This window comes from Hippopotamus amphibius, chromosome 15 (assembly GCF_030028045.1).
Source record: "Hippopotamus amphibius kiboko isolate mHipAmp2 chromosome 15, mHipAmp2.hap2, whole genome shotgun sequence".
NCBI classification, from domain to species: domain Eukaryota; kingdom Metazoa; phylum Chordata; class Mammalia; order Artiodactyla; family Hippopotamidae; genus Hippopotamus; species Hippopotamus amphibius.
Genome location: NC_080200.1, coordinates 7,371,597 through 7,486,998, shown reverse-complemented (window position 1 = coordinate 7,486,998; position 115,402 = coordinate 7,371,597). Strand labels below are relative to the sequence as shown.

At 55.5% G+C, this 115,402-nt stretch overlaps 8 protein-coding genes and 1 pseudogene across 26 annotated transcripts; 2 read left to right on the top strand and 7 right to left on the bottom strand.

Annotated features, from left to right (window-relative positions):
* Positions 1–2,345: 2,345 nt before the first annotated feature.
* RGL3 (ral guanine nucleotide dissociation stimulator like 3) lies at positions 2,346–15,689 on the bottom strand. The gene is made up of 19 exons (XM_057708257.1): positions 15,657–15,689; positions 15,051–15,164; positions 14,208–14,431; positions 13,979–14,032; positions 13,642–13,856; positions 10,024–10,157; positions 9,681–9,896; positions 8,843–8,946; positions 8,649–8,733; positions 7,300–7,356; positions 7,105–7,191; positions 6,870–6,902; positions 6,660–6,781; positions 5,817–5,912; positions 5,655–5,723; positions 5,472–5,568; positions 4,643–4,795; positions 4,441–4,555; positions 2,346–3,110 (listed from the first exon to the last, which is right to left on the bottom strand). Exons 1-19 carry the CDS (start codon positions 15,687–15,689, stop codon positions 2,992–2,994), a joined length of 2,127 nt encoding a protein of 708 aa, XP_057564240.1. The 3' UTR covers positions 2,346–2,991.
* Positions 15,690–16,250: 561 nt separating this feature from the next.
* Positions 16,251–24,421, bottom strand: ODAD3 (outer dynein arm docking complex subunit 3). Of its 2 annotated transcripts, XM_057709679.1 has the most exons (13): positions 24,181–24,421; positions 23,064–23,185; positions 22,876–22,953; positions 21,313–21,480; positions 21,123–21,224; positions 20,899–21,024; positions 20,575–20,697; positions 19,901–20,053; positions 18,404–18,564; positions 18,168–18,321; positions 17,341–17,496; positions 16,780–16,864; positions 16,251–16,610 (listed from the first exon to the last, which is right to left on the bottom strand). In XM_057709679.1, the coding sequence occupies exons 1-13, from the start codon at positions 24,419–24,421 to the stop codon at positions 16,492–16,494; spliced, it is 1,788 nt and encodes a 595-aa protein (XP_057565662.1). In that variant the 3' UTR covers positions 16,251–16,491. The 2 variants fall into 2 exon arrangements, with proteins under 2 accessions (XP_057565662.1, XP_057565663.1); XM_057709680.1 differs by lacking the exons at positions 21,123–21,224; positions 22,876–22,953.
* Positions 24,422–24,994: 573 nt separating this feature from the next.
* PRKCSH (protein kinase C substrate 80K-H) lies at positions 24,995–37,723 on the top strand. 5 transcript variants are annotated; one of them, XM_057709884.1, is made up of 18 exons: positions 24,995–25,082; positions 25,448–25,604; positions 25,795–25,911; positions 26,319–26,414; positions 26,497–26,554; positions 27,487–27,604; positions 29,084–29,213; positions 33,139–33,223; positions 34,089–34,167; positions 34,861–34,947; positions 35,246–35,425; positions 35,501–35,597; positions 36,047–36,116; positions 36,394–36,483; positions 36,735–36,809; positions 36,899–36,998; positions 37,089–37,257; positions 37,377–37,723. In XM_057709884.1, exons 2-17 carry the CDS (start codon positions 25,529–25,531, stop codon positions 37,233–37,235), a joined length of 1,605 nt encoding a protein of 534 aa, XP_057565867.1. In that variant the 5' UTR covers positions 24,995–25,082; positions 25,448–25,528; the 3' UTR covers positions 37,236–37,257; positions 37,377–37,723. The 5 variants fall into 5 exon arrangements, with proteins under 5 accessions (XP_057565867.1, XP_057565869.1, XP_057565872.1 ...); XM_057709886.1 differs by having other exon boundaries at positions 25,000–25,082; positions 25,497–25,604; XM_057709889.1 differs by lacking the exon at positions 24,995–25,082 and having other exon boundaries at positions 25,449–25,604; positions 35,246–35,404; positions 35,504–35,597.
* Positions 37,724–38,117: 394 nt separating this feature from the next.
* ELAVL3 (ELAV like RNA binding protein 3) lies at positions 38,118–55,750 on the bottom strand. Of its 5 annotated transcripts, XR_009049283.1 has the most exons (8): positions 55,346–55,750; positions 48,819–49,038; positions 48,431–48,534; positions 44,704–44,857; positions 44,328–44,553; positions 43,519–43,557; positions 41,275–41,783; positions 38,118–39,524 (listed from the first exon to the last, which is right to left on the bottom strand). XR_009049283.1 is itself a non-coding variant. In XM_057710282.1 (7 exons), the coding sequence occupies exons 1-7, from the start codon at positions 55,352–55,354 to the stop codon at positions 41,432–41,434; spliced, it is 1,104 nt and encodes a 367-aa protein (XP_057566265.1). In that variant the 5' UTR covers positions 55,355–55,750; the 3' UTR covers positions 40,713–41,431. The 5 variants fall into 5 exon arrangements, 4 of the variants coding, with proteins under 4 accessions (XP_057566265.1, XP_057566267.1, XP_057566266.1 ...); XM_057710282.1 differs by lacking the exon at positions 38,118–39,524 and having other exon boundaries at positions 40,713–41,783; XM_057710284.1 differs by lacking the exon at positions 38,118–39,524 and having other exon boundaries at positions 40,713–41,762.
* On the bottom strand, positions 39,518–40,570 carry LOC130837387 (basic proline-rich protein-like; annotated as a pseudogene).
* A 2,502-nt stretch (positions 55,751–58,252) lies between the features above and the next one.
* On the bottom strand, positions 58,253–73,526 carry ZNF653 (zinc finger protein 653). Its single transcript, XM_057709836.1, has 9 exons — positions 73,166–73,526; positions 69,479–69,522; positions 67,675–67,890; positions 61,639–62,250; positions 61,317–61,497; positions 61,100–61,211; positions 59,906–60,020; positions 58,951–59,050; positions 58,253–58,681 (listed from the first exon to the last, which is right to left on the bottom strand). The coding sequence occupies exons 1-9, from the start codon at positions 73,462–73,464 to the stop codon at positions 58,504–58,506; spliced, it is 1,857 nt and encodes a 618-aa protein (XP_057565819.1). The 5' UTR covers positions 73,465–73,526; the 3' UTR covers positions 58,253–58,503.
* Positions 73,527–73,953: 427 nt separating this feature from the next.
* ECSIT (ECSIT signaling integrator) lies at positions 73,954–89,642 on the bottom strand. Of its 3 annotated transcripts, none has more exons than XM_057709837.1 (8): positions 89,547–89,642; positions 82,705–82,823; positions 78,227–78,644; positions 77,773–77,996; positions 75,412–75,469; positions 75,143–75,291; positions 74,874–74,979; positions 73,954–74,297 (listed from the first exon to the last, which is right to left on the bottom strand). In XM_057709837.1, exons 2-8 carry the CDS (start codon positions 82,798–82,800, stop codon positions 74,047–74,049), a joined length of 1,302 nt encoding a protein of 433 aa, XP_057565820.1. In that variant the 5' UTR covers positions 82,801–82,823; positions 89,547–89,642; the 3' UTR covers positions 73,954–74,046. The 3 variants fall into 3 exon arrangements, with proteins under 3 accessions (XP_057565820.1, XP_057565821.1, XP_057565822.1); XM_057709838.1 differs by having other exon boundaries at positions 74,874–74,931; XM_057709839.1 differs by lacking the exon at positions 74,874–74,979.
* A 10,325-nt stretch (positions 89,643–99,967) lies between these two features.
* On the top strand, positions 99,968–106,668 carry CNN1 (calponin 1). The gene is made up of 7 exons (XM_057708959.1): positions 99,968–100,101; positions 102,141–102,262; positions 104,613–104,679; positions 104,789–104,926; positions 105,121–105,231; positions 105,705–105,851; positions 105,932–106,668. The coding sequence occupies exons 1-7, from the start codon at positions 100,039–100,041 to the stop codon at positions 106,175–106,177; spliced, it is 894 nt and encodes a 297-aa protein (XP_057564942.1). The 5' UTR covers positions 99,968–100,038; the 3' UTR covers positions 106,178–106,668.
* Positions 106,669–108,672: 2,004 nt separating this feature from the next.
* ELOF1 (elongation factor 1) lies at positions 108,673–114,924 on the bottom strand. Of its 8 annotated transcripts, none has more exons than XM_057710150.1 (5): positions 114,864–114,922; positions 114,540–114,574; positions 110,934–111,067; positions 110,679–110,749; positions 108,673–110,405 (listed from the first exon to the last, which is right to left on the bottom strand). In XM_057710150.1, the coding sequence occupies exons 3-5, from the start codon at positions 111,047–111,049 to the stop codon at positions 110,341–110,343; spliced, it is 252 nt and encodes an 83-aa protein (XP_057566133.1). In that variant the 5' UTR covers positions 111,050–111,067; positions 114,540–114,574; positions 114,864–114,922; the 3' UTR covers positions 108,673–110,340. The 8 variants fall into 8 exon arrangements, with proteins under 8 accessions (XP_057566133.1, XP_057566131.1, XP_057566130.1 ...); XM_057710148.1 differs by adding an exon at positions 114,134–114,188 and having other exon boundaries at positions 114,540–114,917; XM_057710147.1 differs by having other exon boundaries at positions 108,673–109,394; positions 110,300–110,405; positions 114,540–114,917.
* Positions 114,925–115,402: the final 478 nt, after the last annotated feature.

Here is a 115,402-nt window from a genome sequence, read left to right as displayed (position 1 = left end):
TTGTTATTGATTCACCACCTTCACTAGTCCGTTTTGTTCATTTTTGTATCCCCAGCACCTAGAACAGGGCCTGGCATATGATACGGTAGGCGGTCAGGAAATATTTGTGGAGTAAAAGATTAGCAAAACACCAAGCTGAGAGATGTAGAGAAACAGTTGACTTTGTGCTAGCCACTGGAGAGAGCTGTCCCTGAGTATTCCTCCACTTTTAAAAACAGAAGTTGGGGACTTCTCTGGTCCTCCAGTGGTTAGGACTCCGTGCTTCCACTGCAGGGGGCACGGGTTCGGTTGCTGCTAGGGGAACTAAGATCCTGAAAGCTGGGCAGCATGGCCCAAAAAAATCAAACAAGAACAAGAAAAAACAGAAGTCAATGAGAATCTCTTCCTCAGGAAATTGGCATTTGGATTGAGTGTGTGTGTGTGTGTGGGTGTAAGTGTGTGTGTGTGTGGGGGGGAACTGTCTACTGTGATTATGAGAGACAAACTAGCCCTATTCGTAAGTGGACGTGTTCTTTTTCTTTTTCATTTTAAAGCTCTTTATTGGAATATAATTGCTTTACATTGTTGTGCCAGTTTCTGCTGTACAACAAAGTGAATCAGCTGTATTTATACGTGCATGTGTTCTGATGCATTGCAGACCATTCAGGTTTGAACCCCAACCTTGCCACTCACCATGCCACCGTGGATAAGTTACTTAACCCTCCGTAGTCTCAGTTTTTCATGTATAAAATGGGTATGATAATAGCGCTCCCCCACCCCCGCCCCCCAATAAGGCTATTGTGAGGATTATGAGCTAGATTATGTCAAGTTCTGAGAACATGCCTGGCACATCGTAAGCACTCAGTAAGGATAACAATTATTTGCTAAATTTAAGAAGGATGCTGTTACTTACATCTGATTGGTCTTAAGGTCGTACTACTTAGAGAAAAAAAAATCCTGTAAAGTAGCATGTAGTTAAGTAGCGTGTACTTAACTGTTCTTCCTGAGGCCCTACATGACACATGATTCTTCTAGCTCCTCTCCCACCCCAGACAGTGTCCAGGCATCCCTCATTATTGTTCCAGGGACCATGTTTAGAACCCTAGGGATTGTTTTTCAGATATTCACCAGAATTCTCCCTTTTCCTAATAACAGCACCCAAATGTAATTTCTATTTACATGCCCTCCCAGACTCCACTCCTGTGATTTGAAGTTTCTCTGCCAGCTGACAGAATGAGCACAGGACCCAGGCCTGCCCAGTGAATATATCACATTCCTCTGAACACAGAGACTGGCTCAGACGTGGCTACAAGACACATTGGTCCAGTCAACATCTGCTCTGGGACTTTTGCTGGAGCTGATGGGATGAAGGGATCTTCCTTGCATGGGAAAGTGGAGCTGGTGGGATGTAAGCCTGGCAGTGCCCCCATGAGGGTGAACCTACTTTGGAGTGGGGCAATATTCATTTAAATGTCCTTTTGGCTACTGGAACAGAGACCCAAATACATGTGGGGTCTTGGTTCCCGGACCAGGGATCAAACCTTTGCCCCCTGCAATGGAAGGTCAGCGTCTTAACCACTGGACCGCCAGGGAAGTCTCCCCTATTTCTCTCTTTTGTAACAATTCAAGTAGCAGCAATACAAGATGGCTGCTCCCTGGTCTGAGGGCCATGCTCCTTCCAGTTTGCAGCTCAGTTATTCAGAGGGCGTGAACCACCCAGTCCAAGATGATCTACTCCATGTCTTCATTCTAACCACCAGGAGGCAGAAAAGGGAGAAGGAGAGGACACACCCCTTCTCTCTAAGGGCAGAGCCTGGAATTTACCCACATCCTTTCCCTTTACATCTCATTGGCTGAGACTTAGTCATAAGACCACATTTTGCTGCAAGGGAGACTGGAAATGCAGTTTTTAGTCTGCACGGCCAGCTAAAAATCAGTGTTTCTATTACCATAGAAGAAGGTGAATGGATTTAGGGAGACAACAGACAGTCTCATTCTCAGAGCAAATCAGAGGCAAGAGATTTTGTTACAAAGTCCTGGTGACGTCTTTTGAGTCCCTGGATCCAACTGTGCCTGAAGCTGCATCCATGGGACTTTTCAATTACACAGGCATTCATGTCCTTTTTTTGCATATACCTGTTTGAATTGGGGTTTGGCCACTTGAAACAGAAAGAACTCTGATTAATACAGTTAGATATAAAGCTCCTAGTTGATGTCTAGCAGAGTGGGAGTTCATAAGCCGGTATCATTATTGTCGTTGCTGTGTTGTTATGATTATATTGCAGGTGGCCCTACAGCTCACTTCATCTGTGCCTTCTCTACCTGTTTCTTCATCCTACCTGAGTACCATTAGCTCACCCCTCATCCTCACAGCCCATAATCACTCATGGGTTTTGTCTATTTGTCTCTGATTCTGATGGAATTTCTTCTTAACTCTCCCATATACATGACAGAAAAGAATCATATCACCCCAACAATGTTGAGGGAGGGAGTCCTGAACTCTCTGTTTGTGACAGAGACCCCCTGGTGTCTAGCCATGCCTCACCCAACCCCTTTCTTAGGGCTCTTAGTTTTTCTTTTTCTTTTCATCTTGATGAAGAGTGAACATGGGGCACAGGTGCAGAACAAACAACACTGACTCCTGTTTCATAACTGGTCACCATTTTCATCTACTTCCGTCACTTCAGATGTGTCTCCAACAGTTACAAGATTTCTCTGGGGGAGGGTCTGACCCCTGACCCCCCACCCCTTTCTGTGTTTACGGGAGGAAGCTTTCCACCAGCCATCCATGGGCTGGTGTCTTTGGAATAGGGATCTGGTGCCAAGAGGGTCAGAAGGATGGGGTCTGATAAAGTTGGGGGGTGGGGGGAGTTTACAGGGTATGGAGCACAATGACCTCTACTAGGGAATGGGAGCTTTCCAGAGAAGAGCCCCCTCCCTGCCGCCTGGTGATAGAAGCCGGGCCCCTTGCTGCCCGTGGGGCCCACGTCTTGGAGGAAGGGGAAGGCCACCTCAGGTCGGGGAGAATGAGGTTGTGCTCCTGGCCCCCTCCTTCTGCCGCAGCACGAAGTCTCCAGGGGCGGCTGGGCTCATCGCATAGAAGACATTGGCGTTGTCAGGAATCAGGAGCTCTGGCCAGGCGTGGAGATGATGGTGAAAGGCCCTCACAACCTCATACTTCCCTCACAAAAGACCTAGGTAACCTTCTACCATTCACCCTGGAGCCTGAACAACCTTGGGTCTCTTCAGCTAGTGCTAAGCCAAGCTCATTCTCCTCTCTTTGGGAACCTAGACAACTTCTCACTCAAAGCCTGCACAACCTCAGTTCTCCCCACCTCCCGCACAGTGAACCTGGGCAACCTCCTGCTACTTCTCCCTGGAGTCTGGACAACCTGCACTGCAAGCCTGAACAAAGTCAGGCCAGCCAGCCCAGTCAACTTCCTACCCACCCTACCCTTCCCCCGCAGACAACTCCCAGCCAAGTTCATGCTGTCACCATGAACTTGGACAACTTCTGACTTCCCACTTCCAGCCTGTACAACCCTCACACTTGAGAACGACCTCATGTATTCCTTCCTAATGTCCAGCCAACCTCACATCATGCCATTTAGCATGTCAATGTCTCTCTCTCTCTCCCTTTTTTGGCCACACCATGTGGCTTGCGGGATCTTAGTTCCCCGACCAGGGACAGAACCCATGCCCCCTGCAGTGGAAGCACGAAGTCCTAACCACTGGACTGCCAGGGAATTCCCCAACGTCAATCTCCTGCCTCTCCCTCTTTTTTTTTTCTGCATTTTTTCCATTAAAAAGAATTAATTGAAGTATGGTTGATTAACAGTGTTGTGTTAATTTCTTCTGTACAGCAAAGTGACTCAGTTATACATATATATATACTTTTTCATATTCTTTTCAATTATGATTTGTCACAGGATATTGAATATAGTTCCCTGTTGCCTCTCCCTCTTGAAAACTGAACAAACTCCTACTCACTTCTACACTGAACAAGCTCATGCTTCCCTACCCTGAATTTCAGTACCATGTGGTCCTCTTCAACGCCAAGTTCAGGTAACTTCAGAGCGCCATGCCGAGCCTGGACAAACTCATTTCCCCTCAGATCCAAGCCCAGACCCTCCTTCAGTCTTGCGCTCCACTGGGTTGAGCCTGAACGACCTCATGATTCTACAAAGTTAAGCCCAGATGACCTTCTACACTCTCTCTCCCATTGGACACTGGACAATCTCATTTCCCCATAAATCCTAGGAGGACACCCTCGGTGCTCCCTTCCCTCACATTGAGCCAGCACATCCCCATGACCCCACCTAATGGAAGCACCAATATTTTTTTGCCTCTTACCCCAGCCCGGCTTCATCTCACCCCTACTCTGTGCCAGAACCACCCTAGTGGTCATTCTACCGCCCCCCAGCCATCCCCTAGCCCAGGCTCCAAGCTGTCCCTGCTCACCCCTGTCCCCAGGAAGGACTTGGAAGAGCTGGTAGTCCCGGGCCCAGGGCTGGGCCACGCTGTGCTTTTCCAAGGCTCGCTGTACCACGGTGGGGGCCTTGTCCTGACTAGTGAGCTGGGAAGAGAGGACGAAGGTGAGGGATTACAGCCCAAGCTCCGACAGCATGGCTTCCCCCAGCAGGTCCCAGGGCCATCCCCTCACCAGGATGCTCCGATACAGATTCCCATGGTCATTGTTGATGCTGACGCGGATGACGCGGGCCTCTGAGCCCTGCTGCCCCAGGAGGGGGATGTGAGGGCCGCTCAAGGGCAAGGCCAGGAGCTGGGAGCCTGGCAGGTCCGGGCTCAGGGGCAGCTGTAGGCAGTGGGGGTGAGGGCTGAGCGGTGAGAGCACGAGGCCCCTCCCTCATTGTATTCAACACGTCTTCCTGCACTCCCCGAGCCTGGGGACGCGCAATTAGGGTACATACAGAAGCCCACGTCTGTGCAATCCCATCACATACAGACCTTCGTGTCCTGTTACACAAATTCACACACGACTCATGTTCACACACAAGAAACCCTGTGTAGCCAGAGAGCTGCGACTGCACACGTTTGCTCACAATTGTTGGATGTGCACGAGCCCATGTCCACAAAAAACCCTGCACGTGGTCCTGTGGATACTGTGAATATTCAAGCCCGCATTTCCCCTCCAGGGATGCAAATTCCTGGGAAAACACATATCCTTGCAAAAGTAGGTGATCGCACCCCAGAGCGCCTTGTGGGTAAGTGGAAGCCCTGGTCTAGATCTGAGCATAACTGATAGACAATCCCTCAAACAGGGCCATGGAGATGCATGTGGTCTCCCGGACATACACCTAGAGTACTCAACCAACAGTGTGCACAGTCTCCCGTGTACGTACCTGGCCCCCAAATCCCACATACACATACGCGCGCACGCGCGCACACACACACACACACACACACACACACACGCATAGAAACAGAGCCCTGGGTGCCCGCAGTCCCGCATGTACACATGGTCCTTGTACCTTGGTGCTGGAGCCCTGGGGCCCTGGAGAGGCTGGAGGACTGCCAGGAGGAGGGTCCCTGGTTCTAGAACTGGATGGGGGGGACACTGGGGACAGACTGGGGGAGACATAGTCTGAAGTGGGGTGGCTGCCCCGATCTCTTACCCTGCCATCTCCAGCCCCTTCACCAAATGGGATGCTCACCTGGAGGTGTAGGATGAGGGGTCCCCGGGACTCCCACCAGTGGATGAGCCTCTCTCTCGGGACAGTTTCCTGAAAATAGGGACACGGGATGAGATCAGAATCATTCCCAGGAGCAGATCCCATCTCTGCCCACATCACCCCCACATACTCCCTGAGACTCACGCACTGAGACGCTTGGTGAGGCTGATTCGCCGCTGGACATGTGGGGAGCTGGGGCAGGAGGCAGCCGGCGGCTCAATGACCCGGGAGACACGATAGCTGAGGCGTCAAGATGCAGATGGGATGGGTGGGTTGGGAAAAGAGTTAGAATCTGTTGGGAGCTGGGTTTTAGGTGTGTGTGTGTGACGGGGGGATCAGCCAGGGATTGGACATCCAACGTCAGGGTCAGGGTAATAAATGTGGTCATTACAGCTTCAGAATCTTGTCAGGGATGAGATGAGATGGCTCAGTTGGCAGGTCACACAGGGATTCAGAGTGGGACTAAGGAGTCAAATTGGGTTCAAGATAGGGTTCAAGGTCTGATAATCACTGGGGTCAACGATTAGCGTCATGGATTCAACAGAATGAAAGGAAACCATTGGGACGGTTGAGCTGGATGCTCTGACCTGGGGTCATACGTCAAATAAATATATGTCAAAGTTGGAGTCAGTTGCTCAGAACTGGGCGTCAATGATTGGGCTTAGAGAGTCAGATGGGGGTCCCATATGGGGTCATGGATCAGATAAGGCCAGAGGTGGTGAAGAGAAAAGATGGGATGGTTGAGTGGAATGGCCGGCTGTGTGTTAAAGGTTGACATCAGAAAGTCAGATGGGGTCAAAGTTAGAAGTCAGAGGTCGACTGGGCTGGAGACAATGCAAGGTGACAGGCTGGGTGGTGAGGGAGGTCAGGGCTCAGGACGGGGTCTTAGGAGGAGCTGGAGAGGTGAATGGGGGAGGTGGATCTACCATGTGATCCAGGGTCAGAGGGTAGGGGTGGGGGGGTCAGACCAGGCCACAGGTTGGTCACCTCTGCTCCTCACTGAGCTGGTGCTGGGCACGCAGGGCGGCCAGGATGGGCAGGCGGGGGCTCAGGCAGTAGCTCTGACAGCGCCTCTGCAGCTGCTGGATGCGGGCCAGAATCTCCCACTCCTGAGGGGGCAGCCTCTGAGACCCTGCCCATGCCCTGTCCCCACCCTGAGCCCACCCCCCTGCCATGCCCATCCCAGTGCCCACTTACCTTCCTCCTCTTCTCAAAGTTGATGAGATCCCCCTGGGGGCAAACTCTGTCTGAACTGGAGCCTCCAGGGTCAGGGATGAAGGCTCCAGGTCAGGGACTGGGAGGTCAGGAGCCCCACTGCACTAAGGGGGCTGGGGTCAGGAGCACAGGCAGGGTCAAAGGTATGAGGTCAGGAGGCCCACTGTCCTGAGGGTGAGTGGGGCTGGGGTCAGGAGTCAAGGGTCAGGGCTCACACCTCCAGCATGTCCGGCAAGGCTGTATCCAGCATAACCAGGTCCGTGAGAAAGGTACCAAGGTAGGGGATGGGGCCTGGGGGCAGTTTCTGCAGCCCCCAGAGCTCCAGTCACTCTCAGCCATCACCGACCCCCTCAGGCTCTACCCCCCTCCCTGAGGATCCCTCATGTCCCTCATCCTGAACCACATCACTCACTGAGGGTAGGCTTCCTGGGGGAGTGTCCTCCTCTTGGGGCCCCTCTGTAGCCTCTTCCTGGGGGGAGGGGAAGGACTAAGCAATCCTGGGGTCTCTTTGACCCCTCTCTCGGGGAAGATGTCTCCATCACAGGCAGTTGTAAAGGCCATACCCAAGGGAAAGTGAACAGGGAGCGAGAGAGAGCAGATAAGTAGCAGGGGGCAGACTCCACGGGAGATGATGAGAGGTGGGGCTTGTGTGTGCTGTGGCCCCCTAAGGCTGGCCTTAACACAGGTGAGCATCCTTGTACCAGCTGATCCCCCAGAAATGCCCTGAACCTTGCCTTCACAGCACTGCTTTGCCTGGTAATTAGTGATATAATTGCCATGGCAGTTATAATATTGTGTGTCTCCCTATCCGGGGCCTGGATCCTTCCAAGGGGAAGAAGCGTGTCCGTGCGTTCATGGCGGAGCAACCTGGCAAGTGCTTGGCACACAGTAGGTGCTTAATGCAGAATTCCTTGTTCCTTGAGCCCTCATCCTTATGTGAGACATTCGTTCGCTTGCAGATACTCAGCTGAGCACCTACTCTGGTCCAGGCACTGTTCCAAGTGCTGGGGAGGTAGCAGCGAACAAAACAGACAGAAATTCTGGCCTCATGGAGCAGCAGACATTAGCAAGAGAGAAACAGAGCCACCAAGCTAGACATGTAATGTAAGGACAGGCAGAGATAAGGGCAGTGGAGGGGGGTGATGGCAGGAGTGCTGGGGGTGCAGGAAGGGCCTCTCAGAGGTGGAGACATTTGAGAAGACATCTGCAGAGGTGAATGTGAATGTTCTGGGAGAAAGGACAGTCTTCCTGTGCCATCTATTCTGGATTTTATTTTTTTGGTTGCATGGCGTGTGGGATCTTATTTCCCGAAAGAGCGATGGAACCTGCACCCTGGACTGCCAGGGAAGTCCCTATTTTGGATTCACCCCAAGAAGCAGCACCTCATTGCAGTCAGAATGTAAATTTTGCCTGCAATAAGTGAGACCTGGTGGCACCCTTTTTTTCTTCTTTTTTTAGTTTTTCTTATCAAAGTCAAGTCCTTAGCACAATTTTTTTTTTCCCACTCTTTGCTCTGACTCTGGCCTTCAGTGACCTTTTCCCTGTAATTTCTGGTATTTGTTGAATGAATAAATAAGGCAGCCACCAAATGTGAGCTATAATGAGGACAGCAGAGGCAGTAAAAATGCAAACAAGAGGAAGGTCATTCTGGAGGCACAGGGAAAGGACACTGAATCTTATGCCAATGAGAAGCAATGTCCTGCGGGGGCCCCAGGTCCCCTTCCTGGGCCTGGGATCCTCGGGGTCCTCAAGCATCTGTACCTGGGAGAGAATCTCTCTGCTGCTGAGGTGGTTGCTCTCGTCGGAGAAAATCTGCGAAAGTTTCCTGAAAGTGGATAACGGTTCCCTGGAGGGGAAAGGAGAGGGGTCAGGGGTGGCCGCGGGGAGAGTCAGGGCTGCGATGAGGTGGGCAAGAAGTCCCGCGCCAGCTCCCCCACCCGCTACTCCTTGCTCACCGGCTCACGGCGCCCCAGCTGCGCTTGAGCCGGTAGATGGGGTTAGACTGCAGGGCGGACAGGATGGCGCGCAGGGAGGAGAAGTTCCGCAGTTCCCGGCAGCGCTGGGGGGCGGGGTGGGGTAGGGGAGCTGGTCACATCCCAAGCCTGATCGCCAAGTATCATCCACCTTTGATCCCGTGACTTGTGACTCCAGGTCAGACCCTTACATCTCGCCCCACGTCTGATAAGCTACGCAGATTCAGCCTCCTCCCCCTCCCCCACCTGGAGCCCCAGCCCCTCCCCCAGCTGCCCCTCCATTCCCTTCCTCCGACCTTGGCTTCCAGTGTCCCCACTCCTTACTTCTCCCTGGGTCCTAGACGGACCCATAGCCTCTCTCCTAGACCCAGACCCCTCTTCCCCAACCCAAATCTCACCCCAGGTGTCAACCTTCTTCCCCCTTCGCCTTGCCACGTCCCCACTCTCTTTCCAGGGCCCCATCTCTTCTCTTCCTCTCTGCCCAGAAGCTTCTGCCCCGCTTCCACCCAGTGTCTTTCAGGATCTCCGCCTCCTTCTCTTGGCTTTGGTCCCTCCTCTGAGCTTATCCCCTCCCCAGTGCCCCCATCCCATCCTTATGATTCCTAGACCAGCCCTGCGTCCCTCTGCGGTCCAGGGGCCAGGGCAGCCCAGCCACGTCCTAGGCTTTCCCTTTGGGCACCTCCCAGCCCCACCCCACCCCTCCGCGTATTCCCAAACCCCAGTCCTCAGCCTTCCGCCCGCCCCCGGCCTCTCTCTGAGCATCGGCCCCGCCCCATGCCCCGCCCCCACGCCCCCTTCCACCCCACCCCCAGCCACTCACCTGGGCGATGCGGATCCACTTCTCCAGCCGCTGCGCCCTCTGCGGGGCGGCCAGGCCGGGCGCCCCGAGCACCGAGCCCAGCACGCAGCCGATCACCGTGTTGAACTGGGTCACGGTGGCGCGCACAGTGGGGGCGGTGCCTGTGGACCCCGGCCGGTCCCGCTGCGACCACACGGAACCCAGGCACTCGAAGGGCCGCACGCGCGAGAAGAGCTCCTGGGAGGGGGGTGGGGGGTTGGGGGGTAGGATCTGTGCTCAGTGGGGCCTCTCCCCAATCCTTCCCCCTTCCCCCACTCCCACGCCACCCCACCCCCTCCCGGCCGGGCCCAGCCGGGTTCCTCACCACATCCATCAGGGTCAGCTGCTCGGCCACGTCGTCTACACTGAAGTCCAGGAGCTCAGGGCCTTCCCTCACGAGTCGTTCTTCCTCTTCCAAGCAGCTTACCGGGGAGTCTGGACGGGGCATCTGGGCAACCCCTGTAGGTCCCGAGGGAGCATTAGAGAGGGTTAAAAACAGAAGTTTGAATCCAGGACTCACTGTGTGACCTTGGGAGTCTGTGAGCCTCACATCTCTCATCTGTGAAACAGAGAACGTCAGAGCAGCGATAACTGTTCACTGAGCATCTTGGGTGGATTAACTGGGAAATTTATCACACTAACCCCGCGAGGGAGGTACTATTGTGCACCTTCTATGAGAGGGGAAACTGAGGCAGCAGTTTGCTCTAACTCACAATATGAAGCCATGTGCTCAAAGCCTAGAATAGAAAATAGAGTTTTTTGACTTTCAACCTGTATTAGGGTAGAATCCATCTGTCCTTTTCAGGTGGTTAGAGTTGATATCACTCTGTGGTTAAGGGAAGGTTATTGTCTTAACATCCCAAGTTCAAATTCAAACTGGTTCATCAGGGCTTGCTGTGGAAATCAAAACAAGGCTTTAAACCTCTCTGTGCCTTGGTTTCTTCATCTGGATTTTTTTTTTAATCCAATGAGATCACACATACCAGACTGCTGTAAAGTACTCAATAAATATGAATGATTTTTCCGAGGTGGGGTTCAATGGTGGCGCCCCCTATGGGACATTTTGGAAGTTGAAATCTTGCCACGAGAGGGGGCCTACATGCATAGTGAAGAATTGTGCCACCAGCCTCCAAATGTCCCTCCAAGAAATCTGTGTCCTTGAAAAACCTGTTTACAATACTTTGCACCTAGAACCCAATTATCTTGCTCATAAACACTAATTATCTTGGCTCTAGAAGTACAAGGACTGTGAAAGTCTGGACTTTGTTTTGTATGGAAATTGCAAGTGTTGTTCACCATTTTGGAAATCAATGACACCAACATTTATGCTACTGCATCTGTGTCACCAGTACACTCCCCTGCATTAGTCTCTGGCTGTCATAGTCACTGTGATGCAATGGCAGGTGAAGGCACTGGACAACTTCATCATGTGTCCTAGTGAGACATGCCCAGATATTGACATACCAACAAGTATAGTTGATTGGTTTATAAATTGCTTTTGTTTTATTTCTCCTTCCTATTACAGTTCAAGCATCATATTATTTTTAAATTATCTGTGTAAGTCTGTTTAGTTTTCTATCTTTCATATTAGCACAGGTGGCATTGCAAAATATTAGTTTTTATTTCTTGGCCATGCCACACAGCATGCAGGATCTTAGTTCCCAGACCAGGGATTGAACCTGCGCCCCCTGCAGTGGGAGCTCAGAGTCTTAACCACTGGACCACTGGGAAGTCCCACAAAATATTAGTTTTAAAAGTGAGCATACAGGAAAAATTGCACAGAAATCTAATCAAACCTTTACATCTTACAGCAGATATGGGGAATAGAGGAAAATGGTTCATGTCACCATGAGAAAGCTAACAGGTAAATGGAGAATAATGTGAGACATTTCTCAGGACAAATGATGCATTTTTTTCCCTAATGGCATTAAACAAAAGGCAAAGGGGAACGGTCATAGAATAAAAGAGATCTAAGAAGCTAACACCTTTAATGGATCTTTGGATTTGGGAGAAACAACTATACAGAAGACAACTTAGGAATAATAGGAGGATTTGAATATGAGTACTTTTTGATATTAAGTAATTATTGCTGATTTCATTGGAAATGATTGTGGGCATGAAGGTGATATATTTTTAAAGTCCTTGTCAATTATGGGTGCGAACCAAAGTATTCGTGTATGAAGAGACGTAAGTCTGGGATTTGCCTTCAAATCATCCAGAAAAATTTTTTTGTGCATGTCAAATTGATAATTGTTGAAGATGAGCGAGGAGTGTTTGAGAGTTCTCTACACTACGTCTCTCTATGTCTAAATATTTCCATGGTAAAAAGGAACCCCCAAATAAAGATGTTAAGGTTCCCAGAGCCTGGCATAAAGTCAGTGTTCAATAAATGTTCATTTTCTCCTCTGACCTCAAGAACTCATAGCTTAGGGCAGGACTTTCAGTAGAATTTTCTGCAGTGGTGGAGATATTTTCTACCTGTGCTGCCCGATGTGGTTACTGAGCACTAGAAATGTGGCTAGTGTGACTGAAGAACTGATTTTAATTTTTATTTAATGTTCATTAAGTGCAATTTCAATAGCCACATGGGACTAGTGGCTACCTCACTGCACTGTGCAGCTCTGATGACTTGGACTCAGCTGGTGAAATCTTGAAGGCAGAGGAAGAAAGATACTTAGTAACCAAGAGGGAAGATGAAGGGATAAAATGTATATAAATAACTGAGGCTTTGTCACTAGGGGAGAAAAGTGGCTGCTACTTTGTAAAACCGAGAAGATTGTGGCCTGTTTAATCTAAGGATTAAAGAATGGATTAGGGATATGAAGCTTTTGAGATAGGGATCAGATCAAACACAGATGGGTGAAAGATGATATTTTATAAGCAGGATGCAATTATTCAGTAAACAAATCCGTGTTGTAACTGACCCTGGGGACAGAGTTGGGGCCAAGACCAATTGGTTCTATGCAGAAAAATAAGGCTGGTAAGAGGACTCATAGTGGGAGGCTGTATTTGTTGGGAGGCTGTATTTGTTGGGAGGGGATCTGAGAAGGTATGTCTGAGGAAGTGACAATTGAACAAAGATCTGAATGAAGTATGTGGATATTTTCCCTTCCCCTCAAAGCTCTCTACAACAGAGGTTGGCAAACATGGCATGTGGGATCTTAGTTCCTGGACCAGGGATTGAACCCATGGCCCCTGCAGTAGAAGCGCATGTCTTAACCACTGGACTGCCAAGGAAGACCTGGCAAATTTTTCTATAAAGGGTCAAATAGTTTGCTGACACCTGCCTTACTAGAACATATCAGTATGATTTATCATGTTGATTTTATTATGAATGGTAGATTCTAATAAATAAAAATCCATGATAACAGTACTGAAAAATAACATTATTTGCCAAGCCCTCATTATTTATTTATTTACTTGTCCACTAATTGTTTTCCCCAGGGAACAGGGAGCTCCTGTCCACTGTTATGTGCCCAGAGCCAGTGGCTAAATATTTATTGAATGAATGAAGAAGCCAATGAGATAAGTACTGTCATTGCCCCCATTTTGCAGATAAGGAAACTGAGGCTCAGAGAGGTGAAGTGATTTATCTGAGGTCGCACAGTGAGCAAATGGCAGAACTGGGATTTCAACTCAGGTCTTTGTGGCCCCTAATGCAGGTAGCAATAGATTACTTGTAGCCAAAACACAGGGTATCCTGACCCAACGATGGAATATGTTTGTAGTTGGGACGTGGGATGTAGTTGGGTGGGGGAGGTGATAGACAAATGCCAATACTTTAAACAAAGGGTTATTATCCCCATTTTACAGGTGGGGAAACTGAAGCTCAGACAAGGTTAAGAACCTTGCCCAAGAACTGTAGCTCCTCTGTGAGGGGCGAAGACCCCTTGGGGAGGGAGGATACCTGCTCAGGACAGTATCAGTTCCCCAACTCGCTCACCTGCCCATGCCTGGGACTGCTCTTCTTCCTCCTGCTCTGGCTCAGCTTCCTTTTGGAAGTCTCCCAGCAGCTTTTCTGCCTCCCGGGCCTCAGCCCCTGATGGGGCTGCCCAGCCCAGAAAGGTGCGGATATTGCCTAGGTCCGCGTGGGCAGGGGGGTCCCAGAAATCCTGATGGTGGTCCCGTAGCCAGGAGCCCAGCACCGACACCACAGCCCTGGCCAGAGAGGAGGGACCTCAGAGCCCAGCCCAGAGTTCTGGACCTCTGGAGCCCCTTACACGTCAGATCGGACCTTTGACCTCTAGGCCCCCCCTGCCCCCACCCTAAGGGAGGCAAACCTCAGGTTCTTGTTGAAGGTCAGATTGCTTCCCTCTGTCTTCTTGATCTCTACTCTGGAAAGACACATCGCACCCCACCCCCCAAATCAGGTGAAGAAGAGCGAGGCTGGAGGGGACTTAGGAGGAAGGTTCTGGGGTTGGGGGCAGGGTGGTTCCTGGTTCCAACCCGCAGGGAGTATCCAGGTGAGGGTCTGGAGTAGGAAGATGAGAATCTCCCGTTGGTACTGACCCGGGCGGCAGGGGCGGTGGTGGTGGTGGTAGGAGAAGACCCAGCACGCGGGCAGTGGACACAAAGGCCCGGTGGGTGGCCAAGAAGGCAGGCACGAAGCCTGGGTCCTGCTCGCGGTCTCCAGACACCAATTCCCGCACCAGCCGCTCCAGCCGCGCCGCCCTCAGCGCCCGCACCTTGCTGGTGCGGTAATGAAGGAAGGTGTCCGCAGCGGGGCCGGGGGCCTGCGGGGCAGGGGGACCGCGATGAGCCACAGAGGAGTGGGCGCCAGCACCCCTTCCCAATCACGTCTTTGGGAAGCTCCGCTGTTTTATCTGATGCTGTCCATTCTTCTGAATCCCGCCCCGAGTTCATTATTCTGTCCCGTGCACAACTGACCACGAAACCGCCCGGAACATCTTCATCCGCCCAGGCCCCGCCCGGTCCTCTGTCCTGTTCACAGGGCACCCCCACCCCCACCCCACACCCATCCCCCGCTCCTAGGCTGCTCTCAGTTCTCCTGCCTCGCTTCACTGGCCCGTTCCCAGGCTCTCCGCTCCACTTCACCCTGGCCTGGCCGTTTGTAAAGACCATTCCTCCCTCTCCAGCTCCGCCCCACTAAACCTGGTTTACCTAGGCCCTGCCGTCCAGTTCATTCTCCAAGTCCCGCTGGGCACCGCAGCCTCACCTGGCCCCACCTCCTCACCTACCCCACTCACCTGGTCGCCTCCAGGCCCCACTCCATCCTTACCAGGTCACCTCTAAGCCCCGCCCCTCCTTCGGGCCCCAATTCCGCCCCTCCACTCAGCCCCGCCCTCACCTGGTCGCCTTCCGCCCCGCCCCAGCCTCCTACCCCTTCCTCACCTGGGTGCTCGGAAGCCCTGCCCCCGGACTCAAGCGCTGACTGAGCTGCCGCCGTAAGGAGACACTGTACAAGGCGCCGTCCTCGGTCTCCTCGCCCCAGCCCTGCAGCGGCGCCTGGACGCGGAGGCGGGCTCAGGACGCAGCGGCGGGAAGGGTCCCGGGACCACGATCCCTCTCCCTCCGACTCAAGCCTGCTCCCTCCGGTTTCATCCCCCCCCTTCCCGGCCAGAGACTGTGAGACTCGGGCCAGAGGCCCAGGCTAGCGAAGTCTCCTCGGCGCCGCGGGTACCCTTCTCCCTGGTCCTTGGGAGGATGGGGTGGCATTTGGAGACGTCCCAGGGTCCAGTCTTACGGTGTCTGTGTCTGGTCTGGTCCCTCCGGCAGATGCGCTCAGAGACACCCCCAACACACGCACACACACCATCCCCAAAAGGAACCAGTTACTTCACTGGGTCAGGGGCCAGGAGGCCCGAGATAGGGACTCCCAGACTGTTCCGATGCGTCCAGTTTGTAAGAGAGAGGGTCCAAGGGGAGTTCAGGGACCTGGAGATTCTGGACCTGGGGGTCGCCAGGGATGTGGGGTCCTGGGACCCCAGGTCCCCTTACCAGGGCGAGCTCCTTGGCCGCTGTCCGCTCCATGGTCCGCGCCCGTCCCGCTCTGCCGTGCGGCTGAGTGAGGCGGAAGGGCCGGTCAGGGAGCAGTGGCCGGGCTTTGGGCCCGCGGGGCGGGGCGGCCGGGAGGCGCGGGGGCGGGGCAGGGTGAACCCATGGCTCTCAGATGCCCCTGTCGGACCCCAGTGCCTAGCCCATGCCCCTGGGGTAGAGGTCGGGGCTCTCCCCATAAATGTGTATCAGTCTGAGCCCGGGAGAAAGGACGCCTCTCTCCTTCCTAGGGGAAGGCTCTGTTTGGTGTTCCCAGGTGTGGGGGAGCTAGTGTATATAGCTAAGTGGGGAACAGGTCTGCATCCCCAGGAGGAAAGTCTCGTTGCTCACATCGGTAGGGCTGGTCTGCCCCAAGTGAGGAGGTATCTCTCATTTCTCTGGAGGGGCAGAGGAAGCTCAATCTGTGTACCTAGCTTGTTATGGGAAGTCATCACTCCCCAGGTCGGGGGGGGGGGGGGAGCTGAAGCTGTGGCCCTGGGTTTGAGAGGCAGCCGTCTATGGGACGGCGTAGGACCAAGGAGAGGAGAATACTCAGGGGGCTGGTGGCTGACCTTTATTGCGCGATTCTGAGGCAGGCGCGGACCAGCCTGGGGAGATTTACTGTGGGAACGTCCGGCGGCCCAGCCCCTTCTCTACTCCGGGCATCGCCCGCTCGCTCTGCTCCCTTCTCCGGGCTTCGTTCAGCCCTTGAATGGGCCCCGTGGACCCGTAACTGGGCCCAGAGGGGTTTGGGGGCTCCGCAGGGGCCCGGAAACGCCAGGTGGGCGCGAGGGCGAGTCTAGGACCTCCGCGAACGACCGCGCCTCTTGCTGCGGGATTCGATTAACTTCTGGGAAAGCAGTTTGAGCGCCGCGCGGGTCACCACGTCGTTGTCTTCGTCCTCACTCTCCTCTTCGTCTGCGAAGGGCGATGAGGGGATCAAGGTTCCCATTCCCGGCTCAGATTTCCCTTCCCAGCCTTTACCACCCCACCCCACCCCCACCGTGGCCCTAGGTCCGGCTTCTGACCACCTCGCGATGCTCTGCTTGGGCTCCCAGCCCCGCCCCCTTTCCCTGCCCGTCCTGACCGAAGAACTTGTCCTTGTGACCGGCAACAGGCAGGGTGATGCGGGTGTTGTACGTCGGCAGCTTTCCCTCTAGGGTGGAGTAGAACTGGGGGGGGGGGGGGAGCGGGACAGAAGAGTGTGAGTGGGGAGAGGCTGCAGCGAAGTCCGCTCCCCCTCCTCCCCACCCCACTCTGAGATACACCCCGATAACGTTCAGCACTTCTGCCCACTCCTGCAAAGCTTTCCTTGGGCGCAGCCGCGTCATTTGTTCTCAGCGTGCTCCCTGATACCCAGCCCCACCCCTTCTCCCCCCAGGCCCGCCCCTGGTCCCTAGGCCCCACCCCTTGGCTTCTTGAGGCTGGATCCCCTGATTCCCCCCCACCCCCAGTCCTGACCTCTGGCCTGCCCCGGCCCTCTGGAAACTCCTGGCTCATCCCTGGCTCTTTAAACCTCACCCGTTGTCCCTAAGGTCCATTCCCGGCCCATCGGCCTCCTCCCTGGTCTCCAGGGGGTTGCCCCGACCCCCTGGTTTTCCGCCCCCGGCCCTGCACCCTCAGCCCCACCCCCTGGCTGAATGGGCACCTCGCGGTCGGCCATGTGGCGCAGCATCTCTGGCACGTTGTGGTTCTGGAGTTGCGCCTGTAGCTTCAACAGCTTTTCCTCCACGAGGCTCAGCAGGTTGGGCAGATAGTCACCTGCCTTGGGATCCAGCTCCTTTCCGGCGGAGCGGCCGGCCACCTGCGACCGGGGGAGGAGCCGGGTCAGTCGCGAGGGGGCGGGGCCTCTTGGGCAGGTTCCACCCAGGGGCGGGGCTTTTGCTCGGGGACCAGGCCTTTGAAGTTAGGGGCCACCCACCTGAGTGGTGCTATCCTCTGTGGGATGGGGACTCTGGGGGGGGGGGTCAAGGGCCACGGTTGTGAGGCAAGGCCACTGAACTCCAGAGACCCAAGCCAAGGGATTGGGTGGGGGGGAGTCTTTTAGTGCGAGGGCGGGGATACCAACTGTAGAGAGAGGCCATTGCCGGATGACCTTAAGAAATGGGATTCACCTGCGGGCAGGGTGGGGCTTCTCCTGTCTACATTCACTCCAGGATTGGGGTGCGGTCTCTGAAGTTTTGGGGGTGTGTGTGGGGGGGGTGGGGCTGAGTGGGACTTTCCTATGGGGGCGGGACTTGAAGTGGGACTGGGTCTCTGAAGTCCTGGGCCCCTTAAGAAGTAGAAGGGTGCCCCCTGAGACGTGGGGTGGAGACTCAGCAGTGGGTTGGGGCTTCCCCTGTGTTCAGGCCTCTCTTGTCCTGGACAGGGCGTGGGGCGGGTTCTCTTGAAGGCGCTATCGGGCGGGAACCCACACCCGCCTCTCACGTCTTGCGGGGCTCTGGGCGGGGCTTCCTCGTGGGCGGGGCCGGACACTATGATGTGGTTCAGTTTGCCAGCCAGGTGTTCCAGGCCCTCTTTGGTGGTTTGCATCGCCCGCATGGTGCGCTCCAGCCGCTCCTGTGCGTCAGTGCGCCGCTCCTCCTCCGCCTTGATGCGCCCCTGCAGCTCGACTTGCAGCTTCTGCTCGCTGCAGGGAGCGGGGAGGCAGCCATTGGAACTCCGCCGACCTCGCAGGCTCCACTCTCCCCTCCGGCACCGGGGGGCCTCACCTCACCAGCGTGGCCTCCCCTGAGTACTTGAGGTCTTCGAGCTCCCGCTGCAGCCGTTGCTTCTCTTGCTTCAGCCTCAGCAGCGTCTGCTCGTTCTCGCTCTTGAGCGTCTCCAATTGCGCGAAGGTGTCGCCCTGCGCCAGGAACCGCCGCACCACCGCCTGGGGGTCGCCCAGCCCAAGTCAGAGCCAGGGCCTGGGCAGGCAGGGGTGCACCCCTCCTTCTCCCCACCCCCTTCTTTCCCCCGGACACGCAGGGCAAGGGGCCTGAGCTGAGGGGTTCTACACGATGGTGTTTAGACACTCTGAGAGCTGCCTCAAGGCTGTGCAACCCCAAAGAAATGATTTTCCTTGCCTATAGAGGGAAACTGAATCAGCCAAAATCAGATTGTGGGGCAGTGATAGCAGCAAGCACAGCTGCTTTCCAAGATCAACGTGCCAGCAACGTTCTGACAGTGAATCTCGCCCACTCCCGTGAGGAAATACGGCCTGTCGTGGGAGCGATCCGCCCACTAGGCCAACTTCTGGAAGGGTGCCTGGCCACAGTGCTCCTAATGACCCCATACGCCCAAGTCCTGGAACTCCTGGGGGTCACCCCATGGGAGAAGTAGTAGGTTGGAGAGTGCCCAAAGTGGAGAAACTGGACAGGGATCCAGGAGAATTAGTGTTCACCAGTCGGGGAAATAAAGTCTTAGAAAATTTCAAGGAAGATGCTGCCAAGCGAGGGCTCGAGAGCAGGGGCCCAGCTTTCCTGGGACTGAGGCTGGCACTGGGCGGTTTACTGTGCCCCAGGCCCTGCCACAGGAGCTGGAGACACAGGAAAGGAAAGACAGCACTCCCAGTTCTCCCAGAGCTGACATGCCAAAGAAGACAGTGCCAGTGTAGGCAGAAACGGGGGTGTGGTGGGTGTGGGGTGTGGGGGCTTCCCTGGTGGCGCAGTGGTTAAGAATCCACCTGCCAATGCAGGGGACATGGGTTTGAGCCCTGGTTGGGGAAGATCCCACATGCCATGGAGCAACTAAGCCCGTGTGCCACAACTACAAAGCCTGCGCTCTAGAGTCTTCGAGCCACAACCACTGAGCCCGTGTGCCACAACTGCTGAAGCCGGAGTGCCTAGAGCCAGTGCTCCGCAACAAGAGAAGCCACTGCAATAAGGAGCCTGTGCACTTCAGTGAAGAGTAGCGCCCCCCTTCACGCAACTACAGAAAGCCCACGTGCAGCAACGAAGACCAAACGCAGCCAATAAAAAAACATTGATTAATTAATTAAACAAAACAAAACAAAACAAAACAGAAAAGGGGATGATGGCCAGTGTAGATAACTCGTGTGGGTTTTGCTGTGAGAGGTACCAGAGAAACCGGGCAGTAGCTGGAGGAGGAAGGGGTGTCTTTTTTGGGATGAGGAATTGACCCCGTTGGTAGGGAAGGCTGGGTGTGTCGGCTTCCAAATCTGAACTCTGGGTGTCTGGGAGCTGGTAGGGCCGAGGCCAGCAACTCACGTGTGTTTCCGCCACGCCAGTGGCGTCCTTGACCTTGCCGAAGAGCACCTCCATCTGGTACATGTTCCAGCGCTGCCGCAGCTCCTCCTCTTTGGAGCGCGTGCTGTCCTGGAGCGTGTCGTTGGACTGCAGCAGCACGTGCTCACGCTGGGTCTGCTTGTGGGTTAAGGTCAGGCTCCGGGTCAGCTCATGGACAAGGGCTTAGGGCAGAGGCCGCGGGGGTTGGGGAAGTATCTGCACTGGGGTCAGAGAGGGGATAGGGCCCCGATGTGGGGCCAAGTGAGGGCATCCAGGCAGGGGTCAGGAGTGCTTGACAGGGCCTTGGTCGAGACTGGGAGGGCTCAGAGGCAGCGCAGGGGGGTGGGGTCAAGAGTACAGGGGCGGGGCCTGTCGGGTAAGGAATGGGTTAGAAGCAGGATCCTCTTCTGGACACTGGCGAGTCTGGTGGTGAAGGATAAGGACCCAGCAGGGAGTAAGGAGAGGGCTGGAGGTGGGGTCAGGAATGTGGGAGGAGTCCTGGCATCTAGTGGCGATGTGGAGGGAGTCAGGAGAAATGTCAGAACTGCCGAAGGGTCTAGCTGTGGGCCAGTGCAGGGGTGCGGCCGGGACCCCACAGGGCCGAGTCAAAGCAGGAGCAGGCTGGGGTCGCAGCCCCGGACCCCTGGTGCGCCCACCTTGCGCTCCATGCGTTCGTTCTGCAGTTTCCTCTCTTCTGCGCGCTTCTTGCACTCAGTTAGATAGCGTTCGCGCTTCTTGCGCTCTCGGAACACGGTCTCTTCCAGATACTGCAGCTGGTTCTGGAGGGAGAGTAGGGGAACAGCAGGACCTGCTGGCACCTACCCGGGCTCTGGGCCAGAGCCGCGGGTCCAACTCTTGACAGCTGGGTCAGGCTGTGGGGTCCTGGGAGAGAGATGGGACGGGTTCGGGGACAGCTGGGGTTCAGAGGCTGGGAGCAGAAGACCATGGCGGCAGCAGGGTAGGGGTGGACGGGCTGACACCTTGGCAATGTCCCTGGCGTTGAGCGCCTCCTGATTCACTAGGTTCAGTTCCTCCAGCTCGTGTTTCGTCCTCACCACCTCAGCCTCCATGAAGTCCAGCCGGTTCTCCAAGTGAAGGCTCTCCTCCTGGGGCATGAGGGATGGGGCAGGCCTGTGACCACTGTCCCTAACCAGACTGGCTCTCCAATTTGCCGCCCCCCACCCCCAGTTGCCCTGGTCCCTACCTGCAGATAGGCCTTGAGCTGTAGGTACACACTGGTGATGTGTTCTGCCTCCTGCGCCTTCATCCGGGCCTTCTCCAGGCGGTTCTCTAGGTTCCGCATGGTCTAGAGGGAAGCAAGGCTGAGCTGGGTCCCTTCCCCCCTTAATGCCTCCCCCCAGGATCAAGGCCTCTGCAGACCTCACTGGTCCCACCTTGGCCACTTCTGTGTTGCTATCTTTCGCCTCTGCCATCTCCAACTCACGCAGACTGTGCTGCAGCTGGAGCTCCTCCAGCCACTTCTGCCGAAGCCCCAGATGGTACCGAAGAGCATTCAGCTGCTTCACCTTCTCATTCAGCCGGTGGTCCAGGTGCTCCAGGGCCTGCTGGAGGGAGGGGAGCAAGAACAGGGGCCTGGACCCCCCCCCCCCCACCTAGGCCTTCCTCCCTTCCTTCTCCTATATCTTGGTTCTCATCTCTTCATAGTGTCTGACCTGGCTGATCCCCCTCCTCCTGCAGATTCTCTTTTTTGGTGACTTCCAGGACCCCCACTCCTTGGTTTTCTGCCCACCTCCCTGGCTGCCCCTTCTCCATCTCCTTTGCCTTTGAAGAGGCTCTCCTCTTCTCTGACCACACCTACCCCCTTGGTGATCCTATCCACTTTCAGGATTTCACAAGTCACCTATACACTGAAGACACCCCAATTAACCTCCCCCCTGAACTTCAGGCTTGCATATCCATATCTACACAGCCTTCCAGATGTCTCCACAAGCAGCTCAAAGCCGTCACGTCCAAAACTGAGTATGTCCTTGATCTTTCCCAAAACCTGCCCTTCTCAAATCTTCCCTGTCTCAGCTCATGGGAGCTCCATCCTTCCAGATGCTCAAGTCCCAAACCTTGATGTCCTCCTCACCTTCTCTTTTTCTCTCCCACCTACACCCAGTCTGTTAGCAATTCTCTGTTCTATTTCAAAGGTTCCTCCAGAGAGATCTCTTTCTTCCTATTTCTACCCCTTCTGTTCTGGTGCAGCCAATACCATCTTTCACCGCGATGACCTCCTCCTGGCTTCTACTCCTGCCTCCTCACAGCTCATTTTCCACTTCTCTGATTCTTAGTAAAAAATCTGCACTCTTGCAGTGACGCCTGCTGGCAGGGTCTGCCCCTGCTGACCTCCCTGACCTCACCTCCTACGGAGCCCCTCTCACTCACTCCCATCCTTCCACACCGACCTACTTCATGTCTCCAACACGTTATCTTTGTTCCTACCCTAGGGAGTTTGCACTTGCTGTTCCATCTTCCTGGAACACTGTTCCCCAGATCATTACCTGCCTGTCCCACTCTCAGCTCAACTATCACCTTCTTACAGAAAGCAAAGACCCCCCACCTTGCAATCTAAAGGGCAAACCCCTGCCCCCAGCCACCTCTAGTAAGTCAGTCTTTTATTTTATTTGTTTCTCTTGTCACCACTGGACATCACTTTGTTTCCATATTTGTTGTTCTTTTTATTTTTTTTTTGGTGGGGGGAGTCTGTTTTCTCCACCAAGATATGAATTTTGGGGAGTGGGGACATGGTCTGTTTTTTTCACTGCATGGTGACCAATACCTAAAACCATGCCAGGCACATGGTCAGTGCATGATAAAGATTGAGAAATAAACAAATGGCAGCTGGTGTGGAGGAGGGATTGCAGAGGGTGAGATGCAGGGCAGGGAGGCCAGTCAGGAGGGGATCCAGGATGGAAATAAAGGGAGATGGTCAGTGGGATGGGAGTGGGGCAAACCTGGCCTGTCCTGTTCTTTAGGTATGGCTTCTCTGATTTCCATTCCTGAATCACTGCCTGGACCACCTTCTCATCTCCCTGCAGAAAGAAGAGCCCAGTCACAGAACTGATTCAGGCCACCTCTACTTGAGATGGCGCTCTGTCCCTGGGGATGCTGCCCAGCCCCCCTGGAACCTTTTCAACCTCACCTGCAGCAGGTCCGTCAACTGTAGTTGCAGCACCCTGGTCTCTTCGTGGAGCTGGCTGATGGTCTCCTGATTCTTCTTGATGTTCCACTGGGTGCTCTCATAAAAGGCCTTCCGATCACCCTCTGGGGTCATGTGAGGGGCAGGAAGAAGCAGAGCATCATGGGAAGAGGGAAGAGCATTTAGTAGTTGTCAGGTTAACGATACAACAATATAACAATTATAACTATCTTTCACTTTGAGCATTTATGTGTTGGATGCTGGACTAATAATTTTCTAGGTATCAAAGAGCATGTGCCAACAGGTACCTATCTATACACCCTCTTATACTCATTTTACACATGAGAAGATTCAGGCTTATTAAATTGTTCACGACCACAAGCAGTCGGACTCCCCAGCCCATACCTTCAACCGCGATGTGAAATTACCTCCTAATGATAAAACAATAACGGTTTACACCAGGATTTCCCAACCTTGGCACAACTGACATTTGGGGTGGATAATTATTTGCTGTGGCGAGCTGTCCTGTGCATTGTCAGACGCTGAGCGCATCCCTGGCCTCTACTCACTAGATACCAGTAACACTTCCCCCTCAGCAATGCGACAAACCAAAATGTCTCCAGACATTGCCAAATGTCTTTTGGGGAGCAAGGTAGCCCTATTCCCTTGAGAACCACGGGTTCACACTTCATAGTGTTACTATGTGCCAGGCACTGTTCTAAGTACTTTACACATTTCAACTACCTATGGGGTTGTATTGTTACTATCCCCGTTTTACGGTTGGACAAACTGAGAGCGATTAGGTTATTCTTAGACCCTGAGGGTCAAACAATTAGTATATGTAGAACCAGGATCTGAACCCAGAAAATCTGGCTCTAGAATCTATATTCGTCACCACCCATGCATGATAGAAGAGTCGAAACTACATAAAAGTATGAAATGCAGTCCAGTTGGTTTTGACCTCAGGAAAAGTTTTATAAGAAAGATGAGGAAAACCATGAATAAGTATGAGTTTTTGCCTCCAGAAACTGGCCACCTGGATGAATGCCAGTGAAACGCTCCTGCCGGGTCAGAGGGCTGTTGACTCTCGACCCTTCTGTGCCCTCTGGAGCCATCTTACCTAACAGTTGTATCTTCCTTTGTAACTCAGCCACCTGCGTGTGCACAGTGGACTTCCCCTCGCTGGCGTGGAAGGTTCCCACCTTGGAATGGAGGGAGTGCCAGGCCTGCTCCGAGCCCTTGCCTCCAGGGTGGAAGGGCTTAATCTGAGCCTGACTGCTCTTGGCTTTCGAGGGGGATGAAATATGGTCCTGAGAAGGCATGGCGCTGGCGGCGGCCGCCCAGCACAGGGGAGACGTCATGATTGGTTTGCGGCCGAGGACCCCTGGGGGTTAGGGGGTCTACTAGGAATTGCCTCTGTCCGGGATCTGTCAGCTCAGTTCCTCTGGCTCTGGGATTACACCTGTCGACGGCTTGGCGCGGCCTCGCAGCATCTCCGGTTGCTAGGTAACCTTCCCCGCCTCCCGCGTTCCAGTCTACGCCTCTCATTGGCTGACGCTGAGCGCAGGGGCGGTCCCAAAAGGGCAAGGAGCAGAGCCGCTCAGCAGAAAGATGGGGGAGGGTACTTTGGAGTCACGTGCTCATCGCTTTTCCTCCTCATCCCTCCACGCCAACTCCGCTGCGGGGGCGGGGCGGGGGTGGTTCGCGGGCATTTTTCAGGAACTTTCTGTTCCGGCTGGAGAACTCGCCACTCCCAAGATGGAGGTCCCTTGCGCCGCCATTAAGCGCGAACCCGCAGAACTATTCCCTTTAAGGCTTCACAGTCCTATCCAAGATGGCCGTCTCAGTTCCGGCCCAGCCACTTGCCACTCTCAACATGGCGGCCACGAGCCACCGTTCGGGCAGCGCAGCGTGCTGCCGGAAGTGACGTTTCCATCCATTTCTGCTTTCTTTCTGCAGGAGGAACGGTTGGCTGCTGGGTCAGGGGGGCGCGGTGGATATTGACCTTTGCCCCAGTCTCGTGTAGGTGCCGAACTAGTGGGGCGGGAGGGCACTCCACTTTCCTTTTGGCGGCTGTCGAAGGGTGTGCCTCTGGAGAGGGAGACTGTTAATCCTTTCAGCCGATTGGCGGGAACTGGATAGCTAACCTCCCCCTACTCATAGGGAGCGGAGGTTTTGAGATCCGCCCCACCACTGATTTGGGCCAAGTGAGATTCCCCTCCACTGGGCACGGTTGGGGAGATCCCCCCCGCCCCCAGTATGGGAAGCAAAGTGAGGCTTCATTGCCCGGAAGCGATGGAGGAATCCAATTGGCTGGAGGGAGAGGTGCCTTGCTTCGGCTGGAAGTAGCCCTTTCCCATTGACCTGCCGCCCCTTTCTTGCTGCAGCGTGGGGGCACAGCGAGCGCATCTCCAGGCAGCCTCCTTCCTCCGACAGAACCCGTTTCCGGCGTCCGAGGCGCCAGCGAGATGTTACTATTGCTGCTGCTGCTGCCCATGTGTTGGGCCGTGGAGGTCAAGCGACCCCGGGGCGTCTCCCTCACCAGTGAGTCTGGCCACCACCGAGTGGCCAGAGGTGGGGGTGGGGAGTGGGAGGCTCCTGGGAGAGGCACTTACAGCCTGTGGTCTCTGGGCAGGGAAGGCGACACTGCTCAGCTAGGGGGTGAGGGAAGAGGTACCATTGGGTCGGAGGGCCTCTTCCTGCCCTGGACTGAGCCCCTTGCCCTCCACCCCAGACCATCACTTTTACGACGAGTCTAAGCCTTTCACTTGCCTGGATGGTTCTGCCAGTATCCCTTTTGATCAGGTCAATGACGACTACTGTGACTGCAAGGATGGCTCAGATGAACCAGGTGAGCTTTTTCTTTATTCATTCACTCATCATACATTTATTGAGCAGCTGGTGAGGGCCAGGTCCTGTGCGGTGACCAAGACATCCAGTCCTGTCCTCACAAGGCTCCCTGTTGAGTGGGGGGAAGCTGGCACAGAAGCGGGTGGTCAGTGATTTGGTGAGGAGAGCCGGAGGGGCTATGGGAGCCTGGAGGGGGAGGGGGTTGGCAGGGTCTAGTTCTGAGGGCCTCGGTGAGGAGAGGCAAGAGGGAGCTCTGGAGAGTTTTGTTTCAGGCCCCGAGTGTGTCCTTCCTTCCGTTACTTGGCATCAGTTATCCTCATATTTCTTGTGCTCTCTATGTACGTGGTGGGTGTGACACGCTGGATTCTGAGCACACTGCACAAACCCTCCCTGTCTTCTTCCCCACAGGCACGGCCGCCTGTCCCAACGGCAGCTTCCACTGCACCAACACTGGCTACAAGCCCCTGTACATCTCCTCCAGATGGGTCAACGATGGAGTCTGTGGTGAATGAGAACACCTTGGTGCTGGGTGGAGGGAGGGAGGAGGCACTGCTAGGTCTGATGGTGCCCTCACCTCTGCCCTCAGACTGCTGCGATGGGACAGACGAATATAACAGCGGGATCGTCTGTGAGAACACCTGCAAGTACGTAGGTGGCCCCCCCCCCCCCACTTCCCCTTCCCCACCCTCCCCTGCCCTGGACCTTGCCTTGCCCCGCTGAGTGAATCAGGTTCCCTCTCTTTTCTGCTTTTGTGTATCGAGGGCTCACCCCATGCCAGATGTCTTGTGAATGCTACATCAGCAGTTTCTCCTCTGGCCTGGAAGCAGGTGCACTTTGTTTGCCTATTCAACAGATGAGGAAGCTCAAGCTTAGAAAGGAGGATGGCTTCCTCAGGGTCACATAGCTAGGAGGTAGCAGAGCCGGCACGCGAACCCAGGTCAGTCTAACTTGAGACTCCATGCTTTTAATTGCTGCGCTCTGCAGCAGGAGGTGAAAACTGAAACGCCCACAGGCAGGTAATCTAAATAGCATAAGTGGCCAAGGATGAAGCGGTAGGGACTGGTGGGGATTGTAGCATCTAAAGGGACAGCTGCCCTCCACTCCTGTGCGTTGGGGGCAGGTGGCAGGGCCGGATTTGTTTTCCACAGAAGCTGAGAGTCCTGATACTCACGTAAACTCTTCTGATGGAAGATCTTTTAAGTAGAGAGTGGATTGAGCAGGAAGTCTTTACCAGCCAGATTGCCCTTTGTGTCTGGGAATCTGTGACTGCTGTGCTTTTCCCTTCTTCCTCTCTTGGGAGCCGCCTTCCAGCCCTGCATCCCAGCACCCCCTAGTCCCTCCCCGACCCTGAGAAGGTGGGCGGACCCTGCCCACTCTTCCTCCTCCCAAGGACAGGGGTGAGGGACCCTGAGGCCAAGAGCCTGGGGAGGTGGGGGAAGGAGGGTTTGTTCTCCTATCTTTGCTAACGTAGGAGGGTGGTGGCAGGGGGGTTGAACCATGTTGGAAGAGGCAGAGCTGCTGTATGCTAAGTGGCCCCCGCCCCCTCCGGTGGTGCCTGTGTATCTCCTCCCCCCAGAGAGAAGGGCCGTAAGGAGAGAGAGACTCTGCAGCAGATGGCGGAGGTGACCCGTGAAGGGTTCCGCCTGAAGAAAATCCTGATTGAGGACTGGAAGAAGGCCCGCGAGGAGAAGCAGGTGAGGACGCCTGTGGGGCTGACCCAGGACAACCTGGAGGTGTGGGCTGGTGAGGCCGGCTTCGGTTTATGTGTGCTCCAGCTAGTGGTGTCCTGGGGCCAGTTACTGTCTGTCCGCGCCTTGGTTCACTCGTCTGTCCATCTGGTGTTTAGTCGCCGCTTAAGTTGGTACTAGGTGGGTACAGGCATCGACCTGGGCCTTGGGTGTCGACTGAAGTGGGCTCGGAGGAGCTCTGCTGCTTCTCGGACAGGAGGGATGCCTCTGCATCCGGTTCCAGCGTTCTCTCATCTGTAAGTTAGGGCCAAGGACTACGTGGCTTCCCGGTTCTAGGGGAGGACTCGAGACGGGGTCAGTCAGCCACAGCCAGGTTAGTTCAATAGGTTTAGTGCTACGGGGGCAAAAGAGGGTGTGTCCCCAGGGGTGCGTCTCTCCCTCCCCCATCTGCCATCCCCTTGGCTGTTTGATGGGTCAGAGTCCTCAACTCTCCTCCTGGGCTCCTACCCGACTGACTGAGCGAGGGCTCCTGCTCTGTTGCTATGCCCGGGGAAGGTTCCAGGTCTTTCTCTCCCACCCCCATGGTGCCTAGTGAGGTGCCTCCCGAATTCATGGGGCAGTGTATTCAGGGCCAGTGAGATCCTTCCCTAGTTTAGGGGATATTGGCGGAGCCACGTGGTCAGGTTGGCTCCAAGTAACTTTTTCCCTCCTGGGCAGCAGACCAGGCTGAAGTGTCAACCAGGGTCTTGGGAGGAAAGTGATCCCGTGGGGGCTGGGGCTAAGACCCTACCGCTTGTGACCCGCACTCCTAAGCTGGAGCCCACCCAGCACACACATTCTTTTCTGAAATGGCCACAGAGGCCCAGGAGGTGCAGTGCACTGAGCTTGTGTACCACGGCTGGAAGCAAATGTGGAGTTAGATGTGGAACTGCCTCAGGGGTGCATCATCTAGTGTGAGGGACACACAGACAAAGCGATAGCCAGGGCTGCGGGGAGTAGGGATGTTTGAGGCTGCAAGGCATAGAGGAGACTCTTGCCTGGTTCCTCTGCTCCCTGAACCTGTGTTGAGGGCAGGAAGCAGAGAAGACATCCTGGTGGAGGAGGCCTCCATTTAAACTGAAATCTGTCAGGTAACTCAGTTAGCCAGGCGTAGTGATCCAGGCAGAAGGAAAGCGTGTGTGAGGAACTGGAGGCAGAGAGTGTGTGGGGCTCTGAACATTGTCAGGGTAGTTGGATCTTGGAGTTGAAGATACTGATGGGGTGGATGGGGCTGGAGAGGTGGGCAGGGGCCTGGTCATGCGGGGCCTCTGGGGGCTGCATTGAGGTGTTTGGATTTCTCTCCAGTGGGCTGCCGGGAAGCACAGCAAGGGGAAAACCAAGGGAGGGTTGTGTGGCCATTCTGTGGAATAGAGGCAGGGAGATGGCAGTCTGCAAGGAAGAGGGTGGAACAGGAAGAGAGCTGGTCCCTGTCTTTTGCCTACACAGAAAAAGCTCATTGAGCTGCAGGCTGGAAAGAAGTCCCTGGAGGACCAGGTGGAGATGCTGCGGACACTCAAGGAAGAAGCTGAGAAGCCAGAGAAGGAGGCCAAGGACCAGCACCGGAAGCTGTGGGAAGGTACATCACTATGTCCCCGGGGTGGGGGCGGGGTGACTCGCCCTTGGCTCCTGGCCAGGAGGAGTCTGGGCCCAGGAGCCTCCTGGGTGTTATCTCTTGTCTGTTGTTTTGCTGATTTTTAAAATCATGGCGCTTTAGTTCTTCATGTGCCTAGTGATTCTCGACTGTGTGTTGGTCATTGTGTTTAAAAGTCATTTATAGGAGTGACTTGCAGCATAGGATGAGAGGTCCTTCCCTAGAGGGGAGGGGCTTTCTTTCTGCCGTCTCTGTGGGAGCACGAGCACTCAGGGATCCCTTGAATCCCAAATTCAAGGCTGGAGATTCCTCCAGCGTCTCAGGCAGTGTGAGGTGAGGTCTGAGCACAGGCTGGGTGATTTCTGGTCCAGCTTATCCCAGAGGGGACCCCTGTGGGGTCATAGTTATGTTGGGGGTGGGTGGTCATCTTGGACTTTGATTTTTGTTTCTCTTCCCTCACAAGTTGTCAAAATGGACATCCACATTCGCCAGGATTGGCAGAATCCCTTAGGGTAAAAGCGACTTCCACATTCTCTTGCCTTCTTGACTTCCTCTTCACCTTGGCAACTTTTACTGCCTTAGTTGGTTTTAAGGTCATTTTTTTTTTACGCTTTGGCCAGCATTTTCCTGCTGTTGGCAGATTGTGCTGCCATCATGGGAAATCTGAAGCCTTGGCCTTTGTTCTCAGTCTTTTCTGTGCAGGGAACACATGGTGGAAGGAGGATAGAAGGGAGAGGTGGGACAGAAGCCCACCCCAGACTAGTTAAAAGACCAAGCATTGCCAGAAGGATTTGGAGGTGTGGCCCCAGCTAGTCACAGGACAGGTGACCGGGAACTGGCAGGCTTCTCTCTGAGGCTGTGCTCTGATTTCCTCCCATGTCTTTGAGCATCTGCTATGTTCTTCCTTCCTTCCTTTTCTGTGTCCTGATTTCTTGTAATCAGAAATTCAGTTGTTCCTCTAACAAGCATTTGCTGCATGCCTGTTATGTACCAGGTACACCCCAGTTGCCGGCAATACAGCACTGAACAAGACGGAGAAAGCCCTCTGTCTGCAGAGGGAAGGAAGGAGTGCCAGGAGAGGGAACAGGTGCAAAGGTCCTGAGGTAGCATCTTGTCTAGTTTTTAAGGAGCAGCAAGGAGGCCATGTGGAGGAGTGAGAGGAGACTCCCCGCTTTGTTTACATAACATCAGCTGCTTTTGTGATACAACCACAGAGTTGAGTGGTTGCCAACAGAGACCTTATGGCCTGCCAAACCTAAAATTGGGCTCTTTACAGTAAAGTTTGCTGATCCTTGATAAAGACACTGGTATTCTCTCCCACACTGACCTTAGGTGAACCAGAGCACCCAGCGCTTGTTTCACAAGGATCACTGTGTTGCTTCTGCCTCCCTTCCCTATGAAGTACACCCAGACGTAGCCCCATTTCACAGATGAGGAAGCTGAGGCCAAACAGGCCACTGGCTTGCCCAGCTAGATTGATGCCCAAATCTCTCCGATTGCAGAACCTGTCCCTTAAGTGCGGGCTTGAGTCACCTGCCTGCTCCTGTTGCGCTCAGGGCCCAGCATTGCCCTGATGGCCTCCTGATGGCCTCCCTCCATCAGGCCAAGCCATTCTTCAGCCCAGCAGTCTTCCTGGCTCCCTAGTGCCTTGGGGGGGACAGCATTTGGGCCACCATTGCCTGGTTACAATGGCCCCTGCCATCAAGTGCTTCTCCCTGCACTGCACTCTGTGCACTCACCACATTGGTCTGATTGCCTTTCTCCTGAAAGTGCTGCTTTTCATGGCTCCTGGGCCTCTGCTCCAGTCATTCCCACTGCAAATAGAGAGGTGTCTAGTGGGGTCCAGTCCCAGTGCTCAGCAGTGACACATGAGGCCCCATCCTGCTGCCCTGCTCACCTTGAAACGGGAGCAGCAGATGAATGAGTCTGTGTGCTGTGCCCCAACCCCTCAGCTAGAACTGCCTCCACAAAGACTTTCCAGCTTCCTTTCTGAGATCAGCCCTTCTGATCACATGTAACTTGAACCCACTTCATTTAAAGTGCAAGCTTTAGGCCCAGTGGGACCCTAGGCTCCCTGGGTGGCAGGAATCTTCTCTTCATCTCTGGGCTCTGCCTCCTTTGCTGTGGGCTTCCTTCCAAGGCAGGCTCTGCCCTCCCATGCCAGCAAAACCACAGGCAGCACCAGATTTACTCCCTTCTAACTCAGTAGCCTCAGCAAATTAGAGACCACCACTTTCCCACAAGCCCCAGCACAAATCCCAGGGCAAGCTCCCATTGGCTCGTCCCAGGTCACATGGCTGCCCATGAACCAATCCCTGGAACTGGGAGGTGCAGCATAGGTTCTGATTGGCTAGGCCTGAGGGTAGAGTGGTTAATTGCCCACAGGGGAATGGAAGAGGGGTATTATAAGGAGGTGAGGGTGTGTGCTGAGAAGGTAAGTCTGAGAGTTAGAATTGTCCTCCTTTGCTGAGGTTTTTTTTTTTTTTTTTTTTTTTAATTTATTTGGCTGCATTCAGTCTTAGTTGCACCACGTGGGATCTTTGTTGCAGCACACAGGATCTAGTCCCCTGACCAGGGATGGAACCCAGGCTCCCTGCATTGGGAGTGTGGAGTCTTAGCCACTGGACCACCAGGGAAGTCCCACTGGGGTCTCATTGCTTCTGGTATTCTCTGCCCTCTTGGGTTCTGGAGTGAGTAGCTGGTGACCAAGTTAGACTTGTCCAGGGCCGGGCACAACATGGGGTCACCCAACTCCGACTTTTAAGGGTGGTGTGAGTTCCAAGGCCAGGTCATCCGGGGTGGGGTGGGGTGTGTGAGTGTGTGTGAGACATGGGATGTGACTGGGGCCTTGAAAGAAGGCTGGGAGTTCCCTGCTCTGTTTCTTCCTAGTTTCCATGTGATTTAAAATATTCCATCTGATTTCCATGTTCTCTGTTAAAAAGACTTTTGGGGGTAACAATCCTGAAAGTAGTGAAATAAAAAGGGAGAGTGTTTTCCTCCAGGGCAACCTCTACACAGGAGACATGAAGCCTTCCAGACCTTTCTTGTCCATCCTAGGCAGAGATGCAGTTCTGCAGAGCGTAGTAACTCTGAGTGTCAACTCCACAACCACACTTCACGTGCTCAGTGGCCACGTGTAGCTGGTGGCTGTCATTTCGGCCAGTGCAGATGTAGACCATGTCCATGTTTGTGGAAGTTCTGTGGGACAGCACTGGTCCACACGGTGTATGGGTGTTGTGCTCTGTGTGTGTATCTCATTTCCTTTCTTTTCTCTCTAACCCTTCACTGTTTTCCTTATCGTGGTAAAATCCACATAACGTACGATTTACCATTTCAACCAACTTGAAGTGTACAATTCAGTGGCATTGAGTACATCCACAATGTGCACCCATCTCTGCTATCTAGTTCCAGAATATTCCCATCACCCCAAAAGGGAATCCTATGCCCATCATGTAGCCCCTCCCCCCTCCCCCCCAGCTCCTGGCAACCTCTCATCTGCTTTCTGTTGCCACGGATTTGCCTGTCCTGAATGTTTCATATCAACGGAACTGGACAGCGTGCGGCTGTTACGACTGATTTCTTTCCCCGAGCATCGTGTCGTCAAGGGCCATGCATGTTGTCGCTTTGTGTGGGGGCCTCCCAGACATGGCAGACCTAACTCGCGGACCCTGCCTGCCCCTCACACAGTCCTCGATTGTTCAGACCATCTGTAGACCCCCTCAGCTGCCCCTTCGGGATCTCCCCGCAATCTGGCACCTCCTACCTCCTTGGCCACCCGCACCCCCCACACTGGCCAGCCCTTGTCATCACCTCGTTCCCACCCTCACACTGGCCTGACTCCGAGCCCCAGCGCCCAGTGGCGGGCCGGGCGCAGGCGGTGCGGTGAATGATGGAGCTGGCCCTTCCACAGAGCAGCTGGCCGCCTCCAAGGCCCAGCGGGAGCAGGAGCTGGCAGCCAACGCCTTCCAGGAGCTGGACGATGACATGGATGGGGCGTGAGTGTGCCGGCGCTGCCTGCCCTGGGCTCCCTCCTCCCACTCCCCGCCTGTAGGAGCCAGCCAGAGCCCACCTCCTCGCCCTGGGGCCTGAGCCAGTCCTAAGCCCTCTCTAAAGGAGCCTCTGCTTACTCACATATAAGATGGGTCTAGAGCAGCCACAGGGGGCGGGGAGGAGATGAGGGAAACCACTGCCTCAAGGAGCTGGGTGAGGGGACTTGGGGTCCCATTACTTTTCTGAAGCCTGCTCTGTGGCCTGGGACACTTTGGTGACAGTCAGAGTCCCGCCTGCGCCCCTGAACTTGCCACTGACCTCAGACGAAGGGCTCAGTGGCGGGTGGGCTGGTCAGGCCCCCCCCGAGGGAGGTATGGGACTTTGGAGGGACCAAGAGGGCAGAATGGGCAGGGGCGGTCCACTCCCTGGTTGGCAGTGGTGGCGGGTGAGGGGGGACAGGATGTGGCGCCTGGGCCGTCGTGGGTATTTGGGCTTGGCTGGGGGGAGGGTGCCAGGACAAGGGCAGTTTTGATGTGTTGGGTCTAGGGGTGGAAGGAAGTGGAAGCTGGGTCTTGGGGGGGACACAGGGTTGTCCAGGTGTCTCCTACTCCCACTCCTGTGTCTCTTCCTCCCTTGAGCCCCTCAGGGTGGTAGAGCCTCAGGAAGGGCTAGTAGGCAGAGGACTGGGACCTGCTGCTCCCAGGGGCGGGGGCAAAAGGGGGCCCAACTCCAGACCTCCTTTTCCCAACTTCCTGCTGCCCCAGGGTCCTGACGCAAGTTCTCCGGAGGGGCCCTGGCAGGGGGAGGTGGGCAGCTGGCCAGGAGCCAGTGGGCTCACCCCTCTGTTGGCTTCTGCCTGTGCCCCAACAGGGTCTCCGTGGCCGAGCTGCAGACCCACCCGGAGCTGGACACAGACGGGGATGCGGTATTATCAGAAGCGGAAGCCCAGGTACCCAACCTGCCCCCTTGCTTGGGACTCCTGGAAGGGATGGGTGGCCCTCAGGGCTGGGGGCCCGAGACAGGCCAGGCCTGGGCTACTCCCACGGAATGTTCCCCGCCTACTCTGGGCCAGGGCTTCCCGGGGGTCCAGCGTGGCCGATGCAGCTGGGCCTTGCCGGGTGAGCGGGAGGGCCGCCGTCCAGGGCTGCTTCCCCCTGCCCTTGGGGGCCTTGTGGGGTCACGCGGGTGCCCCGGGATGTCTGGTCAGGATAGAGCCGTGTTCCCCGTACGTGCGCCCCCACCTGCCCCACCAAGTGCACGTACCTGATTCGCCCTCCTCACGGGTGGGTCTTTAGCCCTCTGTCCTCGCGGGTCTGGACACCGGCTCCTTGGTCCCTCCGAGGGCCCGGCCGCGGCTGGTGCTCTAGCCCGCGCCTCTCTCCGCTTCTGTCCCCGGTCCCTCCGTTCCCCACCCCCGCACCCCTCTGGCCCCCTTCTCTTTCCCACAGGCCTGTGCTGCCCCCTCCTGGCTGCCATGCCGCACCCAGCCTGGCCCCGGCCCGGCCGTGGGCGGTTAGGGCGCGCTGTGCCTGGCACCGCAGCCCGAGGGCACCCGCCCCCCCAGCCCCACGAGAGTGCCTGGGGTGCAGGGGGGGCACGTGGGGGTCCTGCTCCCGACACCCCCCCACCACGATGCCCACAGACCCTCCTCGGGGGAGACGCGCAGACGGATGCTGCTTCCTTCCGTGACCGCATCTGGGCCGCCATCAGGGACAAGTACCGGCCCGAGGTCCGTGGGGGGAGGGGAAGGCACGTGGCCCTGCCCCCCTCGCCCCGCCCCTCGATGCCTCACAGAAGAGCCGCCTCCGGTTCTGGCACCAGGCCACCCGGGCCAGCTGGGCCACCCCACCCCCTCCACGGAGGCCGCCCCGCCCCCAGCCGTCTGTCCCTCCCTCCCTCCAGGCTCCTCGGAAGGGGTGGAGACATGAGCTCGCCCCTTGGGCGATGGTGTGAGCCTGGACCCGAGCCCTGGGGGTGGGGATTGGACCCCTGAGTCCACAGCACTGACCACTCCGCACGCCCGCCAGGGGCTCCCCACCGACCCGTCGCCTTCTGCACCTGACTTGACGGAGCCCAAGGAGGAGCAGCCCCCAATTCCCTCACCACCCACAGAGGAGGAGGACGAGGATGAGGAGGAAGAAGAGACAGAGGAGGAGGAGGAGGAAGAGGAGGACGAGGAGTCCCAGGTGCAGGGGGAGCAGCCCAAGGTGTGTGTTTAGGGGAGAAGGGGGTGGTGGGGTGGGGGTGGGGTTACTCGCTGACTCTGTCCCCACCACCCCCAGCAGACCCCACCCCAAGTCGTGCCTCCGCAAACGGCCAGCGCCACTGAGGAGGACAAGATGCCGCCCTACGATGAGCAGACGCAGGCCTTCATCAATGGTGAGGGGCAGAGCCTGGGAGGGAGGAGCCCCTCCCCATCACTTGCACCTGCAGGGGCCCAAGACGTAGGCCTTAGCTGCTCTTGGAGGCAGGCTGGGGCTGGCCCCGAGCAAGCCCAGGGGACCTGGAGGGGGCTTCTGGGGCCGGGGGAGGCCAGCGCCACCCCCACCAGTCCCAGGGGCCCTCCGGCCTCCTCGCGGGCTGGTGCTTGTTTTGTGCCGCCCCTGGCAGGTGAGGAGCCGGCTGGGCCCCGGGAGCCCTGGTCCTCTCCCTGGGGAGCCGAGAGCCCAGGCAGCGGGGTAGGGTCTGCCCTGGGGCTGGCGAAGCCCACAGGGTCTTCCTGGGCCCAGTTCTGGCCCAGAGCCGGCAGGCGTTTCTGTGGCATCCCCTTCTCTCTCTTCCCGGTTGGGGGTGGGGGAACCTCTGACCTCCTTCCCCGCCCCCACCAGCCGCCCAGGAGGCCCGCAGCAAGTTTGAAGAGGCCGAGCGGTCCCTGAAGGACATGGAGGAGTCCCTCAGGTATGGGGACGTGGAGGAGTCCACCCGCAAGGCCGTCTCCCCATCGGCCCCACAGCTGCCTGCTGCCGGGCTCCCCAGAGGAGGTGGTAATGTGGAGTCACCCGGGCAACCTCAGGCGAGGTGGCGGTGGCTCCTGCAGGGAGGGGTCCCTAGGTGACGGGGAGCGGAGCCCAGCCTCCGAGAGGCCCTGTGCCGCTTCAGTGGGCCTGCCTGTGTTGTCCCAGGTTGTGCTGCAGTGTCCCCAGCTGGCCCTTCACTTCCTGGCCTCCCCTTTTAGGAACCTGGAGCAGGAGATTTCCTTTGACTTTGGCCCCAACGGCGAGTTTGCCTACCTGTACAGCCAGTGCTACGAGCTCACCACCAACGAGTGCGTCCCCCCTGGGCAGGCGGGGCGGGTGGGCTTGAGGGCGCGGGGCGGGTGGGCTTGAGGGCCTGGGCCTGAGCCAGCGGGGGGCAGGAGTGGGGGGGGTGCGTAGGGGCAGTCCCTGGAGTTTGAGGTACCTGTGTGCCTGCTGCGTGGGGGGACGTTGTAGACGTTGGGGCCTGGGGAGGCCAGCGCCACCCCCACCAGTGCCAGGGGCCCGTGTCCTCCCACCCACCAGCCCCATCCCGTGACAGGTACGTCTACCGGCTCTGCCCCTTCAAGCTCGTCTCGCAGAAGCCCAAGCTCGGCGGCTCCCCCACCAGTCTCGGGTGAGTGGGCTCAGGCTGGGCTCCCCCCTCAGCCCCTGGTCCCCCCGGGCCCCCTGGCCGGCCGCCCTCAGCACCCCCCTCTCCCGCAGCACCTGGGGCTCGTGGGCTGGCCCCGAGCACGACAAGTTCAGCGCCATGAAGTACGAGCAGGGCACAGGCTGCTGGCAGGGCCCCAACCGCTCCACCACGGTGAGTGCCCGGCGGGCGGGGGGCGGGCGGCGTGCAGGATGCAGGCGCGCAGAGCCTGCCTGAGCCCTGCCTGCCCGCCGCCCGCCCCAGGTGCGCCTGCTGTGCGGGAAGGAGACGGTGGTGACCAGCACCACGGAGCCCAGCCGCTGCGAGTACCTCATGGAGCTGATGACCCCGGCCGCCTGCCCGGAGCCGCCGCCCGCACCGCCCGCCGAGGGCGACCACGATGAGCTCTAGCCCTGCCCTGCCCGGCGCGGAGGTGGGTGGGGCGCTGGGGTGCCCGTCGCCTCGGCTTGGGGGCACGGGGGGCGTCTAGGCTGCATTGCTGCCACCCCTGCCCGTCTCTCTGTGTCTCATTTGGTGTCTCTCCGGCCCCAGAACCTCAAGACACGGAACCAGCCCCCAGTGGTGCTGCCCGCCTGCCCCTCCGTCTGTGGACCAAGGCCTGTCCCTCTGGGTCTCCTTGCCCTCCCCACGGGGCAGGAACCAGGTAGGGCTCCGTGCCCTGCTCTGGAGGTGGGGTGGGGGCAGGCAGGGCAGAGCCACGTTCCCAGGCCCCGGCTGCCTCCACAGGTGGAAGAAAGGAGCCTGCCCTCCCTGGGCCCTCACCCTGGGGGCCCACCCCCACCCCCATCCCGCCCTGTCCCCCACCCAGGGCATCCGCCTCCTCTCCCGGTGGGGAAGAGTGACTTGACCTGTGACCTCCAAACAATAAACGTGATCCCTCAACTCATCAGCGTCTGTCCTTGCTCGGGTGTGGAATGGGCCGGGGGTGGGAGAAGGCTCAATGCAGGGGAAGCAGCTGTGCATATCCTTCCCCATCAGGCTGGCTCCACAGTTGTGGGGTCTCACGTGAGATGCCCTGTGGACAGCACAGCCTGGCGCCATGGGACAGAGGGTCCCTGGGCCACTTCTGTCTGGGTTTCTGCCCGGGCTGGTCTCCCACTTCCCAATCACACGTGTGCTGTGGGGAGGCCAAGGGGCTCCAGGTGAGATTCAGGCCCAGAGAGGGACAGTGGCTTTCCCTCAGGCACACAGCAGGGCTGACGGCACATGCTTCAACACTCCCCGCACGCCGATGTACATATACCCAGGGCCGTAAGATTCTGAACTTTTATTTTCTGGCATGAAAAGTACAAATAATTAAACAATTCCATGTAAAAGTCTGTTACCGCGGCCAGGCCTGTAATCTCGGTAATAAATAGTGTCTAAACTCAACGCAAAGTGTTCTTGTTGGGTTTTGGGTTTGGTTTTTTGTTTTTGTTCTTTTTTTTTGTCTTTTTTTTTTTTTTTTTTAACAGTTCTTTATCACCTCCAACATGGACTCTGTCTTGATTTGAAACCATCCAAATAAATAACAGGATGAAGGGAGGGCTGGAGGGGCTGAGCCCCTTCTCCACGGGCCCTGCCCCTGCCCCCCAGGGATGTGGAAGACCCCAGGCCCTCTCCCCTGGGGTGAGGGGCTGGCCTCCAGGAAGGGGGCCTGGCTGGCTGGGCTGAGTTCTGTGTTTTAGAAAAAGGAGTCCCCTCCCAGTCTTGGGGGTGGCAGGGGCCCAGGCCTCAGTGAGGGGGTGTGGGGAGGTGCCCCCTCTCCAGAGCCCGGCCCCCCCCAGGGTGGGGGACAAACCCAGCGCTTATTGCTCACAGATGCCTCCGCCACGCTGCCCACGTGTGGACACGTGTCACCGCGCGCGGAGGGCAGAGGGGAGAAAGCCCCAAGAAAACAGAGGGAGAGGGATGGACCCGCTAGGGGGCCTGCCCTGCTGGAGGGGAGTGGGGAGGTCGGGGAGGACTTAAAAACCACAAGAATAAATAGGTTCGTGTATCAAGAACAAGCTAGGGTTTCACCAGCTAAATAGGACTGAAAAAATTCTCAAGACAAGCAAAAATAATCCCATTAAGACCCCGGACGTCGCTGGCCGCGGGGACCGCCCTGCAGAGCACAGGCCCCCTGGGGCGCCGCTCGGCTACCATTACTGTTATTAATAATTATTATTACTTTAATGATTCCACTTCCCCTTTTATAAATAAATTAGGCATAACCACGTCTCGGCAAAAACTTAAAGAAACAAAGAGAACATCGTGGTTCCTTTAAACTTGCAAACTGGATGAAGGAACAGAAATATACACAAATGTCCTTACAGGGCAACAAGGAGGATAAATAGTTAACATAGCAATAAGTTAAAACTACAAGAAGCTCAATTCGGCAAAAAAGTACAAGAAAGTTAACTGGTGCCAGTTCGTGTCTGTTTTTTTGTTTTTTTTTTCCTGTTTTTTTTTTTTTAAATCTCTTCTGTGTGGGGTTTTTTTTTTTTTCTCTTCCTTTTTTTTGTCGCTTTTTTTCCTCTTCTGTTTGTGTTTTTTTGTCGCTTTTTTGATTTTTTTTTTTTTTCTTTTTGTTCCTTGCAGCAGAAGCTCCACAGACGTTTAACAACACCGGGAGGGGTGGGGGAGAGAGAGCTGGGCAGTCAGATGGGGCCATGGCCAGACACCAAACGCAGGGACATCGGAGGAAGGGCACTGAGGCTGAAGTAGAGATTTGCCATCCTCAGTTCTGACTGAGGCCCACTGAGGGGGGTGGGGGGCTGCGAGGGCTCCTGGGGGGCTCCGGCCTTTGGCTTCGGTGGGATTTTTTTTTTTTTTTTTTAACAAAGAATGAAAACGAAGGGGATGGAAATCCAGACAGAAGCCTAGGCCGGGGCTTGGGACAGGGGCTGCGTCCACTGCCCTCACTGATCTGGAAAGACGGAAAAACCCAACAAACTGAAAGGGGGGTGACGCGTGGACGGGAAGGGAATGCGGGGCTGGGCCTCTGGGCCCGTCCACCCCGGGCCTGGCGGGGAGTGGCGGGCGCTGGCTGCTGGGGAGGCCCTGGAGTGGGGAGGCTCAGGGCCCGGCCTCCCCCTCGGCCTCGTGGGCCAGGGCCTCGGCCCAGGGAGGTTCAGCCCCGGGGGCGGGGGTCCTTTGGCCTCAAGTGTTGGGGGGGGCTGCCTCCAGCCCACCGTGACGCCAAAAGGGGAACGAGGTATCGTGTGTCTGGATGCATGGACGCTGTGTCTGCACGCCTGTGTTCGTGGGCGGCAGGGACCACTGAGGAGCCAGGAGAGAGCTCTGCAGAGAACCTGGGGCAGGGGCGAGTGGGGCCGAGTGTCGGAAGGAGGGGCCGGCCGGCCTCACCGGAGGAAGTGGGCTATGGACCGGGCTGGGGTCTGGGCTGTGACCTCCCGCCTGGGCCGGAGGGATGCTGTGGGCATGTCTGTGTGTGTCTCTGGGTCTTGTGACTAAGTTTCCCCATGACTGGGTGTCTAGATTGTGTGTCCAAATTTATGTCTCCACTTCCATTGGGCCCTGTGGCCACGTGCACGTGTGGAAATGCTCCCACGTCCACGTGTGCGCGTGTCCACCTTTGTCCCCGGCCACATTCACCTGTGTCCACATCTGCCCATGGCCACCGTAGCCACGTTCCCGTAGCCCCATACTTCGGTCTTCTGTGTTTATCCACGTGTTTGTCTACGTGTCTGAGTTGGGCCAAGGAGTTCCTGAGGCGAGTCTGGGTCCGTCTGTGCTGTGGTGTATCCGTGTGGGGTGTGTGCGTGTGCGTGCCCCTGTGTGTCTTTGCGTGGCTGTGTTTCTCTGTGTGGGCCCATGGACCCTCAGCTCCTAAGCCCTGCTCCCTGTCCCTGCCCCAGTTGGTAAACATAACCTGCCAAAATATTTTCTTTTTTTTTTTTTTGTCTTTTTTTGTGGTTTTTTTTTTTTTCAAGTTCAAGAATCCCCAGTAAAAATTCTCCACGAGGTCTTTTTTCCCTTTTTACAAAAATAGAGTTTTTCTTCCCCTCCCACCCCACCCCCCCTTTTTTTTTCATTTTGTTTCTGTTTCCAGCCCCTCCCCCTGCTGCTCACATTCCACCAAGGGGCTCTGGGCCAGGGATGCCCACACCCCTCTCACGTTTCGCTGTGTTGGGGATTTTTAAACCTGCTCCCCCCCTCTCTCCGGTTCACCTAGGTGTTGGGGAGACCTGGGCAAGGGGGCCTGGGAGGGCATCCCCAGCGGCCCCTCCCCACGCCATCCAGGGAGGGTGGTTGAGGGCGGGCTGGGGGCACATCTCTGCTTTCATTTTAGCCGAAAAAGGAAACAAAAACCTTCACCGTGAACAAAACCAAGACGAGAGAGTGAACAGCCCAGCCTGGGGGGGAGCAGCAGGAGGACAGGGCGGGGGACCCCCAGGCGCCCCCCCCCCCCATTTCCCTGCAGACCGTCCCACGGAGTGCTCACCCTGTGGCTTCTGCAGGGACGCGGGGCCCTCGTGCCGTCCATGGTCTGCCTGCGCTGTCTCTCTCGGGCCCCCCTCTCTCTCTCTCTCTCTCTCTCTCTCTCTCTCTCTCTCTGTCTGTCTCTGCTGCCTGGGGAGGGTGGGGAGGGCGGCGGCGCCTCAGGCCTTGTGCTGTTTGCTGGTCTTGAAGGACACCTGCAGCACGCGCTCGCCCAGGCGGTAGCCGTTGAGGCTGGCGATGGCCATGGCCGCCTCGTCGTAGTTGGTCATGGTGACGAAGCCGAAGCCCTTGCACTTGTTGGTGGTGAAGTCACGGATGACCTTGACGTTGGTGACCGCCCCGAAGGGCCCGAACAGCTGCCACAGCACGCTCTCGTCCGCCTCCGGAGACAGGTTGTACACGAAGATGCACCAGCCTGCGCCCGCCGCGCCCCCCGACAGGCCCACGCCCGCAAGGCCGCTCATGCCATCGATGGCGATGGGTGAGAACCTGGCGATAAGCGACAGGGGACTACTTTGGGGGTCACGCGGGCTCTGCCCTGACCCCCGGCATGCCCCCTGACCCTGTCATGACCTCGGACCACGCAGAGGCCGCGGGACTATGTGACCCCTGCACTGGCCCCGTGACCTCCATCTGTGACTCCGCCTGAAGCCCCAGACCCTGAGCCGCTCTGAGACACCAGCCCCCGGTCTCCATCCCGACCCGGAGCCCTGTCTTGACCTATGGCCCTCCCTGAAGATGAGATCCTCACCCGCAATCCTGCCCTGAGCCCAGATCCACTCCCTGACCCTATGAACTTGCACCCTGCCTGGTCCTCAGCCCTGTTGACCCTGTCCTCTTCCCCATGCCTGGCACCTCTTCCCACCCAGCTCCGGCCCTTGCCCCCATTCAGACACCACCCTGATCCCGTCCTTGGCAATGCTGCCCCTTCTGCCCCGAAGGCCATCCTCCCAGGCAGAGGCCCACCCGTAAGGGCAGTGCTGGAACCAACGGGCGAGTGTGGGCTTTAAGCTACCCCCTCTCAGCTCAGCTGTCACTTCCCCGGGGTGGCCTCCTCTGACTCGTAAAGTGGCCACCTCCTCCCTCTGGCCCTCTCCGGCCTTTTCCTATTTGTGTATAATATGTATGTATTTTTTTGGTCGCACCATGTGGCATGCGAGATCTTAGGTCCCCAACCAGGGATCGAACCCGTGTCCCTGCAAGTGGAAGATCAGAGTCTTAACCGCTGGACCGCCAGGGAAGTCCCCAGGCCTTTTCCTATTTACATCGTATATTTATTCTCGGCTCCATCTTCCCTGCAGGGTTCCGTTCCCTCGGTGCCCCAGCCCAGGATGGCTCCCAGCACCAGTAGGCCCTCGGTCGTGGTGGCGGGGGCGGGGGTGGGTGGCTGTGGAGTGGGACGAATGAGCGAAGGGGCGGCACTGGCTCCACCACGTTCCGCACTGGCTCCCTGCCTTCCTGAGGCTCCTTAACACCCCAGGACCCCGAAGGCCTGAGCTGGCCTCACTCCCTCCTCCTGGCCTTTGCACAAGCGGTTCGTGCTGCCAGGAACTGCAGTTCTGCTCTGGCCCCGTCTCCTAACTGATGTCTCCCCTGGGTCCCCATCACCCCGTCTCCTGCCCCCTTCACAGCCCAGATCGTTGTTCATCTGTGTCCTGCCCCACTGGACTGAAATAATAACAGTATCCATGATTGTAAGAGCCGCTGACTTTCCCCGAGGGAGCCCCCACTTCGCGCCAAGCGCCATGCTCAGTATCACCCCATCTCCACCAGGTGCCAAGTCTGGCCGGGCCACGCTGGGTCTGCCGCCCCAAGTCAAGCCCCTGGCACTCCGCATGGGCTCAGTCGCTCTTGATGTTATAAGCACGGGGACCTTCAGAGGATCAGGGATGTGGACCGTGGCGTGGGGGCCTCAAGGTTCATCCCCAGCTTTGAGGCAGAAGGGGGCATTCTGTGACCCTCAGCAAAGATGATGGCCAGTGGCCAGCGGGGGCACAGCTGTGAGCCAGGCTGCCTGCCTTTCGAGGGGGTGGAGAAGGCCACAGACAGGCCCCCCCGGGTCCAAATTGTGTAGTAGCACGTTCTAGGCGTTTAGTAGGCTCGATAGCCCCCAGATCTCTTAATGGCCACACTATGCCCAGACAGGGGCGGTCCTGGGGGGTGTGGTGGGGGAGGGGTCCACCAGGGCAAGGGTCCAAGGAGGGACAGCGAGGGGCTGGGGGCAGTGGGGCGGGGGCACTGTTACCTCTTGACTCCGTAGGCCATGTTGAGCAAATTGTCCAGCCTGTGGAGGCAGAAGGGGTAGTCACTGGTGGCTTCTGGGCACACCCCCGGCTGTGACGCAGGGCAGCCAGCCTGCCCTCCCTGCCCCCAGCCAGCAGTCCAGCAGCGCCAGCCCTGCCCCCGCCCGCCTGCTCCCCGCCCGGCTGGACACCGCCTGGCACGGAACCGTGGTCACTTGGGCACCGCCTCTTGCCTGCCCTGCCGCTGCCCGGCCTGCACTGGCATCCTCATCCTCCCCCTCCCGGCCACCCAGTCCTGCGTGCCGGCCCCCCGCCCCCCCACACCAGCGCTTGGGTCCTCAGAAGGGAAGTCTCTTTTCCAAAGTGCCTGGGCCCAGCAAGTGGCCACGCCTCTCTGAGGCTCAGGGTCCCCGTCCGTAAAATGGGGACAAGACAAGCTCTGTCCTCACGGGGGACGCTGTGCAGAAAAAGTAAGGGTGCCTGGCCCGCAGGCAGCTGGAGCTACCTGCCGGAGGCAGCGGGCAGTCAGAGCTGACCCGATCGGGTGATTCTAAAACTCGTGGCCAATAATACCACTCGTAGTGATCTGCGCACATGGAGCACCTGCTGTATACAAGGGCCTGGCCTCAGCACCTGACAAGCCCCCCCCATGTTTCCACTTTGCTGCCCTCGGCGGCCCCAGAGCATGGGCACCTCCTGGTGTCCCTCTGCCCGGCAGAAATGGGGTTCGGGGAGGCCACCTGCAAACCTAGGGCACCTGGCCCTGGTGGTCTGGGACGTCTGGGGGGGCAGGGAGTGGCAGGGGGCTCACCGGAAGCGCTGTGTCTGATGGTGCAGGGGGCCTGCGTAGCGCCGGGCGGAGGACTGGTACAGGTGAGTAAGCAGGGCCTGCCCGGTCTTCTGACTCGGGTTGTTGGCAAACTTGACCGTGATGGGCTCAGCCGCTCCCAGCGGCTTCTGCCCGTTCAGTCCTTTGATGGCCTCCTCGGCCTCGATCCTCTTGTCAAAGCGGATGAATCCCACACCCCGAGAGACACCTGCCAGGGCGCAAGGGCGTCATGGGGACCGCCCCCTCCCGTGTGACCCTGCCCCCCTCCTCGCCGCTATTTCTGGTTTCTCCTCCCTGGTCCCACCTGGGTGCCTTAATCCTGCGCCCCCCGCCAGGTCCCCCTCCCCAGCAGCCTGACCTGTGACCTGGTCCACCAGGATGCGAGAAGTGATGATGCGGCCGTACTGAGAGAAGAGCTGCTCCATCTCTTTCTGGCTCATGGTCTTGGGGAGCCCGCTGACGTACAGGTTCGCATCCCGGATGGAGGCAGAGCTGGGTCGGGCATAGGACACCTGGGAGAGGGGTCAGGCAGACAGCGGTGAGGGCAAGACCCATTTCATAGATGGGGAGGGTGAGGCCACATCCACACCGCCACTGTGCGACAGAGGTCCCTCATCCGTTTACTCAACAAAGACTGCGAGTAGCCACCATGGGTGGTGGGTGGGGTTGACCGGGGCTTGCAGGGAGGGCATGTGGCTGTGGCCAAGACAGTGTGGCCCAGCCTACATAGGGCGGTGAGAGGGACCTGTCATCTGAGGAGGTCAAAGGAGCTGCGCCTCTGGGGTCACACCTCTCCCTGGAGACCTCAGGGACCCTCGCCTCTCTAGGTCATGTTTTCAGGCTGGACATTCCATCAACGTTGACACGTTCCATGCCTTTGGAAGGTGAACCTGGGATGCTGGCCCCTTTTCTTCCTGACTACACTGGGTCCCTCAGATCTTTGGCCCTCAGCTCAACCTGGACAACCCCCAAATGTCCGAGCCCAGCACCGGCCTGGCCCCTGCACTGCGCACCTGAGTGACATCTGCTTCCAGGTGACCCATGAAGAGGCCTCATGGCGGAGGGGCGGGGTCACACTCAGCACCTCCAACTTGCCCTAACTCAGTAATGACAGTTTTGTCCTCCTGGGTGCTCAGGTCCCCAGCCTCGGGTTGTCCTGAATGCCTCTGTCACACCCACATCCAACCACCATCCATCCTGTCAGCTCCACCTTCCTCATTATCTGGATAGAATCCACACACTTCTCTCCATTTCCACTGCCCTACCATTGCTCATCCAGACCAGTGCAGCAGTCTCGGCCCTGGTTCCCTGGTCGCCTCTCAACCCCCACAGGCTGTTCCCCCCGCAGCAGCCAGGGGGCACCTGTGAGCATCTAAGCCAGATCACATCCCTGCTCTGCTTAGAACCCTCCGTGGCTCCCACCTTCCTCAGAGTTAAAGTTCTCTCCAGGCCCACAAGGCCCTGCATGACCTTCCCCATCACCCCCCTTGCCCTCATCTCTGCCCACTGTCCCCCTTAACATCTCTATTCCAGGCATACAGGCCTCCTCCACATTCCTCAAACACACTAGGTGTGCTTCACCCTCAGGGCCTTTGCACTTGCTGTTCCCTGTGCTTGCAACTCTCTTCCTTGCTTTTCTTCTCCAGGTCTCAGTTGGAATATCCTCCCTGTCCTCTCCCATCTGAATTTGGTCCTCCACCCTTACCCCCATTCCTCTCTCGCAAAGCCCTTCTCTCAGCTGTGATTTAGACACATTTTAGTATGACACTTCCATTCATGTCATTAATTATGGTCCAGCCCAACAATGAAACTCTCTTCAGCTGTTTAAAAAATGGTGGACGTGTATATTTATTTCCCCGAAACAGTGGTAAGTATTGTAAAGTGGGGGAAAGAAAAGTCCATTTACAGAGCAGCAAGTATTGTGTGACCCCATCTCATTGTGTGTTTATCAATGTCCTGGAAACATGATCTGGAGGACCCACGCCCGAATGCTAACAGGGTGACCTAGAGCTGACGGGGGGCGGGGGTGGGTGGGATAAGCTCCGTTCCCCCTTATTTCTGCTGATGTCTATTTTCTGTTTCTTCTAAATTAACCTCTGGGTAGATGGCAGTCATTGTCAAGGGTCTGGCTTTTGTTTCGGGCGGTGCGTTGTGAGGGCATATGACTTCATTAGAAATAACTAATTAAAAAGAGAAGAAAGTGAATAAATTGGGCCAAGGGCGGATGGGGGGTGAGGGTGCTCACGGGGTGGGGGTAGGGGGATTCTAATTGATGCAATTGTGCACACCTGGGGTCCTCCGGAAAAAAAGACAAACACCACAGCTGCTATTATTTTTGTAATAATAAATAAAACTCACGGCCATGTATTTGATGGTTTTCACTCTCCCCGACCCTGCGGGGCTGTGAGTTTTGAGACTTGTTGATGGATTGGAGCTGGGGGAGAGGGGAAGGGAGGCTGAGATCCTGGGTGGGTTTTGGGGTCAGGGGTCACCTGAGGCACAGAGTCAGTGTTCAGGGGCCTTTCCCATCCTTCCATGATGTGGGCTGACCGAGGTTCCTCATCTGGGTATGGGCTCCTCCCACACCCCCTCCCAAGGATGGGGCCTGGCACATGATGGGTGGCTGGAAATATTTTGGGCAGAATCTGCTGGAACACCTAGTCAGGACCAACCACACACCACAGCCACCCAGGCAGATGCACACACACACACACACACACACACACACACACACACACAGAGTGCCACGCTGTGATACCCACTGCACAGCCACGGTGACTACACCAGCAGGAGGGTGACACAAGGCCACTGCCACATTCACAGTGACTCTTGGAGTTTGGGATAATTACAGTAAAGAGTCACAGAACCACACACCTGTCACACCACCACACAAGCCCTCAGTGTCACACACGTGCTCCGCCAAATGGGCCACAGGTAGACACACCTACACAACTTCACTGTAACACACAAACACCCTGTCACAGCCAGACACACCCACGCAGCCCCACCAGGTCACAGCCGGAGTTGCACTGTGTCACAAAGCACACTGTCAAATAAACAGCACATCTCACATAGTGACACAGCCAGAGTCTATAACAGCCAGACCTACGTGATAACGGCCACTCACATTGCCATGGGGTTCCACGAACACCATGTCTTACAGCCCAGGGTCTCTCTCTCTCTCTCTCTCTCACACACACACACACACTCACACACGCCACATCACAGGCACACAGTGGCCCTCTGGGTCATATAATTCATCACTAGGGTCCACTTTCATGACCTGGGGGCTTTTGGGTCTACTTGGCCATGGAGGGACCCATTAGGCACTTGTCAGCCTCCACATCAGGGAGAGGAAGAGATTCCGGCACCTCTGTTCCCATGGCGAACTGGGGGCCAGATGGGCGTCCTCCCCAGCCCGGCCTCCCCCAGGGTTCAGGAGCAGATTTGCGGGGCGGAGCCCAGACGCCCCCAGGCAAACCTAGAGAGGGGGTTTCCATGGTGATTTCCCCCCCTCCAGGGAACCTGGGCTTGCAGGGTCCCAGCTGCAGCTGCTGAGAGGGGAGGTCAAGGGGGGAGGGGCATTGCACAAAGGTGGGGGAAGGGCCCACCCCTAATCCCACCCTCCCAGACCCTAGTTAGGCTCCAGATGGCAGATGGGCCCCCACCTCTCCCCCATTTCCATGACAAAGGCAGGGAGAGGGCTGCCCACCAGACCCTGGTCACTCTCTCCTGAGGGGGTGGGTACCTCCAGGGCCTGGCTAACTCCTTGAGTTGCCAGAGAATATGGGGCTGATCATCTTCCCATTGACAAGTGAGAAAACTGAGGCTCGGAGAGGCAGAGCCATCATTGGCCCTGGGGCCCCAGCCAGAAAGCCTTAGGGGAGTGATTTGAATCCCTGAGGGGATGAGCCTGGGAGAGGATGGGTGGCAGTGAGGGGAATGGACACATGGGGAGAATATGGACTTGGGGGGCGGGTGGCAGTGCAAGGGTCCGTCCAGGTGGGTGGTCACAGAGAGGAAATGGGCACAGCTGGGATGGGAAGTCACAGGGATGGGCGGCAGTGGGGAATGAGGGCGCTGACCTTGATGGTCTTTGTCTGCAGTTTGAGGCCGTTGAGGGTGTTGATGGCTTTGTCTGCATCGTTGGGGTCAGAGTAGTTCACAAACCCATAGCCGAGGCTCTGCCCTGCAGGTAGGACCAGGACGATGACCTCTCCGGACCTGTCAGTGTCCTCCCAGACCCAGGCCTGAGAGACTGATCACCCCCCTCAAGGTTATGAGAACCAAGTTTCCACCCTCATCTGCTCCCCCAGAGTACTACCCTATCCCTAGGACCCCTCAGACCCCCCAGGGTGCCACCTGTTCCCATTACCTCCCACCAGGGGTCATGCCTGTCTCCACACCACACCTGTACTCCTGAGGCTACCACCTCTGTCTCCTCCCTCCTCCCCCACCTGCTGGCAGCCACACCTGTGATCTTGTCCCGAACCAACTTGCAGGACTCAATGTCACCAATGCTGCCGAAGAGACTCTTGAACTCATCCTGGGTCATGTTCTGGGGCAGGTAGTTGACGATGAGGTTGGTCTTGCTGTCATCAGTGGCTCCGTTTGTACCAAGGAGTGGCCCGTTGGGCAGGGCCGGGCCGGCCGGGCCCCCCGCCACCTGAGACTCCATGGCCCCGAGTATCTGCTGGAGACAACAGGCCGCACCCACTCACGGCCCAGTTCCCACACCAGGGACCAGTAGGAGTGAGGAGGGGGTTGGTGGTGACACAGGCTTGAACACACAGAGGGGATAAGGCATTATTCTTACAGTCCCTTCGACTTCTTGAGCACTGGGCAAAGCACTTTACATGTGAAAAAGTCTATATATAAGTGCCATATATGCCCCTTTGCATATATGCTTCCCTGTTTGTCTAAAACCAGTCTGCATTTGTAGAATAATGAAATGAATAATTCTGTATTCAGGATAAGAATTACAACATTTTTATTAGCTTTGAAGACCTCGTGATCCTGTCCCTGACCATGTACTTCGCTTTTCCCACCAAAGGTAATTCCTATCCCAAATGTGTTAATATTTCTCTTGCTTCATGCATAATTTTCCCACTAGGCATTTACCCCCACAGTTTTTCCACTGAGCCATTTTGGGGTTTTTATGTATAACATAACAACACCTGCAAATAATGACAGTTTTACTTTTTTATCTCCAATCTATACTGTCATTTTTCTTGTCTTATTGCAGGGGCTACATTGTGATAGTGGCTTCTTTATTCTTGACATTAAAGGAAATGTTTTAGACATTTCACAGCTAAATATGATCTTTACTATAGATTTTTTCATAGATAGCTTTTATCAAGTTAAGAATGTTTAATTTTATTCTTAGTAAACTAATGATATTTTTTAAGGATCGGATATTGAATTTTATTGAATATCTTTTTCTACATCTATTGAAATGATTTTTTGCTTTAACATGTTAAAGTAGTGAATTATATTAACTGATTTTCCAATATTAAATCAACTTTCCTAAGCTAAACTGAACTTGGTCATGATGCAGTTTTGTTTATATACATTGATTTGATTTGCCAAAGTTTTTTGATGGTTCTTTGTTTAGGAGTTTAAAATTTTTTTTAAACTTTAATTCACACATGGTATCAGGTAGAAGTTAGTTATGCTATGACAAATAAAGAACCTGAGAGGCGTTCAGGAACCTGTTGAAGTCACACAGCTTAAAAGTGGTGGCACTGGAAAGCAAATGCAAATGCAGACCTGTCTAGACCTGAAGACCACTCTACCATTCTCTATGACGGTCAACCAGGCAGGTACCAGCTCTGACAACTCCTTGCTGTGTGCCCTTGGATATGCTCCTTATCCTCTTGGGGCCTCTGGTTCACTTTGCTGAAAATTCAAAACAATTAGTAATGCCTGTCTTAAGGGCCACGTAGAGAAGGCTTTTAGAGCCACATCTGGGCTCAGTATGAAACAGTGCTGGGATTGATTTGTATTGTCTATCATGGGCATGGGAAGGGAAAGTAGCCAGCATTTCCTTAGGTCTTCTCCTACGGCACCATTGGTGAACAGGTTGCCCTTACCTAGGAACTCACATAGATTGGTAGAGTCTTCCTAGATGGATGAATTAAGAAGGATTTAAAGCCATATTCAGGTTCAGCAGGAAAGACCACTGTGATTGATTAGCAATGTCTGTTACGGCCACAGAATTAGAAAGAGCCAGCAGGTACACACCATCTCAGCCATCCCTGCCCCAAAATACAATACCATAATTGTTCCCAAATATTGTGCATACTGTGTGCCAGGCACAGTGCAAGGCCCTCTACAGGCAGTTTCTTTTCTTATTCACAACTCTGAAAAGAGGAGGGTTTTATTACTCCTGCTTAAAGAGATGCTATGGACTAAATGCTTGTGGGCCTCCAAATTCACATGTTGAAACCCTACTCTCCAGTGCGATGGTATTTGGAGGTGGGACCTTTGGGAGGTAATTAGGTCATGAGGGTGGAGCCTTATAAAAAGGGACAGGAGACAGACGATCTCTCTCTCTCCACCATATGAAGACAGTGATAACACAGCTGTCTTCAGGAAGCTGTCTACAAACCAGGACGCCGGCCCTCACCAGGAATCGAGTCAGCCCACACCTTGATCTTGGACTTCTCAGCCTCCAGAACTATGAGAAATAAATATCTGTTGTTTAAGCACCCAGCTTATGGTATTTTAATCAGCCCGAGCTGACTAAGACAACGGATGAGGAAAGTGAGGTTCAGAGATGTTTGAAAAATTACCAGAGATCATGCAGCCCATAAATGGTGAAACGGATTTGCACATGAGCTTTTCTGATTGGGCATCTGTATTTCCAACTTCCACTGCCAACTAAGACTAGTGCTGGCTCTAACATTTCCCAGCTGTGTGTCCTCAGGTATGCTACTCAACACTTCTGGACCTCTGCTCCACTTTGTTGAAAACTCCAAATCACCGGCATAGTGACCAGAGAACGATCTAGAGCCAATTGTGGGTGCAGCGGGAAAGCATTCTGGGATCTGTTAGCCATGTCTGCCATAGGCACAGTCACAGGAAGTGGAAGCAGGATTGTCCTGTCCACCAGCCCTGCCTCATAATGCTGTTATTAATAATCGTTGACATCTACCGTGTCAAGTACCAGGGAAATGACTCAGAGCTGTCGGGTGATATAAATGGGGAACTTGATTTCAAACCTGGATATGCTGGACTTCAGAGCTGGTTTTAATGATTGGCCAATACATTGTGGGCAGCTCTGACACCATATAGCTGTATGTCCTCAGGGATAATCTTAGCTCTTCTTTGGGCTTCTGCTTCCTTGTCATTTATTCTTACTTAAAGGATGGTACAGAGGGTCAACTCCCCTGCCGCTCCATTTGGCTGGGAGTGGCTGTCTGGGGGAGCCGCGTGGAGGATTCTTCGTCTTTTTTTTTTTTTTTCTTTCATTTTTGGCTGCACCATGCAGCTTATGGGATCTTAGTTTCCTGACCAGGGATTGAACCCAGGCACTCGGCAGTGAGAGTGTGGAGTTTTAACCTCTGGACCACTGGGGAATTCCCTGGAGGATTATTCTGAAGTCACATCCAGCCTCATCAGGAACACAAACTGGATTGATTAGCAATGTCTTTCACAGGTGCCTGAAATAAAGCATTAATGTACACTCCACACATCTGCATCCTGATCTTGTAACATTAATACTTTACTAACAACATGGCCGTGTATTGAGGGCCTGCTATGTGTCAGACAAAATTCTTTATGTGAAAATTTCCAGGCAGTTCTCCCAACATTGAATGTTATGGGACTCTTTGCTTCATTTAACGGATGAAAAAACTGAGTCTCACTGAAGGAGGACGGATTTGCACAAGGTTGGGTAGCAAGCAAAAAGTGGACCAAGAATTCAAATCCAGGGTTTAGACTCCACAGCCCACTCTCAATGAAAAGGCCAATAATAATAATAATAATAATAATAATAATAATAATAATAATAATAAAACAAAGCAAAGCAAAGCTCAGCACCTACTCTATGCCAAGCCCCAGGCATCACTACATTTAAACCCACTTTTTTGGCTAAGTCTCCTCATTCAACTCAACAAATATTTGCTAGGTGTCACCATGTGCCAGCTGCTGGCTCCACCCTCCTCACTGTGTGTCCTCTGACACTCACGTTGCCTTTCTGGGCCTCTGTCCCACCACTAAAGATATGGCACAGAGGTCCCCCATGTATAGGGAGATGGAATCTGAATTCCACTCTGGGCTCAGTGAGCTAGAATTCTGTGATTGGTTGATAATGTCTGCTATGGGAGCCCAAAAAAGCAATCAGCAGTACATAAGCCACTGTTTCGGGACACATCAGGTTCCAGCTTTGGAAGCCCTACTTAGGCACTGAACATGTGAAGTTTTCATTGCCTTTCCTCAACCATGCTGAAAGCTGGAAATCATCTCTATTTCTCAGATGGAGAAATTGAGGGTAAAACGGACCTATGACTTGCCCAGGATGACAGGGGGAAGTGGCGGTGATGGTGTTAGGGTTTGACCCCTTGATCTGATGACCCTAGAGCCTATGGGGTTACTGGTTCTCCACACCCCGCCCCCCCCATGCAAATGCTGTCCTCAACTTGAATGGAGGTTAGAGATGATTGGGGGGGTTTCTGCTCAGGATCTTGTGGCCCAGCCTGCTAATCTCACTACCACCCCATCTCCCTCCCATCTGTGCCAGAGCTTAGAGGGATCAGTGTCGCATTTCCTCCGAGGCTGAGCCGGCTGAGCTGCTAATGGGGATAGGATTGGTGGAGGCCACACCCGCCCAGCCTCAGCCCAAAGCAAATGCATGGCCTGGGATGACACAGGGATCACAGGGACCTTAGAGGGCCGAGGGCCGTCTAATGACAGGGATGGAGAGGTGAAGTCAGAGAGGAGGAAGACAGATCAAAGATGGAGCAAAGGAACCTCCCTTCCCACTCTCTCTAGCTCTTCCTCTGGGTCTCTCCCTCTTTCTGTTTCTCTTTCCCTCTTTTCCCCTCAGTTTCTCTCTCTTCTCCTCTGTCCCCATCTCTCCCCTCTGCCCGTCTTTCTCCTCCCTCTATCTCCCCCTCCTTCTCTTTCTCACTCTTTCTCCAACTCTTTTGCACCATTGTACAAACATCTGACATATGGATTTTGCTATGAACACACCTGAGGTCGCTTGCTGTGTCAGACCCCCTTGGCTCCCAACTGTGCCCCCTGGCCCTAGTCACAGTGACAGAAGCCTGGGTACCGGTGACAATAGGGCATTGAGTGGTTATGTATGGTAAGGCTGGGCCACCACGTGGTGCTAAGCGAGCCTCCTGCTTCTGGGCCCTTCTCCCTCCTTGCAGGGCCCTCACTGTCTCAGCTCAGCCCCTCACTTCCTCCCAGCCCGTCCCCGTGATGGGTCGCTGCCTGTACTCTCCATCAGAGTGAACAGGACTCCGAGGGCTTCAAGGCCCTTGTGTGACCTCTGACCACACCCTCGCCCCTTTGTGCATCAGCTTCCCTTTTTTCAAATGAGGGCACCGATCAGAGCAACGTATGCTGGACTGTTGTGGGGGTGCTGAGGGTCCTCAGGAGGCCTCACTCACGTTCCTAGACCTGGGTGAGCAGCCTGAGGCACAGAGAGGGGAAGGAGCTGGCCTGAGATCACACAGCAGAAAAGAGTAGCCTCTCTCAGGCCTCCTTTCCCAGAGCCAGGTGGGTGGGTCCCAGGGGCTATCGGAGAAGAGGCCCAGGCATGGAGCGAGTGCTGAGCATCCCCCCACCCACTATGCTCGCTACCACTCGAAAAAGAGGTCCAGAAAGAGAAACAGCGTACAGGGACATACACAGTGAGACCCGAGAGACAGAAAGAGCGAAAGAAGGAGGCCCGGGCGCCGGGACCAGACAAAGGACGCTCGGAGGCGCTGGGAGCAGAGTCGCGCGGCGGGGGCGGGGGTGGAGACGGGGTGGGGCTAGAATTGGCCAGCCCCGCCCCCGGGATACGCCCGGGTTGCCGAGTGGAAATCCGAGGGCTCGGGCGAGGCCGGGCCCCTGGGGCCCCAGGGGCGGGGCCTAGATGGGCGGGGCAGGGGCGTGGTTAGGAAGGGCGTGGCCGGGCGTGGCCGGGTGCTCGGGAGCTGACCAGCTCTGTGGCTGCTGAAAGCACCGGGCGCGGGGCGAGTGGCGCGGGCGGGCGGGCGCGCTCAAGGTCACCCCGCGGCCCAGAGCTCTGGCGGGGTGGGGCGCCTGGACCTGGCCTAGGGGGCCTGCCTGAGCCCCTTACCCCATCCCCTGGGGGCGGGGGCTCAGGAGCGGCGGAGCACCCCCTCGTGAGCCCTTCTCTCCCCTCCCCCTCCCCGCAGCCTGAGGCGCCCGCGCGAGGCTACGGCCCGCGAAGAAGCGCCGAGAAACAAAGGGACGCGGCGGCGGTGGCGGCGGGCCCGCGGGGCCTCCAGGCGCGCCCCCTCCTCTCCCCTCCCCGCTTGCCGCAAGGTCGACGGGCTCGAGGACGAGACGCCCGGCTCCCGGGCGCGGTCGAGGCCCAGGGCGCGCGATCCGACGCCACCCCTTCCCTGGGGCTCTCGGGGACTCCTTGCCGCCTTGTCCTGGCCCAGCACCAGTGACTGGGGGCCTGCGTTTGCCTGGGAGGCCTGCTGGGTCCGGGCCTGGATGGAGGAGGCATCCTCCGCCGCGGCGGCCCCTCCCCCATCAGGCCTGCTGAAGGGGGGGCAATCCCGCCCCCAGGGCGCCGTAGGATGTCCCCAGAATCTCAGCTCAATTCTCTAAGGCCTCTCAAGCCAGACTCTAAGCGCCCCCAGCACTCTGGGCGCGGCTCCGTCCACTCTCAGGCCCCGAGACTCGGTCCTACCCCCCCACCCGGGCCTAGCTAGGCCTGGTCCTACCCCCCCCCCCCCCATCTTCTCGGAGCCTGTGCCTAACCCCTCTCCGACCAGGCTCCCTCTCAGTGACAGGGGAATACCTACAGTGACCATTCTTGTGTGCCCGGCGGGCGCGGTCCGTGTTGAGGGCGGCTCCGGGGGTCGTGCACTCCTTGGGGGGCGCTCGATGCTCACGCCGGGGTCCTGCCCAGGCGGCCTCTGGTGCGGCCGCTGCAGAGGTCTCGGTGAGGGCAACGGCTCCCTCGAGGACCGGGGAGAGGCCCGAGCCCGGGTACGCGCGCGCGGATAACCGGGCCCCGGGATGGCCTGCGGGCGGCAGGGGATGGAAAGAGGGAGCGGGCGCGGGACTGAGAACGCCCCCTGCGCGGCCCCGCGGGGCCCGGGGAGGTTGCGCTTCCCGACAGAGATCGCGGCGCTCTGCCTTTCGCTGCCGCCCCTCGGCCCGGCCTGTCCGGTCCCCGGTGTTCAGTCCTCTCCCCTCGCCCGCCCTCCCTCCCTCCCTCCAGCCCGCGCTGCGCGCTCCGCGCTCTGGGCAGCGCCGCCGCCGCCCCCAGCCCTTTATAGCAGCAGCTGCCAGCGCCGGCGTCGCTTATTGGCTGCGGCAACCGAGCCCCGCCTCCTCGAGGCTCCCGACGGCGCGGCAGGTGGAAGCGAGCGCGCGCTGGCCAGGACTTCGCAAGCCCAGAAAGCACATCCTGGGGCGTCGGGTTGCCAGATTCGGGCCCTTTGCCCTCACGGATTCTACTTCCTGCGTTGGCGCTCTTTCTTGGGCGGGCTTTCTGCCCGGAAGACAGAAAGGGTTTCCCTCTGTCTAGCACTCAGAGCTGATGGAGCAAAGAGGGCGAGGAGGTATTACCTTCAGGGGGTGCTGTCCACCGAGAGGACTGTAGAGGGACGAGAAACCAAGACTTCAATGAGCAGAGGCCTGGGTCGCCAGATTTGGGAGGACTATATGTAGTCTCAAGACCAAGGGAGCAAGGTGCGGGTGGCTGGGGACCTAGTCAGCTTGCAGAAGGAATTGGGACCCTGTGGATTTTGAGCAGGCTAGGTGTCTCTAGGGTTCGAAGGGTGTGGTGAATGGGCATCCCACAGTGAAGGGGCACTGCTTCAGAGGGAGTGAAGAAGTTTGGGGCTCAGGGTTCCAGGCAAACCCCACTGGTGCCTTGCAGACCTGGGAAACCATCGGGCCATCTCGGACCCCATAAACTTTGGGTGGACGGTTTTACCATGTAAGTGTCCCGGCTTCCCGGGCTGGGGATTTGTCCGCCTGTGGAGTCCTACTCCCTCTCGGCTGGGGGGTGGGGTGGGGGGCTGGCCTTTGTCTCAGGCAACAGGGGGTGGCACAGTCTCCTTTGGTGCGCGGGCGCGAGTGCACGTTTTTGTCGGGGCTGCCCCGAGGCGCGAGGAGGTGTTCTCACTACAGCACTAGCGGCGCCTTTGAGTGAGGCTTCAGCACCACAGACAGCGGTCCGACGGCCCTGTCCAGGGCGCTGCGGGCTGGTAGCCCGGGTCTCCTAACCCGGGAGTCGCAACTCAAACTCTATTCTCGTCCCTGCACGCCCTTTTAGGCTCCAGACAGTCCGAGAGTGCCATCAAACCCAGCGAGGACAGCTTAATTTGACCAATCAGGGATGTCCCCCGAGAGAACCAATTGAGGGAAGATACCTTCGAGGTTGAGCCAATGGAAGCGCGAGCAGCAGACAGCGCTGCCACGCCGATGGAAAGGGAAGGCCAATCATTATGGCTCGCGCAATCTGGGCGGTGGCGACGCGGGTCCCCTGTTGGCCCTTCTTGGATTTCTCTGGGCGACCTGGCTGCCGACCCGGGGGACCCCGAGAGATGGCTTGTTCCCTATCTCGTGTTCCTCCCGGCTGCTGTCGGATCTGAAACTGTGTCTGTGCCGGGAAGGCTACTCCCCAGCGCGCAGACCCGGCTGCAGTTCCCATGGAAACTGCTGGCTCCCGGTTGTGCAGGGATAGCGAAGGGGACTGAGCCTTGCGGGGAGGCTCGCGGGGGCGGGCCAGCAGCCGGACTCGCTCATCCTCGTCAACTCATCTGTCCCCGGCTGGGATGGCCCCCCAGTCCGAAGGATAAAATGAGGCCTAGCTGCGGCCCCGCCCCCACGAGCTGGTGAGGAGCCGGCGGGGCCAATCTGCGCGTGGCGCCACAGGGCTCCCCCGGGCACGTGCCCGGGCTCGCGGCTGCGGTCCCCAGAGTCACGTGGCTGCGGCCACCAGGGCCCACGCGGTTTGCGCGCCACCTGGCGGCCGCGTGGCCTGGAATCGCTCCTCGTCCCTCTTCTTGAAGGCCCGCAAGAGGAGGCCGCAGCGGTCTCAGCATCATCCTCCGGGAAATGGGGCCAGGGCAGCCGCCCCGCCGCTGCCAAATCCCCTCCCCCCGCGGCTTCCTGTTCCAGGAACATGCCGAGCCTGTTCTACCTCGGGGCTTTGGCACTGGCTGTTCCTTCGGCCTGGGATTTGCCTCCCCCGTCTTTCTTCAGGGATAGAACCTCTTTGTCATTCTGGTCTATGCTCAAATGCCACCTCCCCAGAGAGGCCCTCCCTGACCACCAACCTAAACAGCACTCCCAGAAACTAACATAGCACTCTATTTTCTGCACGGCGCTTCTCACAACTGTAGATGTTTTACTTAGAGGTTTACTGAACATCTCCCCAACTTGTCCCTGTGCTCTCTGGGGGTGAGGAATGAGCGGTTCTATGAGGGATTAGGAGAGGGAGTCAGGATCCTGAGTCCTGGGAGATGTTCAGTAGCCTCCAGGGCCCCCACCCTTCCACATATGACCCTGCCAGAGGAGGGAGTGTGTAGGGTTGCCAGGCCTAGGTAGGCGAGGCAGAGCAGAGGTTGACAGGAAAGGGCGCTGTCTGGTGTGTAGGGGCATTCGCCCCTGCCCCCGCCTTGCTCAGGAAAGGACCAGGTTGGAGACAGGGAGGGGCCCGCCTTCCCCCAGTCATCCAGGCCTAGGGAAAGAGCATCTCCTTTCTCACTCTTTAATCTCGCTCTGCTCTCTTGACACAGTTCCAGCAGTGTAGCCCCAGGCGCCAGCTCCAGAAATTGGGCGGGGTGGTGGGGACCTGCCCCGGGGACCCAGCCCTGGAGCGAGGCAGGGGCGCCTCCTTCCGGCCCACGGTCCGGGCGGCCCCCCGCGGCTATCCCGGCCCTGGCAGGCTCGGGCATGGTGTCCGATCGGACGAATAAATAGGGGCATTCAGTGGTCAGGTGGCTCAGGCGGGCTTGTGGTCCGGGTGGCTTTTGAGCGTGTGGAATTTGACGCTGTCCAACTTCTCGAAGCGCTTCCCGCAGCGCTCGCAAGTGAAGTTGTACTGCACCTCGGCCGTGTGCTTCTTCATGTGCCAGTTGAGCGACGCGCGCTGTCGGCACTGGTAGCCACAGATCTCGCACCTGCCGGGGAGTCCGCGGGAGGCGCCGGGGAGCACGATCAGAGTGGGCGGGCCAGAGTGAGCAGCACCCGGGAGGGGCCGCCTCGGGGGCGGGGCCTAACCACTGGGGCGGGGCAGGCCCCAGAAAGGGGAGGCGCCATCTGGGTGGAGCACCTTGGAACCCCCACAGAGGCAACGCTGGGGGCGTCGCCCGCCCTTGGAAGCCGCTCCGCGCGGGTCCAGGCCCGGATGCCCTCCCTCCCAGCCCCTAGCGGGAAGCCCACCACTCACTGCAGAGGAGTCTCGCCTGTGTGTGTGCGCCGGTGTACCTCCAGGTGGTTCTTCCTCTTAAAGGACTTGCCGCAGGTTTCGCAGGTGAATTCACGGACACCTGGGGGAGACGCGGAGCTGAGCATGCCTCCGTCGAGGGAGGGGGCTGTGGGGTCATTGCGACACTGCAGAGAACTGGTAGTGTGCAAGGCCTCTGGGCGCAGGCGGACTAAACCCCACATCCTCTGGGCGCGAATGCCGACTATACTAACTAACGCAGCTAAAATGAAGTGCAATCACGGCCTCGCATGAGGCTCGGAGGCTGCCCGGGAACACGACTGGCCAGAGCAGGAATGTGAGCTCAGATCCCTGAGGGGTACTGGGTGCAAACTGCCAAGGCAAAGTGGGCCTGAATTTGACCCTAATGTTTCCTGTATTGGGGCGATTTCCCATAAAAATCCAAAGTTCCGGCCTCTTGAAAAATCTGAAGCTGGGCCCTCCTGCTGGGTCTAGGCACCCACGCTCCCCAAGGGCACCCTGCGTCCTGGGTCAAGGAGGCACCGGGAGCAGGCGGAACAGAAATCCTGTCCCAAGTCCGCTTCCCCACCCTGCCCACCTGGGGTGGTTTGCTGTCCCCGCTCAGTGCTGGAACAGATCCCACGTGAGAATTGCTCATGGACGCGTGGAGGCCAAGGGCCAAGCTGGGGAAGAGCCAGCCCGCCCCTGCCCACCTCCACAGGACTTAGAATAGTAGGTGTCCCTCTGACCCGTGGAGTTCCAGCTTAGTGCCTATGGGAGAGGTACCCTGGGGGCACCAAGTCAACCGCTTTACTTCCACCATCTCACAGCAGCCCTTGTGGTGGACATGGAGGAGGCTTGGAGAGGGGCAGTCCCATGCCCGGGTTTCACCCTGCCGGCCCCAGCCCTGGCTCCCCGCGCCTTCTGCTCAAGCTGCCAGCCCCGGCCCGGGCCTGACCTGAGTGAATGATCATATGCCGTCGCAGGTGATTGGATAAATAGAACTTTTTGCCGCAGCCAGGGTGAGGGCACACTTTGGTCTTCCCTTTCCGATGCACGAGGTTGACGTGGTTCTGGGGACAAGAGCAGGGGTAGGGCTGTGGGTGCCATGGGCCCACCCCCGGAACCCTCCAGGGTGTGGACAAATGAGGGCCGGCTTAGGGCAGCCTCCCTGGAAGAGGGAAAAGGGGTGACCCAGATCCGAGCTGGGGGCACAACTGGGATCAAAGAGCAGCTTCACTAAGCACCTACTACACCCAGGCTCTGGGTTGGGGCATCAGTCAGCTTTGTCATAACCACGGGAAGGGGCTCAGCCATGAGTCTAGTTTGCAGATGGGGAAACTGAGGCTCTGGAGGCTTAGTGGTTTGGCCCAGGTTTCACAGGTGGGCAGTGGCAGGGCTAGGACCAGAGTCCAGGGCTGTCAGCCCCACAGTGGCTTTTTGCATGGTGCTAAGGTTCCTCTAGGGCCTGGAGCAGGCAGCTCCCAAGTTGTTAATTCCTTTGTTCTTTCATTCTTTAACTCATTGGCACAACTGCTCCAGCGCCCAGCACCAGGCCTGGCACCCGGTAGGTACTCAATTATGTGCTTAATGAAAGCATGACTTGGCAAATTCAAAGTTCTCCTAGTGCTGCGTCTTGCACCAGGAGTTGGGGATGTGACAGGACCCTGTCTCTGCTCTCAGGGCACCCTGCCCAGACCCCAGAGGGAAAACTGCAGGAATGTGCTGGTAGTGCAGTGACCTGGGGTTGGGGTGGGGGGGACTAGGGTGGGCTTCCTGGCGGAGGGACATCCTCAGTTGAGCTCAGAGAAGAAGCATCCTGAGCTGACAGGGTGGCCTGGGAAAGGTGGGAAGAGGTCAGGTGGCTAAAGAGGCGGAGTGTGCGGGGAGCCACCAGGACCAGGCAGGCCCTCAGGGTGTGCAGAGGAGGCAGGATGCGTGGGCCTGAAGAGCAGGAGGGGAGGGCACAGAAGCGATGCCTGTCTCTCTGTGGCTGAGGCTGAGATCAGCTGGGGCTGGGTGGGTGCATGGGAGGCAGTGGCACCTGGAGGGGCTGGGCGGGGCCCTCCATGAGCCACACTGCCCAGACCCAGCGCACAGTCAGCCCGACACAGAAGCAGCCCCGCCCGGCCTGTTTGGAGGGTGGCCTCACCTGGAAGCTGCTGAGGGCCACGTAGACCTGGCTGCAGCCCTCGTAGGGGCAGTGGAACATCTCAAGCAGGCCATCAGCGTCCATCACCCGCGATCGCTTGCTCCGCCGCCTCCTGGGGGGGAAGGGGCCCATGGCATCGGGGCTCCAACACCAGGAGGGCTATGGGCCCAAGGACCGCTCCTCATCCCTGCTCTCCCCAACCCGCCCTGGTACCCACTTCTCCGGCTCCTTGGGGATCTCATAGATGATGGCTGACATGTCGCTGCCGTCCAGCTCCTCCCCGTCTGCCTCTGCCTCAGGCTCTGCACTCTCAGGCACCGTCGCGGCCAGCTCTGCCAGCTCTGGGGCCACCGGCTCCTCCTTCTCCTCCTTCTTGAGCACGTACAGGTCCTCCTTCTCTACGGGGGTGGACACAGGGTGGGTGTCCGTGGGGACTAAGGCTGTCGAGGAGCTTGCTCTGGGGCCGCTCCTTGCCCTCCCCTTCCCGGGTCCCATCATGGCGCCCCCCCACCCCCTGGATTGGCACGGTCCCCCCAGACCTTTCTTGGTCTCAACGCCCGTCATAGCGGTGGGGTCCATGGTGCTGGGCTGGCTGCCCTCAGGCTCTGTCTGGGTGTAGGCGGCCACACCCTCCATCATGGCGCAGGGCACCTCGTCACCCAGGCCCCCTCCAGGGGCACCGTTGCCTGCTGCCACATTGAGGTGGATGCCCTCGGCCGTGAGGGTGTCGTAGCCGGGACCGGCAATGATGATCACCTGCGAACCGGGCACCATGCCTGGCATGGGACAGCTGGCCACCACCTCGCCCAGTGCCTCCTGAGGCATGTTCTCAAAGAGGGTGCCAGGGCCCGGGCCCACTTGCATGGGCACTGGCACACACACCACTGTCTCCAGGGCTTCGGGCCCGCTGCTGGCCGGGTTGGGGCACAGCGGGGTGCCCTGCTCGGCCAGGCTCTCCACGTGGTGGACGTCGAAGGGGATGTGCATGCCCTCCTGTGTGATGAGCCCGCTGCTGCCAGCTGGGCTGGTGGGGGTAATTGCCGCCGTTGCCACTGTCACCTTGGCCGGCTGGCCCTCAGGGGGCTCCTCGGAGTCGGAGCTGGAGCCGGAACTGGACGAGTCGGAGCTGCCGGCCACCAGGCCATTGCCCACTGTGGTGACAGAGGAGAGGGGACAGTTACGATAGTGGCGGCAGCAGCTGGTATTTCTTATAGGCTCCCCAGGGGCTGGGCACTGAGACTCCCCTACCCCCATAAGAGCGGTCAGCTTGGTCCATGTCCTCTACAGCTGCCCCTGCTCCTTGAGACGCTCTCCCGCCTCAGCCTCCAGACCCACACTCAGGTTTCCTGGCTCCTCCCTGGTGGCCCCTTCTCAGAGCCTTCTGTTCTTATGGGCCGGGAAGGCTCTCGCTGGGGCCTTTCCTCAGCTCTCCACTAATCCCAGGGTATCGGTCAGGCGGGCCGTGTTAAACACCACCCTTGGACGTCCCTGATGGTGCAGTGGTTAAGAATCCGCCTGGCAATGCAGGGGACATGGGTTCAATCCCTGGTCTGGGAAGGTCCCACATGCCGTGGAGCAACTAGGCCCATGCGCCACAACTACTGAACCTGTGTGCCGCAACTACTGAAGCCTGTGCGCCTAGAGTCTGTGCTCCACAACAACAGAAGCCACTGCAATGAGAAGCCCTTGCACCTCAATGAAGAGGAGCCCCCACTCGCCAAAACTAGAGAAAGCCCACACACAGCAACAAAGACCCAATGCAGTCAATGAATCAGTAAAATAAATTTATTTAAAAAAATTAAATTAAAAAATAAACACTGCCCTTATCCTTGACACCAGCTGGGTGTCCAGCAATTCGATTCAGTTCTGACACTATCTGTCTCGAGAGACGGTGTCAGACCCCGTAGGTTAAAAAGCTCAGTCCCATAAGACCGCCCCCACTTCAGATGCCAGTTAAAGTCCTGGGTCACCGATACTTCCAGCTATAAAGCAGAGGTTCCCACGGCCCCCTCCTCAGCTTTGATAATTTGCTAGAACCACTCACAGAACTCAAGAAACTGCTCTACTTCTGATTACAGTTCCATTATAAAGGATACAACTCAGCAAGGGCAAGGTAACTGGCAGGGTGGGGGGTGGTTTGGGGGTGGGGGATGCCGTGGAGCTGCCGTGCTCTCTACAGACACGCCAATCTCCCACCACCTCAATGTCTCCACCAACCTGGAAGCTCTCGGATCACTGGTTAAGAGTTTTTATAGGGACTTCCTTGGCGGTCCGGTGGTTAAGACGCCGCGCTCCCAACGCAGGGGGCACAGGTTGGATCCCTGATCAGGGAACTAAGATCCTGCATGCTGTGTGGCGCGGTCAAAAAAATAAACACATTAAAACAAGGGAGTTTTTATTACCCAGCCTCTAGCACTCATCTGCTCCTGGGGCTGGGGGTGGAGCCGCAAGCTGCCACCCTCTAACCACGCGTTTGGCCTTTCTGGTGACCAGCCCCCGTGCTAAACCTATCTAGGGGCCCCTCCCTGAGTCCCTTCATTAGACTCAGGTGTGTTCCCAAGGGGTTTCTTACGAAAGGGGTTCACTATGAACTGTTTATAAACTGAAGGTCTGTGGCAACCCTGTCTCGAGCAAGTCTATCGGCACCCTTCTTCCAACAGCGTTTGATCACTTTGTGTCTCTGGGTCACATTTTGGCAATCCTTGGGACTTTTTCATAATTATTATATTTGTTAACGTGACCTGTGATCCGTGATCTTTGATGTTACTATTGTGAAGAGATTGCAACTCACTGAAGGCTCAGATGATGGTTGGCATTTTTTTTTTTTAGCAATATTTTTATTTATTTAAAAAAGTTTTATTATCTATCTATCTATCTATCTATCTATCTATCTATCTATCTATCTATCTACCTACCTACCTACCTACCTACCTATCTATCTACCTATCTACCTACCTACCTACCTACCTACCTACCTACCTACTGGCTGTGGGGCATGTGGATCTTAGTTCCCTGACCAGGGATCGAACACTTGCCCCCTGCAGTGGGAATGCAGAGTCCTAACCACTGGACTGCCAGGGAACTTCCCAGCAATGAAGTATTTTTAAATTAAGGAATGTATCCTTTTTTTCCCCACAATGCTATTGCACACTTAATAGACCACAGTATAGTGTAAACATGACTTTTATATGCACTGGGAAACCAAAAAGTTCACGGGACACCTTTTATTTCGACATTCACTTTGTTGCGGTGGTCTGGAATCAAACCTGCACTATCGCCTAGGTCTGCCTGCATCTATCTTTATCACACTGCCACCACCCATACCCCCGTGTCTCCAGTGGACAGTTCTCGCCTGGGCCTTCAGTGGAGCTGCAGACTGTCACATCCCACTGCCTCCTCCGCTGCTCCCTCTAGGGGGTCTTACAGGCATCTCAGACTCTGGGCTCTGAATCTTCCCTCAGAGAAAGCCTGCACGGCTCACAGATGTCCCTGTCTCATAGGATGGCAGCTCTGCCCTTCCAGTTGCTCAGGCCAAAGTCCTGGGGCTCTCCTTGCCGTCTCCCTTTCTCTCACACCCACTGCCAATCTGTCGGCAAAACCTGTTGGTGCTGCTTCCAAAATACATCCCCAGGCTGACGGCTTCTCCTACTTCCCCCACGTACCCTGCTCGCGGCCCCACCAGCCTCCTGCCAGCCATGCAGCTCCTTCTCCTGGATGCCCCTGCTCCCATCCTTGCCCACCCCCAAGTCTGTCTTCCCCTCAGTGGCCAGAGGGAGCCTGTCAACACCTGCTCAGGTCACCTCCCTCTTGGATTGAGGATCTGCTCATCACGTCCTGTGGAAGTGACAGGCCAGCTGCTCACCAAACCCCTCTTCCTCCTGACACCTGGGTGGACTACATGTCCCAGCATCCTTTGCCGTTAGGTTTATGATACAGCTGAGTCCCAGTGGTATGTGCGTGGAAGTGAGCTGTGTTAGGTCACAAGAGGTGGGGTGCGTCTGGGTCAGCAGCTGGTCTTAGCTCAGTTAATGCCCCTCCTAACTTACTCGGCATAGCAGCCAAAGCCCTCTCATGGCCACACAGCCTGCATATCTGCCTCTGTCACTTCCTCTCCAGCCCCACTGACCTCCCTGCTGTGCCCAGGGACACTAGGCAGGTTGCTGCCTCAGGGCCTTTACATTTGCCACTTGCACTGCCTGAACCCTCTTTTCTCAGACATCTGCGTGGGCTCCCTCCCTCACCTCCACCAGACCCTTCCTCAAATGGTTCTTTTTCAGGGAGGCCTTGGACCACTTTGTCTCAAATAGCACCCTTTTCTCTCCTTTATTTTCTCCCCAATACTTAGCACCTTCCACTGTACTCTAGATTTTACTTGTTTATCTCCTTTACTGTCTGCTTCCCCTCTAGACTGTAAACTCCACAAGGATGGGGCTCCTGTGCACAGGCCCCAGTGCCCAGCAGAGTACCAGCTGCTTGGCGCACATTGAGTGCATGTCTATAAAAATGAACGACCCCATGACCAAGGCTGTGATGAACACCAAGGGGGCTGACATCCTACCCAGGTGTTTGGTGCTAATGTCCACACGCAGGGAAACACTGGGGACAGGAAAAACGAACAACTGTCCCTTAAGTTACACACTTGTGATACAGCTGGGGTACACTGCCTGGGTACCACGCGTCCTACACCCCCAGAGGGTCACGTGGAGCGTGCAGGCTCTGGAGCCAGACTGCCGGGGTGGGATCCTGGCGCCCACTCCTCCCGCTGTGAGAAGCGGGCGCCTTATAACCTCTCTGGGCCTGGGGATACCTTGGCACCTACCCAGGGGGGTGTTTGGGGTATTTAATGAGTAAAAAAGGACAGCAGGGCTTACGGTAAGCACCCTATCAATGTTTCCCATGACCCTTATTATCATAACACCCCATCCCTGACTCAGCCCTGGGGCAGCAGCAGGGGCGGGGATGGGGGTTGCCCCTCCCTCTAGCGCCCTGGAACCTGCAGGGTGGACTGAGACCCGTGGCTCCACCCGGAAGGAGGGGGCAGTTGTCTAAGGAGGTGGGGGCGGGGCCAGGGCCTGTGCCAGGATCCCCAATGACAGTGTCCAGCTGTTAAGCCGACATTGGATTTCTGGCCAGTTGATAATAACATTAATAGCAGAATTGGCCCGGCACCCACTGGCCTCCCACAGTCCTGGTGGGAGGTCCTCCTACTGAGTGAGAGGTGGCAGGGCTGCCCTTGGCAGGGAGCGGACAAGGGTGGTGCTGAGGGCCCAGGGCTGACAGGGACGTGGCCACTCCCTCACAGCACCCCCGGTGCCCACAGTGGACCTGGCTGATTGATCCCAGCATTCACTCCTGACAGCCCACATCCAGAAGCCACTGGTATCAGAGTTGGGCTGGACTCCTCTGGGTGCCACCCCCATCTCAGCCAGACCCAGTGCCCGATGGACCAGTCACATCACTCCCAGGGTCCCGGTTTCCTTGACTGCTAATGACAGGGCTGTGGGGCAGATTCAGGGTGGTTCGGGGCAGGGCCTGGAGTCGGGAGGACAAGATGGCCGAGGGGCCGGCTGCACGCCGGGAGCCTGGCTGACGCACAACGGGACAGCCGTTGGCTGGGGTGCCCACCCGGAACACCTCTCGCCCACGGCTTCCCCTCGGCCAGCTGGGATGCCACCTGCTCAGAGATGCCTGCCAGCTTGGGCTCAGCCCCGGTGACTGACCCCACCCTCAGCTCCTGCAGGGTGCCTGGCAGCTGGCCCCGTGCTCCTCCTGATGCCAAGCCCCCAAGGCAGGCGGGCAGCACCCCACTACCCACCTCTCCTCTGTTCCCCCACCAGGGCCAACTGGGGCTTCGTAAATGAGTCCCTCCCAGTCCTGAGCAGGCTGCCAGCTCGTGTGTGTGTGTGTGTGTGTGCGTGCGTGCGCGTGCGTGTGTGTGATCACTGCGGGATGGCAGGCGAGGGGCTGGGGCAGTGGGAGACAGGGAGGGTGGGGCCATGGTGTGGGGGAAGGAGAAAGGGATGAAAATGGGAGTGACATGGAGGAGAGACAGGAGAGACGGTGGGGGGAGGAGGAAAAAGGAAGGCGATAGGGAGGAGAGAGAAAGGATGAAACACAGAAAGATGGGAGGGGGGAGTGGGAACCAGGAAAGCTCAAGAGTAGAGAATGGGGTGCAGGGAGGACAGGCTGGAGAGAGGAAAAGAGGATGAGGGTGTGAGAGACAGTCTGGAACCTGAGAAAAAGCCGGAGGACGTGGAGGAGGAAGAAGAGGCCAGGAGGGGCCAACAACTGCCGGTACCTCCAGCCGCTGAGCCAGGTTCCTGGACCCCAGCCCTGCCTGTGACTGACCTCGCGCCCGGATGGGCAAACTGGGCCGCGCCTTGGCTGTCCCTCCGCAAGATGGAGACCAGCTCTCGGGCTCTGTGAGGACTCAGAGACTGCAGGGCCACCCAGTGTGAGGGCCGTGTTAGTTGCCGTGAGGCCTGCGATGCCGGCCTGAGGCTGGCAGGGCCCAGGAGGGGTGGCAGAGCCCCAGACACCGGAGGCCACCGTGCGCCCTCCCCGCACAGACCCACCTTTGTCACTCTCAGGGTCCGAGTCGCTGAGCGGCTTCAGGGGTGAGTGCAGGTCTTGGAAGTAGCGGTGCCCGGCTTCGCACTGCCACACGGCCGTGGTGTACAGGCCGAAGGTGGGGTCCAGCTCAGCGAGGTGCGGCTCGTAGGGGCAGCGGTGCCTGTGGTCCTCGTACCAGATCACCACGTTCTTCAGGCAGTTCACGTTGCGTCGCCGCCCTGGGAACGCGGGGCCGGGTGGGTGTGAAGGGCCGCGCTCCCCACCACCCCCGCCAGACAGCACGGCCCCCAGGACGACCCGGGCCTTGTGGGTCCGGGGGCTGAGACACCCTCCTGAGTCCTGTCCAGACCTGTCCCCAGTTTACAGATGAAGAAACAGGCTCAGAGATGTGAGACGCGCCCTGGAGACAACGGAGACGGAACAGGACTCTCTCTACTGTTTGAGTAAGTCATAAACACGAGAAAGCCTGGCGTGTGGCAGCTGCGCAACGACTGTCAGCTGCCAGTTCTGGTTAGAATCGTCCCCACCGACTCAGCATCTCCCGCGTGTGCCAGCTCAGTCCCTCGGCCCTGGCCTCCCGGCTCCCACCCTTGCCCCCAGCAGCCCACAGAGGGTGCCTCTCACCCCTGGAGTCGGGTCATATCCCTTCCCTGCTGGGAATCCACCAGAGCTCCCACCTCCCTGAGGTTCACCAGGCCCTGCGTGTTCTGCCCCGTCACCTCCCGCCCTCACCTCCTCCCGCTGCAACCCTGGATCACTGCACTCTAGCCTCAGGGCCTCCTTCCCGTTCCTCACCCAGGAAAGTGTGGCCCTGCCTCAGGGCCTCTGCGAGGGCTGTGCCCTCTTCCTCCAGACACCTGCCTTGCCCCTCGCCCTTGACTCAGCTCTGAAGGTGTGCCCCTGACCTTCCAGGCTGGGAGACGAAGAGGGGGCCCAGGAATGGTCCTTGGGCCTAGGGATGGTGCCTGGGGACGCCAACCCAGTGACGAGCACGGGGACACCACCAGCAGCCACCTCTCCAGCCCAGCACTCACCTCCTTGTCTTCCTCCCCACACCTCTTGGTTGGGGGTCATGGTCTTAGCTCGGCTTCCGCATCTGAGCACCATGACAAAGGGAGGGGCTCACTGCCATCAGACGGCTGTCCCTGGACCACCGGCCCTCACCCTGCTGGACATGGCCTGAGACCCATGGCCCCGGGGCTCAGGGGTCATGGTCAGGGGGTGGGAACACACGCCTCTGCTCTGACTGCCCACATCCAGCTCCCCTCGAGCCTGGCGTCCCCTTTAGGCCTGGGCACAAGCTGTTCCCTCTGCTCTGCCTGGCTCTTCCCCAGCAGACTCCCACGCACCGCGCAGGAGAGCAGAAGAGATAAGAGGACCCCTTGGGAGACATACGGACCTGGATTTGCGGTCTGGCCTGGCCACTGTCTGGCTGTGCAGCCCGGAGCAGTGACTCAGCCTTTCTGTGTCAGGTGGGGATGACCAGAGCACCCCCGCTGCACACAGCACAGGTTCAAGTCCCCTCCGACCCTTCCTGTCCCACCCCCACCCCCACCCAGTCTGGCTCAGACCCCTCCTCCGGGCCCCCCCGGGGCCCCTATTTCCCCACCACGGCCCTACCCAGCCTGTCTCCCGTCTTTCCCACGAGACTGTAGGCTCTGGGAGGGCAGGGCTGGGTCTGTCCCATCCCACACGGTGCGCGGCACACGTGGGCCCCCACAAATGGTCCCCGAGGCAGGGAGGGAGCCAACCACAAAGCCACTCACTCCCAACACCACCCCCAACCCTGGCTGCGGCCCCACTTACTTTTTTTCCGCTTTGGCTTTTTGGGGACTTGCTCCCAAGGCTTCCTGTAACAGAGAGAGGAGGCGGTGGGGAGTGAACTTGGGGCCTGACAGATGATGAGATGCTAATCCTCTTGGGGCAGAACGCGAGCTTCTGCTCCCTGGGGATGGTCTACTTCCCACGCCCCTTTGCTCGGGCTCTCCTGCACCGACCGCAGCCCCGGCAAGGGGTCTGCTATCATCACCCACCTCACAGAGCGGGAAACTGAGGCCCTGAGGGTGAGGCTGCCTGCCCAGGGTCCCGTGGCTGGGGAGCGGGTTCTCAAGAGGGAGCTTATTCCGGGAGCCTGACCTAATCAGGGGAGCCTTTAAAAGGGCCCTGCTGAAGTCAGAGACTGGGGGCTGAGAGAATGAGGGGGTGAGGGGGGCTGTGAGGGGTCAGGACCTGAGAACAACCTCGTAGAGCTGAGAGCGGTCCCAGCCGATGGCCGGCAAGACTGCAGGGACCCCCGCGGTACGGCCCCGAGGAAATGGATTCTGCCAGAGCTCTGAGCAAGTCTACAAGCAGATCTTTCCCTGGGTGAGCCTCTAGGTGACGTTGTGGCGGGCTGATACCTTGATTTTGGCCTCGTGAGTCCCTGAGCTGAGGATCCGGCTAATGTGTCAGACTCCTGACCTGCAGAAATGTGAGATGATAAATCTCTGGGATTTTAAAGCCACTAAGTCTGTGGTTGTTTATTACCCAATAGAACAGTCATGCAGTTGGCCTTGGACTCTCCCACCCAAGGTCCTGCAGGTCCTGCCCCTGAGGCTGGCCCAGAGACCTGTGGAGATGGGCGGGCCCTAACTGCCTGCTCTATGAGGGTCACGCCCCTGCAGCCAGCTCAGGCCTGGAAGTCCACACCATCATGTCTGCCTGCCTCCAGGGCCTTTCCCTGCTCTGCCTGGGTTCCAATACCCCTACTGCATGCCCCAGTGAGCCGTGGCCTTGGGGACCCGGCGACAGGGCTGGGTCTAAAGGCTGGGGACCCCCATGGCCTCCCACACCATGAGGGCTGCTAGATCTGCCAAGCGGGTTCCTGATCCCATATGGCCCACCCAGCTGTGGCCCAGCACAGGCTCCAGGCAGGTGCTTCGGAGCCATGTCTCCTGGCCCCAGTAGGGCCTCCTGCTGCCTTCCTGCCACCATGCTTCGGGGTCTGCCCACCTGACTCAGACTGCTTCCCTGCTCTTCCTCTTCTAAACCACAGCAGCAGGCTCTGTGACCCTGGGTGAGTAACCCTGCCTCCCTGTGCCTAAGTTTCCCCATCTGTAGTGTGGGCTTATAACAGTACCTTCCTCATGGGGTTGGCGTGAGGCTATATGCATCGTAAAGACTACTTAATCATCACTCAGCAAATGGTAACAATGACCATTTTGATTCTCAGTATTATTACAGAGCCAGGCCCTGGAACACTGGCCTCCTTGCTGTGGCTGGGGCCACGCTCTTGCCACAAATATCCTGACAGCCAGTCCAGGGTCTCTCCTCAGTTCCACCGCCCACCCTATCTGACCCCTGTCCAGCCTGATAACAGTTCTCAGCCCCCACATCCCATGTCTGGTCCCAGGACAGCTCCTCGGGGCTCCTGCCCGGGCTCTGCCCTCCACTGAGGAATCCATGCCCCCTTGTCCTATCCCAGGAGCCTCTATCCCCTCCCATGGCTCTACCTCCCCTTCAAAGGCCAGCCTGGCTGCCTAGATCCTCACCCAAACCCAAATCCAAACACCCACGACCACCTCCACCCATTCATAGCCTCGCCATGGCTGGGCTGCGGGGGGTGGAACACCATATCATGGTGGAGATGGGCTTGGTGTCAGTCAGATCCGAGTTCAAGTCTCATCTCTGCTACTGACTGGCTGTGTGACCTCAAGCAGGTTTTGTCCCCTCTGGGCCTCAGTTTTCTCATCTGTGAAGTGAGGATAACCGCAGTGCCTCCCACACAGAACTGCCGTGCAGATTAAAGGAATAAATACCCCTGAGTGTATTTTCCCAACTACTCATGTGCCCCGGGGCTGGGTTTTGCCACACACTGTCTGGGTTGTCTCAGTGCCCCTGCCCCAGTCCTGCAGGCACACACAGCTCCAGCTCAGCTGGACAAGCTTCTGTAAATACCACTTTCAGTTTAGGAACCTCCAGGGTATCCCTCTGGTCAGTGGTTCGCAGCTCCAGCTGTACATCAGGTCTCCCTGAAAGCTCTTCAGAAAAAAACACGGGGTCAGACTTCCCTGGTAGTGGAGTGGTTAAGAATCCGCCTGCCAATGCAGGGGACACGGGTTCCATCCCTGGTCCGGGAAGATCCCACATGTCGTGGAGGAACTAAGCCTGCACGTCACAATTACTGAAGCCTGCGTGCCCTAGAGCCTGTGTGCCACAACTACTGAGCCCACATGCTGCAATTACTGAAGCCTGAGTGCCTAGAGCCTCTGCAACAAAAGAAGCCACCACACTGAGAAGCCCGTGCACTGCAATGAAGAGCAGCCTCTGCTTGCTATAACTAGAGAAAGCCCACACCCAGCAACGAAGACCCAACACAGCCAAAAAGAAAAAAAAAAAAAACCAGTCTGCAACTCCACCAGACTAACTGAATAAGGAACTCCAACAGCTGGGACACTGGCTTGAAGTTTTATAAGCTCCCAGCATTTCCCACCTTGCTCTTGGGCATGTACACCAGCCCGCCACCCTGGGGAGGGGGTGGGTACAGTTAAGCAGGTTCTGGTTGATTCTTGGCCCTCAGAATCTCCTCTGAGAGAAATATGTGACTGTGTACAAGTGAAAACCAGGGCAGAACAAGGGTTTTGTTGCAGCCCTGCTTGTCATCGGGAGCAAACGTTATCTAAACGGCTAATGTCCAGACCGCTCACTATGTGCCAGGCACTGTTCTAAGCCCTTTGCGGTATTTTAACTCACTCAGTCATCATATCGACCTATAAGGCAAGAAGAGAAAAATGCCTTCCATATCGCTCATTCTCAGTGTTGAGATTCTGCAAGTGGCCTCTGTCCTCCACCTGAGCAGCTAACTCGGGGTTTCTCCTTCACCTGAGTCTCCCTGGGCAGAGGTGCTCCCCAGCAGCTAGAGATGGAGGGGAATGCGACCTGGATTGCGAGGGGTCCTCTGGGAGTGTGGGGCCCGGGGTTGTGGGGATGGGGCCAAACGCTGTCCCAGGGGGTGTCACTGGATTCTCATGAGGGGTACGGCTGGGTGACCCGGAGTGTCCAGTCACAGCCCCAGCCTCAGCCTACACTGTGGGGGTCTCAGGGGGTAAGGCCTGTGAGATTCCGGGGACCAGCTGGGACCTCGGGCCCCTGAAGCCTCAGGAGGCGGGGCCGCCTCTCCAGGGACTGGGCCGTTAGAGGTGGGGCCCGTACCAGGATTGGGCAGCCAGAGCTCTAGAGGGCGGGGCCAAGCGCCCAGGAGGCGGGTCGAGAGGCTGCGCGCATCCTGGGATTGGGCGGTCGGAGCGACGGGAGGCGTGGCCGCGAGCCCGGCGCGTCCCAGAACCGGCAGTCGGAGACCCGGGCCGGCAGCTGGGGCGCTGGGCGGGGCTCACAGGTGCCAGGGGCGGGGCCTGGGGGCGGAGCCTGGGGGCGGAGGGGGCGGGACCAGGCTCAGCGGGGGATGGGGGCGTCTCCTCCCTCGCTCCCTCCCTCCCTCGGACCAGGCCCCCTCACCCGTGGCGGCCGCTACGCTGGCCGCGCTCCAGCGAGATGAGGTAGGCGGCGAGCTTGGCGTCGCTCCAGCCGCTGCGGCGCCGCAGGTCCACCCAGGGCCCGTGCGCCTCGCCCAGGTACACGCGCCGCACGTCGTACTTCTTCCGGGACTCGAGCCGCCGCCGGGCCCGGTCCGACTCCGTGAGCCGCGGCCGACCCCGCGCCTTGCGGCCCGCCGCGCCCTCCTCGGCGGCCGCCTCCCCGCTTGCGCCCGCCTCAGCCTCCGCCTCCGCCTCGGGCTCCGGCGCCCGCTCCGCCATCCCCCCCTCCCTGGTTACCAGCCTCCCCCGTTGTTAGGAGCCCGGCCGGAAGTGGCGCGCATGTTCCGCGCCGACGGGAGATTTCTCGTGGACTCTCACTGCCCCGCGGCGCCAAAAGGAGCTCGAGAGCGGAAGCTGCGCATGCGCACAGTAAGCGCATGCAACAACCCGCTCTCCTCTTACTCCCTTTTGTGTTAAACTTTATGACTAGGCAGAGATGTAAGGGGTAGCTGAAGGTTTGAGGCTGACCCGGGAAGAAGGAGTCAGGAGAGGCCGTAGACCCTGGGGGATGGGAGACTCTTCCTCCGCACCTTTATCCTGAATGCATTGTGGGGATGACAAGGGAAGGGTAGGAGCTGTCAGGCGAAGGCAGAGGGTAGGCCCGGGGCCGGACCTGTCAGTTCTGGATGCTGGAGAGCCCTTGAAAAGCCGTGTCACCAGGCATTAAAGGGGCCGGACGCAACACTGCCAGAGAGGAGGCAAGGCAGCCCCAAGCCGGAAAACTTTTATTTGCTGTACACTCAAAGGTCATCTCATGCTTTCACACCAGTCCACAGCCTGTGCTCCTGTGACCACTCGGGCTCAGCTCTGGCCCTGCTGCTGTTGCTGCTGATTGTCTTCCTCTTCTTCCTGGCCCTCGGGTGGGGGTGGGGGTGGTTCCTCCATCCCTGAGGAGGACGCCAAGAGCTCCCCGGAGGACCCTGACAGGCGGAAGACCACCGGGATCTGGGCCAGGGCTGGGTTGGTCTCCTGCAGGCTCTGGATCCACTTGGCCAGCGTGGCCTGGTCATGGGCACCTGCCACGCATATGGCGAAGATAGGGCCTTCCTCCGCTGTTGGGAGAGACAGGCCCTCAGTTTGTGCAGTGGGGACGGGAGCAGCCCCCTCATGCCTACACCCCTTTCAGGCCAAGGATGGGGGCTTTAAGCTCCCTTTTGCCTTTTGCATGTCTCCAAGTCTTTGCACATGCCCTGCTTAGCCTGCCCATCACATGCTTCACCTGGGTGATGCCTCCTAGTTCTTCAAGGTTCCACCAGGAAATCCTCCTGACTCCCACCTGAGGCTGAGTTGTGTGCTCCTCCCCGGGGTCCCCAAGAATATAACTTGGGTCTGTTCCATCACTGGTCTGAGGGGAGGGACTGGGCCTGTCTGGGTCATGCCCAGCAGCCAGCACAGACGTGCTCCAAAAATGTTTGAAGGAGGAAATGACCGAGGGCTGACAGGTCTGGAGCCCCTGAGTGGTGAGTCTCCTACTTTCCTGGTTTTGTGTGTGTATGTGTGTGTACTTGGGCCTCTACTGGGTCTGTGTGTGTGTGTAACTGGACTAGGTCTCAGCCTGGGCCCCCTCCCTTGACTCAAGAGGCGGCACCCCATCCCGTGTTTGGAATCCTACCCATCCCAGTTTTTACCTTCTTCGATCTTAAACTCGTAGTCATCCCAGCTGCTCCTCCCATAGGCCAGGTCTAGCTGCATGGGGTAGTACAGGTTCCACTCCTCTGGAATCTCCTCCACTTCCTACCCCAGGGGTTGGGGCGGTGCAGGCAGAGTCAAGAGGCCCAGGATGTTGCAGCCACCTGCCGCCTTTCCCCTGGCCCCAGCCCTCCCATTCCCCTATCCCCCTCCCCGCCTCTCAGCCAACTCACTCTTCCCACCCCCGACTCCTGCTTTGGGCCCTCACCCTCTCCTCGGGGGACAGCAAGTCAGCTCTGAGGATGTGGTAATAGACACATTTGTCTCGAAGCCACAGGGAGAAGGGACCCTCAACGAAGATCGGGCGGGCCGGGTTGTGGAGGGCCAGGGCGGCCTGCTGATCAGGACTCTGGATTCCTGGTATGGAGACATATATACCTGGGGCATCCTGGCTGAAGGGCTGTGCCCAAAGGCCCAGGGAGCCCACACAGCAGGTCCAGTGAGAACCCAGAGCCCATCCCTCTGGCAGGACCTTACCTACGATGTGCGGCTCTGTGGGATCCACTGCATCTGTGGAGTCTTTGGACAAAGGCATCTGCAAGGCAAGTAGGGATGGAAGTTTGCAGCCCCGGGGGTTCCAGTGAATTCAGGGCCCCTCTTGGGCCTGTCTATTGGGCCTCCCACAATCACTCAAGCCCACTGCCTTCTGGCTCCTATCTAATTGGGCAAAGAGCCGCTGACCCTGGAGATGCTCACATGGAGGGAACCCTGGAGCTGGCCCAGCTGCATTAAAATCCTGGCTCTGCTGCTGTCTGCATGACCTTGGCTAAGTCACTGTGTGCCTCAGTTTCCCCAGTTCGAAACGGGGGCAATAACAGCACTTAGTTGAGATGGTTCTAAAACGCTGAGAACGATGCCTGGTACATGCTAAGTGCTCAGTTGCACGTGAAATTTAAGAAAGAAAAAGAATTTCATGCGAACAGAATATTCCAGGAGGAGACACAAGAAGCAAGTCAGTGTTTGCCTCTATGGAGGACAGGGAGGGAAAGAATAGCTTTTAGTATCTTTCTAATTTTATACTCTGAAATGCATTTTGTTTGCCCTCCCTTCTCACACTTAAGGTGGCTTACTACACCATTGTGCGTACCTCACCCTTTCACTTTTTCCACAAGTCTTTGATTAAGGTGGACACAGACAAGTCCATCTTGATGGTTACTTGGTTGTTTCCATTTTAAATCTAGGTTATGTCAAACAACAAGGGCCTACTGTATAGCACAGGGAACTATATTCAATATCTTGTAATAAACTATAATGGAAAAGAATCTGAAAAAATATATATACATATATGTGTGCATGTATATATAAAACTGAATTACTTGGCTGTATACCAGAAACTAACACAACGTTGTAAATCAACTCTACTTCAATAAGGCAAGAATAAAAAAAAAAATCTAGGTGGTATAGGTGATCATTTTACCACGTTTCTAAACATTCTGAATGCACTTTTAATAATGAGACAGGAAAAAGGGGATATTTAAATACAAAGGATATATATGCAAAAAAAGGGGGGGTACACATCTGCATGCAAATGCATAGATCTCTCAGGAAGGAGACTTGGAAGTGGTTACCTCTGGGGAAGTAGCCTGGGGAATTTACCTCTGGAGAAGTAGCCTGGGGGCTAAAGGGTCAGGGTAGGAGAGGGGAACTCTTCTTGTTCTTGTGTACTGTTTCGCTCTTTTTTTTTTTCCCTGCCGCGCAGCATGCAGGATCTTAGTTCCCTAACCAGGGATCGAACCCAGGGCCACAGCAGTGAAAGCACAGATTCCTAACCACTGGACCACCAGGGAATTCCCTTTAATGCATTACTTTAAAAAAAGAAGAAATGAGTTCAAAACTGCACTTTCTCTGCATTGTGCTGTCTCGCCTGGACACCGCCTCACCACTCTCCGAGCCCCTCTGTCGTCTGAGCCTTGCCCCTCATTCCAACACCATCCACATGGCCGCCAGGGGGCACTTTCAGAATTGCAAAGCTTTCCAGAAACTTGACTCTCACCCCAACCCTCCTCTTCTTAAAACCTGCCCCGTGGCCTTCTCATCACTAAACCTGGTGTCCTGTATGCCTCTTCTATCTCATCCCAACTGCCTGCTCTGGCCACAGGAGCATCTCCAGTCACTCCCAGCCACCCTCAAGCCCTGGCCCAGGCTGCTCTCTCTGCCTGAATGCTCTTCTCGCCTCTCCTGTTCTGCCTGCACCCAGCTCACCCTCACCTCCTCCAGGAAGCCATCCCTGCTCCCTTTTGGGCTCCCATCTCCCCCAGCCGTTCTGAGATAAACCATTATCCGGGGTCAGCCTCCTGGACCAGACAACAAGTGCTGTGAGGGGGCTCTCTTTTGATCCCCTATGTGGCCTGGCATGAGTGGGACCCCCAGAATATGGGGACTATTTCATTTAGTCATTTGACAAACAGCTGTGGAATGTCAGCTTTGTGCCGGAACCCATGCTGGGCTTTGGGAGACACAGGGGAAACTGAGTCATGGGGAACCAAGCTCAGCCAGGGCGGTCAGGAAGGGGTCCTGATGAAGGGTTGGTGGAGCTCAGTCCTGAAGAAAGTAAAGTCCCCAGGGAAGGGTGTTCCTGGCAGAAGGAACAGCAAGCACAAAGGCCTGTGAAGGGAGCTGGTGCAGATTGTTCAAGGAACAGAAAGGCCATGCCCCGAACACAGTGAGTGTGGGGAGTGGGGCAGGAGCAGAGGTCAGAGGTCAAGCTGTGCCAAGGGCCCTGGAGTCTAGTGGCGGCTCCTCCAGGGAATCACAGCCTGTCTCACCACAATCTCTCGGGGTTACTGAAGGGGGCCCTGCCCTGGGGAGGTGGCCGAGGGTGTGCACGGGGCTGGATACCTGGTAGATGGTGACCCTGGCGCTGAGGTCGGGCTCCATGTGCCGCAGGGCCAAACTGGCCAGGTCCACTGGGTCCTGGGGCAGGTCCCGGGGCACAGGGAAGGGGTTGATATTCTTGAAGCGGGTGAACCACAGCTTCATGCGCACAAACTTGAGCATCGGGTAGCTTTTGCGTCCAAATATCTGAATCAGCAGGAACTCCGTCTCCTTGTTGGGCATCACCCCTGTGCCAGGCAGATGCAGGCAGAGCCTCAGGGAGGGAGCAGAAGACGCAAGGGATGACGGGAGAGAGAGGTGAGCAAGAGATGGGGGTGGGTGGGCGGAGGAGGAAGCCAGACAGAGAGACAGAGAGGAGAGGAGTCAGAGCCAAGGGGCCATGGAGGGCCTCGAGACCCTGGAGAGGGAGGTGGCCCTGCCTCCCTCTTCCCACCCCCATCTGGCCTGCTGGCCTCACCGTGGTTCTCCATCTGCTCCAAGACAGCGATCCCGCACTCCTGCTGCCGTGGGTAGTGGAGGAAGATGCTGTGGAAGACGTTGCGAGGCCGGAAGACCTCCTTGGGGAAGATGTCGAGCAGCAGGTTGTAGACAGCCAGGTCCCGCTCGACGCCGTACTCACGCATCTTGCGCAGGGCCAGGTAGATGAAGTCGACGTGGCCCCGCTTGTGTACATTGTACTGCGTAAAGTTCTGCACCGCCTGCACGAAGCTCGCCTTGTCCCGCTCCCCATCCGGCGCCTGCCTGAACAGCTCCTCGTGGGGTGCCAAGGCCTTGACGGGCCCCCTTGGGGGCTCAGGTGGGCGTGGGACCAGCGACGAGTCAGGGTTGTGGGCGGCTGCGCTGCAGCGGAGGCCCCGCGGGGCCAGGGGCGGCACCTGCGGATAAAGAACCACTGCTGGAATCTGGCGCCTCCCAGTGCCCATGGGAGACTGCCAGGCCGGCTCTCTGCAGGGAAAGGTGCCAGCAGGCATCCCTAAGGGCGTCTGAAGGAGCGTGGTGCCGTGGTTACAGACCCATGATCAGGCACCATCACAAAGTGTGAGACAGCTGTGGTAAAACCCCAACGGAGGCCACGTTCACCACGATGACACACGTCCTCTGACGCAGCAGTCCTGCATCTGGTATTTAAACTGGACAGCTCCGAATGCATCTGTGCCAAACGACTTTTGTGCACCCGCTCCCTCAGTGGAAATGGCCCAAATGTGTATCGGCAAGGAGATAATTTAGCAAGTGGCCAAGAACCTGGACAAGGAGCACCTACCGCTGTAAGGCACACTGAGGAGGTCTCGTGTGACCTGGACTGAGCTCCAAGGTATATCATTAAATGAAAAAAACCAAGGTGTAAAACTGTGTACAGTAGCTTCCCATCAGTGTAAAAAAGAAAAGAAAACATCTTATATATAGTTGGTCCTCATTATTTGCGAATTCCATATTTGCAAATCTGCCTACTGGCAAAAATTCATTTATAATCCCAAAGCCAATACTCTTGGCGCATTCCAGCCATTTGCAGACACAAGCAGGGGGGTGAAAAGTTATGTCACCCAGCTCCTATATTCCCAGCTGAGATGGAACAAAGCAGTGCTCTGCCTTCTTGTTTAGGCTCCCATGCTACAAATGGGAGCCTAAGCAAATATCCTTTTATTTTCATTTTATTTTATTTTATTTTTTGGCCATGTTGCATGGCTTGCAGGAACTAGTTCCCCAACCAGGGATCGAACCCGAGGCCCCAGCAGTGAAAGCACTGAGTTCTAACCACTGGACCACAAGGGATACCCAACAAGTGTCCTTTTAGAGGTTTATTTACTTCATGTTTTCTGCATCTTTTTTGTTGATTTTGTGGTTGAAAAGGGCCCCCAAGCCTGCCTAGTGTTCCTATGTGCAAGAAGGCCCTGCTGTTCCTTACAGAGAAAATACATGTGGTAGGTAAGCTCAGGCATGAGTTATAGTGCTGTTGGCCGTGAGTTCAATGTTAATGAATCAACAATGTCTATTAAATAAGATGTCTTTAAACAGAAACACACATACGACAAGGTTATGCTTGATTGGTTGATGAAAGTGTTACGATCTGAGGCTCTCAGGAACCCTACCCCATATCTGCCCTGGCAGCAATGGTTCAGTATTTGCTAATTCAGTGTACACTTTCTAGAATGTCACTGTGAATAATGAGAATCGGCTGTATGGATACATATTTTTGGCTTACGTGAAATATCGCTGGAAGGAAATACAATAGGCAGGTAATATCTTGCCTCTAAAGAGGGGAGCTAAGTGGCCAGACAAGAGAGAGATAGAGCCCTGTCGTGGTACAGCCTCAGAACTTTTTGAATTTTGAACTATATTGTCTGCTGTAATTACCTATTTAAAAATAGATTTCAGGGACTTCCCCGGTGGTCCGGTGGTTAAGAATCCATCTTGCAGTGCAAGAGACATCAGTTTGATCCCTGGTCAGGGAACTAAGATCCCACATGCCGAGGGGCTACTGAGCCCATGTGCCACAACTAGAGAGAAACCTGTGCTCTGTAACTAAGACCCAATGCAGCCAATAAATAAATACATACATATTTTAAACAGAAAAAAAAAATTTCAAAAACTGCATTGAGGACTTCCCTAGTGGTGCAGTGGTTAAGAATCTGCCTACCAGTGCAGGGGTCATGTGTTCGATCCCTGGTCCAGGAAGATTCCATATGCTGTGGAGCAACTAAGCCCCTGTGCCACAACTACTAGAGCTTGTGCTCTACAGCCCTCGAGCTACAATTACTGAGCTCATGCACTGCAACGACTGAAGGCCATGCGCCTAGAGCCTGTGCTTCTCAGCAAGAGAAGCCACCACAATAAGAAGCCCACTCACCACAATGAAGGGTAGCCCCCACTTGCCAAAACTAGAGAAAGCCCGTGCATAGCAAGGAAGACCCAACACAGCCAAAAATAAACAAATAAAATAATAAATTAAAAAAATAATATTTAAGTTAAATTTGTTAAAAAAAAAAAAAACAACTGCATTGAGGGAGTTTCCTGGTGGTCCAGTGGTTAGGACTCCATGCTTTCAATGCTGAGGGCCCGGGTTCAATCCCCGGTCAGGGAACTAACCCCACAAACCAGGCAGCACGGCAAAGGAAAAAAAAAAAACTGAGTTGAAAAAAAGAAAATGCAGTGCAGATTTTGGAGTCAGCAGGAGCCTGGGCTTGACTGTCCTCTGCCCCATGATACCCACACCCCACTCTATGGCTCAGGCCTGTCTCCCCATCTATTATGATGGTACCTCCCTTGGGTCAAGGAGATCTTATTCCCCAGAGTGGGGAGTGCATGCTGCTGGGAGCAGGCCAGGTCCCCCCGAGAACACAAGTGGGCAAACTACAGTCTGTGGGGCAAATCCAGTGAGCTATGTGCTTTTGTCAATAAAGTTTTATTGGAACACAGCCATATGCATTCATTATGTCTGGTCTGGGGCCGCTTTGTGCTGCAGTGGCAGAGTTGAGTAGTTGTGACAAAGACCACATGGTCCACAAAGCCAAAAACATTTACTATCTGACCCTTTATGAAAACGTTTGCCAACCCCTACTCTAGATGGTACACTAATAGATTTCTTATTTTCATTTACATTGAATGTTTAAATTAGAACAGTTATACTAAGGCATCTTTTCAAATATATGTCTACTAAGAGCTAACATTTATGGAATATTCTTTTCTTTTTTTTTTTTGGCCAGGCCATGTGGCTTGAGGGATCTCAGTTCCCTGACCAGGAATTGAACCCAGGCCCCCTGCACTGGAAGCACAGAGTTCTAACCACTGGACCACCAGGGAAGTCCCTTACAAAATATTCTCATGTTCCAGGCATTGTTGAGCACTTTCTGAGAGTGAGGCTCATTTACTCTTTCCAACTGTCCACTGAAGGAGTGCCTCTTCATGTACCCATTCCACAGATGAAGAAACTGAGGCCCAGGGAGATGAAACAAGATGCCTGATGCAGCTGCAAAGCAGCAGAACTGAGATTGGAGCCCTCTGCTCTGCTGCACCCAATAGCCATCTTGATATCCTGCTTAGGGAAGGAGAAGTTTTTTTTTTTTTAAAAAAAGATGGCATTCATTTAAAGTGAAAGTGTAGGCAACTAATCCTACAGGTGATATGTACATAGGGCAGAAGGCAGAAAAGAAGCTCTAGGATGCCCCAAAGAAGGGGACACACCACAAATGAGATAATGCAAATAAAATGCATAGCACAGGGCCTGGCCCAGAAGTGCTCAGTAAGGGAGCCATTAATATTATCACCATCCAAGGGGCTTCCTGGGTGGCGCAGTGGTTAAGAATCTGCCTGCCAGTGCAGAGGACACGGGTTCGATCCCTGCTCCAGGAAGATCCCACATGCCGCGGAGCAACTAAGCTCATGCGCCCAAAAAAAAAAAAAAAATTATCACCATCCTTGTTGCAATCCATGGCCATTGATCAACCTGGGCCATCTGGTCACTAGTAAGGGAAGGCAATTCAATTTTCTGCTCAAATCTTTGCAAGTGAATGCAGGAGTTACCCAGAGTCACCACCCAAATCTACTCAGCTCAGACCTTCTTAATTTCAAATTCAAGCCCCTCACCCACGGGGGCACCAACACTTCTGAAAATGAGTAAGAGACATGGAAGTTCCCTGGTGGTCTAGTGGTTGGGATTCAGCACTTTCACTGCCGGGGCCAGGTTCAATCCCTGGTCACGGAACTGAGATCCTGCAAACCATGTGGTGCAGCCAAAAAAATTAAAAATTTTTTTTAAATTTTAAAAATAATAATAATAACAAGTAAGAGACATTCAACTGGCCCTCGGAGCAGACAGGCCAGCTCAGACCACACACCCACCCCCATCTCGCCAGAGCTGGCTTCACTGGGTGGATAGTGAGGGCTTGGTAGCAAATCCTAGGCCTGCCTGCCTGTCTCCACCCCAAGACTGGTGGTTACCTGAGAGAAGGGGGCTCCAGTGAGGGCGGTGCTACAGATGCCTCCCCAGCCCCGAGTGAGGCCCCGGGCCAGCAGGATGGCTTGGGCCCAGCTCATGCCTTTGCCTGTCGGACCACCACCTGGGAAGAGAGAAGAGAGAGCATCAGCCTGGCAGCCCACCCGCTAAAGGCAATGAGACCCCTCTCTTGGGCAGAGGTCATGTCCCAGACTGCATGGCTAACTCACCAGCTCCACTGGTCTCCTCATCCACAAGATGGAGCAGAAGTGAATGTTATAATCAAGGGTCCCTATTCTGTGGGCCAAACCCTTCAGTATCTGGAGGACTTTGCTCCTGCATTGGTCCCCCTCCCTACCAGATCATTCTGTTTTAATAGCTTTATTCACATACCATACAGTTCACCCTTAGTATAAAATTCAATGTTTGTTCAGTAGTTGACCCTTGAACAACACCGGTTTGAACTGTGTAAGTCCACTTATATGCTGATGTTTTTTTGATAAATATGTACTAGAGTACTACATGACCTGTGGTTGGGTGAATCTAAGGACCTGGAACTGTGGATACGAAAGGCCAACTGTAAAATTATATTTGGATTTTTAACTGTGTGGAGGGTCAGCACCCCAACCCCTACATTGTTCGAGGATCAACCGTATATTCACAGAATTGTGCAATCATTTCTAAATCTAATTTTAGAACACTTTTGTAACCCCCCCCCCGAAAAAAAACCTATACCCATTAGCAGTCACTCTCATTTCCTCTCACCCTCAACCCTAGGCAACCCCTATTCTACTGCCTATAAATTTGCCTACTCTGGGAATTTCATATAAATGGAATCATGTAACACGGGCTCCTTTGTGACTGGCTTCTTTCACTTAGCATGTTTTCAAGGTTTATCCACGTTGTAACATGTATCAGACTTCATTCCTTTTAATTGCCAAGAAATTTTCATTACATAGGTTTAACCATATTTTATTTACCCATTCAATTGATGAACATTTGGGGTTCGTCCCACTTTTTGACTATTACAACGATTGCTGCTATGAACACTTGCGTAGTTTTTGTGTGAACACATGTTTACACTTCTCTTGGGTATGTACTTAGAAATCAAATTGCTGGGACATATGGTAACTCTATGTTTAATCATTTGAGAAACTGCCAAAGTGTTTTCCAAAGTGGCTGCACTGCTTTACATCCCCACCAGCAATCTACAAGGGTTCCAATTTCTCTGCATTCTTGCCAATACTTGCTGTTGTCTGTCTTTTTGATTACAGACATCCTAGTGGATGTGAAGTGGTATCTCATTGTGGTTTTGACTTGCATTTCCCTAAAAATTAATGATGAGCATATTTCATGGGCTTATTGGCCATTGTGTATTTTCTTCAGAGAAATGCCTATTTAGATCCTTTGTCCATTTAAAAATCAGGTTATTTGTATTATTGAGTTGTTTATATATTCTGGATACTAGACCCTTATGATTTACAAATAATTTCTCCCATTCTTTGAGTTGTCTTCTCAGTTCCTTGATGTTATCATTTGCAGCACAAATGTTTAATTCCAATGAAATCCAATTTCTGTTTTTCTTTTATAGCTGTGCTTTTGATGTTTTATCTAAAACACTATTGCCTGGCCCAAGGTGTTGAAGATTTACTCCTATGTTTTCTTCTAGGAGTTTTAGTTCTTACATTTAGGTCTCAGATTCAGTTTGTTTGTTTTGGCCACGCCTTGTAGCTTGCTAGGATATTAGTTCCCCCACCAGGGATCGAACCCGTGCCCCCTGCAGTGGAAGCTCAGAGTCCTAACCAACGGACCACCAGAGAATTCCCCTCTGATCCATTTTGAATTAATCTTTGTGAATGGTGTGAGAAAGGGGTTCATTTCATGTAGATATCCAGTTGTCCTAGAACTATTTGTTGAAGAGACTGTTTTTTTTCTCCTTGTCACTCTTTTTCTTAAAAAATTTTTTATTGGAGTATAGTTGCTTTACAATATTGTGTTAGTTTATACTGTACAGTGAAGTGAATCAGCTATATGTATACACATATACCCTCTTTTTTTGGATTTCCTTCTTATTCAGGTCATCACAGAGCATTCAGTAGACTTCCCTGTGGTATACAGTAGGTTCTCATTAGTTATCCATTTATACATGTACTAGTAGTATATATATGTCAATCCCAATCTCAGGGATGAATCCCAATTCATCCCCTCCCTTTCCCCCTTGGTATCCATAGGTTTGTTCTCTACATCTGTGTCTCTATTTCTGCTTTGTAAATAAGATTGTCCATATCATTTTTTTCAGATTCCACAAATATGTGTTAATATACAATATTTGTTTCTCTTTCTGACTTACTTCACTCTGTATGACAGTCTCTAGTCCATCCATTCTCCTTGTCACTCTTGTTGAAAATCAACTGACCATAAATGTAAGGGTTTACTTCGGGGCTCTCAATTCTATTCTATTGATCTATATGTTGAACCTTATGTCAATACCACACTGTTGTGATTATTGTAGCTTTGTAGGTTTTGAAATTGGGAAGTGTTAATTCCTCCTATTTTTTTCTTCTTTTACAATATTATTTGGCTATTCTGGATCCCCCACTATTACATATAAATTTTGGAATCAGCTGTCAATTTCTGGAAAAAAAACCAGCTGGGATTCTGATAGGGATTGTGTTGAATCTGTAGACTAGTTTGGGAAATATTGGTATCTTAACAATATTGTCTTCTCGTCCATGAACATGGGATACCTCTCCATTAATTTAGATCTTCTTTAATTTCTCTCAACAATGTTTTACAGGGACTTCCCTGGTGGCGCAGTGGTTAACAATCTGCCTACCAATGCAGGCGACACAGGTTCGAGCCCTGGTCCGGGAAGATCCCACATGCCATGCAGCAACTAAGCCTGTGCGCCACAACTACTGAAGCCCACGCGCCTAGAGCCCATGCTCCACAACAAGAGAAGCCACCACAATGAGAAGCCCATGACACTGCAACGAAGAGTAGCCCCGGCTCGCCACAACTAGAGAAAGTCCTCGTGCAGCAACTAAGACCCAACACAGCTAAAAATAAATAAATTAACTACAAACAAACAAACAAAACAATGTTTTACAGCTTTCAGTGTAGAAGTCCTTTACTTCTTTTGTCAAATTTATGCGTATCTTATTCTTTATGAAGCTATTGTATAATTTCATTTTCACATTGTTCATTGCTAGTGTACAGAAACACAATTTATTTTTATGTGTTGATTTTGTATCTTGCAACCTTGCTGAACTTGCATTAGTCCTAATACAAGGGTGAGTCAAAAATTATCCGCACTCCAGTTATATTAAAACTCCTGTTGGCTGCGCTGTCTTAGCGCTTTCTGTTTAAGGCTACTGAATCCCCAGTCACTGCTGTGCAGGTGTGAACGTGTTACATCAGTTCATTTGCAACTGTGGTTTGAGCAAAAACGGATGCCTCACTTGTGATTTGCACGAAAGAACAGTGTGAAGTGATTCATTTTTTGTGGTCTGAGGGTGTATCTCATGCTGTTATTTGTCGAAGACTTTGTGCGCGGTATGGAGAAAGTGTTTTGTCACAAAGAAGTATGTATGGACGGATGGAGATGCTTATTGAAGACCTGAAGCCTAAACTTTGGATTAAACGCAGAGAACTGTTAACCAAGGGTGTTGTGATCTTGCATGACAAAGCACACTTCTGCCCACACTGTCGACACTCTTGAAAAACTTCGTTTTGAGGTGTTAAAGCATCCTCCCTATAGTCCTGATCTTGCTTCATCAGGCTTTCACCCGTTTGGTCCCCTGAAAGCAGCCCTACGAGGATGAAGATTCACTTCTGATGAAGAAGTGAAGACAGTGGTGCATTCATCGCTCATGCTCAGCCTAAAACATTTTTTAATGAGGGAATACGAAAGCTTGTTGACAGATGGACAAAGTGTATTGACAAGCAAGGAGATTATGTCAAAAAATGATGTATTTGTCTTTTCTAAAAGTTAATTAAAATAAATTCTACAGCCAGAGTGAGGATAATTTTTGACTCACCTTCATAGTTTTTTAAAAAATTGGATTCCCTGGGATTTTCTACATACAAGATCATGTTATTTGCAAACAGAGATAGTTTTACCTCTTCCTTTCTAATACGGATGCCTTTTATTTATCTACTTATTTTTTGCCCAAATGTCCTTGCTGGACCTCCAGTACAATGTTTTGAATAGAAGTGGCCAGGGTGCACACCCTTGTCTTGTTTCTAATCTTAGGGGGGAAAGCATCCAGTCTTTCATCATTAAATATGATGTCAGTTGTGGGTTTTTCACAGATAACCTATCAGGTTGAGGATATTCCTTTCCACTGCTTGATGCTGAGTATTTTTTATCAGAAAGAGCATCAGATTTTGTCAAATGCTTTTTTTTTGCATCTATTGAACTAATCATGTGGTTTTTGTCTTTTAATCTATTAATATGGTGTCTTACATTAATTGATTTTCAAATGTTAAACTCATCTTGCATTTCTCGCATAAAGTCCACTTGGTCATGGTGTACAATTCTTTTTATATGTGGCTAAAATCGGTTTGCTAGTATTTCGTTGAGGATTTTTGCATCCATATTCATAAGAGATATTGGTCTGTACTTTTTGTTTCTTGTCATGTCTGTTTGGTTTAATATCAGGGTAATGCTGGCCTCATAAAATGAGTTGGGAAGTACCTAGATAACTCTTATCACCATTTAAACTTCCTCTAGCATCTCCTGCCACCTCTGCTCCACATCTCTGCCCCACTTATGGCACAGCTTCTCCCAAGAGGTGTCTACATGCTATGCTCCCTCCTTATTCTCTCCAACTTGGCTGCTGCCCCAACCACTCCACTGACACCACTCCTACACCTTGTATGTTCTACATTTAACACAGACTGGTTATTTCTTTGGCTCATTTTCCTCAATTTCTCATAAGGATCTGGCATAGATGAGGTCCTCCTCCAACCTTGACACTCTTGATTTTCTCCCTAGCGCCCAGGCGTGTTTCTCAGCCATTCAGCAAGATGTGCTTCCTTCTCTAAAGTTTGCAATGTTTGCAAACTTGAATTCACAGATGAATCACCGAGGATCTCATTAAAATGCAGATTCTGATTCAGCAGGTCTGGAGTGGAGCCAAAGACTGTACCTCTAACAAACTTCCAAGTGATGCTGATGCTACTGGTCTGGAGACCACATTTTGAATAATAAGGCTGCAAAGAGTCCCACGTTCTGAATTTATATATCTGCTACCTTAAGGCATCATTCAACTTCCAAGAGAGGTGTTCCTCTCCTCTCTATATTCCTGTAGGCAGCTCTAATGATTCTTAAACTTTGTTCATATTAGAATTATCTAGGGAGCTTTAAAAAAAATCCCCTCGCTCAGGCCATACCCCAGATATACTGAATCAACATATCTAGAGATAGGGCCCAGGTATCAGCATTTTAAAGCACTCCAATGACTCTAACATGCAGCTGAGATTAAGACCTTAATCTAAACCTTTGCTATTCAAAGTGTGTTCCAGGGACCAGCTGCATTGGTATCAACATCTAAAGGCTTATTAGACATGCAAGGTTTCAGCCCTAACCCAGACCTGCTGAATCAGAATCTGCATTTTCACAAAAGTCCAGGTTTCTCCTCTGTGTGCTAAAGTCTGAGAAATGATGATCTATGTGCTGATAGCTTCCAAATGTTTATCGCCAGTCCTGAACTCCAGCCTCCATACCTAATAGCCACTTTGGCATATTCCCCAGCCATCTCAAACTTATTTTGCTCCAAATTTATATCCCTGCTTAAACTTGTTCCTCCACATCCTAGCTAATGACATCACTGTTGCTAAGTCATTCAGACCACAAACCTGGGAATTTTGAGTCCACTGTGTCCCTCACTCCCCCATCCAATCCATCAGCTAATCCTGTTGACTACTTCCAAATCCACCTCAAACGCATCCATTTCTCTCCATGTGCAGGCCACCACTCCAGTCCATTACGTCTTTTCACCTACCCAGCCTCACATTTCTTTCCTTGCCTGCCTCCAGTCAGTTCTCCCCCAAGTGGTCAGAAGGAGCTTCTTAAAATGTAAACTAAATTCTGTGTTCTCTGCCTAAAATCACTAATGATATATGATAACACAGGATAAAATCAGGCAGGGTCGGCCCCTCCAAACTCAACTCTTATTACTGGCAGCTCCAGCTACACTGTTTCTTAAACAAGCTGACTTTATTCTAGACTCAGAGTCTTTGGACTTGCTTTTCCCTGATGAATGCATTTTAACAATTATTAGCATCTGAAATCACATGTTTCATTTATTTCTGATTTGTTCAATGCCTGGCTTTCCGAGGAGATCGGAGATTTTTGTGGGTCTGCCTTACTGCTGTGTCTCCAGCACCTGGGACAGTGCCTGGTATATGGTAGGTACCCAACAAGTATCAGTTCAATGGGAAGAGCTAAATTTCTACAAAACTAAAAATTGGAACCCCTAGGCAGGGTGTACTTGCAGCGGCTCTGAGGCTGGCTGTCAGGATTTTGAGTCCCTTGGGAGAAAGGGACAGACGCGGGGTCGAATTCCTGCCTAGCTGCCGACGTACGGCGTGACCTTGGGAGAGGACTTTAACCTCTCTGAGCCTCAGCTGTCTCATCTGCAAAATCAGAGATTAGGGATGTGGGGAGGCGGGTACACAGAGGGCGGCTTTTCCCAGCACACACCCGACCCGTACCCCGAAAGGTCACAGTGCCCTCTCCCTGCAGCCGCTGTCCTCCGGGGCTGCCCTCCCGCACCGCCAGCTCAGAACGGGCCGCCCCGGGGCCCAGAAGTTCGCGCTTGCTTCCCCACGCGCTACCTACCTACTCACGCGGCTGGCCGCGGAATCCCGGCCGGCTCTGCCTTGCCGCTGGGCGCCGCCATGTTGCACGGAGATTTTCCGGGTCACGGGCCTCCAGGCAGACAGCAAATCAAAAACACCGGTTTAGAGAGGTCCCGCCCCAAAGGGAAGAACACCAATAGGAAGGCGGAAAGACCTTGGTCCCGCCTCGTAATATGCCAGGCCCCGCCCCCAACGAGGCACGCAGCGCCCCCGACCTAGGCGGCAGTGTGGTTCGCGATGGAGTGACTGCTCATTTCCCAGGCTGGGAGGCTGGACTTGGGGGGCCTGTGAATCCAACTGGCAGCCCCAGTTTTCCCACCTGAAATGTGGGAATCAAATTTTAAAGGTGGAAGTGATGTGGATTCCTTTATTTGTTCACCAAACATTTGAGCCAGGCGCTGAAGTGAAGGAGACAGACTCTGCTAATCTAGTTTCCTGGGTCTGGGCTAATGTTTAACCCAGCTGTGCCCTGGTTGTCTCACCCCTGAAATGGGCCAATTATAATAACCTTATAGGTTTTGCTTTGTTTTTTCTTTTTCTTTCTTTCTTTTTTTTTTTTTTTAGATTTAATTGTTTTTATCTATGCAAGACAGCCATATAAGTGTATGCTGTCTTTTTCTGTTTTTTGTTTTGTTTTTGTTTCAGCCGTGCTATGCGGCTTGTGGAATCTTAGTTCCCTGACCAGGGACTGAACCTGTGCACCCTGCAGTGGAAGCATGGAGTCCTAACCATTGGACCTCCAGGGAATTCCCTATGCTATTTTTTTTAATTAATTAATTTATTGATTTATTTTAGGCTGCGTTGGGTCTTGGTTGCTGCATGTGGCTTTCTCCAGTGGCAAGCGAGGGCTCCTCTTCCTTGTGATGCGTGGGCTTCTCATTGTGGTGGCTTTTCTTGCTGCAGAGCATGGGCTCGAGGTGTGTGGCCTTCAGTAGGTACAGAACACAGGCACAGTAGTTGTGGCTTGCGGGCTCTAGAGCACAGGCTCAGTAGTTGTGGCGCATGGGCTTAGTTGCTCCACAGCATGTGGGATCTTCCTGGACCAGGGCTTATACCCATGTCCCCAGCACTGGCAGGCAGATTCTTAACCACTGCGCCACCAGGGAAGTCCCTCCTTATGTTATTGTTATTATGGGGGACTCACCCTAACACGTCCCTCCACCTCCCTCACTGGGAGGGCATGGAGTCTGGTTTGACACCTTGGGCCACTCTCATGGAGGGCTGAGTCCTGTAGGGTTGTGTGTGTATTCATGATTTTGTGTGTGTGTGTGTGTGTGTGTGTGTGTGACTGTAATGTTGGGGTGATAGTGTGGAGGTTTTCATGTGTTTTTGTAGCATCTCAAAACTCGAGCAAAGTTGTGTAGGTTGTGTGTGGCTGTGTGAGTATAGGTCGGGGTGGTCCCCATATGTGTGTCAGTGGGAGCCAGGCCAGTCTGGACTTTGGTGTGTGGGTCTTTGTGCATCCACATGCCATTAGCTACATGTGCACCTGTGATTGTACCAGCTTCTGGTGTCTGTGTGTGTGTAAAGGTATGGAATTTGTCCCACAATTCTGAGGCGCTGGGAGTAGGTGTGTCAACATTTCTTTGATGTTCCACGCAATAACGCGAGTGAGATCGCATGTCTGAACACCAATGGGTCAATGACTGTGTTTGGGACGCCCCATGTGTCCCCAACTTGTGGATAAAAGTGTCCCACCGTCAAGACACATGTGACTGTTACACCCTATATCTGTCTGTGTGTGATTATGTCTACAGTGGTTGTCTGTGACTGTATGAGTCTCTGACTCTATGTGTGTATGGCTGTGCTTGTGACACCGTGTGTGTCTCTGCCTGTGTGTGACTCTGTGTCCCAGCAATGGTGTAAAGGTCTGACCATGCCAAGTCTGGGGACGGTCTCTGACGCTGTGGGACTCCATTGTGTAGTTGTGTTTGTAACACTGTGTGTCTCTGACTTGTATTGGGTGAGACTTGTATGGGTGCCTGCCCCCCACAATCGGTGTGTCAGTGACAGTATATGACACTATGTGTCTGTGACTGTGCCTCAATATTGGTCGATTCTGACTGTGTGGGGCTGTCTGTGTGTGTGACAATGGTGTGTCCCTATGCCTCTGTGTATGACTGTCCACCCAACCACACTGGGGGCTGTCGCTGTGTTTGTAGCTGCCCGTGTGTATCTCTGTGTGGCTGTGTGTCCGACCCCCAGGGTCTACTCACGCTGGTTGTACCCCCAAGTGTGTGTGAGAGATGCAGTGTCTGGGTCCCTGGATTTGTACCTCTCCTCCCCTGTGTGTGGCAGGCCTATGGTCCCCGGATAATCCCCTTGCCTCAGGGTAGGCAACATTGGAGGTGGTGCAGCTGGCATCTGCCCTGCCAGCTGTAGGAGCTGGGCCTTGGGGTGGAGGAGGTGCCTGGGGCATAGATATGGCCAGAGCCACAGCTCAATAACCACCCCTACTTGTCCCTATGGCGCCTTCCTCCCATAATTCAGCTTCCTGGCTTCGTTTTGTACCAAATGAGCTCCTAGGCGTTGGGCCAGCGCGCGTTCAGCAGCCTCATGACAGCCTGGGAGCCAATTTGACCCCCACAAACGCCTCCAGCGGGACTCCAGGTACTGAGGAGGGGGCGGGGCCTGAGGGGGAGGGGCCACGCGGAAGAGGGGGCGGGGCCTAATTTGCCTTGTCCCCTCCCCAGGTGTGTAGCCATCCTCCTCTCCCTGGCCATCTGCACTCTTAGCCGGTACAAGCTGCTCTCCGTGGAGACGGTCAACATCAACCTCTCTGTCAACCTCAGCCTCACTCGGTAAGGGTCAGTGGGGCCCGAGGGGACATTCTCCACTTCACTCCATCCCTACTCTGTGCTCCTGTGGGGGTTGTGGAGCCAGCAGCTTGGGGAGGGGGGCGTGGACACTGCTGGATGTCCAGGGGAAGAAGAGACCTCTCCAGGAAGGTTCTCAGAGGGAGGCTGGCCCAGATAAGGAGCCTCATGGGCCAGCCCACTGTGTCTCTTTACCCCAGCCCAGGCAGAGCCCAGACCTGGGCCTTGACCCCTCCATGCCAGGCTCCCAGCTGCCCTGTCTAGAGCTGTCCAGAGTGGGGGTTCAGTGGTCCCCCTGCTCCTCCCATCCTATGGACTGTGGCTGATGACTCTGGTGACCTGCTCTGCAGTAGAGGAGATCCTGCTGCATGCGACCCTCAATCCCCTGCCCACTTCACTTTTAAAAAATTTATTTATATATTTTTGGCTGCATTGGGTCTTTGTTGCTGCGCATGGGCTTTCTCTAGTTGCAGCAAGTCGGGGCCACTCTTCATTGCGGTGCTTGGGCTTCTCATTATGGTGGCTTCTCTTGCTGCAGAGCATGGGTTCTAGGCGCTCAGGCTTCAGTAGTTGTGGCACACGGGCTTAGTTGCTCTGCAGCATGTGGGATCTTCCCGGACCAGGGCTTGAACCCATGTCCCCTGCATTGGCAGGCAGGTTCTTAACCACTGGGTGAACCTTAAGGACGTTATGCTAAATGAAATAAACCAGTCACAAAGGACAAATACTGTATGATTCCACTTATATGAGGTACCTAGAGAGTAGTCAAATTATCATTGAGACGGAAAGTAGAATGATGGTTGCCAGGAGTTGTGGGAGGGGGAGGGGGGAATTACTGTTTAATGGCAGCAGAGTTTCAGTCTTGGAAGATGAAAAAAGTTCTGGAGATGGATGGTGGTGATGGCTCCACAAAAACATGAATGTACTTAATATCACAGAACTGTACACTTAAAAACAGTAAATTTTATGTTATATATTTTACCACAATTTTGAAAAAGTCTACTTAAAAAATAAGTGATACAGAGAACAGTGAAGCAGAAAAAAGAAGGAGGTACAAGAGGGGGTTGCAGTTTGAAATTGACTGGTTCGGAGAAGCCCTCACTGAGCAAGTGACATTTGAGTAAAGACCTGAAGGAGGTGAGTGAACCATCTGGAGATTTGGGGAACAATGTGGGCATAAGAAGCAACTGCAAAGGCCCTGTGTGGCTGGACTGGAGTGAACTGAGAGGAATGTGAGGAGGTGGGGGAGGGGGGCTCCTGGGCTTCCCCCCAAAGCCCTGGTTTTAGGCTGTTTATATCCCCAATAGATTAGCACATAAAATGGGGGATTGGCAGTAGCAGAGGCTGCAGGCGAGAACGATTCTCTGCTCCCATAAAACCGCTTCTGCAATCCCTTGGCCTCCATGACGCAGGGCGCTGGCATGGGGACGGAAAGATAACTTGCAGTCACCCTTAGGATGCCTCAGCGACTCTGCGCAGCCGCAGCACATCTGCCCCATCAAGATTCCTGTGATTGGCCACTCTGAGGGGCGCTGCAGCCAATCAACTGTGGTCCAGGAGGCTTGGGCATCCCTCCCCAGCACGTTGACAGCCACGTGGGCAGCTGCTGGGAGCACTACTGCCCTCTGCTGGGCGTGCCCAGCTATGAGCAGACCCAGTTCGCTCTCCTCAGTTGGGCGGTGGGTGAAGGCACGTGTGGGTGGTGGTGGCCGCAGCCTTTAGAGCTCCCAGTGTTCCTCCTCCTAGTGAGGCAGTTGTGGCTCTCATTTTCTCATTTATCCTACCAGAAGTAGTCAATTCAAACACAGGCATTTACTTTTTTTTAAACACAGAGCACAATGGTATGTATGAAGCCCTGATGTAGACCCTTTAACATGCAGCCCTCAAAACAACTGGAGGAAAATAGCAGCTTCACAGTGGAGGGTCCTGGCAGACATCACCTTAACCAAGGGACCAAGGTTAACATCACCAGCAATGAGTCATGGTGACATCATAAGCCCTTAGTATGGGAAGGAGCATCACCTCTCTGGTATCCTTCCCAGTAATGCAAAATCCCCACTCTAATCAAGACAAACCAAATTGAGAGACGCTATAAAATTACTGACCAGTACTCTTCAAAAGTATCAAGGTCATGAAAGACTGAGGGACTGTCACAGTCTAAGGAGTCTAAAAAAACATGACCACTAAATGCAATGAGGGATCTTGGATTGGGTCCTGGAACAGAAAAAGGACATGAGTTAAAAAGCTGGAGAAATCCAAACCAAGTTTGTTAATAGTATTGTGCCAAGGTTAACTTCTTAGTTTTGATAAATGTACTATGGTTATGTAAGATGTTAACAGTAGGGGCAGCAGGGTGAAGGGTATTTGGGAACTCTCTGTGCTACTTTTTGCAGCTTTTTTGTAAGTCTAAAATTATCTCCAAATACAAAGTTAAAAACAAACAGGACTCCTGAAGCAGGCACTATTAATATGCCCATTTTCCAGAGGAGGAAACTGAGGCACAGAGATGTTAAGACACCTGCCTGAGGTCACACAGCCAGGAAGCACCGGGTATGTCCCAAACCCATGGAATATGGATCCAGAGCTCCCACTCTTTTTAAAATATTAATTAATTAATTATAATTTTTTTGCTGCATTGGATCTTTGTTGCCGTGCACGGGCTTTTTTCTCTAGTTGCAGCAAGCAGGGCTACTCTTTGTTGTGGACCACGGGCTCTAGGTGCACGGGCTTCAATAGTTGTGGTGCGTGGGCTCACTAATTGTGGCTCACAGGCTTAGCTGCTCTGTGGCTTGTGGGATCTTCCTGGGCCAGGGATTGATCCATGCCCCTTGCATTGGCAGGCGGATTCTTAACCACTGCACCACCAGGGAAGTCCCTCTTTTTTATTTTTAATATTTATTTATTTATTCGGTTGCACTGGGTCTTAGATGCAGCAGGCAGGCTCCTTAGTTGCGGCTCGCAGGTCCCTTAGTTGTGGCAGGCGGACAGAGCCTCCACTCTTAACCACAGCATCACAGTGCCTTTATTTAATTGAAACAAAGTGCTGCATATTCTGCTGTCATCTTTGTCTATCTCATGTGTTCCCTGTTGATAGATCTACAGGGTGACTTGTTATTAAAAGCCCATTGCAATAAATGTCATTCTTCACACCTTCACTTGTACTTCTTAGGAATATTCTAAAAAAAAGAGATTTGCTGGTTCAGAAGGTGTATTAGATAGGCAGGGTTCTCAAGAAAAACAGAACCAATAGGAAAAAATATATATACATATGTGTGTGTGTATATATATATATGCATATATACACACATATATACGAGAGAGAAAGAGACAGATTTATTATAGGGAATTGACTTACGTGGTTATGGAGACGTCCAAGTCCAAGATCTGCAGTTGGCAAGCTGGAGTCCCAGGAGAGTAGATGATGTAGTTCCAGTCCAAGAAGAAAGGTCCGAGAACCAGGAGAGCCAATGGTATAAGTTCCAGTCCAGGAGTTGGCAGGCAGGCTCGAGACCCAAGAAAAGCTGATGTTTCAGTTCCAGTTTGAAGGCAGGAAAAGACCCATGTCCCATCCCAAGGTAGTCAGGCAGGAGGAATTCATTCTTAATGGATGGGGGAGTCAGCCTTTTTTGTTTTACTCAAGCTTCTGACTGGTCAGATGAAGCCCATCCACATTGGGGAGGGCAAGTGCTCTTTTACTCAGTCTGCAAATTCAAATATTAATCTCATTCAAAAACACCCTCAAAGACATACCCAGAATAATGTTTGACCCACGTATCTGGGCACCCCCTGGCCCAATGGACTTGACACGTAAAAGTAACCACCAGAAAAGGTAAGGACGCTTATCATTTTGAAACCTGTCAACAAACTGCCAACGACCATCAACGATGTTGCTAAGCCTCTCCAGCATCGGGTGTTGTGAGGTGTTCTGATTTTTGCCAATCTGGGCCATGGAAGCGCAGAATCTTTTTTTTTTTTTGGAAGTGCAGAATCTTAACCACTGGACAGCCAGAGAAGTCCCGTGGCGAGGGGGCTTTTTTAAATCACTTATTCAAATAGAAGTGTTTATGGAGCAAACATATCCACTGCCAGGTACAAACACTTAAGTGAATTCTCCTCTTGCCCATCTCTCACAGTCTGGGGGTGGGGGTGCTATTATTTTAGAGCAGGTGGTCAGGGAGGGCCTCTCTGAAGAGGGGACAACTGAGCAGAGGAAATGAGGGAGAGGGCGTGCAGGCATCTTGTGGAAATGTGTCCAGGCAGAAGGGATTACAAAGGTGAGAAACATGTGGAAGGATCTGGGAACAGCAGGAGCAGTGTGACGCTGGGAGAGTGACTTGGTTTCTCTGAACCTTGGGTTTCTTTATCTATAAAAAGGGTCTAAAGGAATTCCCTGGTGGTCCAGTGGTTAAGACTCCATGCTTCCAATGCAATGGCTGTGGGTTGATCCCTGGTTGGGGAACTAAGATCCCACATGCCCCACTGCGTGGCAAAAAAAAAAAAAAAAAAAAAGGGTCTAAGACTTTCCACCCCGAGAGGGTGGTGGTGAGGATTAAATGAGTTTGTGCGTGGCACAGTGCCTGACATGGAGTGAGACCTCCTGAAACAGAAGCCATTTTGGGAAGGGAAAGCTGCGGGTGGGGGTGGGGGTGGGGGGTGGCTGGCAGACCCCCGTCTGCCAAGATAGGCAAGGGAAAGGGGTGAGACTCTCCCGGAGACAGGCACAGAGGGGTGTGTGTGCGTGAGTTCTGAGAATCAGAAAGTTTCTAGGGCAGCTGTCCCCAACCTTTTCAGCACCAGGGACTGGTTTCCTGGAAGACAATTTTTCCATGGACGGGCTGGTAATGCCAGCCATAGGGAGCTACCCGAAGTTTCCCTCGCTGGGCAACTCCCCCCCCCCCCCCACCTCCTGCTGTGCCGCCCAGCTCCTAACAGGCCTTGAACCGGTACTGGTCCTCAGCCCTGGCGGCTGGGGACCACTGTTCTAGGGGAGCTTCTCAGATTGAGGAAAGCCAGAGCTTTTCTTTCATGACTGTCCTGGACTCTTGGGGAAAAGAAATTCTATTCTTTACAAAAGACCATCCTTCTCATTTAGATGAGAAACTGAGGCACAGAGGGGCTGCGGCCTGGGAAGGGCCAGATAGGAGTTGAGTGGTGGTCTGCACACCCGGCAGCCAGTGATGGGGGAGTCCCCTTGGCCTGGAGCCTCGGGATGGGATCAGTCCCCTCTCTCAGCCTCTACCCCCATCCATCAGACAGAAACAGACACAGTACAGAGACATAGGTGACCCAGAGGTGTGGAACAGAAACTGAGACAGAGACGGAGAGATAATAAAGAGAGAGAGGAGACATGGGGACAGAGAGAAAGACAGAGACAGCGAGACGGTAGATGCATAGAGACGCAGAGAGAGACAAAGGCCGAGACAGAAAAAGGCTAGGGGACGCAGAGAGACGGACGCAGAATGACCAAAAGACATAGCAAGAGATCTAGAGACACCGACCCAGAACTGGAGGGACAGACGGACCCAAAAAGGGCTGCCCCCTAGGGAGACCCCGGGCTGCCCCGTCTGGGGGCATGCCAAGTGCTCCCCCACCCCGCCCCCGTCGTGCTTGGGCCGTGACTTCAGGGCCCGCGCGGATTCTATAAATGGCCAAGCGGCAGCGGGCCTGGGGGCGGGGCCGAGTGAGTCAGCGCGTTGCGTCATCGCCGCCCGGAGGCCGCCCGGCCCCGCCCCCGCCCTGCTGAGCCGCCAGGGGGCGCCGGCCGCGAGCTCGCGGAGGCGCGGGTCCTCGCATGCGCAGTAGCGATCGGTGGCCTGCAGAGGGCCGCTCCGCGTGGGCAGGATCCCGGAATCTAAGCCTCCAAGTCCATCCTCGAGCCGTGGGACTCCGGGCAGTTGGCTTCAGCTCTCTGTGCGTCATTTAGACCCTACATCATAAGGCTGCTGTGAGGCATGAGTTAACAGATCCAGAGCACTCAAGTACGTAGAAGGAGCTAATTCTTAGCTCATGTTGTGTATTTTAGTGTATCTTCAACTAAAGCAAACTTGTCCTTAGTTGCCTTAGCCCAGTCGTTCTCCAGTGGCAGCGATCTGCCGCCAACCTTCCCCCTCCCCCTTCCCACATATCTTTCCCAGGGACATCTGGCAACTGGAGACTAAGGTGAGGGGGATGTTGCTTCTGGCATTGAGTAGGTAGAGGCTGGGGATGCTGCTTGAAGTTATGTGATGCCCAGGACAGCCAACCCTCCCCGCCTCCATGAGTTGGCCAGCTGGGATGTCAACAGTAGCAAGACTGAGAAACCCTGCCTTAGCCTCCTAGCATTAGGGGCAGAGGCCCGGGTTCAAATTCTGCTCTGCCACTGCTGAGCTGTGTGACGCTGGGAAAGGGATTCTACACCCCCGTGCCTCAGTTTCCCCACATGTACAGCATTTGGACCAGGGCCTGACATAAGGGCTGTTATCATGTTAGTACATCACAGCTGTGCCCTTAGCATGTGGCCAGCAAATTGCATGTCCTTAAAGTATCATCAGTGTATGATATGGTTGCTGACATGTTATCCAAGTGTCACGAACATGACCTAAACATACATGGCGTGATGTGGGCATGTCATCTACCCCTGTGGTCCAGGGGTGAGATCTGGACAGGCAGGGCTGCTTGCAGGTATTCTCTCCAGGCCAGCCTGGCTGGGACAGGGATATATGGGGGTGTCCATGGCCTGGAACCCACAAACACAGCCACTCCGTGGTTCAGGCAACCCACAGGTGTATGGGGAGGGTGAGATCTTGGATCTCTGCTCCCCCAGGTCCTTTTGAGGGGCTAGAGGGGACAGAAGTGAGGTGCCAGGTTCTCAGCAGAAATACTGCTGTTTCCTGAGTTTTTCCCTGTGCCAGGCGCTGCCATGGGCATGTTAGAGGCATTATTTCTTCTTTTTTTTTTGGCTGCACCACATGGCAGGTGGAATCTTAGTTCCCTGACCAGGGACCAAACCCGTGCCTCCTGCAGTGGAAGTGCAGAGCCTAAACCGCCGGACCACCAGGGAAGCCACAGGCATTATTTCTTCTGATCCTCACAACACCTTCATGAGCAGACACTATCATGAGTCCATTTTACAGATGTGGCAACAGAGGCTCAGGGAGGGGAAGGGACTGGCCTACATTTATAGACTGTTGGTGTCTGGACTTAAACCCAGGGTGATACTTGATAAACTACCACAGGTGGTAGTCCTGCCTCAAGACTGGAGAGAAACGAAGAGCAATGACCTCAGAAACATGGAGAGATGGCCTCAGAGACAGACACAAAGAGACTAGGAGACCCAGCCAGAGCCCTAATGAACATTGGGGGATGGGGAAAGGTTGGTCTCTGGCTGGCCAACCCACCCCCCCCCAAAAAAGAATAACCCAGGCCGCCCCCCTGGTGGAAACAATGACACAATCAGCTCCCAATACCAAGGCCCTGACATCACGAAGGGGGGGGTGGCCGAGGTGGGGGGCGCCCCGCCCCTTGGCAGGCCCCTGCGGCCAATAGGACGGCCTTGGAAGAGGCCCGGGCCGCCTCCGGTGCTTCAAAAACGTGTGAGGAGGGAAGAGGGTGCAGACGGAGCTTCAGCTGCCACCGCCGTCTTCAGTGCGCTGCCACCGCTGCCCACCATCAGCCGGCATGTCCTCTGCTCACTTCAACCGAGGCCCCGCCTACGGGCTGTCGGCTGAGGTCAAGAACAAGGTAGGGCTGGAGGGCCTCCCCCAGGCCTGGCCCACTTGCTCTGCCAGGCCAGAGGCCGCACTCTTGGGGTTCCTTGGACCCCCTGCCTGCCTGTCCCATATGACTTGGAACCTGAGAGAGAAAAAGGATGAGTATGGGGAAGGGGCTGCCTTCTTCCCTGGCCGGAGCATCCCAGAGCCCTCAGCTGCTTTTGGGGTGTGAAATGGGGGGCATGCAGGCAGTCACAGGTAAACTGAGGTGGTCGGTCCATTGGGAAAACCCCACTTGATCAGAGTCCCCTGTTAACCCTGTTTTGTTCCTGGGGGGCTGGGGAAGGACTTGATTTTGCCCACACCCCCCCCCCCATCCTGACAAAGAATTTGGGGAGTGCTCCAGAGCTGGGGTTCCTGGGAGGTGAGGCCCCAAGTGTGGGAGGTCGTGAAGGAAAGGGAAACAGCGGGGAGGGCAGAGAGTGGTCATTAGGGACATAGCAGGGGTCTCCTAATTTGGGAGGTGACAGGACACAGAGACACCATCTTCATGCTTTGGATGGGTAAACTGAGGTTCAGTGAGAAGAGACAAGTAGCTCAGGTCCTATATAAGGGAGGTGCATAACTGGGCCCCTGAACTCGCTGCTCTTCCCCCCCACCCCGCTGCCCCACATGGGATCAGCTTCTCCAGGGCAGCGAGCTTGGAGTCCCCAACCCACTGGAACGCTCCTATGAGTGCTGCCAGGGGAGGAATCCTAGCCCCATTTGACAGAGGGGAACACTGAGGCTCAGGGTGGCTTTTCCCAGGATTCCACAGGCAGGAAATTGGGAGCTGGGATTGGGAACCTGGGTCTGGGGGATCCTCGGGGCTGGAGGAGGGGGCAGGTGGGGGGCGGGTGCTCCGGCCGGAGACAGATCCCAGCGCCACCCCCCTCCCCCCAGCGCCGGCCCCAGAGCCGAGCGGAGCCGTCGCGCCATATAAGGCGGCCTCGGGAGCCTGGCCCGCAGGGCCGTGCTATATAAGGGCCGGTTTGCTTTATAAAGCCGGGCTGGTGGGGAGGGGGGCGGCAGGGCCGGGGCCAGGTGAGGGGGCCGCCCCCTCCCCTTTCCTCTCCTCCAGGAGAAGGGGCAGCCGGGTCCCCCAGGGGCCGGGAGCCTGTCTGGGCTGGGGTAGAGAAATGGAGGAGGGGCAACGTAGGAAAGGAGAGCCGGGAGAGACGCAGACAGAGATTCTGGAAGCCTGAGACATGAGAGAGACGGATGGGGGAGGGCGAGCCTGGAGCGAGATAAGACTGAGACAGGGATGGAGAGGCGGAGAGATGGCTGAGCCCCATCCTCACCGAGGCCAGGAACCTGGAATCGGAGGGACGGAGAGAGACCTAGGAAAGCAGAGATGGATGAGCCATGACTCCACCCCCAGCTGGACCTGCAGCGATGGGGACAGGGTGACAGGGCCAAGGAAAGACAGACAGAGCTGGGAGAGAGACTGAGGACATCAAGCGATGGGGAAAGAGACAGAGAAATACAGACATGCATGGGGCCAGGAGTAAGACAAAGACAGGCCCTCATGCCCCCAGCCAGAGAGGGGGGCCCCAGGGCTGAGGACCTGGAGAGACACTGAGACAGAGATGTAAGGCAGAGCAGTCCCCTGCAAGGTGGCATCCGGGGGACACCTCCTTAGGGCTCCTCCTCCCCTGCCTGAAGCTTCCAGGAGGGGGGCAGGGCCAGGGGAAGCTAAGCCCCAAGTTTGGTCTGGAGGGGGAACCAAGAGGCCAGGCACCGCCCCCCGAGCTCTGAGTATGTCCCTCTCCACCCCTTAGTCCACATTCTGTGGTGCCAAACCTCAGAATGCCTGGAATGGCCCCCTGGGCAGGTGCCACCTCAACCCTGGCCCTAAGCACCCTCCCCCCCGCCCGATCCCCCTCCCCCCCATTGGACGCTGGGACAGAATTGCCTTAGTTGGGAAGGGAGGAGGGAGGAGATCAGACCTAGGGAGCCTTGGATTGGGGCTGGGAGCCAACCCTGCTCCCCACTGGGTCCTCACCACCCTCTCTGTGCCCCTACCCCCAGTTGGCCCAGAAGTACGACCACCAGCGGGAGCAGGAGCTTCGAGAGTGGATCGAGGGGATGACGGGGCGCCGCATTGGCAACAACTTCATGGACGGCCTCAAAGACGGCATCATTCTTTGCGAGTGAGTGGGGCGCTTGTGGCCCGGACTCTGCCTGGGCAGCGCCCCCAACCCCTCATCTGTCCTCCCTGAACCCCTCAAATGACCATGAGCTCAGAGCTGGCCTGGGTGCTTTATATCTGATACCTCAAGACAAAACTCTGAGGTGGCAGATAATCACTGTGCCCATTTAATGGTAAAGATAACTGAGGCTCAGTTAGGTAAAGCACGTCGCCCAAAGTCCCATGCTCTTCCAGCAGAAATGACTTCCGAATCTGGCAGATTCTGAACTGCCCACGCACACAGGGCAGCCACATTTATGGTCTCCAGAGTCCCAAGAATGGGAGGTCACAGCTAAAAGGCACCAGGCCACAACGGCTGTCCACCACTGGCCTGGTGACCTGAGGGGTGTGCCACAGTAATTTAAGTGGGCCCTGATTTTCTCCTCCTCTCAGAACCTAATCACTGAAGGAGAGAGATGCAAACCCTCCCAGTCCCCAAGCCCCGTTTCCAGAGTCCACCTTCCAGATATCACTGCAACCCTACTTTTGGGCAGGGCCCTGAGCCCAGCTGGGGTGCTGTCTGCATCTCTTGAGTCTGACCCAGGGCAGGGTGACCATGAGGGCCAGAGCTTGTGCTTGGGAAGCTTCCCTAAGGCACAGCGTTACCAAGCCCTAGCTGCTGGAAAGGGAGAGACTGGGAGATATTGTTCTACCATATCTGTGGAATGGGGGGACAGTCTGGTGTCCCAGGCCTTAAAGAGTGCAGAGCCACCCACTCATTTATGGAGTAGGTGCATTTATGGAGCGCCTGCTGTGTGCCAGCCAGGTCTAGGCACTGAGGATATGCACAAAACAGGCTCGACGTGGGGTGCTTACAGAGCTTTAGTCCTGGTGGGGGTGATGGAGCAAATAATTGTTGAAATAATCACATACCTACCTGTGGTGGGAAGGGCATGAGGAAGAGTCAAGCTGGAAAGGATGGGGGCTGGGGCCCATGGGGTGAAGGGCTGCTGCTTTGTACAGAATGGTCTGGGAGGTCTTTCTAAAGAGGTAATATTGAAGCAGAATCTTGGATGAAGGGAGGGAAGCTGCTGGCTGGGCATCTTAGGGAGGAGTGGGCTAGGCTGTGGGGACAGCCAGTGCGAAGGCCCTGGGGTGGGGGCATCACTGATCAGGGAAAGCGGAGGGAGTTTGCTGCGGGCCAGACGGTGCAGGGCCTCTTCCTCATTCATGCTATGGAGTTAGACTTTTATTCTCAAGGCAATAGGAAACCATGGGAGTGCTTTGAACTTGGGGAGTAACTGGAATTCGTTTGTTTTTAATTGAAGTATAGTTGATTTAGTTGTGTTAATTTTTGCTATACAGAAAAGTTATACAAGGTCCTACTGTATAGCACAGAGAACTATATTTAATATCCTATGATAAACCATAATGAAATTGTTTTAAGAAGGCCATTTTAACTGTGGGATGACGAGCGTCTGAAGAGGACGAGGTGGACGTGGGGAGCCCATGGGGAGGTCCTGGCAAAAGCCCAGGAGAGTAGACACTGGTGGCTCAGAGCAGGGCGGAGGTGGGCTTCTGGAAGTCTTCAGGAGGCAGAGCCAAAGGAGTTGCTGAGGGATTGGATGTGAGGGTGAGAGAAAGGGAGAGGAGAGTCAGGGGCATTGGAGGGCTTTGTCTGAGACCTGGAAGGGTGGGCTCACTGAGCCGGGGAGGATGGAGGGAGTTCTGTGAGGGCAGGTGGGGGTCGGGAGTCTGGGCAGGGTGCGTTTGATTTGAGACATCCTTGTGGGGAGCCGGAATGGAGAGAGAGGAGGGCTGCAGGAAGATGCTGGGGAGTCGCTGGCATGTGAATGGCACTGAAAGTCAAGAGACTGGACGAGATCAAGGGGTGAGCGTGGCCAGAGAAGAGGCCCTACTTCTGAGCTGTGGACTCTGAGGTGTAGCGGTTCGAATGAGAAAAGGAGACTGGGGAATTCCCTGGCGGTCCAGTGGTTAGGACTCTGGGCTTTCACTGTCGAGGGCCCGGGTTCGATCCCTGGTTGGGAAACTAAGATCACAGAAGCTGTTCAGTGCGGCTGGGAAAAAAAAGAAAGGGAGGGAGGGAGAAAGAAAAGGAGACTGGAGACTCCCTGACACCCCCAATGCGGAGACTTTCCGAGCGGAAGCAGCCTAGCTCCCCAAGGTGGGTTTCCCATCCTGTGTGTGCAGGTGGTTTGTGGTGGGGCTGCAGCTGGGTGCTGACTGCAGTGGGAAACAGCAAAAAGGTTGGCGCCCACTGACGGTCATCCTGACCCCTTGTCCCGCTGGGCCAGGCTTGGCTGGGGGCAGCAGGGCTCACCTTCCTCAGTCCCCTCCCCTACGCCTTCTAGGTTCATCAACAAGCTCCAGCCAGGCTCCGTGAAGAAGGTCAATGAGTCCACCCAGAACTGGCACCAGGTAAGCCCAGACTCCCTTAACTCTTTCGACCCCCGGCCCACGGCCCCTCAGACCTCCACCCAGCCTCCCACCCCCCTCTCACCGCTGACCGGCACCGGCTCCCCTCCAGCTGGAGAACATCGGCAACTTCATCAAGGCCATCACCAAGTACGGGGTGAAGCCCCACGACATCTTTGAGGCCAACGACCTGTTTGAGAACACCAACCACACGCAAGTGCAGTCCACCCTCCTGGCCCTGGCCAGCATGGTGAGTGTGGGTGAAGGGTGGGCATGGGCCAGGGGGCTGTGGGTGCTCTTGGCTGGGATGTGGGTGGGGCCACTTGTGCCCCCCCAAGCCCAGCGTGGGTGGGAGCGGGAAAGCAGGTGCCGCTCAGGGTCTCCGAGGGGACAGTGTGGCCCAGAGGCCCCCTGGTCAGTCCCTGCCCCCCTCGCCCTCCCCAGGCCAAGACGAAAGGGAACAAGGTGAACGTGGGAGTGAAATATGCAGAGAAGCAGGAACGGAAATTTGAGCCAGAGAAGTTAAGAGAAGGACGGAACATCATTGGACTGCAGGTACTGCCCCTTCCCCGCCCTCTGCTGAGCAGAGGTGGGGGACTGGAGGAGGCCGGGAGGGCACCCTGGTCCCTGCAAGCTTTGGTGGGGGACAGGATATTTGGCCTTTACTACACTATATGCGTGGTATTTCTCCACACCCTAACTCACTCCTCCAACAGCTCTTGGGTGTGGGTACTGTTATCATCATACCCTTTATACTGATGGGGAAACTGAGGCCTGGAGAAGCTAGGTCACTTGCCAAGCTCGCCCAGGTGATGAGTGGCTGGGCTGGAACTTGAACCCTGGAAGTCAGTCCACTTACCAGTCCTCTGACCCACCTTTTCTGGGCCTCAGTTTCCAGTCTGTAGCCCGAGGGTGGAGACAGTGCTTCCTTAGAGGGCTGTGTTAAGTGTCTGCTGACAGGAGTTCCATCATGTGGCCCTCGGGGAGATTCTGTAACCCTCGAGGTGTTTTTCTTTCTGGCTCCCTAGATGGGCACCAACAAGTTTGCCAGCCAGCAGGGCATGACAGCCTACGGCACCCGGCGCCACCTCTATGACCCCAAGCTGGGCACGGACCAGCCCCTGGACCAGGCCACCATCAGCTTGCAGATGGGCACCAACAAGGGAGCCAGCCAGGTGTGTGCGGGGCCCCACGGTGGGCGGGCGGGGCCGTGCCCCTCGCTGTCCCCGCGGCCTGACCACACTGCCCTCCGCAGGCCGGCATGACGGCGCCCGGGACCAAGCGGCAGATCTTCGAGCCGGCGCTGGGCATGGAGCACTGCGACACGCTCAACGTCAGCCTGCAGATGGGGAGCAACAAGGGGGCCTCGCAGCGCGGCATGACGGTGTACGGGCTGCCCCGCCAGGTCTACGACCCCAAGTACTGCCTGAACCCCGAGTACCCGGAGCTGGGCGAGCCCACCCCCAACCACCACGCACACAACTACTACAACTCCGCCTAGGGCCCTGGGCTTCTGCCTTCCCCCAGGGAGGCTGCCTGCTGCTCTCGGTGGGGCCCAGCCCGGCCCGCTGACCCGCCTGCCCCTGCATGGCTCCTCCTCCAGCCCCCTGGCACCTGCCTACAGGGTTAGCGTTTGGGGGGAGCAGAATGGGGGGGCTTGTGGGGGGGAGGGGGCCTCCTCCCTGGGTCCAGCATGGAGCTGGGTGTTCCCAACAGCACCCAAAGGACGCACTGAGCAAAGCTACCCCGCTGTCCCCCACTCCCCACAGGTGGGTCCCCCCCAGGACAAAAAGCCCCCCCAAACGAAGCCCCCCCCAGCCCAGGATCGCCCCCCCACCCCATCCCCCGCAGTGGGAGCAAACTGCATGCCCAGACCCCCAGCGGACACACGCGGTTTGGTTTGCAGCTGGCCTATGGGACGTGACAGCGGCGTTTGTAACGCGAGCACTTTCTTTTTCTACTTCACTGGAGCACAATAAATGGCTGTAAAATGATCCGAGGACTCGGGGCTGCTCTCTCCCGGAGCCTGTGTGGCTCCTGCACACGCGCAAACAGCCTTGCTCAGATACACTCCATCTCCCGCACACACACACGCACCCCAAGACACACACACAGAGCTCACAGAGCTCGCTGGACCCAGGACAGGCACCGCCCTCACTCACACACAAGACCCACACACATGCACACTTTGCGTGTATGGTGGACACACGCTCTCCCAGCCTTAGTGCATACACCCTTTCACACACACCTACCCAAGACACATAAAAACACATATCCTCACACAGGCACACAACACACACACACACACACACACACACACACACACACACACACACACGCTTAGCGCCCTCGTACCTTCCCTGGGGGCCTGTCGGTTGCACTGAGGCCAAGCACTGGGATGGGCTAGATGGCGTGTGAATCACAGCTATCTTGCTAGCCAGGTGACCTTGGGCAAGTCACTTCCCCTCCCTAGTCCTGGTTGCCCATTAGGAAAGTGAGGACATTGAACACTGGGGGGTCAATGGGAAGCTTGAATGAAATGACAGCTCCAGACAGGGATGACATTTGCACTGACCATGAGAAGGGACAACAGGCCAGGTCCTGGAGGCCCCTGTGGGCAGGGAGAACGCGTTAGCCCTGGAGTAGACTGTGGGAAGGTGGGAGGGGACAGGGTGGGGAAAGACGGGCACTTCGGATGCCCAAGGCAATGGCTCTTTCCCAACTGGCACAGAGCAGTTAAGTAGCTGACTGCAGGGTGCGGCTGGCCCAAGCGCCTGGCCTGCCAGCCCAGAATCCCAGAAGTCTGGATGAGGTCCCAACCTCCCCACATTTTAGAGGGGACCCCACTCTCCCGGTGATGTGGGTCCCAGCTATCCTGCCCGGAAGCGACCAACTGCCAGGGTTCCAAGGAGAGGATGTGGCCATGCTGGGGGTAGGGCAGAGCCTTCTCCCCTTCCCTCCCTAGGGCAGGGGGCAAGGCTGCAATGTGGGGACCTGCAGAAACGGACATCAGAAGACCCGCTGGCACAGACGTACACGGCCCCTGGGGCCTTGTAAACCGGATTCCAGGCGCTCTTGGCCTGGCTACTGAGTCCTGCTCCCGCAGGGCCAGCTTGGGGAAGCTGTGCCGAGGAGGATCCTTGCCTGGCCCAGAGCCCTGCCTTTTCGGGGAAACAGCACCATATTAGCACTTGGCCTGTGAGCCTGAGGTGGGCGGGCCCTAATTGGCAGAAGAAGGAGACCCCTTTCCCTGGACCTCAGAGGGCATCGCCCCACCCAGGCGCCTGCCCACCACTCTGCCCATGCCCGCTGGGTCCTGCGTCGGCCAGGGGACCCCACCTGGGGTCTTGGAGAGGGAGGTGGGAGTGCCAGGGAGGGGCATGTCAGGGCAGAGTGGGCCTCGGGGGACACATGCCAGTCCCAGTGGCTGGGCCTGGTGGCCAGGGCTCCTGGCCAGGGCAGCACCTTCCTCTGCTGTTCACATCCCTCGCTGTCCTGGTGGGTCCAAGTCTGCTTGAACAGTGCCGGGAATCACGACAGGCGCCTCCACCCTCAGCGTGGCCCTGGGAGGAAGGTTCTATCATCCTTCCCGCTGTACCGACGAGGAAGCCAAACCACAGGTCACCTGCTGCCCAGGCTCACGAGGCCAGGTGGAGGAGCTGGACCTGCCCCAGGCTGCCAGAGTGTCAGGACCTCCACACCTCGAGACCACCTGGGGTCTCACCATCAGCCTTGTTCAGGTGTTTTTCCCAAACACCACCAAGCAATTAACTCAATTCTGACACTCTCTACTTGGAGAAAGCATCAGATCCCACAGGATAAGGGTTCCATCCACGACTGCCACTCCCACTTCAGCTGCCAATCACAAGTCCAGGTTGTTACCTGTGCTTCTGACCAACCAGCTGTAGATCAAGGGCTCCCACCACCCCCTCCTCAGATTTGGTTAATTTGCTGGAGTGGCTCACAAAACTCAAGAGAAACATTTTACTTATTAGATCACTGGTTTATTATAAAAGGATGTAAATCGGGAGGAGTCAGATGGGAGAGATGCCGAGGGCAAGGAATGGAGAAGGGGTGTGGAGCTTCCTACCCTCTCCAAGTGACCCAGCACCTCTCCGTTTTCACCAAGGGTGGAAGCTCACCAAATCTTGTTTTCATAGCTCTTAATCTGTAGGCCCCTTCCCCTTCCCGGAAGGTTGGTAGCTGTGGCTGGGAGTTCCATCCTGAGGCTATCTAGGGCCCCACTCTAAATTACCTCATTAGCATAATCTCATGAGTGATCAGATCAAAAGGGACTCTTTATGGAAGACAAGATACCCCGGTTGCTCAGGAAATTCCAAGTGTTTTAGAAGCTTTGTGCCAGGAACCAGGGACAAAGACTAAATATTTCTTGTTACACCACACGTGTGCATCTGTCTCTACCTCTAGCCTTCCAAGACTCCTCACCACCCTAGGACAATGGTCCCTTACTCTTCTCCAGTGCTCCCCACCTCCACAGCCACCAGGAAGCCAGGAGCTGTTCCCTAAGCCTGGTCTCTGGACTCATGAGGAAGTAAGACCCTGGGCTGTGCAGTCAGGCCTCCTGGGTTCAAGGCCCAGTGGTGCAGTCTTCTGGCTGTGGGACCTTGGGCCGGTGACCTCCTGTCTCTGGCCTGTTTCCTCATCTGTGAGCATCTTCCTCTGGCCTGTTTCCTCATCTGTGAGCATCTTCCTGGTGGCTGTCAGGACATGGGGGGAAGGCAGGCAAACCTGAGAGCAGTCTCTGGCACAGGGTGGCCCTTGAGCCTTTCAGGCTGTCCCCAGGAAACCTTCTCTGACCCCACACCCCCCCACACCCCCCCGCCCAGGCTTTGCTGGCCCTGGTTTCTGTTGTGACTGTAAACGTCTGGCCAGATGTCTTTGGGTTCATCCCTGTCCCTTGAGCCCAGCACTGCCCTGGTTTCACCTTGAATGCTTATAGTGGGTACAACGTTGGAGAGTTTGAAGGACTGAGCAAACCCCACTTCTGATGGCCTGCCGTGCCACCTCTGAATGCCTCAGTCTCCCCCGTTCCCTCGTTGAGACCCTGCATCTGACCCAGAGCTCAGGAAATCAGAGAGCTGGGAGTTTTGCGTTGGCTGCTTTATTTAAGGGCTGCTGACTGACAGCTATCCCCAACCCAGCCCCTCCCTCCTCCACAAAAGTGACCAAATATGAAAACAGGCCGCCCTGCCAGGGGGCCTGTGGCTTGAATCCCAGGCCACAGGCCTTGGAAGCAGGGAAGGAGGATGGGCAGTTCTTGCCCAGTTCAAATGGACAAGTGCTGGTGAGGTGGGGAAGATGCTGGAGTCCTGAGGCAGCCTCTGCTGGGCTTGCCCTGGCCTAGGATGCTAGGACACAGGCCCCTGGAGGAGCCACGGGGCCAGGTGCCAGAGGAGGGAGCAAGTCAAAGGCTTCTGGAGTCCAGTGGCAGTTCAGGCCCCTGGGGCCCTTCAACTCCACCCCGTGCCCATGAGGACACCCCCTCAGTCACACCTGCAGCCACATACACTCACACTCACACCCACACGCATTCCACACACACACAGGGCTGCAAAGGCCCTGGACCCACACCCTGCACCCTGGAATGTCTCTGGATTGGTACCCAGCAGGCGAGGCTGCCAAGGGGGTGGGTCCTCTGCGTTGCTACTGATTGGCTGCCTCACAGGCGTCTATCCAATCGCTGTACACGTCCACTGGTTCTGACAGATCTGAGCCACTGAGGTCAAGGGCAACTGGTAGCAATGGACCCCTTTCCTATACATACTTCTGGCTCATGCCACTGTTAGCCAGACCCCTGCCCTGAACCCTGTCGCCCCACATAAGTCAGCACGTGGCACTGGTTCCTCTCAGTGGCCACACCACCAGGGCGCACAGCAGGGCTGGGTGTCCCTGAGCAGCCCACTCTGGGCAGGGCAGCCCCGACCCCCCCCCCCCAACACCACCCCCAATCCCCTGGAAAAAGCCTGGTTTCCCAAGGATACAAGTGATGGGTGTCTGGAATTCTTCTAGGCACACGGTACAAGAGATGACTCCGGTGTTGCGGGCCCGGTCCCTGGAACAGGAGAAGATGCAGGGACTAGTGAACCAAGGGGCCTGTGTCTGTGGGGGATGATGCCCTAACCAGGAAGGCTGGGGCGGAATGGAGGACAGAGGACAGTGGGGGTGGCGGGAAGCTGCTTCCCGACTGAGGAAGGAGAGGGCAGGCCCCGTGAAGCAGGATCCCGGGCCCCACTCACATTTTCACATCACAAGACTTCTCGTGGTTGCAGAAGGGGCAGGTGAACTGGGTCTCTAGGGTGCCTGTCATCTTCTTCTTGGGGGGTGGCTTCCGTTTTGACTTCCTGCGCCCCATGTCTGCAGGAGAGCAAACCTGTGGGAGGAAAGGGGCAGAAGTCAGCGTTGTGTGGGACCCACGCAGCCCTCGCTCCACGCTCCAGGAAGCGGACCAGCAAGCGCGCCTGGCTGACCTCTGGTGATGGGAGGGGAGGACTTGCCCAAGGCTCCCAGGGGCTGGGCAGGCAGGCACTCCCAGTGCACTATGGGTGGAGGGGATGGGAACAGGCTCTGGTGTCAGGCGGCCTGGGTTCTAACCCCAGTTCCCCTACTTACTGCAGGATCCCAGGTGGGTTACTTAAGTTCTCTGTGCCTCAGTCTCCTGTCTATGAAACAGACATGAGGTTGCCATCTTAGAATGGTCTCGTGGGGCCCACAGGACATATGGTAAGTAAACTGCCTGCATAAGGCCTGGCCCATCCGTTGTCGGCACCTACACAGGAAGCCACAGTTCCCAGGGAGGATGAGACTGTGATAGGCCAGTCACACCGGCGTGCTCAGGAGCTGGTGATTTTACTCAGGCTGCTCCTTCTGTCAAGGGACATGCAGCTGCCAGCCAGGAGGAATGACACTGAAAGGGTGTGACAGAGCCTTCTGAGGGGCCCCTTGGGCTGACTCTCTGCAGATGAGGGGCTGCTGGGCAGAGAAGCAGGGGACAAGCATTTGGAGCAGAGAAAAGCCATGTGAAAGCTAAGGGGCAGGTGTTTGAAGGCCCAGCCAGTGTCTGGGGACCACACAGGTCGGGGAGAGGGGCAGGCGGGAGGGTTTTGATCGTTCGGATGGATCCTGGAGGCCCTGGGGAGCGAAAGGAAGAAATCGTTTTTGTGTTTTTAAGAGACCAAGGAGTATGGGTCAAAAGTCTGGAGGAAGCTGAAGTCGGAACCGGGACAGGGATGCGCGGGGTGGAAGGGCAGCAGTGGCTGAGAAACTGAGGAGACAAGTCAGTGGAGCGGGGGAGCACGGCGAGAAGCAAGGGTCCAGGTTGACCCCCAAGGCTATGGCGGGGGACAGAGGTGGTGGCTAAGGGGAAAGGGGGGTACTGTTCTCTGAGGTCTGACACACAGGAAGAGCAAGGTGTTGGGGAAAATGGCATGTCCAGGGACAGATGTCTCAGAGGCAGCTACCACTGAGCGCATCTCCCGTGTCAGGCGCTGGGCCCAGGGCTCTGCGTTTGCCAGCCCTGAAACTCCCAAGTGCCCCCCCACCCCCACCCCGCCTTCGCCCCCCCATCCCCCTCTGATTCTGGCATCGTTCTCCACGACAGCAGAGGTCAGCACAGCCAGATAAAGACCAGAGTTTCTTTCACACTGATGACCACTTCTCTACGCAACATCCTTTTTCCTAACTAAGGCTGCTTCCAATTCGCTGAGTACACAGAAGCAGTCAGAGACCACAACCCACAAGCCCCCAGGACCACCCACTCAACCTTCTCTCCTTTGCTACGGAAGAATGTCCACTCTTCCCACAAAAACAATTTGTTACCTTGTGCCCTGGATCCCAACATCACATTTTCTCTCCCTACCAGATCATTAACAAACACACGTGTTATGAGCTCTCCCATCATTAAAAAACGACCTCTTCAGGGACTTCCCTGGTGGTCCAGCGGCTAAGACGCCGCACTCCCAATGCAGGGGGCTTGGGTCCGATCCCCGGTCAGGGAATTAGATCCCACGTGGCTCAACTAAAGACCCCTCCATGCCGCAACTAAAGACCCCTCCATGCCACAACTAAAAAAGATCCCGTGTGCTACAACTAAGACCCGGCGCAGCCGAAAAGCAAGCAAACAAACAAAATTAAAAAAATAAAAGTAAAAACAACCTCTTCATTCTCTGCGAGCTTTTCTAGCAGAACTGTCTGTGTTCCCTCCTACTCTCTCTCCACAGCCCCCGCCACGCTGTCCACCCCAAGAGGCAGTCCTCACTCCTCAGGGGACTGGACATGCTGGTTCCTCCGCCCACGTTTCTCACAGGGCTCTCAGGACCCTGCACTCTCCCACCCCCCTCCTCAATGGCAGCTTCTCACAGTCTCTTTTGCTGCTGCAACCTCACCCCCACCCCCTAATTCACTAATGAGTCCACAAGCTCAGTCTCTGGGTCCCTCTCCTCTCCATCTCCATTCATCTCCACAGAGATCTCACCCAGTGTCAGGATTTCAAACTCCTCCTCTACACCGATGTCTCCTCTGAATTTCAGGCCCCCCTGACCACCTGCCTTAGCCCCACTCCTGCCTGCTGCTAACAAACGTTTAAACATAACCTGTCCAAAACCAAGCTCTGAACACCTCAATCTGCTCTCCCATGGACAGCAAGTCCATCTCTCCAAAAACCCTGGACTCTTCCTCGATTCCTTTTGCCCTCTCTCACACTCCTTATCCCATCCTGTTCCCACTGTTTTACTGGTAAAAGACATGAAAGGCACCCAGCATCTGACCACTTCTCACCATTCCCAGGGCCAGTTCCATGGTTTGAGTCTTGAGTCCCAGTCATCTCTGGCCTGGATGATCACAACAGCATCCTCACTGGTCTCCCTGCATCTCTCACTCTGCCCAGCACCCTCCAAATGTGAATTCCTCCAGGGCAGAGATTTCTCTCTTTTCTTTGTATCCCCAGAGCCTAGAACAGCTCATGGCACAGAGCTGGCACTCAACAAATATTTACTGAATGAATGAAGGACCAATGCCAGGCCTACAGTAAACCAATCAGGGCAGGCAAAGTATCTGCTCTTGCGCAACTGATACTCTAGTGGAAGAAGACAGATCCTTAAGTTAACTAACAAGGGAGATAATCTCAAATATTGGTAAGTGCTACGAGGTTAATAAAACAGGGCAGAGTGAACATTTCTGGGACAGGGCTACTTCACTTAAGGATGGAGCCCAAAGGACCCTCTGGGTAAGAGTCATCTAAGCTGAGGCCTGAATAAGAGAAGGCAACCATGCACGGTAGTCCAGGCAGAGGGAAGAGGGAATAGCAACTTCAAAGGCTCCAAGGCAGACAAAGTTTTTCTTGAGAAAGAGAAAGACTAGTACAGCTGAAGCCCAGTGAGCAATGGGGAGATGCGTGTGAGATGCAACATAAGAGGAAAGCAGCAGCCAGATCCCACAATACCTTAATACCCTGCAGCCTTTAGTAAGGTGTAGCCGGTTCTGTAGCCAGGCTCTCACTGCAGGGGTGGGGCAGAGGGTGTTCTGTTGAATTTTTTCCCCCCAAAGCCGGCCCCTGGGTACATCCTGCAACATAATCACCTGGGGGTGCTCAAAAAAAGCGTGCAGATTTCTGAACCTCACCGCAGGTCTCCCCACACTAGAATGTCAGTTCTGCGGGTTCGGCTGGGAGCGTGATTTGCCCCCTGCTGAATCCCCAGCACGCATAGTACCTGGTATGCATGAAGCGCTCAATAACTGTTGAATAGATCGCAACAGCTTTCCCCGGTGACTACAGCACCCGCCAACCACACTCCAGAAAAGGGGTCTGACCTCCACGTAAAGCTCCAGGGGCCTCGAACCGTACTTACGTGGCGATCTAGGTCCAAAGCGCGCCAAGTGGAGGCTGGAAGAGGGCTCAGTCACCGACCCTGCCAGGGCTCAAGATGTGGCGGGTGGGGGCCGTGCCTCCAGGCTCACCGAGGCTTCGGCGTCGCCTCCCGCCGGCCTCCGGTAGAAGCCAGGCCTCCGAGCAGAGGGCTAGAACCCGCTGGGATCCGGGGAGTCAACTTCTCCGATGGGCCGCCCCCCAAGCCCTGGGCCCTCGGCGCCTCCTCCAGGACCGCGTGAGAACCCCGGAGTGGCAGAGCGCCCAGTCCCACCCGGCCCCAACACCCGCCCGCGCGAACCTTCACCTGTGCTCGCCGACCCTCGTTGTGACGACCTCGTTCACCCAGGAGACAGTGACTTCCGGCTCTCGACGGAAGCGGAAATGTCTCCCCTCCCATTCTCGCGAGCCTGGGACCGCCCAGGGAGTAAGCCCCGCCCCCTCTAAGCTTCTTCTCTGTGCGCACGCGTACTCGCGCTCTGGGCCTGGCGGTGGGATCGCCGTGCGCGTGCGCGAGGGCTGGACCGCATTTGACAGCTGGAGAGTGAGTGGCCGCTGCTCCTGGCGAGCGCCCGTGGGGGCGGTTCCCGCTTTTCAGGAGCGGGGGACCCGGCCATAGCAGCAATGGAAAGGCAGCCTCGCCCTTGGCTGCAGCATCTTCACTTATCTTCTCTCCCAGTTCAAGCCCCAGCCCCTCGCATCTCGCGTGGGCGTCCCTGATGTCCGACACGTTCAAATATCTGGGTGCTGAGGAACTGCGAATACCTGTACGGCTGAATCAGAGTGCGGGCGAAGCTTGAAAAAAGCTCTTCTCGAACTATAACAAGAACTTGTGGATCTTAGTAT

What these genes read in the sequence shown, in the direction of transcription:
- RGL3 (XM_057708257.1), bottom strand. Translation starts at nt 15,689, where the DNA reads ATGGAGCGGACAGCGGCCAAGGAGCTCGCCCTG. An exon ending in ACCTTCAACAAGAACCTGAG is followed by an intron (nt 13,857 to 13,978) that starts GTTTGCCTCCCT and finishes CTCTCTGGCCAG; the next exon opens with GGCTGTGGTGTCGGTGCTGG. An exon ending in CTCACCAAGCGTCTCAGTGC is followed by an intron (nt 5,724 to 5,816) that starts GTGAGTCTCAGG and finishes CCCTATTTTCAG; the next exon opens with GAAACTGTCCCGAGAGAGAG.
- ODAD3 (XM_057709679.1), bottom strand. Translation starts at nt 24,421, where the DNA reads ATGACGTCTCCCCTGTGCTGGGCGGCCGCCGCCAGCGCCATGCCTTCT. An exon ending in GCAAACTGAACCACATCATA is followed by an intron (nt 17,497 to 18,167) that starts GTGTCCGGCCCC and finishes CCCCGGTCGCAG; the next exon opens with GTGGCCGGCCGCTCCGCCGG. An exon ending in GCCACATGGCCGACCGCGAG is followed by an intron (nt 16,865 to 17,340) that starts GTGCCCATTCAG and finishes CCCCCCCCCCAG; the next exon opens with TTCTACTCCACCCTAGAGGG.
- PRKCSH (XM_057709884.1), top strand. Translation starts at nt 25,529, where the DNA reads ATGTTACTATTGCTGCTGCTGCTGCCCATGTGTTGGGCCGTGGAGGTC. An exon ending in GGTCAACGATGGAGTCTGTG is followed by an intron (nt 26,415 to 26,496) that starts GTGAATGAGAAC and finishes CTCTGCCCTCAG; the next exon opens with ACTGCTGCGATGGGACAGAC. An exon ending in TACGAGCTCACCACCAACGA is followed by an intron (nt 36,484 to 36,734) that starts GTGCGTCCCCCC and finishes ATCCCGTGACAG; the next exon opens with GTACGTCTACCGGCTCTGCC.
- ELAVL3 (XM_057710282.1), bottom strand. An exon ending in TGCAGACAAAGACCATCAAG is followed by an intron (nt 44,858 to 48,430) that starts GTCAGCGCCCTC and finishes CCCCTCTCCCAG; the next exon opens with GTGTCCTATGCCCGACCCAG. An exon ending in CATCAGACACAGCGCTTCCG is followed by an intron (nt 43,558 to 44,327) that starts GTGAGCCCCCTG and finishes CTGCCTCCACAG; the next exon opens with GCTGGACAATTTGCTCAACA.
- ZNF653 (XM_057709836.1), bottom strand. Translation starts at nt 73,464, where the DNA reads ATGGCGGAGCGGGCGCCGGAGCCCGAGGCGGAGGCGGAGGCTGAGGCG. An exon ending in GGGCGTTGAGACCAAGAAAG is followed by an intron (nt 61,498 to 61,638) that starts GTCTGGGGGGAC and finishes CCACCCCCGTAG; the next exon opens with AGAAGGAGGACCTGTACGTG. An exon ending in ATCCCCAAGGAGCCGGAGAA is followed by an intron (nt 61,212 to 61,316) that starts GTGGGTACCAGG and finishes CTTCCCCCCCAG; the next exon opens with GAGGCGGCGGAGCAAGCGAT.
- ECSIT (XM_057709837.1), bottom strand. Translation starts at nt 82,800, where the DNA reads ATGAGCTGGGCCCAAGCCATCCTGCTGGCCCGGGGCCTCACTCGGGGC. An exon ending in CCAGGGTCACCATCTACCAG is followed by an intron (nt 75,470 to 77,772) that starts GTATCCAGCCCC and finishes CTTGCCTTGCAG; the next exon opens with ATGCCTTTGTCCAAAGACTC. An exon ending in CGAGTTTAAGATCGAAGAAG is followed by an intron (nt 74,298 to 74,873) that starts GTAAAAACTGGG and finishes CTCTCCCAACAG; the next exon opens with CGGAGGAAGGCCCTATCTTC.
- CNN1 (XM_057708959.1), top strand. Translation starts at nt 100,039, where the DNA reads ATGTCCTCTGCTCACTTCAACCGAGGCCCCGCCTACGGGCTGTCGGCT. An exon ending in GGAACATCATTGGACTGCAG is followed by an intron (nt 105,232 to 105,704) that starts GTACTGCCCCTT and finishes CTGGCTCCCTAG; the next exon opens with ATGGGCACCAACAAGTTTGC. An exon ending in CCAACAAGGGAGCCAGCCAG is followed by an intron (nt 105,852 to 105,931) that starts GTGTGTGCGGGG and finishes TGCCCTCCGCAG; the next exon opens with GCCGGCATGACGGCGCCCGG.
- ELOF1 (XM_057710152.1), bottom strand. Translation starts at nt 111,049, where the DNA reads ATGGGGCGCAGGAAGTCAAAACGGAAGCCACCCCCCAAGAAGAAGATG. An exon ending in AAGTCTTGTGATGTGAAAAT is followed by an intron (nt 110,750 to 110,933) that starts GTGAGTGGGGCC and finishes CTCCTGTTCCAG; the next exon opens with GGACCGGGCCCGCAACACCG. An exon ending in ATTCCAGACACCCATCACTT is followed by an intron (nt 110,406 to 110,678) that starts GTATCCTTGGGA and finishes TCAGTGGCTCAG; the next exon opens with ATCTGTCAGAACCAGTGGAC.